The sequence below is a fragment of the Thermobia domestica genome, chromosome 4, assembly GCF_964235325.1.
Source record: "Thermobia domestica chromosome 4, izTheDome1.hap1.1, whole genome shotgun sequence".
NCBI lineage: Eukaryota > Metazoa > Arthropoda > Insecta > Zygentoma > Lepismatidae > Thermobia > Thermobia domestica.
Genome location: NC_137457.1, coordinates 132,734,593 through 132,878,771, shown reverse-complemented (window position 1 = coordinate 132,878,771; position 144,179 = coordinate 132,734,593).

The window sequence follows — 144,179 nt, the reverse complement described above, 5'->3', positions numbered from 1 at the left end:
TTTTTCTTGAATACATTTTTAAAATGCTGAAGCTTCTTGGTATGCGTTCTGCACAAAGCAAGTGTCTTGTACTTGTTCCATACTTAACACAAATTGGTAAATGTATCAAGTCTTCGTTTTGTAACAGTTTCTCCCAGAGCTGGAACTTGTGTTCTAACGTTCTTATTTACGTAACTTTTGCAGTAATTATGTTGTTTCCTTAAAGTTTCAAATTAAAATGTGACAAATATTTCGTAATATCAACTGCCATAAAAGAAACATATTGTAACCACAAAGAATCTGTCAGTAAGTTTGTGCTTTGTTCTTTGATTTGAAGAAAATTGCTAATTTCATCTCTCAACTTCCAGAAATTTTTCAGACCCGTGGAGCACAGGATACCGAGCACACATCTCTGCGATAGGGAAACCTAGAATATTTATGCAAACTCTTCCAAGAAAACAGCAAATCGTCGCTTGTTTAAGCCATATGAAGTTGATTTAATAACATTGTCTATGTAAACTAGCTTTGAACGTATCACAGATTGACCCAAAGTAGGTATACAGACCTGCATTGATCAAATATGACTTTTTAATTTATTAAGATAGTGAATTTCTATGCTTCGGTCTATTCCGAGTTTAGGCATAAGTGAAAAGGAATTAAGAGCAAATAATGAAGAAACTAAGTCAATATACTGTATGTATGGATTGCAATAAGTAATTGAAAATCCCATGAGCTGATCAGTACGGGCTTGTATACCTACATTTGGGCCACTATATATACGAATACTTCTTTGTTGTTTTCTGGAGGTGAACGGAGGGACACAAACATATGATTCAAGGGCCACATGCAACTCACAAGTTTGAAATACTTATTCTATAGTTACCGGGAAAATGGCAGGTCATTTGTATTTGAAGTTTCATTGCGTTATTTTCAAATCATAAGTGTATTCACAATTTTGACCTCCAAAGGACCAATACTTTTCAGATAACTGATGTAGATCTACCAAAATTTAGTTTTTACTAAGTAAGGAATATTTTAAGAAGATATTAGTAGAATAAATTATTAACATTCCAGTTCATTTCAAACAAAAAAGTAAAATAAATCGTCTATAAGTCAATGGACAAAAAAGAATATGACACACAACACGCAACATTACCCAACATTTCTTAAAATGGTTTAAATTTCCATTATATGGACCAAAGTTGAGGATTTTGAAGACTTTGAGGCTCAATATGAAACAATTATATACAGACTTGATGCCACATAGAAAGAACTATGTAGCGTACGTAAAATCGTAGATTACATGAGTAAATCTTAGTAATGGGCGCGAGTCAAGACAAATGTAATTTTCTCGATTCGAGTTTCGAGCCGAGTCACTGTTAGCAGGTCGAGCTTCGAGTCGAGTCGAGTTCGGTAAATAGCTCGTTCGTTCAGCTCATTTTAACTCGTTTTGGAATCATGGCCTTATTAGATTTGGAAAGGAAAGCCATGGGAAATTTAAGCAATAATGTAAAATACTTTTAGTATTTCTCACGACTTTTCTTATTAAATCCGTGTTGATAGAGAGAAATGAAGAAGGAAAACCAGGAAGAGGACGACCAATCATAGAATATCTAGATGCAGTTACGAAAATTTATCTTAGACTTGAGAAATGGTTATCCTTCATTTTTCATTATTATTTGTCCATGAAACAAACGCCAGAGATATATGCAAGCCCTCTACGCAAAATTTCCAATCGACCAGTGAAAACGTAATCTTTCTAGAGCCTGTAGTTTCCAAGATCTCATTTTCGAAAGGATTGGCCACAAGAGATAAGTCGCAAATCGACAAGTACATTTTTCAAATCGAAACGAAACAAAAACATCCGAGACTCATAGGCAATACTAGTTCACTCAAATTTTAGTCCTCAGACATTGTTTTAATATTACATGTGCCATATATAAAAACTTTAGATATAGTAATTGCACGAACACAATGTATTTTCAAATACAAGACAATACAGAAACATCCAAGATTTATGAGCAATACTAATTCACATACATCCGAGACTTATGAGCAATGCTAGTTCACCCAAGTTTTCGATGAGGAAGATGTCCACAGTAGACAAAATTTACAGAAAAGTCGGAATATTAAGGAATGATGGTGATCTGACCTAGAACAAACCTTTTCATTACAGTAAACAAAGAACAGGAATGAACATGAATTGTACCTCAAATGTTGTGTACGGATTCGGGTTCAACCCCAGTTCCAGTGAAGTGAACTTTGTGGTGTACAAACATCGTGTGTGCGTGGGTAGCATTTATGTATCTATTCCGTAGATTTGTTTCTTAACTTCTTATTCAAAAATCCACAAGATAGGTTATTTCTTATTTAAATGCTTCTTTCAACATTTCTACCTTATCTTTGTTTTCAAATCACGTTCAAATTTTATGTTTTATTTAATAAATACCGAGATATAAAAGTAGAAACAAAATGTACAAATGTAGGGGATTCAAAGATTTATTACGAAGATATAATGCTGAAACATCAAAATACTATTACTAGGGTAAACTAGTATTGCCGCCCATACAAAATCGTGTTGTTAGGTGTTAGAGACCAATGTTTGAAAAATTTATTTCTGAGAACGTTCCAGAGGCAAGTCTCATATCGATAAGTACATTTTAAAATTCGAGATGATACAAAAATATTCGAGAATCGTAAGTAACACTGGTTCACTCAAGTTAAGATCCCAAACACTTTTAATGTTTCATGAGGCATATAAAAAATTGATTTAAATTGATAAAATAGTTATACAAACACGATGCATTTTCAAATTCAAGACGATATAGTAACATCTGAGACTTATGGGCAATATTAGTTCATCAAAGTTTTAGATCTCAATCACAGTTTAATGTTACAGGAGTCAGTATAAATTGATAAAAGTAACTGTATGAACACGACGAATAACATTTGTTAAGATGCTGAAACCTTAAAATATTTTTACTAGGGTAAACTAGTATTGCCAACGAAACGAAAAACTTGTCGGTACGAAAAGAGAGACAAGTCTCGAATCGACAAGTACATTTTTAAATTCGAGAACAGCGATACATTTCATCAATTTACATGTATTTGATAAAGCATAACTTATATCAGACCACTTTTAAGATAAATGCGAAAAATTCACACACACACACACACAAACAATAATAATGTGATGCTGTATTTTTTATTTTTATGTTTGTTATTTTTCTAAAGCAATTATGTCAGGTTAGAAGAACATGTATCTTTTTTTTATCACCTGTATTGTTCTTCTACTCACAAATTCAATGGATTTCAGGATGCATGATGACTCATTGATATACCGTCTGTTCGCATTGATATTCTATCACCTATTATTTTTTCGTCATTCACTTGTCTTAAGCATGTCTCCTTTTACCGAGAAAGGGCATATTTGTGGGGCGTATCTTTATTTCTCCATGGGTCTTTACATGATGTAGAGAGGACAACTCATAGAAAATCCACATACACGGTGTTTTTCCATCACGTACACAGCGTTTGTCCGCCACGTAGTTCACTTGGTGAGAACAGGCTATTAAACTTGGGACCTTCCACGTACACGGTGTTTGTCCGCCACAAAGTTCACTTGATTGGAACAGGATTTTGAACCTCTGATCCCCCATACACCAGAGGTGAACACTACCACTGAACAATTAACGTTAAAGCCAAAAATGATTTCTATCATTAGCAATTTAAAAAGAGATTTAACAGAGGTGATACGACTTAGGCTATTCTCGGGACGATGAATTGTTTTCAAAGAAACCAGTTCTTGATCTTACTGTTTTGAGTGTTGATTCTCGAAGTATTCTCAAAAATCGTTTGTCGTCTTGTCTCGTTTTGAAAATGTAAGTACAAAATGTATGCCGTGATTTTATCTAGAAGTTATCAGCATCCTTTCGCTTTATTGGTATGACACCCGCACTAATCACTACAGCATCAAAATTTCAGTCAGTCAATTAGACGGATAGACATAGCTTTTTCATGTGGCTTCCAGCTACATTATATAGTCTGGAAGTCAATCTTCACATTGCATTGTAGTGCGAAAAAAGACAATCATACACTGCAAGATTACGAAGAGATTTGTATGTTAATTCCTTGTTTTATCACATTGCATGAAGAAAGAGAGAGTGAAAGTATATGTGTATGTGTGTATATGTGTGAATGAAGAAGGAGAAGAATGCAATGTCATAACATTTACGGATGCGTTATTTCGTTTCTGAGAAGTGTGATTATAATAATCTGCAGTCGTTCACAGAGGACGCCGATGTTACGCAGTCCAGCGGAAAAGACTAAAAGAAGTTTTTTATTACTAGTTGTAGTGCACTGTGGCAAAGTGCATGCAGTCCCTAGTTCGACATCCGAACAAGTAAGCTTATAATGATCAACATCATGTTCGAGAGTTTTCATGGTATACATGTCCTATTTTTAGTTTTACGTACCACGCTTATTCCGGTTAGGCTAAAAGAGACAATAATGATGAGAAATGAATGATATAATGAAATGAACGGGAAACGGAAGAACTCCGAGAAAATCCCACAAGCACAGTGTTTGTCCATCAGAAAGTCTACACGACTCGAGCTGTGATCGAATCAGGGACCCCAAAGTACTGGTTGTACACTCTCTACCACTGAGCCAACACACTCCTGAAACCTAAAATGTAATAGGTTTGTACATCATGTAAAGACCCCCGGAGTAATAAAGATATGTCCCACAAATATGCCCTTTCTCGGTAAAAGTAGACATGATTAAGACAAGTGAATGACGAAAAAATAATAGGTGATAGAATATCAATGTGAATAGACGTTATATCAATGAGTCATCATGCTTCTTGAAATCCATTGAATTTGTGAGTAGAAGAACAATACACGTTATAAAAAAGATACATGTGCTTCTAACCTGACATAATTACTTTATAAAAATAACAAACAAAAATAAAAAATACAGCATCACATTATTATTGTTTGTGTGTGTGTGTGTGAATTTTTCCCATTTATCTTAAAAGTGGTCTCATATAAGTTATGCTATATCAAATACACTAAATTGATAAACTGTATCGCTGTTCTCGAAATTAAAAATGTACTTGTCGATTCGAGACTTGTCTCTCATTTCGTACCGAGAAGTTTCTCGTTTCGTTGGCAATACTAGTTCACCCAAGTAATAGTATTTTGAGGATTCAACATGAAATGAAATAAAATCTTTGAGTTTTACGTCCCACGGTTATGCCGGTTTGGCTAAAGGGGACGGTGATTATGAGAAATGAATGAAATGGTGGAATGAAGAAAGTGGGAGGAAACGGGAGCACCCGAAAAAACCCACGCACACGGTGTTTGTCCACCACAAAGTTCACTTGAGGATTCAACATGAGTGAACTAGTGTTGTCTACGAGACTTATCATCTCGCAATGAAAATGTAGCTATCGATTAGATTTTGTCTCTCTTTTCGTACCAAGAATTTTCTCGATTCATTTGCAATACTAGTTTATCCTAGTAAAAATATTTTGAGGTTTCAGCACCTAAATAAATGTTATTCGTCGTGTTCATACAATTAGTTTTATTATTAATTTATACATGACTCGTGTAACATTAAACAGTGATTGAGATCTAAAACTTAGATGAACTATAATAGTATTATCCATAAGTCTCGGATGTTTCTATATCGTCTTTAATTTGAAAATGCATCGCGTTCGTACACGGCAATATGTAAAGTGATGTATCATTATTGTGTATATTAGTGTATTTAGGGTATAGATTATGGTACGAATAGGCTCGGTTAACCTGGGATCGATCCTTATTGTTTTGCCACTAGTTAAATGACATAAAAATTTCATTTCTCGTGCGAAGAACTTACACTTCCGAAAATTTATCGAAACATTTGCTTGCTTGAAAATTCCAAACGTTCTTTCTAAGTGAAACGTTCTAAGTAAATAAATTCTCTTCTTCATTTGTTGACTTGACTGAAACGTCATATAGATACAAAACAACAAAAGAACGAGTTGATTGATTGAAGATGTTAGTCATTACAAATTGAAATACAGCAGGACTGTTTTGGAGTCCCTGTGGCAAAACAGAAGGGCATTACTGTATTCCCTTATAAACAAAATTATTGCACTTATATTAGTCTTCATGTAAGCTTATACCATAATATGCACTTGATGCTTCAAAGGACGAAAACCACATTGTCTGAGATACGCGATGTAGTAGATCGTTTATTGGTTCTACCTGCACCTGTGGTGAGATAATTTTGGCGTTTGCAGCCCTCAAGTCCAAAACGCAGCGTACGCCTTCAGATGCCTTCCTTACTGCGTGGGTCGGATTTCTATAAGGAGACATATTCTCAATCGTGATCAACATGCGGAGCCATTTATTAAGTTCGGCTTCAAACTCAGGTTGCATAGCCTGAGGAACGGAATAGCACAGTTCAACAACTGGTTCTTCGTCTTTAAGTTGTATTTTATAAGAATGTGTGTTATCTCGACGTAGGTTCTCAGAGAAGAGCGATCGCTAATCGAGTAATAAGTTACGTAAACCCAGTTCAATGTGTGATGGTAAATCATCTCAGGTGGCAACGTACGCGTCTATGTCCTGTTGAGAGACATTGCATTCGACGCCCAGGATTGGATTCAGCTGATCAGCCTTATTAACTTCTCCCCTATGGAGAGGTGTCAGTGCGCAACCAGTTTGACAAGCTAATATTGAGTCAAGCATGAGTTGATTCACCATTTGCCACCCTGATTTACCGACTTCAATCTCGTCTTCAGGTATCCTTACCAGCATTATATTGTGTTGATCGGTGGAGACAGTAACTGTATCTCTTAAACTATCTTTCATCCGAATTTCCTTTCTTTCCCGGTCGATTATGCAATGGAATTTATCCAAAAACGGACAGCATAATATTAAATCCTTTCGCAGATACTTGATTTCGCAAATGACTATTTCAAAAATATGATTCTGAATATTTAAATTGTAATTTTGAACCCCATTAACTGAAAAAAACTTTCTTTCCCAGCAAAAGCACCGAGCTTGAGACCAGTGTATGGTCGTAACTTTGTAGACGGAAAGCGCTGCTTTAATTTTTTCCACAGCTCCCGGTCCATTAGGCAGAGCTTTGAGCCACTGTCTATAGTAGCGGCAAGTTAAACCCGTCTATAGTTCCCTTTAAGCTACGAGACGCAGAAAAGTAGCGCTCTTCGCCAAATGCAAGAGGCTCTTCGTCAATTAAAACTTGATTATAAATTCTAACGAGTTTGAAGAAAAAGAATCTTGTGTCAACCAAATGGACCTATTGTTGATTAAATCTTGAATTATGGATGTAATGGGGTGTATGTTTCCGCAGTTATATTCCCCCATTTCACCAGGTAACTGCGGTATTAGTTTGCCGACTTTACTAAGGTCTCGCGAATATCGATTCCTCCATTTACTAGAATTTTTTAAACATTATTTCGTATCGGCGAATTGACCGAATTTTGGGGTCTGTTTATAGCATTATTACTGATATCGCCTTGATTGTTACCGTTCTTTCTTCTGTAAGCCCTGTTAAAGTTCCTTCGGTTATTATCGTCCCTATTCGGGTTCCATTCCCCATTAGTGCGATCATAGGGACAATACCCCCGGCGATTATTGAATAAGGGCGGATTCCGGTATAGTCGCCTGCCATTATTGTTTTAATATCTGTGCTGTACCCACTAGGATACCGTGATCCAGCTTGAGTATAGCTCAGGAAATCTGATTGACAACTAGCCGTTGCTTTACCGGTTTGATAATTTTCGCTTGGCGAGCAAAATATCTCATTGGAGGGCAGCTGGCTTCCTTCCCACACAGGGGAGCTAGCCGTGAAGTAACTTCCCGGACGGTTTGGCACAGATAGGAAGCTATAGCCTGCAACTCAGCAGGTGGAAGAGCATTCACTATTATATCCAGAAGCGCAGCTTGTGATGGATTCTTGGCTATTTGGTAATACAGTTCTATGATCTTCCAGGCATAGTCCAGAAGGACCTGAGGGATTGCAAATTTCACTTTTGGAACCTTTCAATGTGCTAATTACAGTATTCCTCCTTATAGAGAAGCAGAACGTTATTAAAGTTCTGGATACGATGTTTGACTGAAGGAAACCATGCGCCAGACGCAGCAACCAGGCATTTTTCTACTATTGGTAACCGTTCAGCATCAGTCAGTCTGTACATGTCTAGATATTGCTATCGTCTTCGCAGGAAGACACGAGGCAACCCATTATTAATATTAACGTCAAAGGTTGGGAACCGTTCGATGTCTCGAAGTGATACCTTACAAGTAGACCTCACCACTTCGCCGTTGCGTTACCAAAAGGAAACAACTACTGTTCTAGAGTAGCGTTGAATATAAGATATTGGCAAAAATTTTAGCTGCTAATGAGCACTAGAAATATGGGAAAATGATATAGAAACATGAATTTGGGAAAGCCAAGTACAATATAATTTGATAGTTGAAGCACCGATATGTTTTCGAAATAGATGAAGGAACAATAGTTATGACTTCAACTATGTAAATCGAGTTAGGAAGGATGTTTTTATGGCATTCCAGATCATGACCGCCATCTTAAAATCCGCCATATTGGATCGACGCCAACATTTCAAATGGAAAGAGGGCCATGTCAGGTATCAAACAACAATTTGTTTCACCCAATCTCATACATAATTAGTTTGTCCACATCTAGAACGGTTTACAACTTACAGTAATTTGAATGTTGAAAAATTCGTTGTTTGTAGCAGGAAACAGATAACGATACTGACAATGAACATAGCTCCAGTGATAGCATTCTTACTGGACAAAATTACGGCAATGCAACAAATGCAAGACCTCAGCATTCATAAAATGGTGAAAACAGAATTTTACAGAGCACCATGAGTGCCTAATAAAAAATGAAGCATCACAAATATCACAAAAGTTAATGCCAGGAATATTAAAAGCGTACCTCTTCGGCACCTCGAACCATTCGATCGGTTCATCAATATATACTGATTTACAAAATGCTTATTGAATCATTCCTGTGATGCGAGGGGACTGAAATTGATTGTACACAAGGGAATGCAGAGTGACAATAGTATCTCTGTCATGCAGTTTTGAATGTAAATATTTGTCCTTTATTGCATAATGACCTATGGTACGCCAACGTTTTGTAATGTCGAAAAAATGCATTCAAAGGTTGAAATATGCCGGTGGTACCTTTTGGAATTTGTCGCATTTCCACTGATTTCCCAGGTGAGTTATTGTACTTCGCAACGTTTCATTATTAAATGATTCTCAGCTATCCAGTATAAGAGTAGTAGGGGTCGACGTTGGCGCGAATTGACCTTTATGACGTCATAGGTCAAAGGTCAATGACCTTGGCCCGGGGTCAATGACCTAGGGGTACCTAGGAGAACCCCCTTTAAATTTTGGCAGGGGTACCATGGCCCACCCCGTAAATTTTGGCAGGGGTACATAGGACCACCCCCCTTAAATTTTGGAAATTGTCAAATCTAAAAATTTGGTATGGTAGCCTAGGACCATAGTATGTACCTCTATTAGTGTTGGGTGTCTATGTCGTTCCCTTTCATGGGTAAAAAATTGCCAAATATTCAAATTTCGGGGTTTTTTGACCTAATTTATCCCCTTTGATGAGGTGTTATTACCTTATATAGTTATATGAGCGTATACAGGGGTCCATTACCTTTCATAACATATGTATATATTAATGCACCCCTTGAAAAATTTGGGAGGAGTACCTTGGCCCACCCCTTAAATTTTGGAAATTGACCAATTTAAACATTGGGTATTATAGTACAGGACCCTAATATGTATCATGATAAATTTGGGTGGTCCACCTCGTTTCCTTCTAGGGGTACAAAATTGCCAAAATATAAACGTAAGCAATACGTTATACCACGTGTTTGGATTTTGGTCGATTTTATCCCCTTTGATGAGGTATTATTATCCTATATAGTTATATGGTTATGTATAGGGGTTTATTCCCTATCATAAGACATAGGTACATTTGTGCACTCCTTTTAAAATTTGTGAGGGGTACCTTGGCCCACCCCTTAAATTTTAGAAATTGCTCATTTTATATATTTGGTATTATAGTACTGGACCCTAACATGTATTATAATAAATTTGGGTAGCTCACCTCGTTCCCTTGTAGGGGTAGGAAATTGCCAAATTTTAGTACAAATTTGGGTGGTACTTGTTTTGTTGCACACTTCCACTGCATGTTTAACACACTGAAATACGCTGATGAATTTGTTCCATTCCGTTTGGGTTAGATACACCATGTTGCGAGTGACATGGAATGTACTATTTTTACGTAACAGCACCATCTTCTCTTCGAGGACTGTACGCATCACCACTTCATGATTTGAGCCTAATGATTTGACTATTGTCACATTTAGCTCATCATGAAAATAATTGTTCATTTGGTCCATTCGTGAACATAATATTTGCCATTCTTCACAGGTCAGTTGTACACCAAATTGTTCTGCTTTGCCCAATCGAATCACTTGTTCAAATGTTCTAGCACTGATGCCAATCATCACATGTTTTGTTTGAAATATATTTATTGGATAATAGCTTGCGAAGATGAACTCTTTATCGTTAGAAGTACAATCTTTCCTCCTGAAAAGCACTTGCTCAAATGATTTCGTGGGATGACAGTGTATTGGTTGATTTATAGAACTACGGCTGACGTCATTGGAAAGGAATGTGCTGACGTTTGAATTCATGGTTTCATCACAGTTACTGACGTCATGCTGACCAACCAAATTCATACAACTATGTCTGACGTCAAAGGAATGTGCTGACGTTTGAATTCATGATTTCATCACAATTGCTGACGAATCTGGCTGTGTACTAAATTCAAATTGATGACTTCGACCCAAGAATCCTTTGTAACATAAAGATACAGATACAGTATTTAAGAAACGCAGCAGTTCTTCTTGTTTTGATGCTTCCATGGGAAAATATCTTGCTGGTAAAATTATATTCTTATCATTTTCAAGCTTCACTACGATTCTTAATCCAAACTTTGTAGGGATCGTTTGGCTAGCTAAGATTCTATAAGGTACATTCTGTTGTAAATCAGTAATCTTGGTAAATGATGTCATCACATCACGTGTGTTTAGAAACTGCAGACAAGTAGCCATGATGATGTTATCATGAATGATACTCGAACGATACTTATATATGATGCAAAACTGATGACGTTGCATCATGTTCTGACGTGTACTATTGCACCACAATGTTGCCAGAGGTTTTAGTTCTAAACAGTTCCGGTTCTTTACTAATGAGTGCACAAACTTTTAAAAATGTCAAACAAAAATTTGAAACAAAAAATTTTCAAACAAAAATTTTCAAACAAAAAAAATTTGAAACAAAATTTTCCAAACAAAAATGTTCAAACAAAAATTTTTAAACAGAAAAAAAATTTGGAAACGAAAAATTTCAAACGAAAATTTTAAACAAAATTTTGCAACAAAAATTTACAAACAAAAAATTTTCAAACAAAGTTTTGGAAAAAAATTTCATACAAAAATTTTTCAAACAAAAATTTCAAACAAAATTTTGAAACAAAGTTTTTAAACAAAAATTTCGAAACAAAAATTTTTAAACTAAAAATATCAAACGAAAAAATGTCAAACCAAAGTTGCAAACAAAAAAAATTCAAAAACCTTTCAAATGTTAAAACAAAACTGAATGCAGCAAAGATTTGAAACTCATCAACCAATCAGATTGCACGAAAGATAGTGATCAGCCAATCAGATTGCACGAAAGATAGTGATCAACCAATCAAATTACATCCACAATAACTTTGCCAGTGTTGTAGCATGTATTCCCTTAAGACTATGAGTCATAAGATTCAATAAGGTTAGCTATGTATCCCTGTACATTACCTCATCAAGGTCAATAACGTGGTACAACGTATTGCTTACGTTTATATTTGGCTGTAATAATCAATACCAATGACGCATTCTCAAATTATCCTACAAAGTTTAAATGTACCAATGTCCTGGACTCCTAATCCCATCATAGGTCAATAACTGTTCACGTGATCATAATGATTTACCCAATGAATGAGATACTATCCAATTTTAAGAACAATTACCAATTATTGATATGACAATAAGAAATGTACCCCTCCCAAAATTTAAGATTGGTACACAAATACACCTGTGCCTTATGAAAAAGTAATAAATCCTGTAGTTATTCAATAATAAAGTCGGTCAATAACCTTTAAATTTTGAATATTTGGCCATAAGAGGAACACCAACATCTACAATGGTTCCTAGAAAACGTTTACCAAATTATGTTATTTTATAATTCCCAAATTTAAAAGAGAACAAAAACATACAAAGGTAATAAACCATATAACGTGCTAAATACTTATCAAAGGGGTCAATAACCTCCGAAATTCGATTTTTGGTAGTTCTTTACCCATGAAAGGGAACGATGTGGACCATCCAAATTTATAGTGGTACATATTGAAGTCCTGTACTATGATACCAAATGAATATATTAAACAATTTCTAAAATTTAAGGGGTGGGCCAAGAAACCCCCTCCCAAATTTTTAAAGGGGTGCAGAAATGTACCCATGTCTTATGATAGGAAATGAACCCATATACATGACCATATAACCATATAAGGTAATAGAACCCCATCAAAGGGAAGAAATTGGGCCAAAAACCAAACGCATGGTACAACATATTGCTTATGTTTATATTTTAGTAATTTTTACCCATGAAAGGGAACAAGATGGACCACCCAAATTTATCATGATACATGTTGAGGTCATGTACTATGATACCGAATGCTTAAATTGGAAAATTTCCAAAATTTAAGGGGATATGGAATGGACCCCTATACATGATCATATAACCATATAAGGTAATAGGACCTCAACCAAGGGATAAATTGAGCCAAAACCAAACACGTGGTTGTACTAAAATTTGGCAATTTCGTACCCATCAAAGGAAACGTGGTGAACCACCCAAATTTATAGTAATATATATTAGGGTTCTATACTATAATACCAAACATGTAAAAGGGGCCATTTCCAAAATTAAAGGGTTGGGCCAAAGTACCCCTCCCGGGGTGCATCATTATACCCATGTCTTATGATAGGGAATGAAGCAATATACATGACCATATAACCATATAAGGTAATAGGACCTCATCCAAGGGGATAAATTGTGCCAAAAAACCAACCACGTGGTTGTACTAAAATTTGGCGAGTTTGTACCCCTTAAAGGGAACGAGGTGGACCACCCAAATTTATCATAATACATATTAGGGTCCTATACTATAATACCAAATGTTTAAATTGAGCAATTTCCAAAATTGAAGGGGTGGTCCAATGTACCCCTACCAAAAATTTAAAGGAGTGCACAAATGTACCTATGTCTTATGATAGGTAATGGACCCCTATACACGACCATATAACGATATAAGGTAATAGGACCTCATCCAATGGAATAAATTAGGTCAAAAACCAAACACGTGGTACAACGTATTGCTTACGTTTATATTTTTGGCAATTTTGTACCCCTAAAGGGGAACGAAATTATAGTAATATATATATTAGGGTTCTATACTATAATACCAAATGTTTAAATTGGGCAATTTCCAAGATTTAAGGGGTGGGCCAAGGTACCCCTCCCGGGGTGCACAAATGTACCTATGTCTTATGATAGGTAATAGACCCCTATACATAACCAAATAACCATATAAGGTAATAGGACCTCATCCAAGGCGATAAATTGGGTCAAAAGACCAAAAACGTGGTTGTACTAAAATTTGGCAATTTTGTACCCCTAAAAGGGAAAGAGGTGGACCACCCAAATTTATCATAATACATATTAGGGTCCTATACTATAATACCAAATGTTTAAATTGGGCAATTTCCAAAATTTAAGGGGTGGGCCAAGGTATCCCTCCCAAATTTTCAATGGGTGCATTAATATACCCATGTCTTATGAAAAGTAATGGACTCCTGTATACGCTCATATAAACATATAAGGTAATAGGGCCTCATCCAAGGGGATAAATTAGGTCGAAAACCAAACACGTGGTACAACGTATTGCTTACGTTTATATTTTTGGCAATTTGGTACCCCTAAAAGGGAATGAGGTGGACCACCCAAATTTATCATAATACATATTAGGGTCCTATACTACAATACCCAATGTTGAAATTGGGCAATTTCCAAAATTTAATGGGTTGGCCAAGGTATCCCTCCCAAATTTTTCAAGGGGTGCATTAATATACCCATGTCTTATGAAAGGTAATGAACCCCTGTATACGCCCATATAACTATATAAGGTAATAACACCTCATCCAAGGGGATAAATTAGGTCAAAAAACCCCGAAATTTGAATTTTGGCAATTTTTTACCCATAAAAGGGAACGACATAGACACCCAATACTGATAGAGGTACATACTATGGTCCTGGGCTACCATACCGAATTTTTAGATTTGGCAATTTCCAAAATTTAAGGGGGGTGGTCCTATGTGCCCCTGCCAAAATTTAGGGGGTGGGCCATGGTACCCCTGCCAAAATTTAGAGGGGGTGGTCCTAAGTACCCCTTGGTCATTGACCCCGGCCAGGACCATGGGTCCTGAGGCAGGGACCCAGGGCCATAAAGTGTCCTGAAGTGACCCCATTACTACTATAAGTAAATTCCCGCTCCCTTTATTCGGCCAATAGCAATTCACACACCATTCTCGCAATTGATGTAATCCCATTTTACCAGATGTTGATTGTGTCACATGTATATTGCAAAGTTTCTGCACTAACCTATGAAATACAGTCTGCAATATTACAGGCACTAGTCCGTTCTTTTAATGGAGAACAATGAACAGCTTACCAACTCTTCCTTTAAATTAATTAACACTTTGCGCTTTAATAACAGTGGTCGCGCGTTCTACTATTGTAGAACAGGTGTTTTATTTTTAGAACACTGAGCAATTGGCAACACACTCGACCTTAAGCGGTTATGTGCCTTTCTCCGTCAACCTTGTGTACATTCCAGTCTATTTTCACGTTTCTTCTTGTATCTGCTTCAATTTGTTACATGAATTCCATTTGTTACATTTAGTGTTCTACTATTGTAGATCGCGCAACTATTGGCGTACTAGTTATTTTCATATTTGTAATTAATTACGTTTTACATTTTCACGTTATTTTGGGGAATACCTGCTTTTATAGATTTTAAATGTGGTAGCATCACAGAGAATAGCGGCGTCTTTGGTTAGAAGAGGCAGAAACTGACTGTGAAAATGTATTTGGAATTGAAGACATGGAGACGCATGAGGAAGATTTTGTTGAAGGTACAATTGAGTGGTGTGGTACCGAAGATGTACTGCAGAATATTCCAGATGATGAAGTAAACATTCCAGTAAAACCATTGTGAAGTCATGGGTAATGCTACACCACCTCCTTTCGATACACGTGCGCTTTCTATTATAGAAAGAAAAATTAAGAAATTTCTCGCTGGTATGTAGATCCCATAAAGCAAAGAAACTCACGCTCTCCCAATTTGAATGGCAGCTTTTCGTAGACTTGTCCCACAAGGCACCATTTTTATGCCTAATTGATGGTGAACGTAGCTCGTTTTAATGTTCTTTATGTAGTTAGAGCAAATTAGGATTATGAGAATTTTAGACGCAAGAATTTCCTACATGATACAGCTTTTGAGTTGATAAAACCAGCAATCAGTCAACGTTTAGCAATGGAATTCATGTCAAAACAGCTTCGACGCAGAGGGGGACTGTGCTTGGCTTAAGAAAAAGTGTTCCATTACCAGAAGATAGTACTTCCGGGATAGAAAAATGTTTCCTCTGAGGCCGTTCTCGCAAAAAGTAGAAAGAAAAAAGATTATAGAAAATACGAGAGAGTCCCAGACTACCACAAAAGCGTGTGTGGTGATTGTTTGGAGTAGACAATCATTCAAAAAGAGTACATCAAAGCAGTCTACCTGTACTATCTACAATATAGAAAGGTTTATGGTGCTATTTTAGCACTTACATCTAAACAATTATTTGATTTTCTTTTCAACGTTGTTATATGTTAAATAAGAGATACCAAATGTTTAGTTTTGTCAGTATTCTTGTATTAATAAAAGAAAATCATTTTTAAATATTTTAAAACGGGTATAATTGTATAAGTACCATACCCGAAACCGAATATTGCTAAATATCATAACACTATAGAATAAAACTGATGTTCTACAATAGTAGAACACGCGACCACTTACGTAACGGTGGAGGGCACGACCAACGCAGTGTTAAAGGCATGATTGTGTAGAAATGTGTTATAGCATTTACACTTATTACAAGATCCTCAATTTTCCTTTTCCCTTTTTATATTCGAAGTTCACGGGCGATGCATTTCAAATTGAAAAACATTTTGGAAAGCATTTAAACTCAAAAGTAGGCAACGTCTGTTTGATGCTGTGAACGTACTCTTTAGCAGTCTGCATTAAGTGTGGCTGGTGCTCATGTTTAAGTCTTGTTGTCAAAGGTGTCACTTTCCGTACCCCGACATTATAATGTCGTTTGAAGTTCAGTAGCCAGGCCATCCTAGGCTTTATACTGTTCATACCCAATATCACGCGCAACGTGGCATGCCATTCGCTGAAGGTCACTGTCTGATACCGCTTGGAATACTACTTCACGTGCATGGATAAACTGCACGTACAATGCCTCCAGTAAAAGGGAACGCTTGACTTCGCGTGATAGTCCTTTATTCTTTTATCGTTATAAACACACGATCGTAGGTCTATTCGCTAATGCGAAATCGGTTACATAATGTCTTCTTACCGTAGTTTGGATGTTGTGTTATGTAGTTAATAATTTGTTTCGACTTCTCAAGCGTGAGTAAAGCGCCTATTTTGCGTTTCGCTGGTGATGGAAGTGATGCGTCTGACGTACTCTCTTGGACACTTGTGGGTCTGTCGGCATCTTCGGAATCTGTGTGATTACACCCTTCTGCTTCCACACTAGCTTCTTGATTGTTTAGCTCATGATGTGCCTCCTCTAGAAGATCCATAATGTATTCCATTTTGAATTCCAGTTCTTCATCTGCTAAGAATCCAATTTTGTCATCTGCGATTACACTTCCCAGTTCTGATATATTTGCTGCTTAGTGCTTGAACCATAATGTCTGCAACTGCTGCAAGAGATACATGGCAATGTTTGCCTTAGGTAACGCAATGGTTTGTCGTTTTTAGTCTATATTTGTTGCCTGGACACACTTTCTTTAACATACACACGCACGCACCTCACAGAATTACAGGCACAATGCAATAAACGAAATAACTATTTCTCAAACACTTCCATGTTCAAGGATAGAACTGATAGTGAGAAAAAATATTTCCTGCACTTGTCTCCTTACAGACTTCGTCGCTGTAGAATGGTACACGATACACGTATGCTCCTACCTTATACCGTAGCTGCTATGACCACCAATACCAAAATAAAATGAACAACAAATCGAATACCCTCACCGTATTTCCCATAATTATCCAGTATTCCTTTCTTTTACTTTTCCTTGCCTTTCTCCTTTCTTCTTCTTCTTCTCTTTTACCTTCTTTTCCTCTCACTCTTTTTTTCCTGTTTCTAACAAAACTGAAAGCAAAATGGGTTTGTGACTGGGAGGTGTCGTTACACATGCGGTCATTACAATCTATTTGATAATTATTCTCCGGAAGTCCAATATAAAGCATTTGAAAACAGAAGCTCAACTAGAAATACTAATGGAAAAGTTTAAACAAGTGATTTACTATCTATTCTATTATTACACCTCCCATTCATGATTTACCTCATCGCCCCACCATCAATTCACATTCACCTTAATATTATTATTATTATTATTATTATTATTATTATTATTATTATTATTATTTTGCTTCAGTTTCTAAGTGGCGACCGTGGTACAGGATTGGTTACCATGGAAACCATGTTTTCCATAGTATCGGGTCTGGAATTATTTGTTGAATAATACGAGTTAAGATGGAGCGCATGTTTAGATTGGTCAGGAGAATCTAAATGATGCGAGGAAGTTGTAATAAAGTAAAATGATTATAGTCGTTGGCTGTCCTGTTATCTTGCTTTTCGATATAAGAAAAGGGGGATGAACTAAATATTCAAATGCAATATATTCAAAATTAAAACACCGGATGCGGGCCACGAGGGGAGTAAAGTGAGAGTCCCTCAACTTATGATAGTAGTTGATATATATATATATATATATATATATATATATATATATATATATATATATATATATTTAAATATATATATATATATATATATATATATATATATATATTTAAATATATATATATATATATATATATATTGATCATGTTAGTTTATAAGTATTTTTATTGTTTGTGTATTTGTGTATTGATGTCTTGTTTTGCTATGGAAACCATTCCTGCACCACGGTCGTTGTCACGAAGGTGACTAGGTAGCGTGTACTCAATGTACCGTTAGCGACAAGGAGAGAAAATCTTGAATATGGCGCCGACTTGTACGTTGTGACTGTTGCGGGTCGAAGTGGATTCACTTCGCTTGTAGTGATTCAGAAGACACGATAGAAAACGAAGAAAAAATTCTGACCCGGGAAATAATAAAATATAGTGAAGAGTGTGCCGAAAAGCTTCGCCACTTCCACAGCCAAATGGACGTCTCCGTCCTGAAAGAAAATGAACGTCCCGATTCAGACAGGGAACGCGGGTTTAGTACCCTAAAAGAGCGAGTCCAGATATGTCCGGTGGACATATTTGGACATATTTGAAGATAATGAAACAAATGGGGATCGCACCGGTCATTTTCAAACTAATCCGAGTCGCGACCCGACGGAAGAGCAAAGGAAGAGTGTGTCATCTAGTAATGTCCTTTCGTTGCAAGAAATGATTCAACAAATGAGTGACAAGTTTGAGAAAAAAATTCATAAAATGAAATAGGATAATCAAGAGACTAGACGCGATATGAGTGAAGGATTTAGTAAAATGGAGCAACGGCTAGTTACCTCGAACCGAGAGACAGAAGCTCGAGGAGTTAAACCGTAAAATTGACAATATATGTTTGGATTTTGCTTCCTCAATTAATAAATTGTGGGAGCAAATGTCGACCGACTTGGACCGGGTTATGTACGAGGCCCAACAATGTGTTGACCAATTAAAAAGGGAAGCCGACGATAAATTGGTCACAGTAAATGTACAATTAAAGAAAGGAGATAGTAAACTTAAGGATGTCGGTAAAGAAATTGACTGTTAGCAGGCCAAAATTGACAAAATAAATGAAAACTGTCAAATTTGTCGATGAAAGCAGATTTGGAAGTAGTCCATCAGACCTTCAACAAGATTCAGGAGGAAATGACTAACCTACGGGACAAGGTAGAAAATCGAGTACTGAAAGATGTAAATGTGCCCTAACCTTTCCCTGTTAATGATACCCCGGATATTACATCTGAAAATAAATCAAAAATTAATCTCGAAAAGGAAAGTCGTGCGTTGTTGGGTGCACGAGATATTACTTTCTCTTATCCCCTGCACCAGTCAACCGTGAAACCGTGGTCTGGTTGTAATTCAGTGATGGAGTCAAGCGGTACGACTACGACAGTCACAAGCGTGAATGCGCCCTCATTATTTGGAAGCATCCTGACATATAGTGCGTTGCCGGGAAAAGGGAGAAGAGGCCGTAGAGAACCGCTATTCGAGGATGCAGTTCACCCGAAGATGGAACCAAACATTACTAATTCCAACTACACAGTCCCACCGATCGTACGGGACAATGCTTTGATCCCTTTGAGCTCTCTCTCTCTGCGCCGTTAAGCATGAGCTCTAACAAGTAGACCTCACCACCTCGCCGTTCATTTTATTTTTATCATCAATTATTTTTTGATGCTATTAATTGAAGATCAATTTGGAGGTGATGCGGAAAAGACACATGTCCCCTCATACAACTCTGACCTGGACCCTACAACTACACAAGTGGAATCCTACAACTACCAAGCTCAGGTGATGAGAAAGCTTAGTTGAATTTTCGATCTGTTTTTTTTAATAATGATAATTAACCGGTATTTAGTATGTGATAACCGACGTCGAAGTCGATTGCACATTTTGAACTAGCCAGGAAGAGAAAAAAGCAATAATAAGTACAAAAAAATAAATAAATATTTAGAGCAATCAAAAATTTTCCTTGTAAATGCAAATGTTCGAATTTGCGAAGATCGTTGTTCGTTCTGGCTTATCCCATCAACTTACCTGTTCTCCCAGAGTCGATTACCCATTAGCGCCGTGCGTGATCATATGATCACAGCAGTTAGTATTTATAAAAATAAGCCTTGTATAACATACTTTCAGTAGTTTCTTTACGCTTTGTGTGTTGACTACTAGGAGAAGGTTCTGTTAACGATATTCAGACAAAACAAATTCCACATTGCGGCATGAATGTAACCCAGAGGTACAGATATCCGCAATGCGCCAGAAATAAAAGAAAAATGATATCGTCCTCGCAGTAAGTATTAAGAAACAATCTTATATCTTATCCTTCCAATTTTTTTCTGCTGGATTATGTTTTAGAGATGTCAAAAGTTGTTACAGATTACATTTCACTCATCTGAAAATATTTGGGTCATGGTTATTGACGTTTTCCATCAGTGTGATCATATGAACACGCAAGGCGTTTAAGTAGCTTCTTCTCTCTTACGTACGTACGTATAGGTGTCAATACTACAGTAAAATTTTGCAGGTATATCAATTTAGAACAGTTTGTACATGCTTTGAGTTGACTTACTCTATTCTTTTCACATTATTATTATTATTATTATTATTATTATTATTATTATTATTATTATTATTATTATTATTATTATTATTATTTGAAATCACTTTTGCTACTCCTGTTACTGGTAATTGTATGGTTTTCCCTTTAGATACAGAGGTCTTTCACTTCAACAAATTCTTGATATTTTAGAATCGGATGACGTGCATGACATGAAAGACATGCTGAACCTCCGAGACATAACATCTTTCCGGATGAAGGTTCGGGAAAAGGGGATGGAAATGGACAACCTTACGGGGCGCCAACTTACCAGTGATGCTGAAGTAGTTTTTACAGATAATACTCGACTTGGTGAAGGTGATGTGACAACTCTGACGTTACAACTGCGTTACGTGTAACAGGGTTCAGCCTCTTTTTAATGTCGAGCAAAATTTCCAAAATGAAAACAGAAAGTACTCGTTCGTATGAATTCGGAGAGTATTAGCAAGCACATGAAACTTACTGATCAAATGGACCAGGATATCTCATATTATAGAATTAGAATCAAGTCCAAAAAGTGGAGGTGGGCGCCTCTCTCTTGGACGATTGATGTATCGCACGAATCGCATGGCTAATGTTGAGAAAAGCCAGAATAGGCATCTCACACTTAGAATTTGCAAGATATATTGTACAAACGTATTTGCAAAATTATAAAGCCCTTCTATTATATGCAGGGCTTCCAGCCATTTCTGAGTACAGCAGTCAACAACACCATGTAAGGGATGACGTTTGTCTTTATGGAAGAAACCACTTAGTGGTTCGGTTTAAGCATAAACGTTGTGCAAGTACACTGTGTTCAAACACAGTACCTACGAAATGTTTCAAATGTACCATGGGTTTGTGCGCCTACCAACTTTTTTTTCGATTTCCATAAAGTCCCATAAATATTGGGCTCCATAACCTGACATTTCCATAGTCCAAAAACTGTGTTTATTTTTGTCTTCTAAAATGTAACAATTTCTAAGACAATAAATGTCTCTTTTCTTTTCCATATGTGTTAATAATTTAACAGGGCATCCACTTTATCATGATATACGAAAGTACTTAAACGCCTAGCGTGTTCATATGATCACGGGGCACCCCAAAAAAACCGCTTACGTCACGAACTCAAAATTTCTCGTAAATGGTCCTTACACCTAAATAACTCAAAATTACAAATTTCACCGAAAATAAAAACAAAAAATAATTTCGGCGTTAATGGGTTAACTAGGACTTACCTTTCAGGATCTGTGTAACACATTAACCCATAGGAAATGAATTGCACATATACAATTAGTATAAATACAACAAATTAATATTGATACTACACCTTAAGAGTTACTGTCATTCTACAATCACACTCGCACTCATACTGGACAGTATATATATATATATATATATATATATATATATATATATATATATATATATTCAATTGAAGAAAACTAACTAACTAAGAAAACTAGTTTGGCATTTATTTATATTCACATAAAAAGAAAAATTATTATAAGCCATGCTTTTAATACACATGTACGTATACGTATTAATATGGTAATTCACATAAAATAATTAGTGGCGTAGTAATGACACATCTAAACATACAAAGTATCTACCTGCTGTTACAAAAGAGAAGAGAAAAAAAAAGCATATTCTAATCTTTATATTTCTTTTCATTTCAGGTTTTAACGACGTACTTATATATATATATATATATATATATATATATATATATATATATATATATATATATATATATATATATATATATATATATATATATATATAATATTCGGTACATTATACTATATGTTTTACAAAACTATAAAATTAAACTAAAAAAATCGAAGAAGAAAAAAAACTTCGTTTTCATGAGTCTTTTCTCATTTGGTAGAATTTTAGAAATTTTTAATTTTGGAAACTATTCCGAGTCCAAATCTCGCTAATTACAAAGATGAATATTAATCACTTAGTAATTATTATGGCACTTTCACAGCGTGCAAGTGAAGTATTCTAAAATATTACCATAAGCACACATATGTTAAAATTATTTGTCACACGCCACAGTTTAATCTATGGGTGCCTTCTACTAAACATCTTCACTCTCGGATAATACAATTTTACGTTACGTACAATTTTACAATTTTACGTTAGGGGCATATGGTAAAGTTTTGTCTTCCTACCCAGGAAGATTTTATACCTCTTAAGTTATTCTAAATTTTAGGTTCGATTATGGACCTAATTGAGTTGTTTCCTCACCGGATGATTAAACTTTCATCTTATTTCAGATTCAGTGAAACGAATTTATTTGTTTTAACACTACTCTGTCACGCTCCGAGATATATTTTCACATCAGTTATATATATATATATATATATATATATATATATATATATATATAAGCATATACAAAACTTTTAGGTTCCAGGTAAGAATTTGGTTATTTTGGCGTCACAAGTTCGAAAATAAATGAAACACTGGTTCAACTTGGAGATTCGTAGGTGGAGGAATGGACTTTATATGTTGGTACACAAAGGATGTTCGGATATTCGGTTTACAGTATATGACATAGGTTTGTTTGGTAATGTAGTCACAGAGTGACCTGCTTTCATGTATTAGGACATGGAGATAATAAAGTTTATTATTACATATTTCGTTTAGTGAAACTACACAGTTAAAAGAAAATCATATAATATGCGGCGGTGTTCTAGCATTCATTATATATGTCGCATGTTTCTGCTTTGGCAATCAATAAGTTTTCGGGGACTAGGTACGACGACCATATATATACATATTCGCACATTATCTCAATTCAATATTACACATTTTCTTTAATATTAAACGCATACATCGCTCATCTTTATAAATCAATACACATATTTCAATATACATATATAGATATATAGAGATATATAAGACGGAAGTAGAGACATCCTAGGAGGCTGACAACCACTTTGACTATGTTCATGAAGAATGTTTTGCATCCAGTTTGGATAAATATAAATTCTTGGAAGTCATGGCTAATACCGGTAAATTTGGGAGTGGTAGCAACATTATCTTCAGATTTTACTTTGTTGCTCAAAATCATTAAAGACCCGAGAGATATTGTTGTCAAGCTGTCCGATGTTTATTTCGGAGCAAATGTGCTATAACTAATGTTTTTAAAAAAACACTTCGTCATATTATTTAAAAATACGTTGCTATGCATGTACAACTGAAATAGTTTTCCTGGAATGACATGTTAAGAAATGTATAAAAATGTATTAAAAATAATATTAAATATAGCTTTAATAAAACAATAGATATATTCTTACATATTCAATTAACATTCACACTCTTAAATATTCATTACCCCGACTAATAATTTTTCTTTAGGTTGCAACGCTTTACATCACAAAGAAAAGAAATATAAATCCGAAATAATGCAATACTTACTAAGCACCCGCGCATAAAGACATAGTTTGATATTTATTAACTATACAAGTTAGAATAGATCATTAGTACATGAGGGAGGCACGTAAGTGTAATATCTATCTATCTCTCTCTCTCTCGCTCTCTCTCTCTCTCTCTCTCTCTCTCTATATATATATATATATATATATATATATATATATATATATATATATATATATATATAAATCCAAAATGATACACCTACTATTGGGCCCAGACTATTACCACATTAACATTTATCGAGAAAGCAGATACGGGAATAATCCATCATCTGAGATGAAATCACAAACGGCATAGGAGAAGAAAAAAGGTGGGCAAAAATTATTGGTAGAACGAACCATATGTCGCCTTTGCAGTAGGTCAGTCTGTGATGAAACCAGTCCCTTGGCAATGAACGTCAATAAATTACCACCACGAATGGTATCTTACAATATGTCAGTTGCTAGTTTTAGTTCAAAGACATATATTGAAAATTTTTGAGGTTCACACTCTGGGGTGGGAGATTAAAAATAAAAAAATCAGAGAAAGAAATAGAAGAATGGATAGGGAAGAGAAGGAAGAGAGGCGCGCCAAAGAAAAGCTAGAGCACTACAACTACAAAGGTGAGGGGTCGAGTTTTAACATACAACATTCTATAGCCAAATAATCACTCACAGGCCGACACAAGCAGTTAACAAAATACTTAGTCTGACAAATGTCCTCAAAGTAAGGAACAAATCCAGCCGCCGAGACCTTGACGATCCCAAATTATATCAAAAGGGTGGTGTAGGTGGTAATTTAGAAATTCTAGAGTAAACAAATATCCGAACCCTCACAAAACTAAGAGGTTATAAGGACAGGATGAAAACTAGAGTAAAAGCTATAAATAGAAAATCCTAACAAGGGATTTGCCAAAAATTAAAAAAAAAATATTTTGTACTCATGATTTTAGTTGCCAAACTACACCAGTCGCGTCCCAATTCGCAAGAGCGCTAAGTCTTGAGATATCGATTAATTTCCACAACTATCTAGTTTAAGGCTAATAGAATGAAGGTATGTGGAGCGGAGAGAGGGTCAACATCTGGGTACGATAAAATGAAGGTTTACAGTATTTATTTACTAAATTCCTTACCCACTTTGTCTCGGCTAGAAACAATAGTGAAATGGTTTGTCGGATGACGCGGAGAAAAAATCTACGGTTGTTGGATAATATTAAGCCAAACGCCTAGACTTCAACAGACCGTATATTCAGATGGTTATTAGAAACTCTGATTTATCATAAAACGTTTCAAATGTTCAATATATAATGCTATCCACCCTGTTATAGCACATTTTCGGTGTGCAAATAATAGTGTCCACAAGCCTCAAACTGTGAAATGCAAATGTATACTTCTATTTACACAAACATTTTCGTACATATCTTTGGTGTAAAATCCTACACTCGAAAAAAAATCATTATACACACATTTAACATTCTTTCACATCAATGGATATATCGCACATATATCTAGGGACGCTTTCTTATTCTTTTATATTTATTTGAATATAGGCATATATTTATCATTTACATATATTTATAAACATGACTTCGCAGATTCACTATTAGGTATCCTATACATAATATATCCAAGACTGTTCAAAGCAGTCATATTCATATACTTCACGCATACGCCAGTACGGCAAATACAATCGCAATATTGATTAAAACACGAAAGCTTATAGGAACCCAGATCCTTTTACTTCGTAACCATAATACATTTCACTTCACAGCCTGAAAGATCGCATATTATTTAACGAGCAAAGCAATATGATCTATGATAATTCTCACGTAAATATGATTTGCTTGCACGACAAAAATAAATGCCATTTTACAGCAACGAATTGAAAAGAGATTAATCTTGCGGTCTGAGAAAATAATTTTATATGCCTGACTACCGTTTAAGAAAATACGCGAAGTTAATTTAATTCTATATTGTAGTTATTTAGCGAGGTAGAACGTTGTAATTTTCAGAAACGTCATATCAATGATCAAAGTAACTAACTATTCTTTTTACGGGCCAGAAATAATATGTTCTTGTAGCTTATAGCAAAATAAATCTCAATTTAGAGAAACCTAAATCACTATTCGCGTAACCGGGAACTGAAAACAACGGTTGGTACAAAATTCAATCACTACGGCGCTGAGAGCATATATACTAATCCGTGCACTTTGAATTCTTGAACTAGAACGACTAAAATATTATTGAAATTTTGAAATACTTATTCTGACGGAATATAATGAAAATGAATTTGGTAATAAATGATACACTGTCCGCACATACTCACATATTCACCACATACATCTACATACTAATGTCAAACTACAGTTCACATAAATTACACTGCACATACTAGTACATATTTTCAAACACACGTTAGTTAACACTACACCCAATCTATAATTGTACACAAGCTAATCAAGTATCCAGATTTTCTTTCTTTAATTCGGCTTTGATGATCGAAAAGTGGCGGTAAACTGATTTAGGACCTAAATGGCCCTATTGCTGATTAATTCATAGCTCTGCATTTTAACTGATAGTTGTAATTGAGCTATTTATGAGGAAGAAGAACAGAGAAATGATGGATCTCACTCCTGAAGGGAAAAGAACCTTTAAGATATGACGATTTAACCAATTCTTAACGGAAGCCGGTACTCATTGCGAGAGTAAGCAGGAGCCCCTGTCTAAGTTTACTCAGACATTATTGAAACTAATCTAACTACCCAAAACACCAAAACTACCGCCATGTTACTAATGAAAGAACAATGTACACTAACTATAAGTATGTATTGAAACAAGGCTATATCCAGCTACCTTTCCCCCGTGACTCTAACACATACGACAAATTTTACAGGTAATGGGGATATCTGGGAAAACACAAATCCTCACACTGTTTTCAAAATTATAAAAATCACAAGCTTGGCCTGAATCCTGCCCATGGTTATCACTTAGCTTCAAACATGGCGTTACTTAAGTAGTTTGCTGCGTCTCTCTAATTTTCACTGTTTGCAGTATATTTTCACTTGCTATTTAGTACATTATTTGCTCCCACGGCTTCCAAACGGTTTAATTTATACATAAGCTATTTTACCTTATTGCAGCTTTCAGTTCGTAAAAACCTTAAATTCTCTGGAGCAAGAAACAATGTGTGTTCTCTCGAAGCAGTCGCGCGCGTAGTGCTGCGAAAATGTGGCATTCTCGCTAGCATCAGAAAGTAGTACCGATTTTAACAAAGACTTTTGGCGGCGAAGAATATAAAACAAATACAAAATTGGTAAAATCTGGTTACAACTGCTTTTTGGGAGGATCAGGGTATGTCGAACAAGGCGGAGGGGGTCTAAAATATTCTGTCAAATTTAGATTGGTGATTAATGCCAAGGAATTTTCACCCATTTGCGGGCCTATGTTTTCGAATAACAATAAAATAATGATTTCATATCCAATCGTTTGATATACCCTTACCTCTGACATTATCATGCTATAATGTGTAAATAAAAGTATTGCTACCCAAAGTATAATTTCTACAAACCCGTATTAAACTTATGTTAGTTTTGAGTATGACGATAAACGAATAATTATATTATATCAACCAAACATATTTTGGAAACGTTTTATAGTACAGTACCTGGAAAAAGTTAGACCCTCTCCAATAAAAAAATTTCATTATAAAAATCGTAACAGTACGTTACAAATGTTGGCCCTAAAACCGTTATCAGAGGGCCCGAAACCAGTATGTTGGTATGCTACAATAAGAAAGTATACTCTTGGACGCCTTCCGGCTTTAGAATCAAAATGAAACCTGCCTTTTTCGTCTTCTCGTCTTGTATTGGATAGTTGTTTGAACACCCCGCCCCCGTCGACATTTTGCGAAAGCTTATCATAAAATTAGGTAGCTCATGCCTTTCCCTTTTCATCTTTTTCTCTTTGTGTAATGGCTAGTTATTTGAATCTCCCTCACACCCCAGGCCTCCTCTTGCAAATCTAAGAACGGTAGCTATTTTGGACTCCACCTCAATCATCTGATATTCAGTGATCGAAGTTTCCCAATTGGTTGGTCTTCGTCATTATTATTATTATTATTATTATTATTATTATTATTATTATTATTATTATTATTATTATTATTATTATTATTATTATTTTGTTGGAGTGAAAAGTGAAGAGACAACTAACCTTGATTGTAGCTTCGTTAACTTACCATATAAAGATTCTCTATACAGAAATCCACTTTGGTTGGGGGATTGGGATTGAATTTTGTACATTACGATTTTAGAATTGAAAATGTCCTTGCATAAAAAAGAATTTCACGTGTGTAGCACTTCGCACTGATTTTCGTTTTCACGACAGAATGGATCGACTTAACTTAATCCCTTAAACTATTCAATGCTTTCTTACCGATAATCGAACCCAGACCCTAAGTATGCTTTCATTTTGAAAGCTCTCTCATCGGAATCGAACGCAAGACTCTTGGTTCTTCGTAGGTGTATGACACAAGTATAAACACTTTCGACTGACTTCCACATCAATGGAACCGAACTCCGCAGGCCTCCAGGAGGATGGGTAGCTATTTTGGACTCCACCTCAACCATCTAATATTCAGTGATCGAAGCCTACCAATTCATTGGTCTTCGTCTTCTCGTCTTCTATTGGATAACTATTTTTTATTCCCTTAGTCCTCTGACGAAGGGTGTACATATATATTGTAGGCATTGGGTCCCCAGTAGCGTAGCATATCATATTTATCGTTCGAAGCTCTTCATTTCGAAGCACTATAATGCTTTTAAGTGTTCAATGCTCTTTCTCTCTCTTTCTTTCTTGAGAATTGAACCCGGACCATCCACAGACATGTAAGTAAAGATGTGTTAAGTAGTATTCAAAGTTACTTTTGCAGATAGGCAAAGTATGAAATTACGTTAATCGAACTTAGGAAATATGTATGTATAATCGAACGCTCCGAGAGAGAAACTATGAACACGATGTTGTTTACCACAAAATTAATCCAACTTGAGGTGTGCACTCTATCACTGAGCCTCTGTGCCCGCATATAGATTAGATTTTTATTTTAAAAAAAAAGCTTCGAAATAAAAATAGTGTAATATAATACAGTATATACTCAAACAAGACAAGCATACAATGCAAGATTACGAAGGGGTTTGTATTTTAATCCTTGTTTTGTCACATTGCATGAACAAAGAGAATGTATGTATATGTGTGAAAGAAGAAGAAGGATACAATGTCATAACATTTGCGGCTGCGAACGAGTACAAGATATCTCGTTTCTGAGAAGTGTAATTATAATAATCTGTATTCGTTTGCCGAGGACGGGAATGTTACGCAGACCAGAGGGAAAGGATAAAAGAAGTTTTCTATTACTAGTTGTCGTGCACTGTGGCAGAGTGCTAGTGCATGTAGTCCCTACATCAACCTCCGAATAAGTATGCTTATAATGAACAACATCGTGTCCGTGAGTTTCATGAGATACTCACACATTCTCATTCTACTAAGTATTCAATTATTCATTTGCCTTATTCATCCGTCTCCCTTAGCATAATAGGCATAATCGTCGTACGTTAAACTGAAATATTTTCTTACTCTTTGAGCGTAAGAAACATGTGAAATTTGCATCAGTGGCAATGCGTTCAATTTTCGTTCATAGAGTCCTTGGTTTAATCTCAGCTTATGAACTTTGTGGATGTTTTAGTTGTTCCACTATTATAACGACACTGTTATTTTAAATACATACTAGAATAAAAAAATACGAAACTTATCATAAACCTAACGTAGTCTTGTGTAAACCCTTCTAAATCTAACCGTCTAGCTTCCTATTTGTAAATCAGACGACGATTTAAATCATCACCAGTAGCATCATCGGCAAGGTAAAAAATACCTCCGAAATCGATTGCTGAAGACGATGACGAAGAAGAAGTAGAAGATGAAAAGTAGTATATCCTATAAGGAAAAGGAGACATGCAGTATGGTCCGATATATCTAAAAGCTTATCATGAATTGTAAATCTTTGTGTCTTTGTTTCTTTAAGGTAAATGTTTGTCTCCCTTAGGCTCAATGCTGAAAACAACAAATTAGAATTTCAGTTCACAGGTGAAAAGCAACACACATTAAGAAATTAAAAGAATCAGTCATAACGTTAAATGTTTCCCTCTCTCCTTCGGCCTCAATTCTGAAAGCAACAAATTAGATTTTCAGTTTACAGGTAAAGAGCAACACACACACATTAAAACAAGTTACTTGTATCAACATTAATTTAAACATCCCAACAATACATCTTGCTTCTTCCAGCATACACAACTAATCATATTATAATTTAGATATACCAATTCAAAACAAGGTTCACATTTCTCATCAAAATTTCACAAAACATCAAAATTTATCTACAGGTAATAAAATTCTTTTTTTTATTTTTATTTTTAATATACGTATGTCTACAATATTCACAAATTCCTTTCATTTTTTCTTCATTTCGGTTTTTTATGGCAGTCCAAAAATCACCTCTTCCTTCGCCATTTCTTTTTCTTTTTTGTTTTTATTTTCATTTTGCTCTTTTATCATTTCACTTTTTTCGCATACACTTACCATCTAGGTCCCATTTTACCCCCAAAATCATTTTATCTACACTTTATGTTCCATTTTCCTTTTGATAAAATTCTAATAGCTTCACATTGACAATCATCGCATGTATGTCATCTTCTTTTTTATTTATTTATTGTTTGGACACTCACTAGAAATATAGTAACCTTTTTGTTTACTCTTCATCTTATTTTATCTTCACAATATTCTACACTGGTCATTGCAACACTACGCTGGGTTGGCGTAATCTTTTTTCTGGAAATAATGCAATACGAATTTTTATTATCAGAAAATATTAATTAAACTTCAAAATTACACTTATCTTATAGCAACGTACCATATGTATAAAATTATTTCTTTTCGTATTTGCAGAGAACAAGAATTAAACCCCTACATATACTAGCAATAATAGTAAACTAAATAGCTAGCTATGAAATATATAATACAATGCTTTAAACTTCAAAAGTTACAACTATCTTATGGTTATAAATTTGTTTTCCCTTACTCTTTTTTCTTAGTGTATAGCATCAACGCATATTTATGAATGCGGTTACTTACATTTTATGAAAATAATAATCATATTGATTAAATCCACTTTGTTACTTAAGAAAATAACTGATTTTGTGTTCGTTCAATCATTTTATCCTATGTATTCTTAACATTCTTTCATTTTCTGTACACTTTCTTAGTATAATAACAATCTTCATATTTTAAAGAAGATATAAAACAATACCTATTCATTAGTTTTCTTTTCTCTTAAGCAAATACCACACGATAACAGTAAATATCACAACTTCAAGGAATTTAATTATTCATTCGAAAACTTCAGTTTAGTTCTTGAAATACTACACTAATTTGTGACTGATACAGCTACAGCTTTGAACAAAACTTAAAACTAAATTTATTTAGCACGAGAAATCAAAGTTAGCATTACCTTCCTTCTTTCTTTCTTATTTTTTAAAAAAGAAATTAATACAGTTAATACTATAAACTATCATTTTTTACCAATGGTGTTCCTATACCAATATTTTTCTCTTCTTTAAAGCAAATAACCGTGCCCCTGAATATTGCAACTGTATGCATTTTACTTATACTTGTCACACCCGAGTTCAATTCCCGGTGGTAACTTATATCATTTTAATTCCTCGTTTGAATCTTGTAAATGTAGGTTTACGTGTCATACGGCCATTGTCTTATTTACGTAATGGAAATAAGTAATTATCAATATTATCATACATATTCTGAAAGACAAAAAGCAGTCATGAATCTTCTTTTATCTGAAAGAAAGATATAAAACTTACCTATTCGTAAAAGAGAGAGAGTCGTCACTGCTCTTTGATCACTGTTTCGACTTCGATCAGGTTTGAACGTAGAAAATCTTGCTTCAGGTAGTTTTCAGCCTCTCTGGAAGACGGATCCTCTTTTGAAATGTACTGTAAAGAAACAAGAATAAACTTTAATTTACGTGGAGAACATGAATTTGTTTCTTGAAAGAAAAGCAAGTAATTGTCATTGTAGTACTGACAATCTTCATATTTTTAAGAAGGTATAGAAATCCTAAAAAAAAACAATACCTATTCATTAATTTTATTTTCTCTTAAGCAAATAACATACGATACAAGTAAATATCGCAACTCCAGTAAATATGCAATTTAATTATTTATACGAAAACTCCAGTTTAGTTCTTGAAATACAACACAAATTTATGACTCATATAGCGTCGGTGCTGAACAAAACACTAAAACTATATTTACTTAGAATAGTAGAAAATGGATCGAACTGGCTTACATTAAAACATATGAGGCCAAGGGTGTATTTGTTCCATTTTATTAGCACATTTAGGGGGTGTACTCGTTCTCTTTTATGAGCACTTTTTAGGGGTGAACTCGTTCCCTTTTATGAGCAAATTTTCCAACCCGTATTTGAACATAGCAGACATTACACTGAGACTATGAAAACACAGCAGAGCAGATAATACATAAGACTCGTTCTATTTTGTGAGCACTTTTTAGGGGTGTATTCGTTCTCCTTTATGACCACTTTTTCAACCACTTATTTTACCATAGCAGAGACTACGAACACATAGCAGAGCAGAAGACTACGTAACATAGCAGGGAGGTACTCGAACACAATGAACCGTCCACCCACGGTCTTTTACGACCTCCATTTTAGGGGTGTACTCGTTCTCTTTTATGACAACTTTTTCAACCCCTATTTGAACATAGCAGATAATACGTAAGACACATTCCCTTTTATGAGCATTTTAGGGGTATATTCGTTCTCTTTTATGACCACTTTTTCCACCCCATAGCAGATAATACATACGACTAAGAAACATAGCAAGGGTGTATTCGTTCCCTTTTTCAACCACTATTTTAACTATAAACATAGCGAACAATGAATACCGATATAACATAGCAAAGGGGGTACGAACACACAACTATTTAACAAAGCAGATAATACATAAGACTACGTACTTTTTCCACCCCTTATTTTACCATAGCAGAGAATGCATGGGGACTACGAACACATAGTAGAGCAGATAATCTTTTAGGAACACTCTTTAAGGGGTTTACTCGTTCTCTTTTATGAGCTTATTTTCCAACCCCTGTTTTTACCATAGCAGATAATACATAAGTCTACGTAACATAGTAGGGGTGTACTCGTTCCAACCCCTATTTTAACATAGACAATGAGCACTTATAGCAAAGATTACTGAACCGTCCACCCACGGTCTACAGATAGTAATTTTAAGGGGTGTATTCATTCTCTTTGATGATCACTTTTTCCACCCTTAAGAAAAGACTACAAACATAGGAAATTCATTCCACCCCTAATTGAACATAGCAGAGATGTATTCGTTTAGGATGTATTCATTCTCTTTTAACCTTTTTGGATGATACTCGGCATATGGGGGTTTTCGGACATGCTGACCACGAACATCATATCTATTTTTACCTTGGCCTTATAGTTTATGTGGGATACGCCCTTTCTATGACAATTTTAACCGATTTGTATGAAACACGGCATATGGGGGTTTTCGGACATGCTGATTACGAATATCATATCTATTTTAATCTACGTCTTATAGTTTATGTGGGATACGCCCTTTCTATGACAATTTTAACCGATTTGTATGGAACACGGCATATGGGGGTTTTCGGACATGCTGATCACGAATATCATATCTATTTTTATCTAGATCTTATAGTTTATGTGGGATACGCCCTTTCTATGACAATTTTAACCAATTTGGATGATACTCGGCATATGAGGGTTTTCGAACATGCTGATCACTAATATCATATTTACTTTTACCTGGGTCATACAGTTTATGTAGGACACAGCCTTTGTATGAAACTTAAAACCCAATCACTCGTAAACGAAGCAACATATTGAGGTGGTGTTTCCACATTAAGTAATTGGTCACCAGCAACTACATGTTCCAAAAATACTGACCATCGAGGTCAAAGGTCAAAATACTTAAAACCTAATAGTTCGTAAACGGAGCTAAGTATTGAGATGCTCTTTCCACATTTGGTAAAAGGTCATCAGGTACTACATGTTCCAAAATTAGTGGCCATCGAGGTCAAACGTCAAAATACTTAAAACCTAATAACTCAAAAACGGAGCCACATTTTGAGGTGGTGTTTTCACATTTAGTAATTGATCATCAACTACAAGTTCCAAAAATAATGACCATCGAGGACAAAGGTCAAACTCGAAGACCGATCCACATATTGAGGTGGTGTTTGCACCTACGGACACCTATTTTCGCAACTCCATATGTATAAAAGAGTAGACCTATTTTTAATCACTATTGAACATAGCACAGATTACAACCTCAATTTAATACAGAAGAGAATATGAACCAATAGCAGGAGCGTACTAGGTCAAAGGTCAAAATACCTAAAACCTAATAACTCGAAAACGGAGCCACATATTCAGATGCCGTTTCCATATTTAGTAATGTCATCAACTACTACAAGTCCCAAAAGTTCTGGCCATCGAGGTCAAAACTGAAACATTTAAACGTAAATAACTTTTAAACGGATTGACGAATAAATTTGTATTACGTTTTTAGTTTTTATCAAGCATAAGAAAGTGAACAACGAATAAATTTGGGTGTCCTATTTACTTCTGTATCAAACCTTTATACCATTTTGCACTACTCGAATAAAAAAGAATAAATATGTATTAACCAAAAAACCGAAGAAGGACTACACACAGTTAGTATTTAGTGGCAAACTGCTGATTCCCAACCAATATGGAACTGGTGAAAGGTATTTTTTTTCAAATCTTACAGATTTCATTTCTTATAACAAATCCACTGCTGAATCCACTGCTGCTGTGCACCTGTTGCTCTTTTAGTTACGTAGTTTTAACCATGAATATTTAATCAATGTCCTTGAGAACTTTGGCTTTGGGACGACTTTTATTTATTCAAAGTCCTTGAGAAATTTGGTTTTGGGACCACTTTTACTTATTCAAAGTCCTTGAGATATGGGACAAAGTGGGACACTTATTTCTCTCATACGAGGAATTTATACGCATAGATTGGCAAAAAATTGAAGTGTATCTCACCACAATACCAAAATTGCGGAACAAAGTTACCTGGATGAGTCGCACTATTTCTTACAAAATCCGGACGACGTTAATTGCTTACAATGTATCTTAATCTTGTATCAACAATCTTCTGGAGCGCAGCTTAATCATAGGAAACAAATATCATGTACTCATCCAGAATAAATGTATTATATCATAAGTACTATGACACAGTTCAATGTGTCAAAATCCTTGCTATATAGTGGTTCAATAATATCAATCAAAAAGTAAAACATTCTTACAAAAAAAATCCAGAATAAATGTATTATATAATAGGTACTATGACACAGTTCAATGTGTCAAAATCCTTGGTATATAGTGGTTCAATAATATCAATCAAATAGGAAATAAAATCCGAAGTCTCCTCATCACTAATAAGCAGCGAAACATGAATCTTTTTAGTAGAAAAATGTTTCTCAAATCATACGTTTTAAGTATTTTAAGCCATATCCCACAGATTTTACCAATGCTTAGTTACCGAGTCAAACATTCTTTTAGTTATCGCACTCCAAAATTTTACGCGTGACCGACAACCAACTGTATCTGACCACACGAGAAGGTGGTACAGGCTTTTTATCTATAGGGACAAAGGCAGGTGTTCCCTTTATGCACCGAAGTTGTAAGCTTGTCTGTGAACACGGGACTTCAATTACAGCAGCCGTTATCAATGTCTGCTTCCACTGTTTAGATTTTCATGAGCCAGTACATATATTTCCTTGGTGCTACAAATATCATTTACATCATGTTACTCTTGATACGATATATACCCTGCTCGCAACAGATCCAATCGAAACTCACTCGGTCAACAACCATTACTGACGCTATCTTCAATCGTGGGTTACTAGTACACGTAATGTCTTCTTAAAGCACCACACAAAAATTGGAATGTCATATGGAAAAAAATCAACGCTTCCTTTCTCAACCTGGTATTTTATAATCAATAGCACATACGAAATATTGAGAAAATTTTGCAATATTGATATTCTTAACAGTAATATATGCACATACTGCAAGAACATCGATACTGTAGTACATAAGATTCATACATGTCTCAAAAAGCGAATCCTGTGGACATATTTTTCTATTTTAATTTAAAAGTGTCGTTTACTGTAACAGAACATATTTTGTTGCCTGATTTTAATTAGTTTCCGAGATTTAGAAATAATGTTGTTATCTGGATCACAACCCAGACAATGATGGTTCCTTTGCATAATAATTGGTCTTATACATAGAATTATACAAAGTATTCTGAAATATCGGGCGAGTTTTCTCTCTCCTGCACAAAAAATATCTTTTCGGAACTATTAAACTGTTTTAGAGAGTCTTTGTTCACGCATGTAATATAAAAAGTGACAATATTTATTATGTAATATATCTTCGTCACATCAGCTAATGATAATGTAGGTATAACTCATGCTAAATCTTATGCTAATAATATAACTTGACTGCCCCTGCATGTGCCTATATATACATGCATTGTCTTTGTTCTGTATTTGCATGTTGATTTTTTTTACATATTTCTAAATGTCTTGATTCACGGTTCATATTTCCTAATATGTTCATGTACTTTTTATTCGCTGCTTCTCAATAAACAAGATTTAAAAAAGAGTGGTCGTTTAAGCTCAATGATAAAACATGGAAGTTCAAATCGTAAGGTCGTGGATTTGACTCACATCTGGCTCAGTTATCTTTTTATATGAAATTTTATTTTCTGCAATGCATGAAAAGTTATATAAAATAATTACATTAAGAATAACAGTTATATATATATATATATATATATATATATATATATATATATATATATATATATATATATATATATGTGTGTGTGTGTGTGTGTGTGTATGTAATACAGTCATTGCAGAACAAACATAACTAATTATTATGTTTAATCTATAACAACTGAGATAGATCTTCAAATAAAGTCGGTATTATAACTGTGAATGTTAAATACAAATTACACATTCGTGTAATAGCAATAACGAAGTTATGTATTGCATTTATTAGCAGCAATTTGCCATATAAAGTTTATTTCTCAACATTCTCATTACAGTATATCATTTACGTTCCTGAAATATATTTCTAGACATAAGGACAGGATTAAAACAGGAAATATCAAAAGTTGGATTGACTTTCAGACAAACAACTCAACAGCCCCAAAACGCACACAAGGGAACCTGAGTCCCAAGTTTCACATGAAGAGCCTGGTATTGTCCTTGTGAAGGATGCCATAATTAGAGTCTTTACTTAGACTTTCAGTTATATAATCTGATATGCTTTTGTTATATGCAGGTGCTGATGCTTGGTCGTTGTCTCTTTCCCTCGCTATCTTATCTGTAATCATATATATAAAAGTATGTGTATGTATGTGCGTATTTATGTAGGTATATTTGTGTGTTTGCGTGTGGGGGGTAGGTGGGTGTCGATATATAATTCTGATATATCTATAGCAATTTTAAACATTATTTACAGTCTGGAAGAGAGTACTGCTGGATTAGCTATGGGAAGTGGAAGTTTATTACAAAGTTATCTTAGAATGAAAAAATGCTTGATAAGAGATTTTATTTTGCTCAATTTCCTCTTCCTCGCATACTTATCAAACGTGCACAATCAACCATTTAATAGCATAATAGTGTGCAGAAATATCACAATTGTTTATTATGTTCATAGGTAGGCTCTAAAGAAATAAATTCGGGATACGTTAAGATGGATCGCTTGGTATTCTCGGTGCTGTGCTAAATGCTGCTTGAATATTGCGGCATTGCCAGATAGTGTCGAGTGTTTATTGATGCCAGACAATAAATGGAGTAATCATGGAATTCTGCTTAGACATTTGCTGCAGAAATTATTTTCCGACCCTTACCGCGATTTCTCTCCTCGAACTTCAACGCTAGAACTCAAGAATTTTGTTATTGCGAATACATCAAACGTTGAAATCTGGAAACAACGCATTATGGCGTTCTGCGCAAGTTTCGTCTCAAAATTTGTTTCCTTAAACGTAAATTAATATTTAAATAAAGTATGAAATATAATATGAAAAAGGTTAAACAATATATCTAATTCTGATAAGATTGTTACTTTAAAATACTTTACGGACACAAACAAACAAACAAAAATGAATCAGTGTCTTGTGCTATAGCTGAAAAATAGTCCGATATTTATAATATGTAATATTTCATGCGTAGTAGTTAAGAGAATGAGGTAAAAAAATGTACTGACTTCCACCTTAACGAAGAAATTTGGTGTTTAACAATATAAACCTACATTTATGTCTTCAAACAAAATAAATATTTTGTTTCTTATTTGACTTGCCTCTCTTCCATTACATCAAGATATATATATATATATATATATATATATATATATATATATATATATATATATATATATATATATTGTATATCTCTCGGGTCAGTGTCTGGAGACACCAATTGCACTTTGTGGCAATGTCGCAAATGTAGAACCATACAGTAGAGATACTCATCTCTCAAGTATTTCCGTCTTTCTAAATGCCATCTAAAGTCGATATACATTGGTAATAGCATTACTTATTAGCAATCGATTTAACTCTACGATGTATTTATAGAGTGATGCTAATGGTTTCAAATTAATCTGCAACGTTGCTACATTGTGCATATTGATTCCCCATACCGCCTGAAGGAGGGCCGGGAGGGCATACCGTCGCACAACATTTTCACTTTATTTTAGCGTTTAGAATAATGCTCAGCGGTCCGTGGGTGACATTCTTAGAACACCTGATATAAAGGTGTTCTAAAATATATATGTAATAGTAAGTAGCGTATGCAGTCGAAAGATATTGGTTGAATTAAAATATTCATATTTACAGTCACAATCTACAGGATCCTCTCAATTTCACCAATACCTAACATTATAATATTCAGTCCACAGACACCACCTCGACAGATACAAACTTATATAAATAATAACATTGTGATTATAAAATGAGCATTTAAAATGATGTACTGAAACCTAATATATAAGCTTATCTAAACTTTGGGGTGCAACCACCAATATCACGAAGATTTATCATACAGAATATATACCTGACTGAATTGTTTGTTGACCAGAAGTATTATAAAAAATGGGTTATACGAAGGATTATATCTATTAACTACATACACATTTAATTAATGATTTCAAATTTCAACCTCTTACAGTATTAATTAGTTATTGAAAGAATGAAATGTATTTTAATTAAATGTAAAGAAAGAAAGGAAATGAATGCACAAGCGTAAATTATTGGCACAGAGGGCAGTGTGAAGAGTCATTCTAGGTTTTCGTTAAGAGATCTGCTAAACTTTGATATTAACTTCTGTAGTAGATATATATGATAGTGAAACTGGCAACTACGCCTATCGAAAAATGATTCACGTCCTTGTTTAATTACTTTTGGGGCTCCAAGAGAGAAGCAACTAATTCTCTCTTACTAAAATGCTCTCTCACACACTTATTAACATGAAATATTGGTTATTGCTGTTATAATCTCGTCAACTTAGTAATTTCCTAAAAGTGGATCATTTATATATGGGTTACCTAATATGTAAGATAAACATTTGACAAAGGGTATATATTAGCAAGACAAACTAGGGTACATTAGAAATCATTAGAGTTAATTCAATAGCAAGGAGCTAAAATCTACTAAATGAATATGAATGTTTGTTACTATTAGGAAAATGTTAAACCGAAAATGCCTTATGCACGCAGAATTCATTACACAGGAAATTAGTGTGGAACATCAATTTTGGATACCTGGGGTATATTTTGGATCACAGAAAAAGCCAACAAAATAATGTAGTTTTACATCCGAATACAATATAATTATATCTATATCGGCTTCATTAGCAATTAACTAATTCATTTATTATAATTAAGTAATTTATTGTGCTATAAATATCATTTCTTCGAAAAAGACCATTTGGCATTAGGATTGATTATGAAAATTATAACATCGTAGAAGATTGGCGCTACTAATCGAATCCATATGAAATTTGAACAATTGTTTTGTATTTGAAAGATTTAACAATGTGTGTGTAGGACTGTGTGATTAGTACAAAACTTTTCATAAGGCATACCATTGGAAGAATAAAATTTTACTCACAGTTACAGATTGGTATCGATAAAATGCAGTTGTAATCAGCTATATATACTGTAGGTTTAGTGAATATCAGTAAGAATATATAGTTATTTCTTAGTGGATTTGTTAACCAATTTAGCTTATAGCATTAATAATATTAATATTCGATTATATTTTACATAAATAAAAAACTTTGATATGCACATTGAGTACACGATGAAGGCTGAATTAAAATTCAATCTTATGACGTAAAAGTTATTTTCACTTTCCCGACGAGTAATAGATAAGTTGTCCTGTATGATTTTTTCTGCGGGCATAATCGATTTTCTCCATTATCTATTTATCTATCAATATATATATATATATATATATATATATATATATATATATATATATATATAGGTATCTCTATATGCGTACAACCCAAAGTGACGAAATAAGTTATATACGTAATACCATCGTAATATTGATATGATCATGTTGAGAAGTGATACTTGTTAATAGATGGTACAGCTCATATACAACAAGCACGCTAACATATTTGATTCATGAACATGCAATAAGCTTGTTTGTACAAATATTCTTGTAATTTTTATCGTTGTCAATGTGGATGTATGTATGAATAATTATACTCAGTTACAATATGTTGCCTTTTTCAGCTGTTGCATTGGGTAAGTGTATCACTCGATTGGCTTAAATCTGTGTTTTTGTTATAATGTGGTTATATTACACATATACTAACGGCACATTTAAGTCAAAATATCAAATATATTAAAATTACGAACTAGCCCAAGATATACTGACTAGCCCAGAAGTTACTACCGTGCACAGTATATGTTGAATATATTAATTTGTCTTGGAGAAAAGTGCCAATGTAATTTGGTATGGAGGAATGAGATTTTCGAAGGTGTCTGAAGGCATATTCTACGTCGTCTACTGTTGAATACAATGAGGAGGCTGATAATGAGCTCGGATCTAAGTTTTAATGATATATAATAGGTGAACAAATTAATTGAAGTCGGTTAGTTTAAGAATAATCGCTAGAACATAATTTCACAAGTACGGTAATGGAGCCGCCGCAACGTAATCTTGATATTGAGAGATAGTGGGTTGTAGTTCAGAAATGTATCAGTGCTTACCCAAAGTAAGGGCGACATGAAAGTGTACAGATGAAAGCAATTGCATGTTGGTTCCGAAGTGTTTCACAATGCCATCCACACACACACAATGCTATGCCTTGGGAAGTTTGGTGGAAATATTCTTAATCATAATGAATTCAATATTGTCTTATCTTAGTTTGCACTTCTTTTGAAATTTTTACTTAAGAGAATGATTAGTTCAGTTCCTTTTTTGATGTGACAGAGAAATTGTAAAGATTCAAGAGTCCTGCACATCCTTGTACACTTGCTCGGATTTTCAATGGCAAATGTATTATGCATGGTGGCTTGTATTTAACAGTTGATAAACTTGTAGGATGTCTCCTGCTGATACCATTTTTTTAAATTTATATGAAGTTAGGTGCATACAATATTTGTGCCTCCTCTAGACATTTGAGCTATTCCATAATCTTATGTGTGAAACTGCTTATTACCTATCATATTTATAAGCGTCCATAATCATCAATGTGGATATACGTGTGTTTTGGTGTGTGGCCGTTCAACGTCTTGTGTTTGTTAACAGTTCACCTTTTTTCCGTCTTCAGGAAATGCTAACGAGTACAATCATTAACATAAATATGATGTACTCCTTTTCTTCCAACGACTTGGCCATCACAATATGGCTCCTACCAATCTGACGGACCTCCTCATCTTACACAGAAACAATAAGCTGACTGATCAAGTAATCTTCCAGTGACAGTACGACGACCTATGTGCTCCATCCCAACTCCTTTCTTGAATAAGGATAAGAACGATCGTAATTTTGTGCTCCCACTAGTGTTCCCATAAGTACAGACGGAAGACAGGTGTTAGATCATCAAGATATTGAAAAGTAATTTTGTTCAAGTAATTGATGCAGCATATTTGATAACAGTTTCAAACAATCATATAACTAATACATTCTTTATCAATCACAGAGCTTTAGATTCTAATTTATTACTCATCACTTGGAATATACTTTTATTCCCGATGAATTGGCCCCACTACAGCTAAAAATGAACTTTAAGCGGTCGTTTTAGAGATAATACTTTATGCAGCAAGATACCCATAGTGTCCACTAATTTCCGCACATGTCCAACTCATTTGAACGCAAGCCATAATGGTGAGAGTAGTGAGAGAGTCACTTACCAGTGAATATGAAACTATGGTTTCTGCATCCTGAGATGTCCTGGGTTGATTACCTTAGGAAGTTTGGATCATAATGGTGGTGAACTACTTTACTGAAAATTTAAAAAGAGAACTTTGATGCGCCAGAATACCGAATATCGAAACTATGAATACCTGAGATTCTAGAATAGCTCACACTCAATCACAGAATAATTGACTTGAATGACCCTGGTAGGATACGGTGTAGTGATTTTGGAGATTATCGTTATTTCTGCTGTGACATTAAAATTTTCATTTTGTTATTTACTGAAGAGTTCATTGAAGCTGAAAATTATTCATTTGTAGATTGTTGTAGTAGCTCCTAAGAAGACTTAATTTTGCGAGTCTTTTCTCATTCAGAAGTTGAACTAGCAAGTGTCAATTTCACTATCTTCGAAGGCCAAGTTTGCCAATGCGTAATGTGGATGTCACTAGACTGAAGATGTTCTTATCAATAGTAACCAATTACACGTTTTAAAATGACGTTTTAAAATTTATTGTAACGTTCACCGCCAGTATTACAACAGATTCAGGTTGTTCTGGCATTCTGAGAAGATGTTCAATTACACCATTTTAAATAGACCAACAATTAAGTAAACGATCGATTACGAAGATCACAATATGTGATCCATTTTCTGTGCCTTCTTACCGTGTGTTTATTATTCCGATAATCATTTTCAAACGTATAAAAGTAACATTTTCCAATATCAATGTTACTTCTTAGTATACTCTATAATGCGTATATAATATAATAACAAATACAATAGTACCGTGTAAAAGTAATATGTTCTCCTCCGAATACTATCTGTGCCCCCGGAACATTTTTTTTCTAAAAGAAACACTGCCCATAACATGTAGATAAAGAGAGTTGTTTATTAGTTTTTGCCCGTTGTTTCTTCAAGAATGTCAAGACAATATTGTAGGGCAGCAAGTTCAAAATATTCAGAACTCTGTCCTCAGATTATTCAGCTAAAAGTAATGTTCTCCTAACATTTTATGTTCATATCGCACTCTATAAAATTTCTAGCTGTCTTTATGCGTAGTATTGCCTTCCTGTTATTAACGTTAGTATTACCATAGCTTACCACTTTGTGACTTGTGAATTTAACCCTATCAGGCATACATAAATTTCCAACTTATTCCGTACAAGGTAGGTCCTGCGGACCTTCATAAGTTAAACATTTAAGACATTCACTGTATCAATATACTTTAATACATGAAAATATTGTACATTCAAGAAAAAAAACTCGTTTGTCTTCTTTTTACTGGTGACCTACTGGACTATGGTGATCTATCGGACTTTTCTATAACATTACATGATGTAAGCTAACCTACCTAACCAGCGTTTTTTAACTCTTGTTATATCAGCTAATGTTAGGTGTGACAGGACACGCTGCCCCATCAGCATTTGTATACGTGTTGTTTTCGTAGTTTTGTGTTTCGCTCACTTCGAGCGGTGTGACTGAGCGCTCCGCTCAGTAACCTTCTGAACTCCACCAATGTTGTCTAAACTTGACTGGCAACATTGTCAACACATGATCAGGGAGCAGCAAGTTAAATCGACAGAAGAGGAGCAGGTGGCAGGCAGCTGGAGAAGAATAGAAGAGAAATGCAGCTGAAAAATCATTTTAAGTGATGTAATAGTAAAGTGAGAAGTATAAGAGGTACGATGAAGTGTAAATACGTGCTTCAACCTGCCGGTGAAGGTAAGAAAAACGAATGTGCTCGAAAAATAACAAGTAAGCCATATTCGTGAAGAAACAAGACCCTGCAAGTAAACATCGCATGTCACGTACTAATGTCAACGAAAAGAATTAAAACAAGTGATATGTGTATACGGTATACGACACATTAATGCATGCTTTGCACTCGTAACCTTATAGAATTCTTTTGATATTACCGTAATAACATATGCGCATATAAAAGGTAAATCTACAATATTGATACATTATTTATGTAAGCCGATATAATAATATTCATTTCAAATACTTCACTCATAGCCTAACTTATTTTACTGGATACTGCATATCAGTGCTACAAAAAGTAAATATAAAGTTTCTTGCGCCAGTCAATATTAGTAGAAGTTAATAATTTGTAGACACTCTAAAGGATCAGTAAATATAGAACGTCGTGCATATAATGAGCGCACAATATGAACACATTACTTTGCATTGAATTCTTTCAACCTTAAGCTCAAGTTTGAAACATATATCCACTAAAAGCGCTTGAAAGAAAATCAATCTATATTTGATATAGGCCTATATAATAGCGGAATATTACTTCAATTTATAGCTATAAAAATATCCAACAACCACAGTAGTACTATAACGTCGTTACATAACTGCATTATTTCTGGAAACTGCTAGCTAACATATTTATCTGTGAAGAATGTTTAAAGTATCAGTACTAAGTTGAATTCAATTTAAATAAAAGTTCGCCAGTCGCGACTATCAAGTGTCAGTTAGTTAGTCACTTTGCATTCAAATTAGTATTTCGCTAGTGAATCATCTGTTCGGGCAAAGACAGAATGGAAGATAGAAACAATTATATCAAGTGGCAAGTATAATATAATAGTTCAGTGCATCCGTAAAAAGGAAATAATTAAAAATAATAAATGAATAATAAATACAAATATAAATAAGATATCAAACTTCTTTCTAGACATTTGAAATAATATAATTTGCTACTGTCGTCTGGACTGTCATTTATTCTGAAAAGACTATATAGTAAAGAAATCTTATTGCATGTATTATTATTATTTTTGTTGTATATAGTATTTTGTATGTTTCCTTGTTTGATATATCTTATTTCTTTTAATTACTTGTCAATCTCAGTTTTATGTTGAACGGTATCAATAATTAAAGTGAGTGACATTATCAAATCATTATTGAAGCGACTGTTTACGTCAAAATATTGTTCATTTGTGGTTAGCATTATCTGTTGTGTATATGAATACTTTTTTGTGATAGAATGTGGTATTATAAAAACAAATATAGTAAATAAATACATGTGGTTTTTAGCAAGTTTACGCAATTGTATTCTGAAAATTCTGAGTCTAGATTGTATCATCTCTCTACGTCCACGCTACGTCTTACAACTTCGTGAATAACATCAGTGTGGAGATTTATATTGAAGGCTCGAATGGTAAGTTGTCGATTACGAACCAAGGGTGTTGTAGTATTAATATTGGTATTCTTATTTGAGTTCATTATTTCTTGATGCACTCTGTTTTCGGAGCGTGCGCTCCTGCTACCGAGATTCCGGATAACGGGAGGTTATTAAAATTTTGTTTCATATTTTAATCACTAATACCCTCCACCGTTACATAGGTTACGTTAGTTAACGTTTAACATTAAACTCAACGAAATGTAGTACTACATGAAAAAAACTAGGTGATTATGTGTACCAATTATGGAAGCATACGTACGATAGCTCACCAGTTAGAAGAGAAACAGCCCGTTATGTCACCAGTAAGAAGAATTCCCCTTTTTGTTCGGTCTCTTACAATTGTGAGTAACAATGCGTGAGAATAGCTGCAGTTATATATTTTGTTATCATGATCGCAATGTAAATGTTATAATTGTCTGTTTTGTGTGCATAGCATACGCATTCTCTTACCTGAACAAACATTACAGACATTCTCTTTACAAACATTCTGGTTACAGATTTGGCAAACTTGATTTTGCTTTCGTACCTTTTTCACATCACACAAGTAACACCTCTTTTTCCGGCGGTGGATTTCACTAAAGATGTAGATGGTAATATATCACTTCGTAGGGACTTCACATGTTGTTCAATGTTTTTCGGCAAACCATAACACAACGCGGTTAAATATGCTAAAGCTCTAAAGACTCCGCGATCTGAATTAGAAAAGCTTCTCTCCTTTACGCCCTATTCTTCAGATTTCAATCGGGATGCAGATTGAGATAAAGTACATAAGCTTCTACACAAATGACGTGTAAATAATTCATAAAAATGCCATCGGCCATGTCTTTGTCTTCCGTTTGCTCGATAATGCATGAACCATTTGGTCGAGCGAATGAACCCTCCTTTGGTTTGGTTATAGTATTGGACTCCTTATGGTTTCTTTTCAACGTTGTCCCCTGTGCCCTTGTCCTGATGCTTACTTGACACTCATAACAAACATTTGTATTTCTTAGGAAAGTGCATAATCAGTGTACATTATTTGTCAGATCCAAAATTAACCTCACACGATTTTGCAATTAGAAATTCAGTAGGAATGAACTTTTCATTCTTCCTTACTCGCACTACACATGTTATTCCATTTCATAAGAGTGTTTTTGCTAAATTTTGATCTGTTAAAGAAATGTCGAATGTTACATTTCTGTTACTTCCAAAAAAGGGCTGTGTAATTTCAGTTACTACTTTCTCAGAAATGTTGGTGGTCCCTTTAGCACTTGAATATTCTTTACCGAAGTATGGGATGGCTTTTAGAGGGTAAAAGGTTTAACTATCACACACACAGCAAATCATAAAACCATGTTTGTCTGTTTTCTATGGAATGTATTGACGAAACGGACAACCACCACGATAAGGGACTAAATGTTCATCACCTGTTATGTCCGGAAAAATAATAATTCAATAAAGAAGTACAAAACTTTTCCCAAACATTCCGAATTGCAGCTAATTTGTCATTCTGTCTAGAACGTGTAGCCTTATAATCCAAACGCATAAATTTCACGAAGCAACAAATCTAACTTGTCCCATGATTGCTCTAAGAATGGGCGGTCCATACTTTTCTCTCCACAGGGTTTGGATCAGTAAAATTTGATCGAAGATGTCCGGCTGAAAGCAGTAACCCACAAAATGATCTTATTTCAATCTCGTCACAAGAGTTCCATTTGTTTGCGATATCATTATTTTTGTAGTACCTTTCAGTTTTCAAGTTGGTATATTTTACAATATCCTAAATGACACTACTGGATAAAAATAACAAATAAGCTTCACTGAGAGTTTCAATACGAGTATTAGGTAGAAGTTGCACTTTGTGAAGTTCGGTGCGAATATTATTATGAGCAGTCATTCTTTCAGACAGTGTGTTCCGGCGGGACACACATAGTATTCCGGGGGCCACTGCTGGTACTATTTTATTTATTATTATATTATAGGCGTATGATTTGTTCTTCGTCCGGGGGCACTCTCAGAGCTCCGGAGGGTAGTGTCCACTTCCAAAAACATGTCTGGAAGGAACACGGCTTATGAAAGCTCAACTTGGTGTTGGAACCTGGTTCTGATGGCCATTTCGTCTGGTCTTTACACTTATAAATATGATACATTTTTTCTTCCGCTGTAAATTTTTTTATTCATCAATCTCGACACTATCTACAATGTCAATCTCATCCTGAACATCATCCAGGCCTTCAGACAAATTGTCTTCCTCTACAGTGCTAGGTCAATCACATACGTAATCACAATCGACATCTCCAGCTTTAATAACAGGCCATCATCTTCGTCCTCTGACAAATTTTGTTCTAAAATTCTTTTAATGTCTTCCGGAGAAAGATGTGTCATCTTCAAAGTTTCACTAAATATATATTATTATTATTATTATTATTATTATTATTATTATTATTATTATTATTATTACTATTATTATGTGTGTGTGTGAGTGTGTTTAACCACTTGAAATAGTGCGCACAAAGATATGAAATACTAAAATAGACTCTTTCCTTCAGAAAGCACATGTTTACTAGTAGAACATAGAGCGGAAAAAAATGAATCGCAAAAAGCGTCCTGTAGCAAAACCAAAGCAAAGGGAAGAGGGAATACAAACATCACTCCTGATTTTCAGTAATACTACAGAGATAGCGCCACAACGTTCCTAGGTCTTAAAAAAACATTCACAAAGAAAATTACATTTAGACTGCACAATAATATCAACTTACCAGTCCAGTTACTATTGCTGTGATTTACTTTTGTACATATCGACATTGATTTTTCCTTGTGTAATCTTCTATTGTGTGCAGTTTTATGTTGCTAGAAACCTTTCGGTAAAAGTTTTGAGGTTTTAATGTATTGTCTTGTGACAAACTATCCGCTGTTTCTATTGAATTCATGGAATTTTATATTATTATTATTATTATTATTATTATTATTATTATTATTATTATTATTATTATTATTAAACTGATTTCAATGTCGGACTAAAAATTCCTTATTTTATCAGCTTTAAAAGTTATCACTCAAAAACACTTTCTAATAATGAAATAATCCGTATATATATGAGGATCCATTGGACCCATATTGTGTGTCTACGTTACATTTTTACATTTTCAGATATTCCTCTTTATTACATCAGAATAGTTCTGGGACATTTTACGCAAAAGCACCATTTATGTTACCGAAGGAATATCTTGAAATTCATATGACTTCAACAAAAAGTAAAGAAATTACAAACCATATTACCTGATCACAATTTCGTTGGACCCACCTGGTGTAAAATAGGGTTAAAAATAACTATAATTTCCTCTTTGTCTTTTTTGTTGATATTCGAGGTGTTATAAACTTTAAACGTTTCATTTAGTTTATATTTCCTAAGTACCTGGAAGTTGCTAGAATGATACTTTTAGTAGTAATTAATAATATGCATTAACATCCCAAGATATTTAAATTCGTATTGAAAGTCTATACATTTGAATTTACAATCAATACACTGGTCAACAACACACACAAGAATTAGACTAGTATGAACGCCTAGATCTGTTTTCATACAAAGTATAGTGTTTTCAAAACTAGAAACAAATTGACGTTTTTAAAAGCACGTGGTATGCTATTGCCACATCGTGCGCTTCCCGGTGAGGCATCAGTTGGAACTGTCCTGTAAATCTTAACGAAAAGGAAAATCTCTAAATATTGGTTTCTTTGGACGGGTGAAAGGATATATTTCTTGTCCCAGCTTGTGCATTTCTGGAGGAAGGGTGTGTGTGTGTGTGTGTGTTTAACCACTTCCGCGCACAAAGATATGAAATAATAAAATAGACTCTTTCCTTCAGAAAACACGTGTTTACTAGTAGAACATTGGAATTATAACGCCTGTTACCAAGGAAATTCTCCAAGCACTGTTGCTAAAATGACGTTTATGATTCGACTCTCGCTAAGTGACCGCAATAAGTATGTGACGTAGATTCCATTCCTCAAAACAAATCTGCACGTGTTTTTGAGCTGTCAATTTCATTCTAGGTTTGAAAGCACTTTAATAAATATGGCATAAGTTTTTTTTAAATGAATGTGGTAAAATAAGCAAAAATTGAGCTCCTCAATGCAACTGAATTTTTAATGTTCATTTGAAAGGAGGAGACAAATTCTCTTTTAGTGACCGAACGGGAACCTGAACCTAAAATGGCTATATTATAATTTAAAAAATAATCACACGAGGGGGTATGCAAAAGTTCTAATTATCACCATGAAGGGAAAACCACACAATAGTCTCTCTACTTGGTCAAAGTTTGTTCTTCTTCAAGTAATCTCCCTGCAGAGTAACACTTTTTCTCAGCGTTTCCCCTTATTCCAGCCCACTTCGTAGAAGTCCTATGATTTATTGAAAAATTATTGTTTCACTTGGAAAATTACATCCTCTCTGTCATCAAATCGCCGACCGAGAAATGGTTTCTTAATCTCGGGGAAAGAGAAACAAATCGATCGGCTGTGGGCGGTCAGGCGAATAAGGTAGATGCTGAAAAAGTCATAGCCTAACCTTGAGTCGTGCTAAAGTTGTGGCGAGATTGCTTGTGAAGAAGTGTCAACAACCGATGAACTCATCATGTAGACACCTTAAACATGTGCAGTTACTCATGAATAATCCTATAGGCACTTCCGTAACTTAGTCCAGTGTCAATTCCCATGGTCCATCTTCTGTCTTGGTGGATAACTGCATCGACTTTCTTCACCATGGCAAGATCATAATTGATTGATGGTCTCCCAAATTGTGGTTCGTCTGTGAGGGACATGGAGCCACTTCGAAAGTTCTGCTTCCACCTCACAACAGTGTATGATGGGCTTTCATCCCACAGATATCTCTCATTTCGTCGTGAATTTGGCGTGTGCTTTGCCCTTCCAATGGTGTAATTTTATTACACTTCGGGCTTCATTTTTGTCCATCATGCAGGTTGATATATTCTATAGGTTGTGAAAGAAAAAATCCTTTAGACACGTATTTGATATTTGCACATGAATGCACAGAAATGACATTGATTATACACAGTTTCATGAAAATATCTGTATACTTCTTTATGGTAATTGAAACTTTTTGGCTACCAATCTTATGAGTTGTAAAGACTCATAGATTAAATCATATATAATATAGATTTTACGCTAGTTTAGCGTCCATGTAACTGCTTGCATTAGGCAATCTATATGTGTTTTATATTTAGTTAAACTTTAAATGCTTACTTGAAGTTTTACCCTGGAAACAAATAAGTTGAAAATATTACATTAAAATACATGGAGAAACTGATATTATGCAAGTTGCGACACTGTAGGCTGTTAAGCCATATTGGACCTATATTAAAGACTTAGATGCCAGGCCAGAGGTGCTGATGTTATCGGCCAGAGGTGCAAATCAAAAGAGAGAATGAAAGATCGAAAAGGTAAACTCGCGACTGCGCTTTATACAGAAATGGGCCTCGTTGTTGATCAAACAAAAGAGTGGTGGCAACAGCAATGATGATAACAGAGCGCGGAAGTTTTTCCTAAATTATTTTCTCACTTTTCAAATAATTGGAATCAATAAAAAATTAACAAAAGAATTTACAAATGTACTTTCCATTCTTGCTTCCGGCCACTATGTCATTGATGACCTATTTAAAACGTATTGTTTTGAAACAGCACAAATGGCTATTTGACTTACGGTTGGTACACAATGAATGATAGTGTTCACAAACTGTTAATACATGGGACTCATATTGTAAAATCTTTACCTTTACTGTAGGCCAACTCTTAAAAAATGTTATTGAGAAAGGCAATAAGCACTGTAAACATTTTCGACAATATCACTCCAGAAGAACCTCAAGACTTAACATGGATATGGACATCTTTAATTGGATGCTGATGTCATCGAACCCTGTTGGGACACAAACGCGAAATATACCTCATAAACGTCCAACAAAATACAATGAAGTTGCTTTGAGCATGCACCGAGTGCCTCCTTCTTGTGGTGATGAAGCTGATGATAACGATGATGATGATCATGATTATGGTGCGACGAATGATGAGGATGACTATGTCGAATTAATGCATGATTATGTAGAAGAACATTTAGATTAGATATCTATCTCACCAAGTCGAAATGAGTACCAGCAATTTAAAGTAACTCTTTTATTTTTGACTCTTATAGACGTAGTCGTCTCATGAGAATTTCTAAGCAGAATATCCAAAAAAAGATCAACTTATTTTATTTTTGTCGTCGGTCTTTTGGCAGTATGTGCGGCGAGAAGAAGGAAGACATATTAAGATGAAGAAAATGCTTCAGCGTTGAGAAAGATAATAGGGTACAAAAATAAAATAAATAAAAATAATTTTCCACTAGTAAGTGCTTTTAGCCGAAAGCTTGCTAGCACTTCTAATTGAAGCGACGTAACAACATGAGAGTTATAAATGCCTGCTAATTCAATCATTAGGAACAGAAATAATATCAAACGAAAGGGGACTGTAAGCTTACTACGAGATAAATACTAAAGAAACGAAAGTATGTAAAGTATCGATTGCCCATTAAAAACCAATAAACAAATTTAATACGATTATAAATAGAAAGGGCTCGAATGTTCATTTGAAAATAAAAATTCGAACAAGGGGAAACGAGTAAGAATTCTGGTTTCATAAGTCATCCGTCTATCATGTGTTATTAGCCTAATTATTCAATAATTAAAAAATCAACGTCTATCATTCTAGATTTATTGCATCGTCGTCAAAAGAAAGTCTGTTATATTCCTGTGCTTATAATTTAACACACCCTAAAGATGTTACTGCGTGTTCACACTCCAATACCTAACATATCCAAGACACAATAGCCACATATATTTTAAAATATGTAACTTACGCAACTTATCCGCAACCCTAATAATTCCATTTCTGAGACTAATAATTCCATTAAATGTTATAGCAATAATTCGAAGTATCAGTTTTTGATTTAGGAGTATACTCTGCTATAAACACATTTAATCAACAAGAAGGCTTCGAAATCGTAAGTTAAGATGAAAGTCGCGAGTGATTTTCGTCTAACCACTCCTCTCAAATTCATATATCCACACGCACATACACGTAAAAATAATAAAACATTTGAAAAACACTGATTAACGAAACGAAAGATTCGAAACTCCACATTCTGATCAATACCAAACAAATATTAAGATTCCAGTACATTCACAAATCAAATATTAATACGTCGTAGTCGTTAATTTTGTTGTTTTACTATTTATTTGCATATCATTGCTAAATATTAACTTAAACTTCCAATCACTAATCACGAATCAAAAATTCATACCCATAAGATATTAACAATTTTATTTGCTAGCCTGTAATACAACTACACGTTCTTCTTCACGGATTTTCGTTATAGTAATTATTAACTGTTTGGGCAAATAATGTATTATCTGTCAGGAAAGTAAATGTACACCTATTTTTCGAGTCTGGCATTCCTGCGCTCCATCCGTGGAGAGTATGAGAATTAAATCAATCAAATATTTACTGAGGGGCAAAAAGAAAAGTTTAATCTGAATAAGACATTGCAGAGGAGCACAAGCTGTGAATACGAATAGTGCATAGTGTAAATAAAGGACGACACCGAAAGAGAAAGCCAGAAACAACTGTTAAACTTAGAAAAAAGAGTAAAAATTGGCGAAGTGGGAACAAAAATCACAAATACAAAAATACGCAGACAACTACGGACATTTTTTAAAAAATTTTGTTAATAATACATACAGCTCATGAGAGATAGTAAAAGAGGTCGTATTTAGTTTTTCGTAGCAATTATTATTGGTAATGCTTAGTACTAATAATACTTTTTGTCTTTGCGTATTGCTTTCGTTCTTGTCTTCATTTCGAAAGAGAAGAATATCCGAACAAATGCCACCAAAATTCCTCTTATTTTGAATGTAAACGCTATTTGCAATTAGTGAAGAATAAAAAGTCAACGTTCCGAAGTAGATGCAAAAAGTAAAAGAAAAAAATGGAAGTCGGCCATACTCATGGTTACTAAAAATACAATTTCTACATGGCTTACACCTCCCGACCACGTTTCTACGTTAGCAAGTAAGAGGCTTGTGTTTAGGTTAGGCTGGTCAATATGTTTTGCAAAAGGGCCCGGTTTAGCTCTGACGCACCACAGGTGCGAGAAGGGAGAAAAACACTTTTTCTCTCTCCGTCTGTGTGTCTATTTATCTATCTATCTGTATATCAGTGCTTTGTTCACTATATATATATATATATATATATATATATATATATATATATATAACAGTATTTGTGAATGCCATAACCACCCTAATTTTAAGCGGATTGAGACAAAACTTGGCACAAACATTAATTGTTGAAATATCTTGATGAGTTCGTTAACCAGAATAATCAGATGAAAATGTTCAAAATGGTGGCCCTTCATACTCTTAAAAAGTTCCAAAGGAACCAAATTTCGCCCATAAATAGGTATTCAAAAAGTTTGAATAAATTTTCCTCCTTTACTGAAAAATTTGTGTGCAGGAACTTATTGAAATATTGGGCCCGATTAATCGCCTAAAGAAGGTTCACGCCCTTTCGCTACGGTCAGTTTTTTTTTTAGCAGGAGGGGGTTATTTTCGTATCGGAACAAGATGATTATTAGTGATGATATGAAATTACACATTGAAAGTGAAGTAACTTGTGTAACGTGCTATCTGAAAGAATAATATAATAAATGTGCATTCCTCTAACACAGAGAACTGAGAATCATGTATTTCGAGTTCGGGAGCCTGAATGGCGAGGAGTGTTATTTGATTTGCTTCTTAGTAACACATTGCATTGCAAATAAAGGTAGGCGACATTAGTGGTAAGTGAAACAATAATAATAATAATAATAATAATAATAATAATAATAATAATAATAATAATAATATGTATTGTTTGTGGCAAGACAATATCTTCCTCAGTTCTTCTTCAAACGTAATGATTATAACGCCATATCTCCTTTACAAACAAAATATTAGCAATTTATATCGAGAGAACGGGAAACTGTAGAGCGTTGGGACCAACGTTGGACTGTATGCACTCATAGTACTCAGATATGTAAGCGATTTCAATGCAAAATGAAAGAAGAGTCATTGTTATGGGTAGTCATGGAGCCACGGCAGAGCCCTCTTTAGGCAAAATGTCGATAGCTTATATCGAGAAAACAGAAGGTGATAGTGGGATGGGACCAATGTTGGACACCGTGGACCCATAAGGCGCATCGAAAAAATTAGGGAGGCGGGCGCCAGCCAGCCTTACTTATTTCCACATAATAATATAAAATTATATTGTCGAAATACACACACGAGTTAGCTACTAATATTTCATACTATTATTATTATTATTATTATTATTACTATTATTATTATTATTATTATTATTATCTACAGCGTCTTTTCATTGCGTGAGCATGTTTGACATGAAACCAAAGAAAAAATCCATCCTGTAGTGAAAAGAAACAATACTTTCTCTCAAATGGATAAAAAATCAAGCCGAGATTGATTCGAACTCGCATGGACGGCGCGAAAAGCCAGTGCTTTGTCCACTTTTTTAAGTGACTCACTGAACGCGTTTCTGTAACTTACTTATTGCTAATTTTACTTTCCTTACTCGTTTAACTTGCTTTTTCTAATAACTTATAACGACAGGGACACGAACACCGAAACATCGTGAACAGTTAAAAATGATAGATGTTCTCCCGCCGAGAATCGAACCCAGGACTCCATACACCCAAGGCTCACGTGCTAGCCTCTAGACCAGCGGGGATGGCAACGCTCACTCTCTGTGTCGTTAGGGATTACGACCACTGTATTGCCAGTTATCACTTCTGTGGGTTGTATACTATGATCACATGTTTCTTCTTTGCTGGAAGAGTAAAACCTACATTAAATGTAATACATGAGGTATTTAGACCTACATGCTCTTCATATAATGTAATAAAAGGGTCATGCGGTCGGATTTTAATACGGAAACTGCTTTCGGATGTTAATACATGACGTATTGCAGGATACAACATGCTTTGCATTACTTGTTTGTTTGTAGACAGCTACTAGCTTAGTGTTCTGAGAGGTTGTGTATAAACTAGGGATAGCCCGTCCCGGAATTATTAGTTTTCGGACTCCCGAAGGTAAAGCCGGACAAATTCCGGAATTCGGAAAATTCAAATTTTGTAATAATTTCGGAATTCGGAAAAATCCGGAATTTAGAAATTTCTGATTTCGTTAACATTCCGGAATTCGGAAAATCCGGATTTTTTTCGAAATTCGTAGTTTTTCTCAATTCCGGAATTTTATAAATTCTTCTGAATTCCGGAGTTTAACTGAATTCCATAATTTTGCGAAATCCTGAAAGTGGAAGTTCCGCTTCCGAAAAATGAATTTATTTTGGTTAATATGAATCCTGGCGGAAATAAGTCTTTGACCAGGTAATGGCGACTGCTTTGAAAGAAATGGGGAGTATGAGAAATCAAACTGTCATATTTGTAGTTTCGTGTTTAGAAAAAACCAACTTGTGAACCAGTAATTTAAGAAAAACTCAAGTTATTAATTTAAACTTTGCCGACTTCATAAAAGAAATACGAAAGACATTTTGAATCGAAAAATATAACATACAAGTTTGCAAGCGGAGACAACAGACTAAAGACGAATCGTTTACGCGTAGCGATCGCGGTTCAGTGGTCAAGGTGCTTGTGCGAATGCACGTTGCTTTCTTTTTAGGATTTTTGATGGCGATTGATCAGCGATAACATACGTTTTATTATATTCAGATATTTGAATACTCGGACGTTTCAATACTTGAACTATCCAATCTTCCAATCTTCAATAATAATAATAATAATAATAATAATAATAATAATAATAATAATAATAATAATAATTATTATTATTATTATTATTATTATTATTATTATTATTATTATTATTATTATCTTGTAGAAGATTAAAAGCTAGAAGCTAAATTATCGCTCAGGTCATACCATTACAAGCAGAAACGTGACATTTGGAAAGAATATTTCGGTTTGGTTTAATGTTGCTCACAAGAAGAGGAGTTTCTCATCTCGTTTCTAAAACAAATAAAATAACATGAGAATTAACATTTTACATTCGAGACGGGTCAGGGCTAAATCAAAATTTTCGTCTCTCTTTGTAGACGAGAATCGAGACGAGACGAAAAGTATCGTAAACATTACCCGTCTTGTCTCGATTCTCGAAATAGTGTATGTCCATTCTTTAAGTAACAATTGCTCTGTAGACTGAATCTCATAGGCTATTTCGTTACATTGTGTTTCAGAGCTCTTTGAATTATGTTCTGTGTATGTATTTTTGTAGCAAAGCTTTTATATGTACCTCTGCATATTCTAAAAATTAGTTTATTATATGCCTTACTGTCGCGTGATATTCAGTTATATTTATTACAGTTATTTTCCTCAAAACATACATTAGAAAACTTTCTACATGAAACTTCAATGAAACGTTCTAGTTTAAAATGTTGGTAGTTGCAGAGACGTGTCTTGAAGGTACGGAATCCTTTCCCCGAAATCTCTACTTTTAAGTAAGTTTTGTCAAATTTCAGGGCAAGTTTAAAACTTTTATTATTATTATTATTATTATTATTATTATTATTATTATTATTATTATTATTATTATTATTATTATATCAACACCATGTATAATCTTTAAAAGATATACGGTTTGTATCTGAATAGTAAAAGCTAATTGATTGTCGATCTCGGTCATTTGGAAGTCTTCAGGAGGCAAGGACATCGGTCACGTTCTGGGTTTGAGTTCCGAAGGGGCAAGTATTCGGGCTCGAGCCAAAAATTTTTAAAAGTTATAGGCTTCAGCCAAACATATCAAAACAGCTGGGACCGGGTTTGTGCTTCTCAACGGCTCGAGCGGCTCGGCTTACAGCTCATTCAATATCGAACCGAATCGAGAAGTGAGCCGAGCCAACAACTTACCCAACCGAGCCGATTTGAGCCATCGGCTTAGTTGAGCTGAGTCGAAACGTGCTGATGAACTAGTTTCAACTTAGCTGGCTCGAACCGGTTCACATGAGCCGAGTAGGTGACCCATCCCAACCGAGAAAGCTCGAGTCATCGGCTCAATTGAGCTGAGTCGACGGCTTGTTCCAACTAAGCCGGCTCGGGTCATCGGCTCATCCCAACCGAGCCGACTCGAGCTGTTCGCTCAGTTTATACGAGCCGAGCCGGTTGATATCACTTCCCGAGTTGGTCTTCTGCTTGGGCTCAAGAATTCGACCGTGCAGATCTCAGCCTTCATTTTAAGAACTACAGTATTTTAAGAACTACGGTAATTCCTAAAATTTTGATACTGTCGGCCTGAGGGACGGTATCTATATCATTAAAATCAATACTATTGTTTATGTTTAACATATGTGATTTACAAACATTTAATCTAGCCCCAGATGCTACCTCATATTCACGAACACATTCCATCATGAAAGAATAATCTAGTTTAGAAGAGACAAAAACTGTTACATCATCTGCATAACTAGCCACCTTTATAGCAGGGGTAATAATATTTAGACCAGTTAGGCGGTCATTCATAGCATATAACAGGGGAGCAAGGCTAATAGCAAAACTCAACATTGAAAGGGGATCACCTTGTCTTATTGAACGTTTGATGGGAATGTTGTTGGATAGGTGACCGTTAACATTTAACTTCGTATGAGCGTCTTTATAAAAATATTTCATCCATGTAACAAATTGTTCATTAAAACCGAATTTTCTGAAAACAGACCATAAGTACGAGTGTTCAATATTATCAAAGGCATTTTTAAAGTCTAAATTTATGAGAGCCGCTTTAAGAGCGCAATCATTACAAATAGTAATACTATCTCGAATAGTTAATAAAAGGTGATAGATGGTTTTCTGCTTAACAGCCACATATTGCAAATTTTGTAATAACTTATCCATGTAGTCCTGTAGTCTGTTTTTAATACATCTACTAAAAATTTTGATATCTGTATTAAGAAGGGATATAGGTCTATAATGGCTAACATTAGATGGTTGAACAGTTTTAGGGATAAAGACTGTGACGGCTGTATTAGGGCGCTTGATAGTCTCTGAAGCAAAGAACCATTCATTTACAATCAATGTTAGTGTATCGCCCATTATATCCCAAAATTTAACATATAAACGGCCAGAGATAGAGTCGGGGCCAGGAGATTTTCCTTTTTTTGCAGCATTTACAGCTCTTTGTACTTCATTTTTAGTAAACGGAGCACATAAAATTTGATTGTCTTCATCATTTAGCACTGCAGGCACACTGTCAAGTAATTTATTTTCGCAGCCGGTAGCAGCAGCGACCCCAAATAACTGGTAGTAATAATCATACAGGGTGTTACGAATATTGTCCTGAGTAGTTTGAATAGAGCCTTGAGCATCTGTGAGTGACGTGATAAGTTTCCTCCGTCCACGTTTGGCTTCTGTTAACACATGTGTAAGAGAGCATTGTTCTTCTTCCGGAAACCCTGGAACTTTACTACGTAACCTAATCCCTTCCATTTTCTGTTTATGGAATTGTAATAATTTGGCTTTGTATTTACGGACAGAGATAATTGCCGAGCGATTTGTCATCGCTTCAGTTTGTGCCTCTAATAGACATCTATAATAGAAATTATAAAGTTTTCGCTTATCAGCATAAATTTCAGAGGAATACCACCTACAAAAGCTTCGGATTTTGTCCTTACAGTATTGATTCCACCACTCAATATATGTTTTAAACCACTTCTTTTGTTTAAGCCAATAAGCCCACTTTTTAGAAAAGAACTGACAAAATGACTCATCATTGAGCAGACTTTCATTCATGTGATAATATCCCCGTCCCCGAGCAATCTTCTGGTCATTAATTTTAATTTCCATTATTAAACAGAGATGATCAGTGAAACACGTGGGATATCGGTATACAGAAACAACCTGTGATTTGAAGTTATTATTTACATAAATCCTATCTATCCTTGAGCTCGAACTTTTTGTAATAAATGTGTCCCCCCTAAAATCTGGGCGTTTGAAGTCCCACACATCTACCAAAGACAAATTCTTTACCAATTCATTTAAGGTAGGGCAATATTCTGACATATACTACTGCGCATGCCTCGTAGATAAATATTTCTGATGCCAATAGTTTCCGTTTTGTCCAAGGAATCTTCTTTTTCTTATTCCCAGCATGACCCTTTTATTACATTATATGAAGAGCATGTAGGTCTAAATACCTCATGTATTACATAAAATGTAGGTTTTACTCTTCCAGCAAAGTAGAAACATGTGATCATAGTATACAACCCACAGAAGTGATAACTGACAATACAGTGGTCGTAATCTCTAACGACACAGGGAGAGAACGGTGCCCTTCCCGCTGGTCTAGTCGATACTCGCGTGTTAGCTGCCCAAGAGGTAACACGTCTTTCGCTGGTCGTCCGTCCAGTGTCGTATCGTGCGAGAGGCATTGAATGCGCCCAGTGTACTTTGTGTTTGCTTGGAATTTACGCTGACTTGATTCTAATATATTTCAGTTTAGTGGTAACTAGTGAGTTTATTTAGAATTATAAAATGTCTATCAAACGTGTCAATACATTAAAATTAGGATTTCGTGCGATTCCTAACCGTCCGTCCACAATAAAAATCCATGAGTTTATTCAAAATACGTTTAAGTTAAAGGAAGAACAAATACTAAGTATTGAGTTGGATATTTATCGTAAATGTGTGTATATTAAGTTATTGTCTGACTTGTTGTGTGACAAATTGTTAAGAGATCATGGTGATAGTGTTAAATTTCAAGATGATAGTGGAACATACCCAGTAACTTTAGAATTAGCTGATCGACCTTTAACCTATGTGCGAATACATGCCATTCCGACGGAATATAGTGATAATGATGTCACGCGTGCCTTGTCTATCTATGGAGAGTGTAAAAGTATAAAAGACGAAATTTATGACGATACTCATATTTATAAAGTTAGATCTGGACGAAAGATCGTGACTATGTATTTGTTTAAACCTATACCGTCCTTCCTGTATATTCGTAACCAGAAGTTGCTAGTAACTTATTTCGGTCAGGACCGTACTTGTTATCACTGCCAATCTAGAGATCATTTACAAGATCAATGTTTTCAGCGTCAAAAACGGGCCTTTGTTTCAACAACAACCATAGAACATACTGAAAGTGATAAGGAACGCTCTCGGGGTTCGCCAACCCCAGAAATTAATGTGGTTAAACCTGCTAATTTGCCTACTTTAACGTCAGATGTTGACTTTCCAAAGTTAATGACTGAGCTTACTACCCCTGTGATAAAGGGCCGTTCTCTAAACACTACTCCGATAGTGCCAAAAGACAGTGTTCCTAGCCGACCATGTTCCGGAGAAATTAAGGAAAACGTCTCTCCCAAGGATATTAGTGATAGTCAGGACAGGACCTCATCTGCAGCCCCTCCAGCTTTACATGGTACTTCTTCACTGGCTGAGTCAGATTTTCCACGGGAACATCAAGTTGTCATTGAACAAGATACAAAGAAGCTTTTGATAGACAGTGATTCCTCCTCCACTAGCGTTGTTGATGGTGATCAGAAGCTAGAGTGCATCTATAGTGTATCGGAAGTATCCTCTCTAAGTTCCATTTTTCCAGTTCAGTCCAAGGAAAAAGATCATCCTTTCTCCCCTGTGAGTTGTCCTAGTGGGAAAAAAGGATCTGATGCCCGGAATTCCCAGGAAGCCTCCCAAGACAAGAAACGGAAGAAAGCAGGAACGGCTATAGCTCAAGTAAAGCAACCTAAGAAGACGGATCAGGGACCCTTAGAAGTATCACCTAGGATCACCAGGTCGTCTGTAGCTAAATTAGTGAGTACGGAATATCTACCTGATACCGCAGTTCCTTCTTCAGGTGAGTCACAAACAGTTTCTACTCCTACCTAAACATTCAGAAACACAGTGCTTGCAGCCAAATAGTGGTGTGGGATTATGAAGTGTGTTGCTACCATTAGACAACTTCCTATAACAATATTTATGTGTACTATCTTAAAACTAGCAACTATAAATATCAACGGAATACAATCGCCAGTCAAACTTGAAGCTCTCAATGACTTTCTACTTAAATCTGAAATAGATGTAGCTTTTCTCCAAAAAGTTGGTCCAAAGATTGTAAACGTACATCCATCATATAATGTATATAATAATTGTACATATAATAGCCTTGGTACTGCAATTTTGGTTAAAGAAGGCATCCCGCTTACAAATGTAGAATTACATCCTAATGGTCGAATTATCAAAGGTCAGGTTAATGATATAACTCTAATCAATGTTTATGCGCCCAGTGGAAGCCATAATAGAAAAGAACGAAATAATTTTTATGCAAATGAGGTAGCGCCGTTTTTAGTGGCCCAAATCATGTTATCTTTGGCGGAGATCATAATTCAAGTATAACTCACACAACAGAACCAACTAACAATTATTGCCCTACCTTAAATGAATTGGTAAAGAATTTGTCTTTGGTAGATGTGTGGGACTTCAAACGCCCAGATTTTAGGGGGGACACATTTATTACAAAAAGTTCGAGCTCAAGGATAGATAGGATTTATGTAAATAATAACTTCAAATCACAGGTTGTTTCTGTATACCGATATCCCACGTGTTTCACTGATCATCTCTGTTTAATAATGGAAATTAAAATTAATGACCAGAAGATTGCTCGGGCTATATCGGCTCGTTTCATCAATGGGGAGCTTTAGTAATTCTGAAAAATTCTCAAGGTTAAAGCTAACCCTCTCAATTGTCATTTATTGGCACGTGACTGCTTGTCGAAAGGTAGCGGAGGTTTTGAGACATGAATTCCCTTAAGATTTTCTTAAAACGTCTTTCGCTGTAAGGGAAAAACTTGTATTTTATTAATAAGATGTAGTTACTATAAAATTAGAATGTTCATAAGTGCAAAAAGAACAAAAGACGTACGTCTACAATGAAGCACAATCAATAAATTTGTTATTAATAACTGATTTGCTATTTTTACGAAAGGTATCTATAGAAGATATTTGTCACTGCCGAAAAAATCTATAAATTGCATATAAATTATTGAATTTATAATTTTGCTTTTCTTGTTTTCAATCTGAATAACTCAGTTAGCTACAATAGCAATATCAATAAACTGCGTACATATGTTTGGCTTTTATAGTTGTTTGTGTGATTGTGTTTTCCAACCGAATAATTCAGTGTACTAGACTAGTTTTCAGAAGGAAAAATGTAAATATACTAAATATACTGTAGTATTTTTTCTAGTAGTGTGTATCGTTATGATTACTTTATATACATTATTTAAAAGTAGCTGTCCTGGTATTGCTTATTAAAATTTTACAATCAAATAATACTAGAAATTCTATTCTAAAAATACACCAATAACACTTATTTTCTGTAAGTTGGCCACTTTTCAATGGAACGGACGGTGGCCAACATAGACAGGTTTCACTGTAGTCTCTTCCTTATTCGGTTGAAAAAGACCAATAAAGCTTTCTAGTTTGTCTTTTTGTTTTTTCAAGTCTAGAGGCATCGTGGAACACGTTATGTATGGTTTCACGCTCTTCTGCGTTGAGACAGAGGAGATGATGACGTCATAACTTTAAAAATATTTTGTTGTTAGGCCTGTATTTAATTTTATAATTTTTTGGCGGACTTACTTTTTCACCTAGAAGATTAAAATTTTGCACACATATTCAGTCCACCAAGGAGTATTTATCAGATTTTCTTCAGATCTCTCCGTTAACACAAGGGGTCCATAGGGACAAAAAGGTAAAAAAATATATGTTTTAACCAAAAAATCTTTTTTCCCGATTCTCACGCCCTAGATACACGATGAAGACATGTGAATGGTATTGTTAGAAAGACAGTTCTATTCTAAAGAGAATTGTGTACGACCCAGGATCCTAGGATATATAGGGATGTCTCAAGGACATTTCAACAACGCAAGAATTCTGATTTCTCTCAAAATTTCTCACTTCGGGAACTCAATAGGGAAATCTAAATGGTACACTCCGATTAAAAAAAAAACTGCGACAGCTAACGCCGTGTAGTTAGGCCATTAAATATACACCTTCTTATCCCATAATTGGACGTCCGATGAAAATTATCGAATTTGCAATCAAACCACGTGAAAACAAAGCATGTGTGTTAAACTTTTGACATTATCCTAGATGTTCCTCGGAGATCTACAGTACTACTTGAAATTGAGTATGCTATCCATTATGAAAGTAACATAATAAATGTTTAAAGCATCCTCTATATATTCGAATAGTTCTAAAAATATGTAGAAACAAATGTTATTTATATAATACTGTTGGAATTCTGAGAACGGAACTTTATAATGTTATGTTCTTTTCTTACTACGTTTGAATTCCAGTTTTATCTGTTCTCCTTTTCCTTTTTTCTTCTCTCCTCTTCTCTCTCTCTCTCTATCTCTCTCTCAGCCTCATTTCTGAATCTCTGTGTAATAGACATTCATCGGTTTATATTTTTCATTGTGGGTGTTTCAATTTCGCCCTACATCAACATATGAATCTTGATTCGTCGGCTTTGTTATTTCAATTTATCTAAACTAATACATGTGTAGTTTGAAATCAGAATTGCGATCATGTTGTTAGCTAATTTTAGTATGGGAGTCAAGGAAGGAGCAGACATAGGGGTTCTTTACCTGACACGATTATGGGATAAGAAGGTGTATATTTAGTGGCATAACTGCAGGGCGTTATGTGTTGTAAATTCTTGATGCCGAGTGTTCCATTTGAAAGGCTGCTCTATTGTGAAAAAACGAGGTATGATGCATGATCCTATGATAAAGAGGGATGATGCGGTAGCCGCTGGACTGAATGTCTATAATTAACTTTTAAACATAGTACACCCTATAAATCAGAGCACACCCTGTCTCAAACAGATAATGTGTCACAATCGAGTTCTCATTCTCATTTGTGGTAATATTCAAGTCTAAGTTAAAGTCTAAAATCATAACCTTTTACATTTAAAAAATATTGTGTGATATGCAATATGGCGGAATTCAATTGGGTTCGCAGGAGACTCCAGTCCAAATCAATGCAATAATATCAATTGCAACATTTATTTTGCCTCCGTCCACGCACGTCGTTATTATTGTTTTGTCCCAAATACCTTTGACTAACCCTGTATACAGCTCAACATGTCTTCTCACAGCAAAATTAAACTAATTTTTTCACAGAAAATTTTTCATACTATACTTTCATCCAAGCCTAGAAATGGAAATTTAGAACTAAGGGGGAAGTGAATAATAGATAAAGTTTGATTAGGCTATGTCACAAGCCTTCTTTTCCACAAACACTTCAACTTACCAAAGAGACAATATACACTTGTGCATGCCTGATTTCCACTCTTGCTTTGATCTCAGGCTTTTTAACAGAGGAACCGGGCCCTTTTGTCGCGAGGCTTTTTTCACTCGGCCCTATTTTAAGCGGGCACCTTCAATTCAAACCCTATTTTCGCGGTGCCGTTTTGACTCCGGCCATTTTGACCAGGACCCTTTTGACGCGGCCTCTTCTGTCGCCGAGTCCTTCTTACCTGGGCTCTTTTGACCCGTGGCCGTTTTGACTTGGAACTTCTTGACTCGAGCCCTCTAGTTGCCGAGACCTTTTGACACGAGCTCTTTAGACGCGGGACCGTTTTGACTAGGGCAGTTTGTCATGGGGCATTCAGGAACTTTTGACAGAGAACCGTCTTGATCCGTGCCCTTTGAGCGGGTGTTCTTTTTGACCCGGGCTTTTTTTTTTAGAAAGGACGCTTTTTCTCGGGTCCTTCAGCCGCGAAGACCTTTTGACTTGAGTAACTTTTCACAGCGGGGCTCTTTTTACTCGGACCCTTCTATGCCAGTCTCTTTTGACCGGGGTCCTTTTCACTCGGGCATTTCTGTCTCCTCCTTCTTGCCCGTGCACTTCTGACAGAACTTTATATATATATGGCTGAAATGCGAGGGGCAGGGGCCGTTTTGACTTGGACCCTTTTGACTCAAGTCCTTTGGTGGACAAACCCTTTGGACACGAGCTCTTTAGACGCGGGACAGTTTTGACTAGGGCAGTTTATCATGAGGCATTTTCGATCGCTGCCCTTTTGAATCGGGCAATTCAGTTCTCGGCCTTCTGGCCATGCACTTCAGTCATAGAATATATATTCACCAGCTGAAATGCGTTCCGCAGGGGCAGGCATGAGTAAATAGATTTCAGGGCTCACTAAAATTAGTTACGCCCTGGTCATATCTCTTTCTTTCTCCTGATTTCCACTCCTGATCTCTGGCCTTTTCGCCGTGTAATTGTATTTGCTGGGTCCTTTTGACGCGGAGTTTTTGAGTCTGTCCTTTTAGACTCGGGTCTTTTTGAGATGAGTTGATTTTAGTGTAGCGTCCCGTTTAGCAGCGAGGCTATATGAGACGTGGACCTACTGATTAACGTGGAATTCGAACCAGAAGAGTTCCCGCCGGGAACCGAACCCGGGTCTCCCACGCCAATAGCGCGTACGCTAACCGCTTAGCTACGAAGGAGCTCTCGGGTCTTTTTGTCGCGGAGCCCATTCGACTCGGCCATTTTAACGCGGGGCCGTTTTGACCCGTGACGTTTTGATCTGGAGTCCTCTTTGACCTGGGCTCTTTTCTCGCGACGACCTTTGCACCCGGGCCCTTTTCACGCGGGGCCCGTAGTTTCGACTCAGGCACTTTTGGTGCGTGGCCTTTTTTACCAGGGCTGTTTCGACTAGGGCCTTTCTACCCTCGCCCTTTTTTCGCGCTCTTCTGATTTGGAACCATATATATGTAACGCAGAACCTGAAATGTGTGGGGCAGAGGGGGGTATGAGTTAATTGATTATAAAAGGCACAGTAAAATTAATTATGTCACTGGTCATATCTCTTTTTTCTCCTGATTTCCACCCCTGATCTCAGGCTTTTTTAGCCGTAGAATTCTACTTACCGGGTGCTTTTGACGCGAGGCTCTTTTGATTCTCATCCTTTAGTTGATGGGCCCTTTCGACCGGGGCCCTTATGATTCGAGCATTTCTCTCCTCGTCCTTTTGTCCGTACCCTTCTGACATATATATATATATATATATATATATATATATATATATATATATATATATATATATGTATTCACCAGCTGAAATGTGCGGGGCAAGAGGAAGTATGAGTAAATAGATGATCAACGATCAGGGTACAATAAAATTAGTTACGCCCTGGTCATATCTCTTTCCTTCTCCTGATTTACACTCCTGATCTCAGCCTTGTTTGCCGTAGAATTGTATTTGCCGAGCCCTTTGCCGCGGGGCTCTTTTGACTTGGTTCGTTTTAACGCCGGACTTTTTGACTCGAGGCCTTTTGTCGCGGGTCCTTTTCGACTCCGGTCATTTTGTCGCGAGACCGTTTTTACCTGTGCCCTTTTGAAGCTGGGTCTTTTTTGACCCGGTTATTTTGACATTAGGCCCTTTTGACTCGGCCTCTTTACTCGCGAGGATCTTTTGACCCGTGCCCTTTTGAGGCGGGTCCTCTGTCACGTGGGATTTTTTGATATAGGTTTCTTTTGACTGAGACTCTCTCCCTATGACGATCTTTTGACGAGGGGAACATTTTGGCGCGGGGCTTTTCCGACTCGGGCACTTCTGTTGCGGGGCCACTTTTGACCTTGCTCTTCTGACGCGAGGCCTTTTCGACCGGGGCCGTTTTGACTCGGGCCTATCGATCCTCGTGTGTTTTATTTAATAATAAGGACCTTATTTACACTTATTACGGCACTTGCTTGACAACAGAGAAGCATATTCCCGTTCAGCGTATTCAGTTTCCATTTTGGAATGAGGAGAGTGAGGCGAATGAAATAATTGACGCATACATTTAGGACTTAGAAAATTGTCCTGCGGGGAGGTCGTGTTAAATTCCTGAAGAGTGAAAAGCGCTAGTAGCAGTTGTTAGAAGTTATTAACTAAATATATAAGACAATAAATTGAAAGAAGTAAGAATACAAATCTTTTCAGAGATGACAGTGCACTGATGCTTCAAATCTATGCCTTTACTCCCTATGCCTACGTTATTTCCCTAGTCAAAATAAAAACTTTTCAAAATTAATCACAATTTCTTATGCAACCATCCCTTCCTTGCAATACTGCGCGGTCACATACCTGTCACGGCAATGCAAAGGCACTCTTGGCGACCAGGATAGAATGGAGAAGTGTGATATGCGGGATGAAAGGGTAATAATGGATTGCATTAAAAAAGTGAGGATTTTGCAATATACATCTGTAGCCCCGATGAATAAGCAGACAACTCGTGAAAACAAAATGATATAAACGAGGAAACAAGCATGTGTTTCCTACTTCTGTAAACTGGTTCTCCAGGTTATCTTATTAATATTTGGAAGAGTACTTTCTTGGATTGTGTCTTTCGTGTTAAGTTATATATTCTTCTACTTCCTCTCATACATACCATATGATTATGTTTGTACACTATAATATTCCCATATTCACATTGGAATTATGACTTTTCATTACTACCTTATTTTGTTGTTAGTCGGGCCGGATACCGGTGTGGTCAAGAAGGCTAGACAACCGACACATTAGGCATCACGAGTTCGAATCCCGCCTCGGGCATGTTTTTGTTGTACTTTTCAACTTACATTTCATTGTTACCTTTTCCTTCAAAGTGATTCCAATCCCACTTTGCACTCGTATATAGCTTTGGACCTGACGCAGGACGTAAAAAATGTCGTCCTTCAATTTCATTTTTCAAATGCATCAACACCTTATGACACAGCTAACAATTTGCTATGTTATATTATCTGTGATATGCATTTGAACTAAATTCATAGCATGATACCCAGCAGTGTTGGGCAAAATCAATTGAAATCAATTGCAATTGATCAATCAATTGAAAGTAATTCCTCTGAAAATCAATTGCAATTGATTTCAATTTGTAATTAACAATTAATTTCAATTGCAATTGAATTCAATCATAAAACTTGCAATTAAATTTTCGTCAATTGTTAATTGATTGAATTGAAACCAGGGAATTGAAACTTTTAATTGTTAATTGTCAATTGCAAACGGTGCAATTGAAATATTTAATTGTTAATTGCAATTGACAATTGAAACTTGTAATTGTTAATTGCAAATGAAATCAGCAATTAAAACTGAAGAAAAGAAGATGTGTGTATATTGTCCACTTGTTACATATTTCAAATAAGGTACTTATAACAAATGCTGGATAACTACCATCTCTTCGCCCCCTGGGAAGAAAGCCGTGAAATTCAGTATTTTTTAAATATATTGCTTATGGTTCTATCCCCCTGTAAAGAACTCTATATACTCGTCATGACGCGGCATGCATACAATATGGATGGGCACAAGCGTGTTTGAGCGAGCTTTCTTTAAAACTTGACTCGACTCGAAGCAGACATGTTTGAGCTCGACTTCAGAACTCGGCTCGAAAAATTTCCCCCAACTTGAATCGAATTAGTATCGAGTTTTGAGTCGAGCCGAGCCAAAATGAACCAAGTCGAGCTAAATCCTTTGTGTAGTTCCTAGTACTACTCTCTTCAAGTATCCTACATAGACAATATAATTATCAATTATACTACTACTACTACTACTACTATAACTAATTATTATTATAACACCGTGTACCTGTATAAACATGGAATATAGGCGATTAGTATCTGAATACTAAACATTAGTTGACTGTCGATCTCGGTCGTCAAGAAATCTTTAGGAGGCAAGGACATCGGTCACGAGGTTCTAGGTTTGAGTTCAGGAGGAGCAAGTATTCGGGCTCGAGCCAAAAAATGTTAAAAGCTATAGGACTCCAGACAAACATGTTCAAAACTGCTCGACCCTGGTTTAGGGTTGTCAACGACTCACCGACTCGCTCACAGCTCATTCACTTATCGATCCGAACAGATTAGTGAGCCGAGCCAGTAGCTCACCTAACCGAACCGAACCGAACCGAGCTGATTGCTTATCCCAATTGAGCGGGTTCGAGCCAGTGGCTCGGTTGAACGGAGCTGGTTCAAACCATTGGCTCTAATCGAGCCGAGTCGATGACCTGTCTCTACCGAGCCGGCCCAAGCCATCGGCTTAATTGAACCCAGTCGATGGGCCATTGTAACGCTCCTATCCAGTCCCAACCACTACAACGCGGGAAGTACGTCGAACGATCTAGCCAACAGAAAGGGCTTTGCGCGGCAAGATACACGCTCAAGAATTACTGGTGGAATGAAAATCCAGAGGATTAGCAATATTGCAAAATACACATATAAACAGTACAAAATCAATGAAAAACACAAAAACTCAGATTTATAAGTTTATTTACAATTAATAAAAATTAAAAAATTATGTATCAAAATAATTAAACTCAATTCTTTCTTGTATGAATTCAATTAAGATTGGATACAATGCAAACAAAGGCCAATCCAGGACCTCCCCATTAAAGGTAACAAGACTCCAGATTTCTTTCACAGACGTCGGAGGCCAGTCTAGGACCTCTCCCATTAAAGGCAACAAAATTCCAGATTTCTTTCACAGTCGTCGGAGGCCAGTCTAGGAACTCTTCCATTAAAGGCAACAAAATTCCAGATTTCTTTCACAGTCGTCGGAGGCCAATCTAGGACCTCACCATCTTCAGACCAAATCTTCATCTATTAAAGCTCCAGAACTTTCAAGTCTAATTTGTTTTCTAACTTCTTAGTAAAGATTTCATTCCTATATTTCCTGCTCTCCGATAAAGTCAAGTAATTATTAAAGCGGTGAATATTCCAACTAATAAATAAATAAGAATTACAGCAAAAAAAGTTGTTTTCAATAGTTATATTACCAATATTCCGACGCCTAAGACTCGAATACATTCTGAGCAAATTATTTCCTCTCTCCTTTAATTTTTAATTAAAAAAACAATTAATTTCTCTCTTTAACTTCAAATCGTAATAATTCCAAGAAAATTAGTAAATTTAGAAATCGCAAATTCTGGCAACCAAACCTGAGAAAGACAACATTCGCATAACTGAGGTTTTGGGTCCAAACCCGCCACCTAACTTCCACTGGATTTTCAGTTGGAACAGGGCAAAATCGTAATGAATCCTTATTCCTTCGAGAATTAAACAAGTCAATTACTCTATATTTTGGAGGCAATAACACAACCAACATCAGACGTCACAAACATTGGACAAAAAACCGGAACTAACTTAGTACAAAAAATTAACACTCACCTCATTTATTCTTCAGTAATATTTTACCTCTTTGAAATAATTCCTGGCTTCAATTGGCTTTGGACTACTCCATGCAAACAAGAATAATTTTCATTTATGAGGAGGAAATAGCATAAAGATAAATCACAAGGCCCGAGGACCACCGGAGTCCAAAATCAGATCCACTTAATATCCCAAGAATGAAACGAATTAGTTCCATTACTAATTAAAAAAATGTATAATTCAACACGTCACTCTTAATAAAAGCTTAGTCAAACCACTCTTGGACAACAGCAGCTACAACTAACAAATAACGTTTTAAAGAAACACAGGAAAATTTGCTTAATTCTCACAATTCAAATATGTAATATATTAACTCGAACAACACTTCACTCCTCATAACACAAATTATTCTTAATTTGCGCTGTTCTTTCCTATTAATAATAATATTTCGTCGAAAATCCAATAATCTCTATCAATCGACAGGATTCCATTTTACTGCAACTCCATTTTGAACAGCATGGAAAGCGGGACCACATTGAAACATGCAAGCACACAAAGCGAGGTCACAAGCCACCCCAACAAGTACGAATCCGTAACAAGAACAGCAATCCTTAACAATGATCCGAGCCACAGGGCAGCTTTCTTCCAAGTTACCACACAAAGGTGGGAGCTTGGAGAAGTCAGCTGCGGTCATGCGCAAAGAACCAAAGGTCACAACTAGCAATCCTAACTCGACCGTAAGGTCGCACAGAAAAAAATTAACTCGAACGTAAGATCGCATGGGAGAAAGGAAATATTTTTACCTTCTATATTTTTTCTTTTTTTTGGTAAACCTTCGTAACGTTAATTAACAGTAGTTAATTACCTAAGTGTGTTTTTAAATACATAATACAAATGAAAATTACTTTTTTTGAAAGTGTAACGTTACGTTACAAACTCGGCGGCCAGGAAAAAGAAAAAATCTGACTCAGGAATTTTTGGTCAAATCACTCCTCCTCTGGCTAGCTACGAAACATAAAAAACATTATAATTATACATATGTACACATTGACACACATTCTAAAACATTACTCGATTAAGTTTTAGTTATACACAATTTATTATTCAATTATTTCAACAATATTAAATTCATATTAAATCTAACCTTTCACTATGAATAACTAACTATACCCAATAAATGATTAATATGAATGACTCTCACTCCATTAAATAAATAAAATTTTGATTACTATGGCCATAGTAATTAAAATAATAATTTAATCAAATATATTACAATTGACACTTATTAACAACAGAATATGACAAAATAACATTTAGCAAACATGGAAAATTCACAAAGAACATAATTATCTCATTAAGGCTATCAATTTCTATTATATTTAAAGGATAAGCAAGGAGTCAACCCAGACAATTTAATTCAAAAATATTAAGGTCTTCGAGACCTATAGATCTTAACTTCTGAAACGTGAGATCTACGGTAGGTTTCTGCTGCATCTGCTTCATCCGATAAAAAAGGGTATTGGGAGTCAAAAATCTTCTAATGATAAAGGGACCTACCCATTTTTTAACCAGAGATTTTGTAAATTTATCCTTTAGGGATCATTTCGCATGGGATTTCACCAGAACCTTGTCTCCAACATCAACAGTAGGGGATAAATGTATGTTCTGGCGCACTTTCACCCCCAACCCTCAATAACATAGCGCACCCCTGCTTCCAAATATCTTCTAATCTGCCCCCTAATAATTTTTAACACTTCCTATCCCCCAAATAACTTCTATCACATCTCAAATAACTTCTATAACATCCCAAATGAAACCAAACGAAGAAAAGAAGAGAAATGGAGGTCTTGAAGGTAAAACGTAGACAAACTTGCCAGTGTTCAGAGAATGCTATCTAGAAGGCACTGAGCAGAATGGGTTGGTGGGTCAATGGGTCAGTGTGAGCCAAAGTGATGGTTTCGCAGTGGGTCACGCCTTGTTGACCTGCGATCCACTGACCCACTCACAAATCTTGACCCATTTGACCCACCTATGAACTCAATCTCTGATTTTACATTTAGTATATCATTTAAGAGACGAAACATACATCTACAAATTTTTTTCTCGATTGCGAAGGCTAGCTTGATACATATACTAGTTGAGATGGTAATTTCTCATTAAGGTGAAAAATTGATACGATTAAAGAGCCCATCTAGAAGTGGTTACAAATTACATTACAAAGTTATTACAAACGCATTCGAGACCCCAGAAAACTATTACTTCCACAAATATTTAAGTAAGTTTTTACATTTTATTAATCATATCTCCAAGCCCCTCATCCTGTGATGATGGGGATGAATTTGGATATAACGCCATAGGTTGCATCACTACTCATCTCAACGACCCAGAAAACAATGGATAACACTCTACAATCAGTCATTTTACACTACTTTTACATATCACTCCTACCAACTTCCATCCCTTGAGGTATCTGAATTCCACAATATTTTTTTTCTTAGATTGAAAGTAATATGTCTCCCATGTTAGGTAAAAGTTGCTCCAGACATTCCGGAGTTTCGCTGGAATATACACGTATACATAAATCAAAACACTTAGAGCTGTGTGAGCAATGCTTTCGATGTTGCTCCTGTAAATTCAAAATCCAGGTAGCATAGACGCTCATACCAGAACATGACATTAAATGACATTGTGTTTGTAATAGTGTCACGATCTCAAACTATGGATCTGACACTAATCTCACTCACTTGAGACATTTTATTTTTCATCCTTTATCGCCCGCCATAATAATGGGTTTTGAATCGATTGAATTGATTTTAAGTTTAACGTCCCGTCAGCAGTGAAGCTATATGAGACGTAGACCTACTAATTAACGTAGAATCCGAACTACATGAGTTCTCGCTGGCGGCCGAATCTGGGTCTCCCACGCCGAAAGCGTGTACGCTATACGCTTAACCACAAAGGAACTTTACAATGAGAGTTAAATTTGGAGTTTAACGCTTTCTGAGTTGCAATTATAAATACCTGCAACAACGAGAACTATGGATTCGACAGTAATATCGATCGCTTTTACTTTATATATATCCCCCTGCAACTCCCAAAAGCTTACCCCGAGAGTACTTTTTTAGACTGTAAGCACTATGTGTAGGAAGTTTGTTTACATGATGGAACATACACACAATATATATATATATATATATATATATATATATATATATATATATATATATATATATATATTGTTGAGGCATGTCATTGATTTTATTTAAAAAGATATTATTTTGGTAAAGGAAAGTATATTTAATAAAATTGAATGTTAAGAAACTAAGTGTTATCACGTAACGTAAACACGTGTGTGTGTTTATGTGTTGACATCAATGTTGTGTGTATGTAATGAACGTTCTACGGCTAGACGCTTGCTCGTCGATTTGTAAGATATTGTAATTTGTATTTGTAATGTTTTGAATTGTCATCAGATTGTCACATTGTAACATTGACACACTTTGACTGTGATATAATCGTTGAGTTCGCAGAAATTTGTAAGTCTGAGAATTTGATCACGATGTAATTTGGGTGAAACCAACGTTTTACCAATAGCTGAGATATACAGAAAGTCGACGAGAATGAATTCCAAGATGTCTGGAATCTTCGTATAAAACCTTATAGTTTTTAGAGATTGGGGCAGTCTCAGGAGTCTCGAGGATCAGTCTCAGAGGTCTCGAGGAACAGTATTTGAGGATCAGTCTTCGAGCATTTGTCTCTGAGTTGAGTCTAAGAGATCAGTATACGTCGAGCAGTAACATAGTTGCTCATGTCACAGTAGTCACTTCTCTGTGATTCTACGTTCAGTATTAGATCAGGAGATCTAATAGTTCAGCAGACCATTCTAGTAAATAATGGTACACAATAGTCAACCATTCTAGACTATTGGCAGCAATATAGAGATCGTCCAGAACATCGATAGCAGTTCCAGTCATCAGCTGTATAAAGGTACGTGTATCTCAGCTATGTTTGAGTTCATCGTGGTTAATTTCCTAGCTGCTTAAAGATATGTGATCTTGCGATTATATTCAGTCGACGATCAATCACAATAGTACACAAGCTTAATGAAAATACAAAGTTTTAGTTCAAAGTTAATTAATGTGGTTTCTTTCCGTCATCCTGTACCTACTCATTCTAGATGGTGAGTAGCAGCGATCTTCGACCGTCATTTTACATTTCATCCCCATGCTATATAGGCACGACGGTGGAAGGTTGTTATGGCGGAGATGCTGGTTTTGTAGCGGTCCTAGTGTAGCTCTCACCAGTTTATGGTAAGGTTCGATTCCCGAAAAGTACTAGGAGTAACTCTCACCATTGTTATGGTAGAGACGCTGGTTTTTGTAGTAATTCCAGACCAGTTTTATGGTGGAGATATTTTGGTTCGATTCCCGAACAGTGCTAAAAGTAGGTCGCACCAAACTTATGGTGGAAATAGCGGTTCCGAAATGGAATAATTTTAGTGTTAAGAATATATGTTATTAGGTTATGGTTAAATTCGGATTAGATTTAAGTTATTTAGTATGTTAAGAGTTTGTATTATAATCGTTCACCACTCAAAGACGAGATATGGTTCGGATCTCGAATGACTAAAGGCAATTGACTCAAGTAGAATAAGTAATACGTTAACCCTCACCACCCACCCTCACTTCGTAAATTAAAGTTGAATTTAAGTATTAGATTAAATGAATGAAAGAACTGTGTTGACTAGAGCACAGAAAGCGAGTAAGGGAATAAATATTGATGTGAATTTATTTGGTGTGAGGACACCAGAAAGACAAAATACTGCTTGTAGTTACGATAAAGTCGCGAGTCCTAAAATTGTTTTGAGTAAAGAACCAGTTTTTAATTTCCCAAGTAGTCCGGTGACGAAATCTGTATCGGAAGACTTTCCTTCAATCATAAATTTAGATCCGAAATTAGTAAATAGTGAAAATAAGAATTTTACTATGGCGTCTAACATTACGTTTTACGCAGATATTAATAAATTGCCTAAATTCAATCTCAAGAACGATAATGACATCGTGTCGTTTTTCGATGAATTCGACGATGCTTGTCAAATGGCAGGCATCACCGAAAGCAAACGAAAGGAGTTACTGCCCAATATTTTCAAAGGAGTAGGGAGGCAATGGATAAAGTTGTTCCTGAAACGGAGAAACATAGCAGAAATACAGTATAAACAATTGCAGTCTGAAATAGTAGACGAGTTTACGAAATCTAATGTAACTATAGATATTGAAGATAGAATTAAGGAGCGGTTACAGCATGAAGACGAAGCTGTAATTAATTACGTTTATGACATGCTCGTTCTTTGTGAACGACTAGATTCAAAAATGAATGAGATCAAGAAGATAGGTATTATAGTTGGAGGTCTACATCCATACTATATGGAAAAGGTAGGAACGCGTGAATATTCTAGCTTAGACAAATTCGTGGAGGATTTGCAAAAGATAGAAAAGAATAAGTGTAAAATAGCAAAGCGTGTGAAAAAGGAATCCGGCAAAGTTACAATTAAAGATCTTGTAAAGAAAATTAGAGAGCAGGTAGAAGATGAGGAGAGCGGATCTGATTCAGATCATGTGGTTGTAAGAAAACATAAGGAAGAAAGTAAGATTAAACAGGAACCTCCGAGTATTACACAAATCGCGGAATTAGAAAAGAAAATAGACAAATTACAGTTAGCATTGTCGGCAAAAACACAAGATGACGAGAAACAAGAGAATAACGCGAGAAAACAAAGGAAAAATCAGTATTATAGGAATAATAAGCAGAATAGAGGTGGTTATCGAAATAATTACCGTGGAAATGGAAATAGAAATAAGAATTGGCACAGTAATAGTGATAGGAATCAAAACAACAATAGAGGTAATAACCGTTATTACAGTAAGCGTGGTAATCGAGGAAATTTTTGGAGAAACAATAGAGGACGTGGTCAGCAAGGAGACTGGCAAGGGAATTGTCAGAATTCGTGTTGTCACCAGTCTTATAATGTCGAAAATCCGAATCAGCAGAGAATTGTGCAAGTGGTACCAGCGCAAGTAAATGGTACTACTTATTATCAAACACCAGGCTCGAGTACTTTAAACGGAACACATCTGTAAATGGGAGAGGCGCATTTACAGGCAATCGAAATGTACGAATAAGAGAAATAATTGCCTCAGTTAATTTAGACAACAACATGGTGTATTTACCATTAGAAATAGATGATAGAAAGATCAAAGCGTTACTCGATAGTGGGTCGCAAATTTCAATTATAAACGAGAAATTAGTGCCACCGAGTGCAAAAATAATCCCACAACGAACTAAGATCAAAGGGATCACGCAGAACACGCTGGTAATTAACAAATTAGCCATAATTAAGTTCAAAATTTTAAATCAAACGTTTCATCAGGCTTTTAGAATAATAAAAGACTTCCCATATCAAATGTTGATTGGGAATGACTTTTTGCAAACACAAAATTGTAGAATTGATTATGGAACTAGTAAGATTATTGTTCAAAGATTTGGGAAACCAATTAAACATTGTCGAAACGATCAGGAAACGAGAACAGTTTCTGATAATGTTGCAATTAGCATTAAATCAAGTTTAAAGCCAAAATGGGTTCTTGGTCATAGGGTGAAGTTGTTACCAAGAACTAGGACAACTATCGAGGTTAACCTAGTTAATTCTTGGGAGAACAATGAATTTCTATTAGAGCCAGATAAGCTATTAGAGTTACAATATAACATATTTGTACCTAGAGTAGTGTTGTCGAATGAAAATAAGTGTTTAGAAGTTATTAATCCGTCAAATAAGACGATCATGTTGACAAAAAATTTAAAAATTGGAGATGCAGAAGCATGCATGAATGAATCGGAATTAAGGAAAGAAGGATTATCAGAGGATGAAATTGAAGAGGTGTTAGAGGCGAGAAAAAACTATGATAAATCACGGTTAAAATTTGGCAATAATACTAAACCAGAAATCAGAAAGAAATTAGAGAAATTGTGCTACGATTACGCAGATGTTTTTGCGTGGCGAGAAAACGAATTAGGAAGAGTCAAGGGAGTAGAACACAAGATAGAGTTGGAAACGGAAGTTCCGTTTCGACGTCAACAATATCCAATACCGATAGCAATGAAGGATAAGGTTAAAGAACAGATAAACATTTTACTCGAACAAAACATCATCGAGGAAAGTAATAGCTCGTATAACTCACCTATGTTGTTCGTAAAGAAGCCAAACGGATCGATTAGGGCCTGTTTGGACTGTAGAATGCTGAATCGGCATGTACGGTTCCATTCCGTGGCGTTGCCGCCTATCCATCAAATTCTTACAAGTATGGGTGGTCACAAATACTTTAGTGTGTTGGACATTAAGAGTGCCTATCATACGGTATCAATTTCTAAGGACTCTAGGAAGTATACAGCATTCAATATTCCTGGCGTAGGAGCGTATCAATACTCGAAATTGCCAATGGGTTACATTCAGTCGCCCGCTATATATACAAAAATCATGGCAATGACATTAGCTAACGTTCATCCGGAGGCGGTGTCATTTTACATGGATGATATATTTATATATTTAAATAATCAGGAGAAAATTGTATCGGTGTTACACTCAGTCTTTCAAAGGTTAAGGAAATACGGGTTAAAGTTATCAGTAGAGAAATGTCACTTCATGGAAGAGAAGGTAATGGCTTTAGGTCACATTGTGAGCGAAGCTGGTTACGAAATCAGTCCTAAAGTGATTCAAGCGATAAAAGCTTGTAAGCCACCTACAAGCGCGAAAGAGTTGAAATCATTCCTTGGTTTGACTAATTATGTGAGGAAATTTTGTAAAAATTACGCGGAAATGACATCTAACTTTCAACAATTATTAAGGAAAAATCATAAATTTGTGTGGACGGAAGAACACCAACTTAGTTTTGAAAAACTAAAAGAATCGTTGATGAGTGCACCTTTATTGGCACCTTTCCGTGAAGAGTTGGAAACTAGAGTGTATACGGATGCATCTACAAAATCAATAGGGGCTGTACTAATGCAGAAACAATTGAATGGAGAGTGGACACCTATAGCGTATTATAGTAGAGTATTGAGACCAAACGAAACACGAAGACATATAGTGGAACTAGAAATTTTGGCCGTGGTTAGTGCTTTCAAAGCATTTAACTATTATTTGTACAATAAAGAATTTGAGCTATACACTGATTGCAGGTGTATAAAATACCTTCAAACAACGCCAAAATTATCGCCGAAACTGTTACGGTATAGTCTAGAGATGGCGCAGTACCAGTACACGCCAGTACATTGTCCAGGAGAGAAAAATCCTAGCGATGTATTATCAAGAAACACGAACATCCAACCAACTGATGAAGACATCGATCTAGATGCATTACCAGTCAAGATGGAAGACCTTGAAGTCAACATCACGTTCGACGAAGATGTGAATGTGGCTGAGTTGCAACGGAAAGATCCTTTCTTTGGTTCAATAATGAAGGCTATAGAACATCCGGAAGAAGCAGATGGAAAAGCAGAAAAACAGGCGCGCTGGTATGAAATTAAGGACGGAAAACTTTTCCGAACTCAGAAAATGGCTAATGGGAAGAAATTCCTATTATGCATTCCTTTTTCTTTGAGGGAACAAGTTTTCAAAAACTTGCATTGTTCGATATACGGAGGAGGACATTATTCCTACACCAAGTGTTATAATCGAGCATTGAAATCCATATATTTCCCAAACATGAAAAGATTTTTTCAAGAGAAGGTCAGCCAGTGCATCAGTTGCCAAATCCAGAAACGTAAAGCTGGTAGGACACCACTGCATCCGCAAACATACCCGAGTTATATGCCATTCCAGCATGTAACTATGGATGAGATTGGGCCATTTAAAAGATCGAAGAATCACAGGAATAAATATGTTATTGTATTTGTTGATAGCGCTACTCGATATGTAATTGCAAGAGCAGTTCCTGCTATAACTTCTGAAATTATAGCAGAAGCAATTTTTGAAGAATTAATTACAAAACATGGGATTCCTGAAATTCTTGCGATGGACCGGCATAGCACACACCGGAGCCGAGTGATGGAAGAGATGGCTGAAAGGTTTGGTATGCGGTTAAATTTTGCCAATACAGATGCCCATTACCAGATTGGAACATCGGAGAGAGCCATCGGGTCAATTCAACAAATTATGAAGCACTATATAGACCGTGAGTTTACAAACTGGGACGAGATCTTACCTTCAATTGTGTTTACCATGAATACACAGATTCATGACGGGACAAACATTCGCCTTACTATTTGCTTACAGGGCGTGAACCCAGAACGTTCTTGGAACAGGATCTGGACATACCTTGTGAGTATGTGGAAAACGAAGAGCGGATACGAAATGTGAAGGAAGCAAGGAAGGTCGCGTACCAGAATTTGCAGAAGCGGTTCAAATCCCAAAAGAAACAAATTGAGAAGAATTTCTCTCAACCAAACTTCGACGTGGGACAAAAAGTTTGGATTCGTGAAATGCCAAGAGCAGGCATTCCAGCTTGTTTTGGAAAACGATATAACATTCGAGGAGTAATAGTGCAAAAGTTGAATAATAACTCATATAAAGTGAGATACGAGACTAAGAAAGGACAAGAGAAGACAGATTCTGTTGACATAAGACGTTTGAAACCATTTGTAAGTGCAAAGGAGGAAGATTCGGATAGACCAGAAGAAGAATCGGATTTAGACAGTGATGTCTAATGAAAAAAAAAAGAGAACAACGCGTGGGAAAAACCAAAAAGTTTTCAAAAGGACTACATCACGACGAAAAAATAATTTTTTTTTTGCAACTACGAAAACACGAATAAGTTTTAGTAAAAGTTTAATATTTTTTGTTAGGTATCTGCAAACAAGATGTTTTGTCAGTGAGACAGCGAGGTGGACCGCTGTTTATCAACAAAAGTCCGTGTACCCGAAATCAAAGTAAATGTTGATTTCCATCAAAAAATCCCTTAACTGGCAAAAGTATATTGTTTACAGAGCATAAAGTGACTAGGAAATTAGAGAATTTTTTTTAGAGAAATATCTAGGAAATATTTTTAAATTGGTAAAAATAATCCAAGGTACACATACAAAGTAAAATAAATAAATGAAAAAATAACAGGGATTGTCGTCCATTGGGTTTATCGACGTATAATTTAATTCATAATAAACAATTGTCTCAGTCTATTGATAAGTTAAGTAAGCATGAGAATGTATTAACTAATGAAATTAAAAATCTAAAAGAATCATTTAATAATGAGATAACAGTAGTCCACGGGATAGTCGTAAAAGTGCAACAGGTGTTGCAAGATTTTAAAAATAAAATTCATTAGCTATACTGTTATTTACATCAATTCCAACGCAGGATAATGGCAAACTTGTTTGTTCATCTTGTACAGGAGAGAGTAAATAAAATAGTAAATAGCATTTTAAATAATGAGTTATCATATCATATATTATCTAATGCTGACGTTAAAAAGTTAATTAATTTTCATGATGTTTTGAAAAATACTATTTATAGGTCAGACATTGGAATGTTTTACCAAATGTCTAGCGTATATCTAGTAAAATACCATTACGAAGATAATAATGTTGATTTAATAATAAAGACTCCGATAATATATGATACTAGCATTTCAATAATGTATGACGTTACATCAATGGGCTACTTAATAAATAACACAAGAATATTTTATCAATTACCAGAAGCAGTCTATTTGGCTGAAGGTAAATTTCACTCATTGGATAAAAGTAAATGCGAATTTAAAAGTTTTCTATATTTTTGCGAGAGCATAACTATGGACCATGAATCGAAATGTTTGAATAATATTATTTTAAATAAATCTCTAGGAGGATGCCAGCAAAATTCGGAAAAATTTTTGGGGAATGTGATATTCAGATATACACACGCTGGTGTGATGTATTCTTCTATTGAAGAAGCGTACATGACAAAAGTGGGTGTACATCAAGAAATTACTTCAACAAAACTTGAGCAAACCAAAGCTAAATCAAATTTCATAAACTATGATAAATTTGATAATATAATAATTGGAGAGCTGGTCATTCCATCTAAACGGATAATTCAGATTCAAAATAAACACATTAAATTGATCGGTAATTGGACTGAGAGACAAATAAATTTCACCTTGCATACGCAAGAGCTAAATAGTTTAACTGAAAAATTGTTAAAATTGAAAGTCGATACTTCGATCCCAGAACTACATTTAAAAACAGACTATATCATGTATGTAATTTTTGGAGTAATAATATCATTAATTTTGACAACAATATTGTTATTAGTACTTTATTGTAAGCTGTATAGAGCAATACGGAAGTATAAAATTCAAAATCAGGAATAATAATAATAATAATAATAATAATAATAATAATAATCATAATAATAATAATCATCAGAAAGTAATAATAAAGTAAGCGTAGTATGTAAATGAATATCGTATGTGCCTTGGGTTATGAAAAAAAAAAAGTTTTTACATTTGTAGATATGGAGAAGAATGGAGTTTATTTTGAAAAAAAAAATATATCTAAGTTGCAATAAAACCTGAAAAGGAATATCGAATTAACATTTAAAACAAGTGGTAGACATACTTACCTACAGCATGAGGTAGTTGTGAGTTGAAAAGCTTTTGGTTGTCATCCTAGATAAAACTAGGATTGGTCTAGTTGAGTCGGTGAAAACGATTAAATCGTTGAAAAAAAAAATAAATAAAATGGTTACGTAGAACTAGTACGAAAAACTCTTTGTTTTTGGTAGAAAAGAAGCAATAGAAAATAAGCATAGATAATAGATCATCATAGACAAGCATAGATAAAAGCATGTAAATAGATAATAGCTAAGTTAAATAACATCAGAATATTAGTGAAATCAGTAGCTTCAAGCTATAGAAAACAAAAGCGAAAAGAAGAAAAATAGAAAAGTTGTCGATTAGTAAAGCTAGATAAATAGACAAATCATAGATAAAGTAGATACTAGTGTTATAAACTAGTTCAAGTAAGCTTACAAATCTACAATAATAAGTCGTTAAAAGTACGGGAAAAGTACGGAAAAGTATGAAAAAGTCGTTGAAAAGAAGTAAATAGTTTCAATAGAAAAGTAGGAAAATCATAGATAAGACACGAGAAATAGTCGCAAATAGAATACAATCATAATGCATCATATCAATAATCAACGTTAAGTTGTATGAGAACACATTATTTTTATCAAAATTCATTTTCTAAATTCACGTTTTTTTTTAAAAAATTGAGAGAGGAATTATTGATTCTTTATTATAATCAAATGATCAATTGGTATATAGATTATTTGTATTATAATAAGTTATTGTATTTAGGTTATGAGTATCTTTGATATTCATGAGAGTACTGTACTCCGTTGAGTAGTTTCTGTTTACTACTTACGAGACGATTGCATCCTGGCGAGGACTCCGTGCGCTCATGCAGCAGAGAGCGGTTGCTAAGGGGCGTGGTTTACGAGAAGATGGCCGCCAGCGTAGCAACAAGTCCCACCCACGGGAGACTAGCTACTTGTATTCACAATGATTTTGATGCGTTATGAATGAATTCTAAGGACAGAGAGTGTTGGAATGTTAAAATAAGATAGATTAAACATCAATAAAGATAACTGTACCTACGAACAACGTTAAAACTAGTAATAAAGTGTATTTAAGAGCTGAAATATGCACGAAAATGTAGGATTTTCCGACTTTGAAAAAAAAAAGACAATAACAGCGTTAAACGAATGAAAATGTAACAAGGATAGCAGTTTTGTATCCGAATAGGTTACATAGTGATTAGAACACTATTCATTATTTAGAATATGCATCGATTATGCATTTTAGAGAAAATAATGAACGATTAATGAACATTAACATTAGGCCTATGCTGAAATTATGAATATATTGTTCAGAAGAGAGTCATAGACCGCGGTATAGTTATATAAGTTTTTAAGAAAATAAAAACACGATTTCACACTTAGTTATATATTTACAGGTATTATGGAAAAGAAGTTTACCGTAATGGCTATTGCTTTAACATCGTTAATAACCTTAGTACTAGCAACGTCTATAATTATCATTTATTTAATTATTAAATTATGTAGATTTAGTGGAAAGAAAAAACAGGAAGGAAGAGTAGAGAATAAAAAAGTATATGACGATATTAGTAACGTAGAAAACTGCGGATTATTTCCAATCTATGCAGAAATTAATAATAACCACACTAAAAAGCACACTATTTGCACAAAACACAAAGCAGATCACTATCTTGAGCAGAAAAAGGAACCACAAGGTAACTTAAACATTGTTGGTATGCACTGCACCAAAACCAAAGAGGGATGTAACACAAATCACGAATTATCCGGTTTTGAAGCAGAAAAAACGGATCAACATTTGGTCACAAACTTGAAACACGAAAAACTATACATACGTCCTTGCGACATTTTGGTCCTGTGAACATTTTGCCGAAATTTTCACGAACAATGCGGAGCACGTATTCAAAGTTAACTTTATACATCGAAGCAACGCGGCAAACAGGATAAGACGTGGAAGTTTGTCCAAGTTCAGTGTCAAAACGTTTGCTGAATTAACATTTTGCGGAAGGAAGTGTATCAAGAGTTGCTAACTCTATAGATAGCAAACTTACCATAAGTGAAGTGAATAATATTTTTAAATTTTGTTTTTGTGTTTCAAAATCATGCAGCGATAGGAGACGTTGTTCATTAGTGTAGTAGTGTTTTACAACAACAAATCTAGTGTATAATGAAGTGCATTATTTTTATGGAAAGCATCAGTGATATGGTCACTGGTAATAGTGGAAACTATGCAGAGTTAATAAACACTGAGTTGAACTTTGCGACTAACTTCAGTGGAAAGTTTTCAAGAACGAGAACGGAAAAGTATATATATGAGCAATTCCGAGCACAGGAAATGCAACACAACTTCAAGTAGTTATATATGTAATTCAATAGATGGCAGGAGCTCATACTCTGATGAGGACTCTTGAAAAGTATTTTTTTTAAAACGAAAACAATGATTGTAAATAAATAATGTTTTGATGATTTCTTTTGAATGTGAAAAATGAATATAAAGATATATACAGGGTGATGGTTGAATATATATGATTATTTTATGTAATATATGTAATTAGTTTTCGGTCAATTTCAAGGAAGAAATTGAGTCGAGAACGGAGTTCTCTTATTTTAAAGGAGGGGCATGTTGAGGCATGTCATTGATTTTATTTAAAAAGATATTATTTTGGTAAAGGAAAGTATATTTAATAAAATTGAATGTTAAGAAACTAAGTGTTATCACGTAACGTAAACACGTGTGTGTGTTTATGTGTTGACATCAATGTTGTGTGTATGTAATGAATGTTCTACGGCTAGACGCTTGCTCGTCGATTTGTAAGATATTGTAATTTGTATTTGTAATGTTTTGAATTGTCATCAGATTGTCACATTGTAACATTGACACACTTTGACTGTGATATAATCGTTGAGTTCGCAGAAATTTGTAAGTCTGAGAATTTGATCACGATGTAATTTGGGTGAAACCAACGTTTTACCAATAGCTGAGATATACAGAAAGTCGACGAGAATGAATTCCAAGATGTCTGGAATCTTCGTATAAAACCTTATAGTTTTTAGAGATTGGGGCAGTCTCAGGAGTCTCGAGGATCAGTCTCAGAGGTCTCGAGGAACAGTATTTGAGGATCAGTCTTCGAGCATTTGTCTCTGAGTTGAGTCTAAGAGATCAGTATACGTCGAGCAGTAACATAGTTGCTCATGTCACAGTAGTCACTTCTCTGTGATTCTACGTTCAGTATTAGATCAGGAGATCTAATAGTTCAGCAGACCATTCTAGTAAATAATGGTACACAATAGTCAACCATTCTAGACTATTGGCAGCAATATAGAGATCGTCCAGAACATCGATAGCAGTTCCAGTCATCAGCTGTATAAAGGTACGTGTATCTCAGCTATGTTTGAGTTCATCGTGGTTAATTTCCTAGCTGCTTAAAGATATGTGATCTTGCGATTATATTCAGTCGACGATCAATCACAATAGTACACAAGCTTAATGAAAATACAAAGTTTTAGTTCAAAGTTAATTAATGTGGTTTCTTTCCGTCATCCTGTACCTACTCATTCTAGATGGTGAGTAGCAGCGATCTTCGACCGTCATTTTACATTTCATCCCCATGCTATATAGGCACGACGGTGGAAGGTTGTTAATATATATATATATATATATATATATATATATATATATATATATATATATAAGAGGCGGAGAGAAAAGGACCACATCCATATACAGAAGCCTTGCAGATTGTTGAACTGAAATCCTTTGGAAAGAAATCCTATTCTGTCTTCTTTCTGAAGTATAAATAAGTATCTTAGACATGACTTCGTGTTCGTAAATTTCCAGTTTACATGGTTTTGTTGATCGGGAGTTTTGTGTCTGTATCGAAGATTTGAGTTTGTATAATAATTTCTGTTTATACCCGAATAGTCTCTTTACCTTTCAGAAAGCGTAACTTTTGATGACAAATAGCTGCAAATAAATACACAATTCATTGCGATTATATTATTTTCTTAATTTGTATTTAACATTCACATATATCATAGAATACCATCGTACTATGAACACCTGTTATATTTTAAACATAATAATCACTATGTTCTGCAATGATTATATGTTATATATATACAACTGACGTACTTTAATGTAATTATTTTATATAATTTTTCATTCATTGCATAAAAGAAAATTTCATAAAAGCATAGAATTGCATAAAGGAAAGCTTGACTCAGATGGGAATCGAACCCTCAACCTTACGATTTGAAATCCAACGGCGTACCACTGAGCTAACACAAGCGCTCTTCGGAGAATACTTCTAGCGATATATAGCTGTATTTAAGATAATAGTTACATTCATATCCATTGCAAACGCTGGTTTGGTTCTACTTTGACTTTAATTTAGTACTCAGGAGAGAATAATGTTCTATGTCTTAACTTTCACCACTCTTTTACATATGGAGTGATTCGTTTACGTATCTAAATATTCCATTAAATACGGAGAGCAAAATGACAAACAAGCATGTGCTGACATTATTACAAAGTTTCGAAATATTCTATCATTAAATATTTCAATCAATGTTGCTTTTTTATGTGTAATTCGTAACAAGTCTTATTATATTTAAAAGAAGAAAAACACATCTGCAAGATTTTTTTCCGATTGCAAAGGTTGGCTTCGAGGTTCGAACCTGGTTTACTTTTTTCCAAAGATACCCGAAGTCGGACTTGGAAAATGTTTGCCTTGAAACAGCAATAAAAAATGCGCTCAACCAAGGTGTATTATCTGTCAGGAAAGTAAACGTACACATATTTGTCGAGTCTGGCATTCCTGCGCTTCATCCGTGGAGAGTATGAGAATTAAATCAATCAAATGTTTATTGAGGGGCAAAAAGAAAAGTTTAATATGAATAAGACATTGCAGAGGGGCACAAGCTGTGAATACGAATAGTGCATAGTGTAAATAAAGAACGACACCGAAAGAGAGAGCCAGAAACAGTTGTAAAACTTAGAAAAAAAGGAAAAATTGTCGAAGTGGGAAACATAAAACACAAATACAACAAATACGCCGACAACCAAACGTTCACCATGCCATGATGTTGGTGTAGTGGTTAAGGTGCTGGCTTGCAAACGCAAAGTTCGCCAGTTGGAATCCTCGGCAAGGACATTTTTAAAAATTTTTGTTAATAATACATACAGCTCATGACAGATAGTAAAAGAGTTTTTCGTAGCAATTATTATTGGTAATATTTAGTACTAATAATACTTTTTGTCTTTACGTTTTGCTTTTATTCTTGTCTTCATTTCGAAAGAGAAGAATATCCGAACAAATGCCACCAAAATTTTTGCCTCGAAACAGCTATAAAGAATGCACTAAACCTTTTTGAGAGGAGGTGTACATTCTGGACATGTAAAACGTTTGTTCATAAAAGGTTATTAAAATATTTAATTTGCAAAAAATATCGTCCAACTGTTTCTGCCGCACCCTATATATTAAAATAAAATATGACTAAAGTAAGTAAAACATTTTTTCGGAATAGTCTCTGCAAGTAATTTGTAGAAAATTGTCAGAAATAATGAATATAAACTATTAGTTGTCAATTAAAAGGGTAGCAAGTGATAGTTCTAAACCCAAATAGAATATTCATTCTGCTTCATTTAAATAATAAACATTTTAGAAAAATAATGATCTTTTGGCTGTATCGTAAATGTTTTAGTAAATAAATAAATAAAATACATATGTATAATTTAATCATCGCAACTGGATAGCTGGTTCCGTGGTTGAAGATAATGAATATTACTACAACCTGTTACAAAAGTGGGGGCCTCAGTGGAAACCGCTGGGTGTAGCTAAGCAGCCTGAGGTGTCAGCCTGTAGTGCCGTCAACGGCTCGAGGGGCTCGGCTTACGACTCAGTCACCACCGAGCGGAACCTTGAAGTGAGGCGACCCTACACGTCAACATACCGATCCGGTTCGAGAGTCATAAAAGTAATTAGATGTTAATACAATATGAAATATATGTTTTGTAAGCTTTTCCTACAATTCTACTGCTTGGGGCTGAAATCAGTCAAGACCGAGGAAGTTAATTATTCGTCCCTGACTGAAAACTGTGCCGCGAACATATCTTTAAACAAATCCCATTTTTATGGAACATAGTGAAATTGATCAAAGACAAGCGCTACAATTCGACTCAACTGACATTTCTGTGTATGTGCGGCCGTTTGCCTGTTCCACAACAATTTTTTATAGTTTTGGTTTCATTTTAATGAAAATTGGCTTATGGTTTCAACTAATAATCCTATTGTTTGGGATTTAACTCTATCAAGAATAAGGGGTGAAAGCTAAAACACTCACTTTTTGCACATACACATATAAAACAATTTAGTGTTATAGGCAAAAGAACTTGGAGATCATTTGATTAAACAAAATATAGCCTATTTTTACTTTAAGCCATCCGCATCATTCGAGTTGGTTGCGGGTGAAATTGGCAATGGATAAGCGTGTAAAAGGGACCAAGTTCCTCTGTACTTCGAAACTGGGTTATTTAAATGTTATAATAAAATATTTTTAGAAATAACTTCCACCATATTGAGTCAATTTGATTCAATATGGCGTATATTTTCTTTGGGGCTTCTCGATCATCCCTATTAAACGAAGTCAATTGGGGTCAAGAGAATAATGAAATTAACTTCTTCAATTTTACGTCCAAAGATTATGCGCTGTAGGCTAAAGGGGACGATGATTGAGGGATGTGAATTATGATAGTAGACTTGGTGGAATGATAATGTGGGAGGAGACGGAAGTACGCCGGCTATCAAGAATTAGATGTTGAATTACTTTACCCTGCCGTTTTAAAATGATCCAGTATAACTTATGTAAAAAGTATTTAATTTTTAAAGAATATGATGCGAATGTAATTTGGAGTTTATGAACAAGCCACACTTTTAGGGGTGAAATCAGTCAAGAATGACCAATCGCCTTCTCCCAATCATGTTACTTTACAAAACTCCAAACATTATTTTGCAGCTTCCCAATTATCTCCGCTGTTTGGAATTATAATTGGTCAATAATAAAGGAGTAAATTTCATTCCTCTTGTCATGTAACAAGATATATTTCGTGCAAATTATAGTTTTGTGAAATAGAGTGTGTTTTGTTTGAAATTACAGGCATAAAGTTATTGTTTGGAGTTGAAGTTGGAGAAATAAAAGGTATATTAATTTCTTTTCGTGAAACTGTTAACAACATGTTTTCTCCAAAGTTTGATGAAATAGTAGGTATGTTTTCTTTCAGGCTGTAGTTATGTCTATTGTTTATGCTCTTACGCATGAGAGTTGGGGGAAATTAAGCCAATTTCAAGATTACATTTTACGATAACTTCTGCGCTTTTGTTAAACCTGATTTCATGAAGCAGCTTTTATTTTTGAAAGTGTAAGAACTACTATTGTTGGTATTGACTGAAACTGATGAAGAGAAAGATAATGTAAATGTAAAAGTTGAAAAGAAATCCGCTCGCTTCTTTAACACACAGCAGAAGTAGTGTTGATAAAACGTTATTTTCTAAAGAAGAAATAAAATATATAATTCTAGCCCCAAATGTCCTTTGGGCATTAGTTAGGAAAAAAATAAAAATAAAATTATTTTTTCTAAAAACGAAATAGAATATTTAACTTCAGCTCCAGAGGTCTCTTGTAACATCATTTGGGATGAAAATAAAATCAAAGTTGAATTTGATGAAGAAAACGTAAGACATTTAATCCAGCTTCAAATGTCTTTTAGGTTAATTGAGAACAAAAATGAAATGTATAAGTTCTTTACCATTGAACAAAAGAAGAAAAGATCAATAAAAGGCAAATATTTGGAAATGAAAGAATTCTAGTATTTTGTCTAGTCACCTTCTGCTTGTTGTTGGAAATTATTCCAGAGTTCTATTACATGTGCCTCAAGAATTCCTTTGTTACGGTCTTGTCGACGTTCTTTTCATTCTTGAACCATTAACGCCCGAAGGTGGTCTATGGGGCTATGGGTCTGGCGATCAAGGAGGCCATTCTATACATATTAGCTCTGGATGATCTTCCAACCATACTTGAGTTTGCCTTGAGGTATGAACACCACTGTTGTCTTGCATAAACACGAATTACTCTTGTTCTGGAAATTTTAGTGTAGAGACGGAAGCAGTGTATCCTCCAGTACTTGGATATAAGCCGCACTAGTCATTCGTCCAGGAAAAGCAATGATTTCGCCCGGATCTTCAGCTGTCATATAGCTCCAAAAATGAGCTGCAATTCGTCTTGAATGTTCGGTGCGAATGACATGTTGTGGAAGACATGTGTCCCGCGTGGCCTGTATAATATCATTCTCCCTTGCAGATCAGAGAGGAACACCTTCTTATCAGACCAGGTGACGAGATCCCAATAGGCTTGTGGAAGACTCACGTTCTTCTTAGCCCATTCTGAACGTCTTTACTTGTGGTAATCTGTCAAAATAGTTCTCATAGCTGGTTGTGCGTGATGGAGTCCAGCCGCAGTAAACCGTTGCCTTCCTGTCTTGTACATTTCTGTGAACATCATAGTTCAACAGCTTTGTCTCTCAACACAGACCGATGACGCAAAAGATGGTTCCGTACTTTTTCAACGAGCGCTTCATCTTGGGTCTTTGATGTTGCCTGCTGTCTTCCACTTCTAGGTCTTGACTTAGTCCATTCTCTGTTTCCCTGCTCCCTATGACGATCCAGCCACTTTCTCAAGGTTCTAGGATCACACCCAAAATATTTAGCAATGAGAGCCAATTTCTTGCCATTAGAAGCACGGCCAATAATCTCGCCTTTTTGAGCGGCAGTTAACTCCCAAGCGCCTTTAGTTCTAGGCATTTTTGCTGACACTAGAATCACAAACGAAATACTCCACAGAATGTATGAATGTGAAGGCGTGTGTTAAGGATCAAAGTAATATTATGTGTTGATTTATTTATTGATGCATGTTCTCCGTGGGTATTACTAATTTTATTTTTGTAAAGAAGCAAGTTACTACCCGTAAATATAAATATAATTCTAGTTATACTTCTTTTCTATTTTTGACAAAATAATATGGCGAGTGTGAATCTATTTATTTCTTTTTGGGTGTGAGACTGTTGACCACGGTGAAAAAATCATGATTTAAAAAAAAATGTTGATCGATTTTTTATTTAAATCAAAACTTTCTTCTCGTATAATAAATTCGCGAACTGCAGAAAAGACATTAGGAATTAGTATTAAATGTTAATTATGTCATTTAGGCGGAAGTATTGGGATTTAATTTTGAATTAATCCCCAGTCGTTTACCTATTTCAGTCCCAAACAATGTGTCTCAATAATTAAGGAAAAAACTTACATCAACGTTTATCAATATGACACTTTTCTTTTCGCGAAAGTTACTGATGTTTGGCAGGGGCATATTTTTTTAATCGAAACTAGCTAGTCGCACGAAATACATATAAAGTCAAAAAATTTCGCCTAAAATTAACTAACTCTATGGCGTATGGAAACCGGAGGATCAATTCCATGTTCACAAAAGCATTCTCTGACTTCTATCCTTAGCCAACTGGATCCAGTTTCTACTTTGTATTCCTATATCTCCGAAATCCATCTAAAAGTTGTCCTCCCATCTGCGCCTAGGTCTTCCTAATGGTCGTTTTCCGATTGGTCTTCCAGTTAAGACTGAAAGCTTTTCTACTTTTTTCCATCCTGGCTACATGACCTGCCCACCTGAGTCTCCTACACTTGATGACCCTAACAATGTTTAGTAAACTGTATAAATTATGTAGTTCCTCGTTATGAAGTTTCCGCCATTCCCCATTCCCGTTCCTTTTGGGTCCGAATATTCGTCTTATTATCTTGTTCTAAAATACTTTCAGTCTATGCTCTTCCCTCATACCAAGCGACCATGTTTCGCAACCATACAGAACAACAGGCATGATTATCGTTTTCTATTTTTTAAGCTTCAAATTTCTCGACAGAATTTGCGACGACTAGAGATTTTGAACTAAATAATAACGTGAATTCCCTGCTTGTAGTCGACGTTTAATTTCTACGTGAATATCGTTTTCGTCTGTTAATATTGATCTTAGATATTTGAAAGTATTCACTTTATCAAAAGTATTATTCGATATTTTAACTCATCCAAAATTTGCCGTATTACGTTCCCAAATAACTTCTATGTATTTAGTACATAAATTTCGCCTAAAGTTTTAAAATCTATCATTTTTTTTCGCAGAGGGGATCGAGCTTTTCTAAATACGACCCCATTACCTGAAAACAAACAAATAGTCGTGGACACAAAACAACTTTCGTCTTAAATTTTCATGATGATTTCTCCGTTGGAATAGTTTAAACGATTTAAAAACCCTCTGTTACAAAGAGAAGAAAGCAGGATTCACCCGTTACCCGTTAAAAACGGGGTTTTCTCTAATCATTCTCTGCATGATACTCGTTTTCATATTGTGCTTACATAATTTGAGTCTCATTGTATTTTATTATTATATTCCATAATCGAAATAACAGAACAGAAACGAGATTTTACTTATTTTCATTTCAAATTAATTTATTTCGGATTTTGATTTAAACCAACGACTTTTATTCAAAACATCAAGTGATTTAAATCTTGATTAAAAACGTGATTTAAATCAGACTGATTTAAATCAACCCACCATGCTGTTGACCCAATGAAATTTTCCTCAGTAGTAAGCAACTACTTATTGAATGAGTCATCACTAAACGCTATAGGCAAAGAAAGGCAAAGCAATATCGCCTGAAGGTCGTTTGAAATGTGTGTCTTGTCTTTGGTTTACCTGTGAAGTGAGGGCACTTTGTTTCTTCTACTAAGTTCTGACACATTTTGTGAATGAAATATTGGTCTGTCGGACAAAACAGAGAGAGGAAAGAAAAAAATATGAGCTATCCGCGTCAGTCTATTAGATCTTTAAGCATGTTGGAAAAATAAACCATATCCAGTATTTAACCAAAATATGGTTAATAAACTAGCATCATTATCATTAAAGGCCGTATGTGTCCTGGAACCTTGTATTATACCTGAAAAAGTTAGTGTCAGATCCAGAGGAAATGTAACATTTTATGATTATGCAACGATAAATAAAAAAATGGAAATACACTCTGTCTTAGTGTTCGGTGCGGAAGACCTGGGTTCGATTTCCAGTGTGAGTTTATCTGGTTTGGTACAACACGTTAGGATGTAGGCCCATGTCTCATATAGCCTCGGTGCTGCAAATTAAGTTAAACTTCTAACCATCCAATCCATCAGTCTTAGAGCTCATAGGATTATGAGAAAGTGGTTGGTGTGATCCGTGATGCGTTGCAATTAAATAAGACACAATGAGAATCACAATGCTGGATATAAAAGTTGATCTCTCGCTGAAGCATCTTGACTTATAATTAAATTTCAGATTTTTATCTTCTAAAAATTGGGCCTATGGGTTCCTAATATAAGCTCGGCAAAGTAGTTAAATATATTCTAAAACTCATGAAATAGAATCAACAATTAATTTAAAATTATTGACTAAGTATAGCTGTAAACCCTGGGTTTAAAAAGAAATATGTAAAAATAATTAGACACATAGGTGCATTCGTCTGGATTTTCAAAGCACGTTTTCACTGTTCACATCAGTTTGAAAATTATCAACAAACTAATTACAGTTTTCATTCTCCACACGAGAAGAATAAGTATACGAAAATGTTATTTGGGAAGTATTTAAGCCCCTTTCCTCCCTCCAGAAAAACAGCGAATGATAAAAGCTATCCCAGTCAATCCACGTATTAACTACGTATGTTCAAAACTCATTGTAAACAGTTAAATTACTTCCTTGCTTTGACCATTTAATTAGGATCGTGTAGCAATTACCCCCGTTCCCCAACCCCGTACATTCTACATGACAAATTTTACTGGCTCGCTTGATTGAATTTTGACAATCCCTTAAAATCAAATAACTTATCTTTTCTGTTATTCTCAAGCGCTTGTACTCTTACAGAACTTGCAGTTATCTTTCAGTGCAATGTTTTGACACACCCAGACGCATACATCAAACAAGAAAGGCAAATATAAATTTAGTGAGAAGAGAAAGCAAAATCGTTTTGTTATAATTCCACTTTAAAATTAAATGATTATTAATGAAAAATTAGTTTCATGTTCCACGATAAAGTCCTTTAGGCTAAAGGAGACGGATCATCAACGAAAATAAATGCTAGTTTAGTAAAGTTTTAATGATATACTAACGAAAGTCGAATCCAAGGCTACACGAACCACAGGCTCACACGCTACCCACTAGATCAACCGGAACGATTAGGGCTCCTTTAACTGTGTCGTAGACATTTTCATTTCCATCGTCTTCAGGTTTATTCGGTCATACCGGATCCAGGCAATGAAATTCTTATCTACTTTCATTACTGTTTCCCAATAACAAATTAATTTCATTTTTCTCTTGAACCAATTGATTTCGTTTAATAGGAGTGATCGAGAAGCCCCAAAAAATATACGCCATATTGAATCAAATTGACTCAATATGGTTTAAAACTATCACTTGCTGCATTTTTGATTCACAACTAATAATTTATGTTCATTATTTCTGACAATTTTCTACAAATTACTTGCAGAGACTATTCGGAGTAAATGTTTTACTTAGTTTAGTCATATTTTGTTTTAATATATTTTAAATATATTTTATTTTATTATTTTTGTTTAATAAATATAATTATATTTTCTTTCTTTTTCTATGGAAATTATCATTTCTTATATTTTTTTATTATGAGAATAAGGAAAAATATTCTGGACAATTTAAAAGCACTCAACACCAAGGATTAGATAAATATGCTATTTTATTTTGTTATCTAAGTGATATATGGTATATATTTTTTCTTATATACAAGAATTAACGTTTCCCTTTTGTCTCCTAAGAAAATTAGAAAAATGGATATTCATAACAGCCATGGTTTCAAACACTTAATGACAAGGAGCAGATAGACTATTTTATTTTGTTCTCCCCATGAAATAAGCATACTTTTTCTTTCTTTCTTTCTTTCTTCATGGTGGCCCTTAATACTTACATAGTCGATAGCATAACGTTGCGTAGGAAACAACTAGGCACGTGCTAATATACCTACCATCTGCATAGAGTAAGAAGTCATTTTTTATTTACATGATTTCATGGAAAGTTATATATATATCTTCGCTTCTGTACTACTTCTTCCACTACTACTTATCTTCCCAAAAGTAAGCAAATCGCCTTCTTGTGCACTTTTTTAATTACGTTTTTTTTAAAAAAAAGTGTTATGAACGATTTAAAAAAATAGAAAAATTTCCTTCGGCCGGGTTTGAACTCACGCCAAAAGCAATTCTTGTTACCAGCCTACGACGCAGGCGCGCACGACCACGGGGACCGATAGCAAGAAGCGTATGATTTCTGATATATACATAGGTATAGCCTACGTAGCAAGATACAGATAACGCCAACCAGAATCGTGTATTTAGTTACTACTTCCGGGAGTACTCTCCCGAGCTAGATCTCAACAACCTAGTCCAAGCTAGAGGTTAACAATGTCAATAAAATTCATTTCAAACGGTTCAGCCATTTGTCGTTATGATAGACAACGCATTTTCATTTATATACTATTTAGATATACGTTAATAGCATTGTTATTGTCTTTTTTATTTAAGTTATTTATTGATATAAAAACGATGTATTAACTTTAATATTTAACAGTATTATACAAATTCATCGTGCGTATGACTACGTGTCGTCGTCTCCAGATCTGTTCCGGTCATGCCGGGACACGAGTGTGATTGCTTCCAGGTCACCAAATTCGTAACCAATTATCACTGCTTCAAAATACCAGTATAATAATAGGGTATGTTCTAACCCCAACGGGTAGGAACTGATTGTGGCTAGATTTCTTTCCTAAAAACGGAGCTCGATTCTCAGTAGAAGCCTATGGTTTCGGATCCCACGTTAAACAGCAAGTCCATGTCTCATATAGCCTCGCTGCTGAATGGGACGCTAAAGTAAAAGCAACTACTACAACTAATAACAGACATTCTACAAATATCTCAGCAGACCATTTTCTTCATTATAAATATTTTTTATATCAAACAGAGCAAACATAAATGTATAGTTACAAGCATTCTATTAAAATCTTCCGAAGTATTCAGAAACCTAAGAAAACAAAAAACAAAAAAAAAAACAAGAAACAAACAAAATAACGATTTGATGTATTGACTTCTACCAAACATAAGTTCTAGCAAGCGAAGTAGGCTATTTTTAGCATTATTCAATTTGATCAGTTGCTACATTTGCTAATCAAAATTTGGCGTTAAATGTTCTCCCTGAAATATACGCAAAGGAGAAAATACTTTTTGATCAAAGATCCAGCTTTAGATTGGTTGATTTATATAAAAAGAGTGAGTTTGTAACGACAATATTACAACCATGTGATTCAAACGTATGTTGCGTTATTCAAGGTTTAAAGTTCTTAACATATTTCAGATTCTATCGAGAATCAAATTCAAGGTGTATATTTCAAGGTGAAGTGTCCATATCTGTTCAAGAACCTTGTATTTCAGAATCTACTGGCAATATTATCGCTAACTTCAAATACCCTGCATTTCATTCAGTTTCATTCACTGCATTTCATATATATAGTTTCATTTTATTATATAATGAAAAGTAATCCCATAGTGACAGTTTGAACAATAATCTCTGTTTTGTTAAGGACTAAAAGATGATAATTTTATATAAAAAGGAAAAAAAAAACTAAATTAGTGATATTTAGTTCCAGAAATAGGGATGATGGAAGTCAATGTGCTGATCACACACAAAACAGCTGAAATCCATTTCCTTGACCATATTCAATTTATTTTGAGCTGTAATCTTATTCATAGTTTTTATTAACAGTCAAATCTAGAAGTTTTACCCTGGTAAAGTTCTACTTCATTTTTTCGCTTGACAAGAAAAAAATAAATAAATACTTGCAGAATATCGAATGACACCTTGAACTGTAACCATACTGTTTCTTTCTACTGGAGTCCTACCTGATCAATAATAAATAAAAAATAAAAAATAGCGATTCGAAGATTCGAACACGGGTCGCGGAAATGGTAATTCTACACGGATCCAGTGAGCTACGGAATAAGGTATACGAAATATATGGCAATATATGGTATATGATATAAATATTGGCAATAATCGTAAGCTTCACGCTGTGAAAGAACTTTTTTCCTTTTATTAAGTTTTACGATATTTCTATAGTGTCGTGTGTGAACTGCAAAGGGATAGATCATGTAGTTATTGATTTGGTTAGGGATTGAGCTTTAAAAACTTTTAAAACATTTAATTAAATCGTGATGTGATAGCAAGGACTGTGTAACGATTTCATTCTAATAGTAATAGGAAAAAGATAGTATCCCACGGAAAACATGCATTTTCTTATGTGACAGAGAATACATCACTTGGTAGCAGGAGCGTAGCCAGGATTTGATTTCAGGAGGATCGCTAGCTAAATGTTCATTTGGGATATGTCCGGGGGTTCACCCCGGGAAAAAGTTTAAATAAAACAGCAATCTTAGCCCTTATATTCACAACTTCTACAAATGTCGGGCGTTCCAAACCTCCTGGCTACGCCACTCCTTGATAGCATCCATTGTTCCTGATCATAATCAGTCTGTTCACTTCCACTTTCAGCCATAATTTTATTCTTCCAAGCCAAGAAGAATGCCTTCGTTCTACGCATTGGCGCTGTTAAGAGTAAAATTATGGTATAATTAAACGTGTGATTTTGCCATTTGAATGTAAATTTATGTCCCTTACTAACCAAAACAGATCTTATGGGCGCAATCTGCTTCCTAAACGCCGCGTGTGTGCTTCACCCTGTTCCCAGTAGAAAATTTAGTTTAGTTATTTTCTGCAAAACTATTGGCGAGATATAGAATTTCATACTCAGTACTTCTGTTTACTTGGTACGGGAGTTCATAGCATTGGAAATAATTCGTTTGTATAATTATAATTATGCAGAACGAGGCCCGGGTTCGATTCCCAGTGGGAGCTCATGAGGTTCGGATTCCACGTTAATCAGTAGGTCCACATCTCACATAGCCTCTCTGCTGACAGGGACGTTAAACTCAAAATCAACTTAACTCAATTATGCAGAACATCGACGAATAAATATTTTGTGTTGCTAAAAGTATATGCAAATTTTTAGGAAATTTTCTAGAGGTGGAAAATATTCTTCTCAGGCTGGGACAACAGTAATTAAGTTACTGCCAAGGAAAGAAAAACTAGAGACGGGGAACATACAAATAAATCCCTAATCACTCGTAACGAACGCTTTTTCCTGACGTATGACTGTCTGACATCCTGTGTGTCTCCGTGGACGAGTGAGCTAAGGCGTGAATTGGTAGTCATGGGGTTTAGGGATCGAGCCCGGTCGGGGGAACTTGGTATTTTTTCCCATTATTCGTTCCCCATATCTTAAGAAGTTTCTCTCCCTCCCTAATCATCTGATGCTCTCAACTGAGTTATCCACTTGAATTCAGCAATTGTTAATGGGATGCTCTCAGGTTCGGATGAGATTTACATGCCTACTTACAAAATCACAATTTGCGACAAAATATGGATGCTATCCGATCATTTTGTCTCCAAATCTGAATTTACACATGTGAGTGTTTTTCTCCTTCATCATATTTGCATCTTCCGTTCTCCTATGTTGTGAGTTATGACAAACGATGACTTGGGAGCAAGATTTCAAATCATAAAAGCCCTATTCCAATGGGCTCACTCCCGCTAAGCATTTGGTTAAAAGTATATGTTTTCTTACTGTAGGAGGGGAGCTTTCGCTCTTCCTACACCCTCCTGAAGTGAGAGAGTATTTATTCAGGTTCTGCAAACTCATTTCAGATCAAACGACTTAAAGAGAGTTCATTCCAACAGCAACAGGATTGGACTTTCATTTTTTGTTTCAATTTGTCGTCTCAAATAGGACAAATATCAAGTAATATGTTTGCCTTAAGAACTACACGTATAAGATTTATTTCAATTTGGAGAATTGATACTGTAGACAGTAGTGGGAATTTCACCCAAGTGTACGGGAATTAACAGCTCCTGGCGATTATGCCACCCGCCTTCCTTTACAGCTAATTTGGTTGCATACTCCCCGGCAAATGCTTCGGACTCAGTTGCTGAAGCACCTTAGCCGTAAATCTCCATATGGCTGTACCATGCAGAAGTGTTCCCCGCTGTACATATTGTTATCCTGAGAAAAGGCTCAATAGGCAGAGCCACCAATTACTGATCATTTGGTTACTGCAGAGCCATCTTTTTAAAAAGAGAAGAATGTAACGGTATTCTAGATTTCGGTAAAAATGAATGAAATAGTGATATGTGGTAAATGTTGTTAATCTCAGAATAATTCTCAATTTGGACAACCATCCATCACTGACTGTTTGGCCACTGTAGAGCCGCTTCTCAAAAAAGAACGGAAGTTATCGGTATTCTAGATTTTGGTGGAATAGCTTGAAACTGTGATATATTGTAGATATTGTGATGCTGAGAAAACGTCTTAATGGGTAAAACAACCAATCGCTGACCGTTTGGCCACTACGAAGCCATATTTTTGAAAGCAGCTTAGCCGAAGATAGCGATATGCTAGATTTCGGTCAAAATGACAGAAACCGCGATAAGTTGTATATATTGTCATCTTGAGAAAAGCCTCAATGGACACAACCAGAAGTGACTAATCGTTTGGTCACCATAGTTACTTACATGAAAACAGCCAAGTATAATGATGTTCTGGATTTCTGTAAGAATGAGTAAATTTGTGATATGTTTTAGATCTTTTCGTCGTAATATAGAGTGCTAATGGACACAATCATCAATTGTTCTCCGTATGGCCACGTCAGGTTCAGATTTTTGAAAACAGCCGTATGTAACGATATTTTCGATTACGCTGTAAATTAATGAAACTGTGATACGTTCTATATTGTTAACGATGATATGTAAGGTCCCGGAAGTCCGTCGTTCGATTCTTTTGGATTTCACTTACAAAATGTAATATTTTTAAAACACAAGGACTTATATATTTTACATTCAGTTTATATGTGGATATGATATATGTGTTAACAACCACAGCGTTCTATTTGGCTTTTTGCCATGTTGGAGATGAACTCTACTACTTGGATAATGATATTATACTGGACATAGTGTTTGGACTACTTTGGTATGTTTTCTTCAATTGGATGCACATTACACCACCGTCTGTCAACAATGATATTATGGACGCAGAATTTGAATTTGTTGCCAGGGTGTTGTAGAAAGATTGTATTTTCTTATCTTACGTTTATATTTCCTGGACTACTGTTTATGAACTACAGTTATCATATTATATTGCTACGATTCTTCGAATTAATCCCTGTCTAGTTTGATATATCAGTCATGATTGCCTTTCGTTTCTCTCTCTCCACCCTTACAAGCGAGCCCAGGTCGTTATGAATCTGTATTCATAGGTCACTTGGGATTTAAAACACCTCAAGTTTTTCTTTTCCGAAGATTGAGATATTAAACCTTTCACAGTTGTTTTAATTCCCCACCGATCTTCTATTTTCTTTTTAGCTACATAGCCCGCATACGAAATTAGAGTGATTTTCTTCACTTAAAGCTTTTTAAATGTGTTTTGCTTATGTTTTTTTCTCTTGCATTCTCCTTGCACTATTTTGGACCTTTTCATAATACAATATCACTACCTCCAATATTTAGTGCTAGGACCATTTGCAAGTGCGGGATTTACCTCCCCCGTGTGTGTACAGTTTACCTTACTAGTTTAAGAAAAAAAATTAACATTTTTTTTTATTTTATTCATTTTACATATACGATTATTATTGGAATTATTAGTATTTAAGTTATAACTTTAAAGTATTTTTCTTACCATTATTTTTTTCTTTTTTCTTCCTTCCCTGCCCGTTGATTTCAAGACTACTCTCGCAGGGGGTCGTGAATCATAATGCTTGATTCTGCGAGTCTACGATTCCGTTCTGATTCAAACTAAGCAATTCCTTTGGAGTCGGAAGACTACATTCATGAGCGACCGATTCTTTTTACAAGATTCCATCGTCACTGTTTCTGCGGTAGTCCACGTATTGTGATTATGCCATCTAGAGGTCAATTTTGGTATTACGTAAAAATTTTCTATCCTCATTTTGTGTTTATTTTGGATATCGGTTATTTAAAAATTCGTTTATTTTTTTTCAGATCTCATGTTTTTCTTTTAGACTCAGCATTTTTCTTGATTCATGAACTAAAATCATAATTTTCGTGGCGGCCATGTTATATGATGGGAGATATGGTCCCGGAAGTCCGTCGTTCGATTCTTGTGGATGGCAGTTACAAAATTTTATTTTCTTTCCAAGAACGATTGAACTCATGTAGAATCAAGCTTCTTTGAAGCATTTGGTAAAAATTATTTGGTTCATTAACCTATATGCAATGACAGAAGTTCTTTACCCTGCACATGTTTAAATCTTATTCCTTGTCCTGCCTTTTTTCCTTTACTTGCTACTTTTACACAATACTCATCTTGTCATATATCAGCTACACTTTGTATTGTTACTTTGTTGAGTCAATATTTTGATATTGAATAACATGCCCGAAAATGCTCTTTCTACAGAGCAAAGTGATTTATATCCTCAAACTTAAATAATATTTTATTGTGGAAATCTTTATTTTCTACTTTATCAGCTATATTGTTAAGTTCACGTTGGACGATTTCACCTCCTCTGAGGTCGAGTGAGGGTAATGCTTGGGTACTGAACTTTGGAAGGGGGTTCCTAACATTTGAAGTTTGCTACCTTTTATGGAAAAGAGAATACAGTGGAGGCTGGGTTTTGTAAAACCAGTCTTAGAACAGAACCACGAACACCGAGTGTGTCGGGTAAGTGTAAATTAGATTTTGACGGAGAAACTTTGTTGGAAACAGGCCATGGAGCTACCTCAATACTTGAAGGTATTGTAATTAGCTGACATATTAAAGGGATTTTACATTACAAACCATTACATTTTACAGACCTAAGATTCCATTTTACCTACCCAAATTCTGCTCCATCTTTCAAAATATTATTTTATGTACTTCATTTATAATTACAATACTAGCTCCGTTAAAGCTACACCCCGAATTTTGTATTCTTGCATTTTCATGAAAGAATAATACAATTTGTTATTCATGTCTCCAGCTTTTCATAAAGCTGCTGGTGGAGACAACATCCAAAATTTGTTGGGCAACGATTTTCTTATATTTTCTAGGTTTGGTTCAGTCCTATGCCGATACTATTTTCGGTAATGCAACAATATTTCATGATCTTGAGAAAAATTGTCTAGGTCTTTCTAGGGTTTTCCTTTCTCCCTCAAGATGAACGTTGGAAAGTTGGCTATGCTAAAATAATGTTAGCCTCTACTATACCCATCCCGTTTCCGGATCGTGGAATAAGGCTTTTCATGGCTTCATATAATTCTACCAAAAGTCTAGAATATCCTTACCTTCCGGTGTTTTAAGAAATGTAGTCCCGTAGTTGCGAAATAGTCAGTGATTGATTTTTGTGTGCATTGAGACTTTGTCACAGGATGTACAATATCTACAATATACCACAGTCTCAAACACCGAAATCCAGAACACCTACTTTCTGCTGTTGTCGAAAACACGTGTTAATTAAGTGTTCAAATGGTCAGTGATGGGTGGCTGTGCCCATTGAGACTTTTTCCAATAATAACAATATATTATGGTTTGAAGCAATTCCACCGAAATTCAGGATACCGTTCCTTATCTTTTAAACAGGACAAACGTCTCGTCATTCGAAACAGCAGTTTAAATCTCCATCACTTCACTCCTAATTTACCTAAAGAGACAATTTAGCTATCTATCTATTTAAGTAGCATCAAACTTGCTAACCATGTGCATTTTGTCCACATCAAAGGTCCAACACCGCTGGATGTTTTAGTCCACCATCCCACTCACCATTTGGGTTTGAGAGGCACCCTATCAAAAGGAGCTACAAGCATAAAAAGTGGTATCAATAAAGATAAATAAACATCCTAACTAATGATACCCCGTGTATAGCCATTCTTGCGCACGACAAATAACAGCGCCAACTTCCAGAAAATATATTTGGATTTCATTATTTTTGAATTTCTTCTTCTTCTTCTTTTACGGGTTCGGCACGAGGAACACAAAAGTAATCTCGCTGGTATCTGTACCATAAGCTTTCTAACCAGGTACAGTTTATATCTCTGTGACGATTGGGCGTCAGAGTAGACCAAAATATTTCGAAAAATATGTACAGGGTGATTCTCGTAGGAAACACGTTTGGGATTCTTTTCTCTCTGGTATTTAACGTTCACCCCCTTTTTGTTTACATGATTGTACCCAACGTCTGGCGTACACGTGGAAATATAAAATGCATACAAATGGCAGTGTTTCTAGCTTCTGAAAAAATTCCAAAGACAAAAATCTCATTTTTTCAAAAAAATCCTTTGGTCATCTTCCTTTTCTACGGGTTTAGCACGGTCACAAAAGTTAAGTCGTTGAAATCTGCGTTCAATAACCTATAAACGAGGTATAGTTTATGTCCCTTTGACAATTAGGAGGGGTACTAGGACCGGCAACGATTTTCTTCAAATCCACGATTTTCTTCAAGTCCCCAACCGTCCTGTAAAAAAGTGTTTCTATAGTGGCCAAACGGCCAGTGATTAATGGTTGCACAAATTGAGACTTTTCTCAGAATCACAATACCTACAACAGATAAGGTTTTATTCATTACTAACGAATTTCAAAATACCGTTACCTTCTGCTGCTTTTAAAAGTGTGGCCCTGTAGAGGCTAAACCGGTTTCAGTCATTTTCATCGAAATCCAGAATATTACTATGTTTAGCTGGTTTAAAAGAGTGGCGCTGTAGTACCCCATCCGTCAGTGATTGGTGGTTATGTCCGTTAAGACTATTTCTACAACATATCACGATTTTAAGCAATTCCACCGAAATCTAATTTACGTAAAGATTGTGCTTGGTCTTTTCTCATTTCGAAGGGAGCCGCTGCCCTCTGATACACTTTTCTCGCAAAAACGACAAAACCCGTATTTCCTACATCGAAATCATCTTTGCATCGACGGTTTCGTGTCTTTAGTAAAAGAGACCCTTTTTTGGAAAAGGGGCCCCTTTGCCCCTTTAACCTATTTTCAGAAAGAAATAAAAATACGTCTCGATTTATTTTCGGTATATTATATCTGCCAAGTTTGAAGAAAATCGGATGAGGAGAAATCCTTGTGAAGCTATCCCCTTTACAGTTTCACTTTTTGACCTTAACAGGTTTTTGCCCCAAAGACTTCAATTTTTGTGTGGTTAGATGTACTTCCGGTTTGGTAGGGAGTTTCCGCTCTAATATACAATCAACATTCTGAAATTGAATTGCGATTTGCATTGTTTAATGTGACAATAAGAAAAGGCACTTTATACAGATACATTCTTCGGAGCATAAAAACCAGTTGGAGTGGCGTCACTCGTATTTCATGTTCTTGTGGAATGATTGTTTTTAGCTCTTATAAGCAAAAAATATAATTTTTTCCAGACCCATCTGGCTAGTAAAATGCAAAAGGGGCGTGTAACTTTGGGTGCATATATCAATTTTATTTTTCGTTTCCATTTTTTCTTTTTGTAATTGTCCATACAAGCGTAATTAGGTAGATACTGAGTGAATTGGTACAAAAGGGATCTGATACACTGGGGATCGGCTGAAAATAGTTTAAGCACTTTCCGATTGCAAAAGAAAGCAATTAGGATAATTTTTGGGTTACCCACAAAATCGTCATGTAAAAAGGTTTTCAGAGAAGCAAAAATTTTAACACTCCCCAGCTTATACATCTATAAATCTATTCTTTTTACTGTGAAAAACAAGCATCTTTTTATCTTTAATAAAAATGTTCATAGCCATAATACAAGACAAGGTAGTGACATATTTGTGATGCATCAAAAATATGCTAATATAAGCAAAACCGTGTACATGAATTGTGTCAGATTGTATAATAAACTTCCTCTGTACTTGAAAAATATGACCAATGTTTCCATTCTTGGTAAGACTTTATATAATCTACTCACTGAAAAGTGCTATTACACAATTAAAGAATATTTAAATGACTCATTAACTGAAGAGTTTGAAACAGATACTTACCCGTGAGTACATGCCTGGTGTGGTACAAACAGTTACCTAATTATGTGGTTTTGTATTTTTAGAAAGATTGCATGATGTATACTTCTGGTACTTGACAATATTGTATGTTTTTTTTCTTTTCTTTTTGACAACTGTAATGCTTACATGAGAATTTCTCATGTTTTGTAAGCTAATGAAACAGGCTAATAAATGAATGAATGAATGAATGATACATGTATAACAAACTAAGATTGTTCCTACTGAAAATTGCTTTTATATTTCTAGCCAAATGTTAAAGGAATAGACAAGTCGCATATTACGTAAAATATTCTAACATATTTTTTAATGAAAATAATAAATCGGAACGAAGTCACTATGACTTATTTAATTAGGTATCACTGTTAAGTTCCTCTCCTGTATGCAACACACTGAGACACTTGGTGATGCACAATATTCACACGTTGATTATTCACTTAGATATGCACTGATACATGAAGATTTGCACTGGGAAACACTAGCACACTTGCACTGATTTTCAGTTTGGTTGCCATATAACATTGGTGAGCTTCTTCTCATGAAGGGCCTATACTTTCAGGGACCATTCTATGTTGTTCTTATGAGGTTATTCCTTCCAATGGATCCGTTACTAATTTCTAGAGGTTTGGGTTACTTGCTCTTGAGATGTAGGATTTTGTGCGTATTTCTTCACAACCAGGGGTATGTTGCTCCGTTAAGTGTCTGACCGGATTCCTTCCTGGCTTTCCTTCTTCCAGATTCCTCTTTTGAAAAATAATCATGATAATCGCTTGGAAAGCAAATCTACAAGTAGAGATTGAATTCTTGTCCTTCCAGTTCCTTGGCCTCTAAATAGGATATGAAGGGGTTATTCTTACAGGTGTGACCTTTTCATTAGGTACAAGAAGTTTTGGCTGATAGTGGATTTGTAGATGAGATACTTGACTGGGAACTAGGACTTTATGAAGTCTAGGGATTATAATACTGCGTACAGTTGACGTGATTGTTTCTAAAAATTTAGGATTTGGGCATGATACTGGTGGTCGTCATTTCAGTGGGGAAGAGAAGGGTGTATATTATTTGATGGTGTCATATATGCGATTGCGTTCCTCCCTTAAATAGCGGCATTGGTTTGTTTTGATTAGCAGGATATTTTTCAACACTTCTTCCATTCGTCTGCTGACGGCGGTATACCGTTTCTGTTCGAAGAACTTCGGGGTTGAGATGGCTTACCTGTAAGCTTTGGGCAGAGGTTTGTTTGATGGAAACACTGAAGGTTATAAAATGTAGAGAACATATATAATTAATGTGCAAAATATTGCTGTGCAAAATAGTGCAAAAATTTACATGTGCTGAACTCAGGTTGATTAGAACGCTATTGACGATTAATAAAATGGATTTCATTAGTTTAACAAATAGAATTCTGCCTATACTGATCCAGTCTTGGTCCAAGGTTAAGAGTGTGATGTCTACACATCCGGAAATGTTTGTAAACCAGAAGATATAAGATTATATAGAAGAGAGGTCCCTATATTACCTCACTCGACAATTAAGGCTTAACACAATAAAAACTTATGGGACTCATAGTTGTCGAACGTTTGAAAATCAAAATATGAGAGGAGACCTAAGAATTGTTGTATAAATTGCTTATATTTATCCGCTTCTAGTTTTCCTAAATTCTTATAGGAAGATCCATTTTCTGGATGTTACTTCGTAATGTAGGGAGGCAAAATAGGGTGAGTTTTCTTACACACTAGCTTCTTACAGTGGTTAAATAATTTAGTTTTAATTTACTTAATTGTTTGGTATTTTTTTCCCAAACAGAGAGTTAGCAGAGGAGTTCATTGTAAGTAATGTTGGGTCATGTCATACCAGTACAGGAGTAGGATTGGCAATTTTCAAACTAAAGCAAACATAATACAAATCTTTTACATTAACAATATTTTTCTATTTTCATTTTTCTAAGTCTCTACCAATTACTCTGTGATCTATAATCTTTTGTATCAAATAGCTTTTATTTATCATTAAGCAATTTATTTATTGTAGCTAGTGATAATTTATCTTTTTATTAGATAATCTCACACTTTTAATTAGAGCATTATGTTTTATAAGAGAACATCTATGTTTGTATTCAATTCATTTTCTTTATGAATATACTGAATCAGGTGTAATTCACTGCTAGAGCCAATTTGTTTAACGTTTGTAATTGATACCAATTTTTTCTTCTTCTTTTTCTTTGACATTCGATATTTTCATTTTTAATTTGCGCTCCGTCATTATATGTGCTTGATAACAACTAATTATATTTCTACATTTCTGTAATTCATGCCTAAGTAGAAGAAATTACGTATTAAGGTATATCATTTTGTAAATATGAGAAAATTTAAACATAGGAATTAATCAAAATGGTTTATACTCTACGGCTTCCATCCAAAATGGTTTATACTATATGCCTTCCCGATCCATAAATTTTACTATTCTTGGATGGCGTGTTTCGTCTTTAAACTTTATATATCTGTATCTTATAACTTAGTTCTTACATTACACAAGTAACTGAGATCATTTGTATGGGGTTAGAATGTTTAATTATCTCTCAACACAATGGCAATAACGTGGAATTATTATAAATCCTGCTTTGGCAGAGTGCCCACCAGAACCTCTCGGAAAATAAAAAATTGAAGAGAAATAAGTAAATGTAATTGACCAAATTGCACGCTAAATGTACAGAAAGCTAAAAGTAGTAAGGAAAGGGGATATGATTTTCTAATAATCCAACAAAAATTGGCAAGAAGGTAAAGCATATGTTAAACCAATGTGTAAATTGTGCAAATAAGCAAATATAGGGGTGGTTAAAAAATTCATTCATGGGAATAACATTTCTGAATATTGAGTGAAATGCTGTAATCGGAGATATCCTTATAGACTCCAATGATCGGGTGTTCAAGTAAGTAACTAGAAAGCTACGTCTGATGAGATCATAGAACAAATGTAAGAAACGTTACCAATATAGTGGTGCGCCTATCAAGATACAGGAAATTATCCAAAATATAGAATCATGGTGTCCTAAAGACTTGGGCAAAAGATTCATAGTCCTATTTCCTTTGGTTATACGCTGCAGGTGTTCAGAGGTCACTAGGATGACGATTGTGAGAATGCATTGAGATCATGAAAGGATGGATAATTAGAGGACTATTGGCAACCCTGTCAGTATGTGCCATTATTATTGATAACAGTGTGGTGCACAATGTTACTGGCGAGGGTGACGAACCCTGATAATCAAAATCAGGAGTACAAGACACATGAATACTAGAAAAAAGTACTTTGCTTAAGATATAACGCGTAGATATGATTGAGATTCTCGTGATGATAAATGGTGGAGTTGGTAACATTGACGTTTTCGTCTTATGTCAATGCCTAATTGTGGCTGGGCATACCGATCGCACCAGTTGGGCTCTGGTTTCTTTTTTTAAAGTCAAAGTCAATAAAGTCAACTTCATCGTCCAAACCTCTCATAAAAGCGTCGCGGAAGATCAACCAGAGGTACGAATAGAAGCGCTATATGGAATGAGACCTGTAAGTTTGTTCAGGATTGTTGGTGCCCGGTCTCATAAAGAATGCGTGCAAAAGAGTCATAATGAGCAATACGAACATAATTACAGAGTGAAAGTTCGTCCATCTATTAGAGTAATTTTTTACGTGAAGGTCGCTTGTGAACTATTTACTCACTGTTCAACATTTGGAATTGAGGGGTCCAGTATGATGCCGGAGACTGGCCTAAGGTAAGTGAGAATAAAACCTGTGCTAAAAACTATGTCCATCAAATGTATCTATTATGAGTGCCATAACCTTTCTTTATGAACTTCCCATAGTTATGATTACATAAGACTGCCTGATTCGAATCCCTATGTTAACGTTGCAGTAGATTTATCAAATTTGTTTAACTATGTAAGGAAATAAGTACCTCAAATATATTTGTGAGGGGTAACTCTGGTTCATAGAGCGGACGTTGGATTTCTGTCCCTTTTACAAGCCGCACTAGTATACTTATGAGTTAATTATGCATATGGTGAACTAATGAGCATATTAGTACTAATGAGTTACGCACTTCGTCATACATTTTTCGGAATGTGCAATAACGTAAGAGGAATTGTATTATGGCGGGAGCCTACCATTTATTTACTATGGTGCAATAAATATTAATTGATTATAAAAGTTTGGAAACACACAATTCCTTCGTTCAAACTGTTAAAACATTTTGTAGAGTGGCGGGAAGAGAAACTTTAATAGAAATACATTCATGGCTGGCCACAATCACTAAATAGAATCCCTATACTCTACAAAAGTTCAACATTATAACCGATATAGTCTTTTGTCACCTTTAAATGAATGAACCTATCTACTTGGTTCAATCCCTAGCAGGTTCGCCACTCTGCAGGAATTATATGACTAAAAGGGGAGTTCTTGACATTCAATATGTAGGGATAACAATGTTTAGAGTAAAAGTATAATAGAGAACTGGACCTCATCCCTTTCGTATGTACCCAACTACACATAGCTCATCATACTGGATTTATGTGGCAAGCATTCTGTTATTTATTTATTTATTTAGTTATTTATATTTTAAAACTTTCCCGTCAGGTCAGACTTCCATAAATATTGTAGGTGGTATATTCTCAAATATATGCAAGCGTCCGGTAGCGGAAACAGAATGGTGTTCATTTTTTTACTGGGCTGTGCAATACTACAAAGAATTGAGAAATACAAAGAATTTGGCATAGTAAAATTTCATGGTTACAGTAAACATTAAATTGGTTACATCGAAAAAGTATATTGATTTTGTACAGTAGGCAGTTTAAGTCACTGTGACGTTTTTGCGCGATTTATATCCTACAGTATGCGGTAGACAATAAACAATCCGATAAACAATGATTTAAGGCTTCAGGCAGTAGTCCCGCTGGCACTCTGCTTAATAACTCGCTATCCTTTATTCTTCCTCTGGGTAGTTTCAAATCTCGCTGAAGGTGTATACGTACGCTACACTGTGCGTGCTAATTAAAATTCAAATCGAGCTCGGAACTCAATCGAAATAAGCTCTTTTCGGAAGTCAGCAACTAATTCCTAGTAACCAAAGCGACCTATCTATGACTCTTTGAGCTGATAAAATAATCTCTCACCGGACCTGTTAAACAGATAGCTAAATAACACACCTTTCCGAAAATCTGTCTAGACATAAATACGTCCAACCGTATCAAACTCTTCTAAAAACGTTCAATCACTAATCCTTATTACCTCTAAACGTAGGTATTCTAACGTTCAGATACAGTCGGAATGATGCAGGTACAATTTTACTTCCGGATAGGTTTATCTCGTACAAGCAGGTGGAAAAACTTGGTAGTCCTGGGTTTGAGAAGTTTGCTGGTTTCGTCAATTAGAGATTGAATGGTGAGTGAACGTGGACCTTCATTTCTATTCTCTTTCTTATTTTTTCCCAGTGCTTGTTCCTTTCTAATCGCTATCAGATTGCTTTCTCTTCAGTTTCTGTGTGAAGTTGTTTTGTTGGGGGGTGTCTTTTTAAAACTAGAGGGTTCTGTGCAGTTCCCTCGGGAAGAGGTAAGTTCATTCTTTACTTCATTCTTAATTGCAACTAAGTCCTTCCTGTCTAAGTTCTTATCTCGATCTTTGATTTTTCTTCTTTCAAGGGACGGTCCGATCCTCGGAATGGCCTTCGTCAAAAGCCAAACGTGCTTGACTTCCTTGGCTTACCGCTACACTCGTCTTCACTCTCGTCATTGTCTTTTCAATTTGAAGTTTCACAACGATTTAAAGGCTGAATCGATATATCACGGAAGTTTTCTCAGAAACACCTTCTCCTCACAAGATGGTAGCAGAGGGTGAAATAGAAATTACTCCTGACGCCACTGGTTCTGTAAACCGTATGTACTTTGCATCTGTGTGGCTGGAGTTTCCGACCTACTTCCTTCTCCGCTGCCTTCTTCCGCCGATGATGGCTATTCTCATCCTCGCTGAATGTTTTTCTTAGACTCCGGGGTTCGATCCTGGGTGTGAGAAGGAAATGATTCCTGTTGTCTCACAACTTCTTGAAGATATTTCACTGATCCTCCATAATCGGCGTGTTCGAAAATGTGCTCAATATTTCGATTTGTTGCTTCTTCTGTTCAAATATGGTCTGTAATTCTGTCTGTTCTTCCTTTCCTTTCTCCTCTTATTATCTCATTGTTTCTTTCCCTCTATTTTTGTTCGTATTCTCCTTCATCTGTGTCTTCTTCTTCTTCTTCCTCATGGATGCTAGGTAACGTCGGTGAATTGGAAGAATTGGAAGGGAATCATCTGTTCGTTACTGAGTGGTCCTTCCTTCGAGCGTCCGTGCGGTCGAAAGGACAGCAGTTTTCCATTCTGCCAGACTGACTATTTTACCCAATTACATGCAAAACGGTTGTCTGTATTCCTTAAATTTAGGGTTATTAAATGTTGAGTATCCATATAAGTCGTCAGAAAGTAAGCCACCATCGGATAACAAGCGTAGTTCATAATCGGACGCTTCCCTACTCATAGTTTGCTTTACGCATATCTTTCGTATCTTCATTATTTCCCGAATCTAACTAAGATAACAGTTCTAGTATACTAAATATATTATCTATCCATTCAAGCTATACAATTTTATCTTCTAGCGGACGTTAAGGAATAAACACGTTTTGTGTTATCGGTGATATTAACACTTTCAAATCAGAATCTGTCTGAATTCGGATAATTTTTGGGAAAGTATATTTGTCTGAATTCTAATATTTTCATTATTGGTAATGGGTCTGTTGGAATTCCGACATCAAATTTCTCTAAGACGACCGATTGTAATATAACATCGGGGAGGTTCATATTGTCGGCCTCAAAATTAATGGTAAGCTTTTCAAGACCATATTCACTTCCCCTAATCACAGTAGTTTGGAACTTTTTATTCGCCATACTCCGCATTAAAGGTTTCAAAGGCTTAAGCAATAAAGGATAGAATTCCGTCCGCATAGATTCCTATAATGATGCCATTTTGTATTCATCTACTCTTATCTCTGACAATGGGGTTCCATTTTCTTTTGATTTACTTGGTAATTCTCGTTCGAACGACTGACGTTCCATCTTCGACTGCTCTACAGTGGGCTGAGTAACTACTTCAGATACTTCCCGCTTTACGGGAAGCTAAATTACGATTGAGCTAATAGGCCTAGTTGATATGTCATGTTCCCTTGGAAGTTGGGTTGAAGAATATTTAATACCTGATTCTGGCGTGAACCCCGTTTCCAACGCTACTGAACTCTTCATGAATTCGTTATAGGTGTGAGATTCCAATTCCATGGTGGTGGTAAGGGCTAAGTCCAATTCCACTGTCTTCTGTCTTAGGACCTTTTCTAATTCTTCTTGTAAATTTAGGGAATTTCGATATGATGTCATACTTTTGCGAAGAGCAGTTTCATCTAGTTCCTCAATGATGAACATCGTTCTAGGTAAGGGACTTCGTTTCTCAAGTAGATTGCCTACGTCCAGTTCTGTTTTCGATTATGTGTAAAGGAGGCTAGATCCGCCAACGGGATAGCCTCTCAACCTGTCCTAGAGGTTTCCGGCAGTGCGGAACTAGGGATCGAAATCGGCGTAGGTGGATATATGAACTGTGTTTGGTTCCAGGTATCAGATACTTCTCTTGATTCAGTCCCTACCGAGCGACCAAATTCTGGTCGTCGTGTTCCTAACTCCTTCCTCTTATTACAATGAATACAGTATACATTTCCAAAGGTCTTATATAATTCAATACTTTTTATCGGTAAAGGATGAGTATCGGCATTGACGAAACTCCAAATCTCTGAAAGCATGTTTGAGCTTTCTAGCAAAATTCAATATGTATTGCTCGTATGCTGCGTGGGTGTAGTTTTTTTGTTCATGACATTGTTACGGATACAATTTGTTTTCACAACCTGATACAGTTGCCTACTAGGAAAAAGGACTGCTATTATCTTTTACCATTTCCTTAATTTGTATATTTATTATATAAATCTATTTTCTTTAGCAAAAATTGTCGTTAAGAAACATTAGCCTTTGTTGAAAAGGTTTAGGAACTTTTATCAAAATCAAATATCGTATCTTCTTCGCCAACGGGTTTTGTTGAGCTTTAGTGCTGTATAGTCTGGTATTCCAAAGAAACAATGGATGGATTGGACAGAGCAGAGCAGAAACCAATGTTTTGTTTTTATAAAACTAGTGTTAAACTTCCTGTAACGTCATGAGCAAAACGTCTTCCCGGGCAAGAGAGAAAATTAGCTATGCCACTGCATAATCATAATAATATCAAAGAGCACTCTAGAAGAACATAAGGAAAATATTGTAGTGAAAAACAAAACATTAACATTGGAAACCATATAAATGAAATATAATTGCTCAACCAAAAATTGGTTGGCAAAGAAATATGCAGCGTATGAGCGGAGTTTGCAGAAAAAGGTTTCAATACAGAGAAAACTCTACCTGCCGCTTAAACCAAAGTTATTACCGAATAATTGTATGAGCGTGTGTACAACCTACAGTACCAAATAAAATAGATCATCGTGAGGAGCACAGCGGAGCAGCTATTTCTAAATTGAATCTCAAATTTAAATAGCTTAGTCGAACTTAAAAAATTAATGAATCTTTTAATTTTTGCTTCATATTTTCTTTACTTCTGTTTTAGGATTACCTGATCCATATCGGACTTCCGAAGAGAAACACCAACGCGATTTGATGACTGTAGCGACACACTCTACCTAGCCTCGCCATCCGAATTCAAACCGAGAGTTTTTCTCTAAAATTAAAAACAAAAAAGTTTCAAAACTGTCAATCTGAAACCACCGATCAAATCCTGGTAGATGGGTCTTAATTGATGGAAGTTCCAACTTCCCCACGTTTCTTTGAATATTCTTACAAAAAGTACGATCCAATATACCTTATCAAGCAAAAACACAAACATATACAAACCAAACACGGAAACTCAATATGTAAATAACCAATCTTTATTCAGACGAAAAGTTGGCAGTGCACATACGCAATTTCGTAAGAATAACGTGTATCCACAATTACAACAAAATAAAGTAAAAGTAATAGAAAAATATATAAATATATGAATATATTAATACGTCGAACGAATGTAATAATTAAATACATCAAATGAAATATTATATGTAAAGCAATTTTCGGTAGTATTCAATTCACTATCTTATTCTAAAATGAAATTCAATTAAGAAAATTGGTAATATTCACTGAATATTTCAGTAACAGAATTTCTCCAGAACTCTAATAATTAAATCTGAAATTACTTTATGTAAAATAGCATGAACTTTTAATCATTCTGTATATCGAAGAAATTTAACAACCGTCACAATCAAGTATCTGTCCGGACTATAAATTTCTTCTCTGAAATTCATGAATATCCTATATACAAAATATAATCTTCCTTTCAGATTTAATCATATCTGATATTGATATTTTAAAATACATGCAACATGAAAAATTTTCTCTTTTAATTCGTCTAAACTTCTCTTCTTTCAGTTTCTCAAATTTACACTTAGCAAGTTTATCATTAACCTAGATTTGATCTAGTAATTGGTTTAGCATCTGGAGAGCAAAAAAGTATTTGTCTGTAAACTCAAAATTCACGTGATTACATAAATTTCAATCCAAATAAAAATTAACTTAATCTTTAAGGAAATAGGGAAGAAATAATGATTCGACAGATATTTTCCTCAGTTATTTTTTTTTTTTGCATAGCGTTTGACTTCAGCAATCAAATCTGAGAGGGCAAAATCAACGGAAAAAAAAAGGAAGCATTAAATTCGAACCGTAGTATCCTACTTCGAAAGAAATTGTTCGACAAAAGCACAATCCACTGAACATAATGGTAACGAGACACATCTACTGTATTTTATTAGTTAAAAATTAACACTCATCTCTTTTGTAGACCTTAATGTTACCTCAAATTTAGTTGATCAAATAGCTCTCTTGGTCGTGTTTATCTAACTTCTCTCATTCACTCAAAATTATAACAATTTAACTGTGTGGTGCCAGATAACCACAAATAATAATCCAACGAATAATATGAAATTTATAACCGAAGGTATTCCAAAATATATGGAAAGTACTGACTAATCCCGCAATCAAAATGAAATCATTGAAAATTCACTCATATGCGGTACAATTACGCTCCTCTTATTTGTCCACCACAATTCACTAGTCGCCAAAATTCCTCTTTTAAATAAACTGCAACGTGAAGACTCAAAAATCATTGACTATTACGTATTCACTGATAACTTCCACAGAAAACATAAAAATCCACTTCACTCTTCCTTCCAAGTGGACCCAAAGAAAAAACCATCGTTACCGGCCCCGATCTCGATATTTGAGAAATGACTTATTATGTGTTTCTTTTTCTGATGATATTTGACTAGTAACATTTTATAATGAAGAATTTCTTTACCACCGTGAAGTTAGAGACCAAAAGTTTAATAAATCGATATTTTCTTAGAGTTCTGAGTAGCACTCAAAGAGTTCTAGAGTTCTTGCTAGGTTAGACCAATAGTTCTGGGTAAATAACGATTTTATAGCGATTTTAAAGTTTCGCTGCTAACTTCACGCAACACCAAAAATCTTTAAATCTCTATATTGTTTAGAGTTCTGAGTAGCACTCAAAGAGTTCTAGAGTTCTTGGTAAGTTAGACCAATAGTTCTGGGTAAATAAAGATTTTATAGCTATGTTAAATTGTCGCTGCTAACCTAATTCAAAACCGAAAATCTTAAAATGTCTTTATGTATTTAGAATTGTCAGTAGCACTTAAAGGGTTCTAAAGTTTCTCATGAAAATTTAGAACAATTCTCGGAAAATAAGGGAATAAATGGGAAATAAATGTTTCGTCATAATCTACCTACCACACATGCAATCGGTACAAATCATTAACAAGTATATAAGACGTGCGTAATAAAATTCAAACAATGTTACCCAAAACATAAAAATCGACAAGTGCTACTCAAGACTCTCATCAGAACTCTATTTCATTACGAAACAAAAGAGTTCTATAGAGTTCTATCACTTTGTTCAGAGTCTGTTCGCGAATATAAAACCAGAAGGTACCATATCCATAATTTCTAAAATTTTAAACATTTTATTAAAAATTACTAATTACATGTATTCACTAAATTATGTATCATAAAAATAAATTGTAAAATATTCTACCTACATGAAACTGTATCACCATTCTACACCAAAATTTAATGATCATATTTGTTTTTTCTATTTCCTTTAAAAATTCCTAACTGTGATAAAGTACATTTTGGAAACAAGCTCCTCAGCGGTTGATTTAAGTAGCTATAAAATAAAAAGTTAACCATTCTCGGATAGGAGACAGCATAACCTTCAAGTATTGACTAATGGGCATTATCGTATATTTTGTGACCTGTCTATAATTTAAAAAAAAAGTAGTTTGTCGCCCGACTTTTTGTTAACAATGTCAACAACAATCCTTGTGTTTAACAATGTCAACAAGGACTCTGCAGCAAATACCATAAAAATACTATATATTTTGTTTCCGTTTATTGTTTATTCCTTGAACATAGAAAAAAATGAAATTTATATTGACAATATAATAAAAGGAATTGTTTTCAGCGGAAATTGTATACGTAGCGGAAGTAGTAGCTTAAGGTGACAATCGAGTAGTCCACATAGTTCCGCCTTAGAAATTATCTCAGTCTAATAAAAGGTACAATTATTATTTTTATACAAAATTATCGCATATTAAATGCAAGTTGTGTTATCTAAAAAAATAATATTTATACATACTACATTGAAGAATGGTTCAATTAAACCGAATGAAAATTTAATTATTTTTTATTCTAACAAAATGAAATAAGTCCGTTAACTTATTAAACTCTCTTATATAGACATTTTAAGATTTTTGGTTTTGCTTGAAGTTAGCACCGAAACTTTAAAATCACTATAAAATGTTTATTCACCCAGAACTATTGGTCTAACCTAGCAAGAACTCTAGAACGCTTTAGTGCTACTCAGAACTCTAAACAATATAGAGATTTAAAGATTTTTGGTGCTGCGTAAAGTTAGCAGCGAAACTTTAAAATCGCTATAAAATCTTTATTTACCCAGAACTATTGGTCTAACCTAGCAAGAATTCTAGAACTCTTTGAGCGCTACTCAGAACTAAAAAATATAGAGATTTAAAGATTTTTGGTGTTGCGTGAAGTTAGCAGCGAAACTTTAAAATCGCTATAAAATCTTTATTTACCCAGAACAATTGGTCTAAACTAGCAAGAACTCTAGAACTCTTTGAGTGCTACTCAGAACTTTTAAAAATATAGAGATTAAAAGATTTTTGGTGTTGCGTGAAGTTATCAGCGAAACTTTAAAATCAATATAAAATTTTTATTTGCCCAGAACTATTGGTCTAATCTAGCAAGAACTCTAGAACTCTTTAAGTGCTACTCAAAACTAAAAAAAAATATAGAGATTTAAATATTTTTGGTGTTGCGTGAAGTTAGCAGCGAAACTTTAAAATCGCTATAAAATCTTTATTTACCCAGAACTATTGGTCTAACCTAGCAAGAACTCAAGAACTCTTTGAGTGCTACTCAGAACTCTAAAAAAATATAGACTTAAAGATTTTTGGTGTTGCGTGAAATTAGCAGCGAAACTTTTAAATCGCTATAAAATCTTTATTTACCCAGAACTATCAGTCTAATCAACCAAGAACTCTTGAACTCTTTGAGTGCTACTCAGAACTCTAAAAAAATATAGAAATTTAAAGATTTTTGGTGTTGCGTCAAGTTAGCACCGAAACTTTTAAATCGCTATAAAATCTTTATTTACCCAGAATTATTGGTCTAACCTAGCAAGAACTCTAGAACTCTTTGAATGCTACTCAGAACTCTTTAAAAATATCGATTTTTTAAACTTTTAGTCGCTAACTTCACGGGGGTAATTTCTTCCAATGGTATAATTTACTAGCAGAAAATTACTGAATTCTTTGCACTTTCATAAACTGGCAAATTGCCCCATATTTTCCTGTTTAACATACAGCACTACACAAACTCCTACTCAACATGAAGCGAAAGAAGAAAGCAGAATCTCTACACCAGCCCAAGGAGTCCAGGGAACAAGTCAGTAGTACAACGTTTCACGCTGGCACTTAAAAAAGCTGGGAGCTGACCACGCCCCTTCTCACGTGACTCTACTTTTCTTTTCTCCAGTTGCTAACGCAAATATTGTGAACGCACAAAATACAATATGTCTTTCTTTCTCCTACAAGTCTTCAATCATAACAATATGTAACAATAAATACTGATTAAATACTAATAGTTATTTTGATAACAGTTAAATAATTAACAATTACAATATATGAATATTTCTTAATTTTGTTTTTTTTATTTTTTTTACTTTTCTTTTCTATCTTTCCTTGTGACGAAACCATATTCAGGAATCTAGAAATCTTGAAGGATTGGGTGGTTACAACCAGCGCTCCTCAAAGAAAAAGTTCTAAAACCTAGATTTTTTGATAGCAGTCCAAAACCTGAAAATTCTAAAACAAAATATAACAATAAGGAAGATTAATACCAACCAAATAACAAATATATTCAAATATGTTTAAACAAACAATATATATTATGATATTAATAATAACTATCGTTTTAATATTTAAAATTATATGAACTTTTACGGAATTTATGGCCATAATTTCCTACGAAATATAATATACAAATAGATAGCTATATACTAAAATTCTATCATAATTTCACATGCATTCTTAGCAGCAAAACTTCTCAAAACTATTTCATTCCTCTTCCAGAATAACTTCATTCCTCAAATCATTCAATTTCTGGATTTGCGATAAACTTTAATTTCTGACACATGACTCCGTCTATAAGAATTCAAGTCACCATTCTCATCAGATAATAAAGCTGTGTTTGGTGTAAGAAATTTTCTCACTATGAATAGTCCAAGCCATTAATCTCTCAGAGACTTAGTTATCTTGTCTTCAATCGAAGATTTTACATGAGTTCGTATCAACACTTTATCACCAATACTGAACGTAATATCCCTTCTTCTTTGTAAGATGAGCTTCTTCCTTCTATTCCATTACTTTTCAATCTTTTTCATCGCTTCTAACCATAAATCATAAGCTGTTTTCCTGCTAAATCCGAGTCGGTGATGCGCCAATGAATTTCCAAAGGGGTGAAGGTAGGACGTCCATAAAAGATTTCAAATGGACACATCTTCAGAACGGCATTCTCACTTACATTTAAAATGTATTGTAATTATGGAATAAGAGTAGCCCAGAGGTGTTCTCTATGAGAAAAATAAGCTCGAATTGAGAATTTTAAAGCTTTTATGAAACGCTCAGCTACTTTTCCCGCTGGGTGATATAGGCTTAATCTAATGTGTTTGATGTCCAATCCAAACAAAAATTTCTTGAAATAATCAGATATGAATACAGAAGTATTGTTGGTTGGAATTTCTTCAGGATATACCAATTTGCTAAAAATTTCAGATAATTTATCCGCCATTGCTCCTTATGTTAAAGACCATAATTTCTTAAGTACAACACAGCGTATGGCATTATCAACTGCAATGATTATATACTTATAAACTTTAGAAGTTTGGAGAACATCAATTATATCTATCATCCAGTCGGATGCGACTCTTTTCTTGAGTTATCTGAAATCAAGTAACTCATTTTCTTCTGATTCTCTTCCTTTGATGATTAACAATGATGGAAACATCTGACAAATTCTGAAAAATTTTGCTTCACTGTTCTCATGTAAATCTTTTTATTAGTTTACGAAGAGTTCTAAATGTCCCAGAGTGCCCATCAATTAGCTTATTTTGATGGTAATATTCTATCAGAACACCAGTCAATGCTTTAGGAATCACTATTTTATCAGGATTGTCAACAAAATTCGTCTTTTTTTATCAGAAAGTTATTATTCATAAGAAAATTAGGATTGAATGTCCTCTCAACATTAAAAATAAATATCTTCAACTCAGGGTTTTCCTTTTGTACCCTATTATTGGGTTTCTTGATCAAAGGTAACCGCCACATATGGGCAAGTCTTATGTTATTATTGAGAGCAGCTAATCCAATTGATCCGTCCATTATATTAAACTCAAATGGATCATAGAACCGTGTCAATACATCTGCAACCAAGTTATCACTAGATCGTACACGCCTGATTTTAAATGAAAATTGACACAAGGTCTCGATCAAATGACCATATTACAATAAAACGTTTTAAATTGCTTAAAATCCTGTCAGTGCTTTATTATCTGTAAGGACATCGAATTCTTTCATAAATAGTGACGGAATCTGGCAATAGTCTTTACACAACTTATAAATTCGATCTCGTAGATGCTTCGATGTTTGTCTGCCTCAGACATTTTTTATTAAATAAACCTACAGGTTGGACTTCTTCACTGCTATTTATCTGAGAAAGACATCCGGCTACTCTCTTCCCGGGCCCGTCAACATTAAAAATAAAACGCTTATTAAGATCTGGAGTCTCTATAACAATGTTCTCCACCTAGATCTCTTGTAATTTGTCTACAATTTTCTCGCGTTCCGACATCCAGGCAGTTTTTTTATTAACATATTTCAATTCGCTTAGTGATCCCATTATTTCTTATAATTCGGAGGGGAATATCGCGTAATAGCTAAACAGTCCCAAAATCTTCATTAAGTCTCTGCGATTTCTCGGTGGAGGAACATTATTAATCGCGAAAACACGAGTTGGATCAATTTCAATTAGATCACCTGATACAATTTACCCTAAATATTGTATTTTAGCTTAAAAGAACATACATTTATCAGGCGATACAGTAACATTATATTCTCTAAATATATCTATTACTTTGCGTGTAGTAGCCTTGTGTTCTTCTATCGAATTGGAAGAAATTAAAACGTCATCAAAGTATGATTTGACACTTCCTGTTTTTATTCCAACCGGAATCCTAATATATTGATATAAACCTCTTGGGGTGACGATCGTCGTTATATCTCTTGAGTTAGCATAAAGAACGATCTCGTTGTACGCACGGCGTAAATCGATTTTCGTATACAGTTTCTTCCCAGATAATCCATTCAGACAAACTTCTATATTGGGAGAAGAATACGAGTTCATTTCCCTTAACATAATTTCCTACTAGTCTACAAGTGTTATATTTATTTTTCACAAGAAAACAACTGCTAGCATAGTTGAAATGGTCAACTTCTTTAAGAGTTCCCTGAATTATTATTTCCTGTATTTGTTCCTCAAAAATCTTTTCCTTGTTTTTCGGTATAGAGAAGGGATTTTGTTTAAACGAATTATTTTCAGTTAAATATATATTTTACCAACACATCCCTTTACACATCCTACTCTGTCTGTGAAAAGCTCTGAATATTCTTTTCTAATCGAATGCACCAGGATTCATTATGTTTCGGTTTTTCGACCTGTATGCTCGGTGATTATTCACTTGTATTGGTCGATCCACAAAGGTTACTCTCCGTGGAGTAGTATCTATTATGTACTTCTTATTACGATACAACAGAGCATGCAAATTTTCTTCCTGCTCAATCTCTCCATGTGAATCTTCTGAAGAACTGTTATATTAATCCATCTCAGTTCCTTTTGATGTCGGATGACGAAGAGTGGAACTATTTTCTTCAATTGGATTCAAAATAACACACACCTTTTGGTTCTCATCAAAGTTTTTCTGCTTGTCCTTCTTTCTCTTCCTTTTGTTCTTATTCTTCTAAGTAATTTTGTTTTTCAATTCATTTTGTGAAGCTGAAATTCCTTTTCATTCCTTACCACAGAAGTTCCACTTAAGTGATCATCTTACAAGGCTGTTTGAAAAAATGGTAGCTCATTATCATCTACTTGATTCCCATCTGTAGATACCACTACCATGTCGACACATGTTCTTTGGTCTGGATGTTCTTCAAACTTTGACATCACATTCTTTCTACTTTCGAAGTCTTCTTTATATTCAGGATCTCTTCTCTGATCAGCATTTATCTTATTATAGTTCTTTGATAAATCAGATTCAATCATATTTCTCAAAGCTATGAGTTGCGAAGAACTCGGAGCATCTAGAGTTAGGATTTGAGATGCCAGTTGTTGAAGGTCAAGTTTGCAGTGGATTCCTTTTTCACAACAAACAAAGGAAATCTGCTCTGATGAATATGAAAGTTAACCCTGATTACCTTTAGTTGATTTATTCTTCTTAAGACTTTTCTTTCCAAAACTTCGGCTGGCCAAATGAATTGTTAGATCTGAATTAACTATTAAATCGACCTAAATATCTTCTATAGTTCAGCTTTATTCTTTTCCTGCCATCTTGCAAAACCAAAACACTGTTTTCATAATCTATAATTGTCTATGCTACTCGAAGAAAACGCATTCCAATCAAATACTCAAACGGAAGCTTATCTAAAACTCGGAAATTTATATTTTAGAAAAAGTCCGACAAATTTACAGTTAGAGTAATTTCCTCAGTCTTAACAAAATTCAAGCCAGATGGAGCAGTCACGACCCGTTCATCAACCATATTTAAGAGCTGACCACACCACATTGCAGCACTAAGTTCCAAGTTACCGAATTGATACTCAATCCTTCGTCGACACATATAGAAGTTAAAATCTTGGTAATTTTCCTAACGCGAATGTAGCATCTAAACCACTCATTTCCGATGGGATTCGAATTTGAGTTCTTTTAACTATAGTATTCCATCGATCCATTATACTTTTATTATAACAATTTGATATATTCGAAATCCGAGAAAATTTCTTCACCGGTCGCTTTTACATTTTGAATTGAGTAACTATTCTGATCTATAAATATGGTATCAGATAAATTCGACACACTGTTCGACAGTACCAGTCGGTTTTTACCCTTATTTATACCCATTATTTATTATATTTCATTTGTTCGCGAAACTTCTGAACAAATTGTTCTGAAATATCCCATAACTCTAGTCTAGTACTAGGGATATAATATCCAAGCATGCGGTAACGTTGATTAGTATTAATGCCGTTTATTACTAAGTTTACTAATTCTTCTTCTTCTAAATTTAAATTAAGAATTTTTATCGAAACTTATATAGGCTTTACATATTCATTCTTCATTTCTGAAAGTTTTTGCTTCCTATATATTCTTCATCTAATCAATGAATGAATTACAGTAGGACTCACAAATCTACTTAGCATATTATTCCTACAAATTATCCAACTAAGATGGTCATTCATTGCTGAAGTTACAAATTTTAAAATAATACCTTCACATTTAGGAATTAGAAGGGATAAAATCATAACCAATGAATAACTACTAACCATGAAGATTTCTTCGATTTTGACTAACATATCAAAGTCTGGCTACTATCATTCCCACTCACATTCTTTATTCTCATTAATTTGTTTTCTAAATACGATAATGATCTCATGTGAGTATTTAAGCATCAGCTTATGTTAAACTCATGTCATTATCATCAGATTCTAAACGAGGATTTAAGTTCTGGAAACTATCAGGAGCTCTAAACTCAGGATTCCTAAGCCGTTACTGGTAGTTGGAATTGTTACCTAAAAATATTACTTCCTACTTTAGATGCCGAACTAAGGATGTTGGATACCCTTCTATAATAGTTTCCCAATTCTAAATATTTATTATGAGCGTTATTTCACATCAAGGGTTGACATTCGGAGGCGAATCTACAGCTCTATTCGGCATAGGCGGTTCAGAAAATGTGACTCTCTGTTAATTTCTAGAATTATCAACAGTTGGAGGATTAGCCAAAAGACTAAATCTATCAGTATCAAGAGAATTCGGGATGGATTGACTAGATACATTTCCTAAGGGTGATAGAATACATCTTACAGTGGAACTGTTTATATTCACTGTACCATAACTAGAATTCCAATCTAAACTCGGATGCCCAGTTGCATCAATAGTCAGGAATTCTGATTCACGCATATCTATGCTTACGTAGTCTCGACTATTAGCCATTTCACAATAAATATATATACAATAAACAAACGCAAATAACACAAGTTGAGAAATCTAAATTTACACACAAACATTAATAATTTACCAATTATACCACTACTCAAATTGAAAGTGAGATAATCTTATCTAAACTGGAAGAGAATTGGAAACAATATCGTAACAAACCGGTAAAATTTTTTAACAAGTTAGGAATAAACATAATATAAGGAGTGGTGTTTATTTTTTATTAATTTAAAAAAAATCAATTAATTCTAATTTCAAAGCATATAATGGTTGGCAAAACACAATTATCTAAACACAATACCCTGATGTAATGTTTTAAACTTTTAAAATTTAGTGTAATGCAAATATAGGAGAAACTTTTTGCAAATCAATATACAAGCTAGACTACTAAATAAAGCCAGTAGAGGCAAAAACTTAAAGGAAGGACTAAAAACAATTTTTAAACGGAATTGTACTTTGGTCACGTATGCTAGGTTCCCTGAATTGTCCCTGCCACCTATCCTCCCCAACCGAATTCAAACCGAAAGTTTTTCTCGAAAATTAAAAACAAAAAAAGTTTCAAAACTATCAATCTGAAACCGCAGAACAAAGCGTGGTGGATGGGTCTTAATTGATGGAAGCTCCTACTTCCCCACGTAGTTCCGAATAGAGTTACAAAAAGTACGATCCAATACTCCTTATCAAGGATAATCAAAAACATACGAAACAAACCAAACATAGAAATTTAATATGTAAATAACAAATCTTCATTCAGACAAAAAGTTGGCAGTGCATATACGCAATTTCGTAAGAATAACGTATATCCACAATTACAACAAAATGAAGTAAAAGTAATAGAAAAATATATAAATATATGAATACGTCGAATGAATGTAATAATTAAATATATCAAATGAAGTATTATATGTAAATCAATTTTCGGTAGTCTCCAATTCACTAATTGGTCGAAACTATCTTCTTGTCAAATGAAATTCTATTGACAAAATTGTTAATATTCACTGAATATTTCTCACAGAATTTCTCAAGAATTCTAATAGTTAAATCTAAAAAATCTGAAATTACTTTATGCGAAAATAGCATTATTTTTTTCTCATTCTGTGTATAAAAAAATAACAACTGTCACAATCATGTATCTGTCCGGGCTATAAATATCTGCTCTGAAATTCATGAATGTCCTATATACAAAATTTAATCATTCTTTTCACATTTAATCCAATCTCATATTGATATTTTAAAATATGCAACATGAAAAAATATGTTTTAATTCATCTAAACTTGTCTTATTTCAGTTCCTTAAATTTACACTTAGCAAGTTTATCATTAATCTAGCATTTGATCTAGCAATTGGTTTAGCATCTGTAAAACGGTCGATATTATTCCAGAAAAAAATGAAAAGCAATTATTGAGAAATAAAAACTACAATTTTACGCATTTTGCATCTACTGATTTTTATTATAAAAATTACTGAAAGTTGTGTTTATATATGGAGTGTTCACAGCATAAGGGTATCATGTCATAAAGGTGTGAGCAAAATGGTCATAAAATATGTACTTTAAGTTTAATTACATGGGAATTTTAATTTTGTACGGGATGTTTAACTTTTTGCTCTTCGCGCGAAATTTAGCAACATAACTACTCGCGCGATTGCTTTTTTCCAACATTGACATTTTGAGACACAAACAATATATTTAGTAACATTTATTTGAAGTAATGTATGCGATTGTTGAGTAAATTACTTAGGACATTTGAAATTGCTGCTATAGTGCAATCAAAATGTCTTGATTCGTGGCAAAAATGCGAACTAAAGCTCAAGCCATCGATACACCCACGCATTGAGCCAATAAGGGTTCAGCTGTTGGTAAACGAGAGAGACTTAGCGAAAGGGAGTGGATTCCTTCAGCCGATAGCAGCGCTTGGAACAGAAGACTAAGTGTCAAGTCAATGTGGTATATTTATAGCTTGTCAATATCTCTTCTCTGAGATCGGCTTTAGAAATAATCGAATCTAATGCCCTGAGTAGCAGTAAAAAGCTCATGTAACTCATTGCTGCTCTTACGATTGAATTTCTATTCCGTCACATGCCCACAGTTATCTTACATCCTCATGTGCTCCGTTCTTTGTGGCAATCAAATAAAGACGTCAAAATGAAGCCATTAATTCTCCTCTTGAAGTTGCTGTACAGTTGCAGTGCGTTGTTCGTCGAAACTTTTTCGTAGTTTGTCCAAATACTTGTTAGTACATCTTACAATTTCATCAATCACGACTATATATGAAAAAATATCAAAATAATCATCAATTTACTCAGTGATACCGTTAGCAGTAAATTTCAGTCCTAGCACCTTTTTCGCAATGTTTTTACACTTTGTCTTTGCCGATGCTGCCAGTTACTTCTTCCATTTTGCTTTTCTGTCTTTCCCAATGAAACAATCTTTAGTATTTTCACTGTAACTGTAACTCACATTCATATCGTTTGCATCTAAGTCTGCATCTACACAAAGATGCAAGAGCTCGAAAAAAAAACGGCTTTTTTGGGGAAAAAACTCGGTTTTTTCTGCTTCGCTTTTTTGAAAATTCTGCTTTAAATTGATAAACCAGATTTTGTTTCGCTCCTTTATAACAAAAAAGGCATTTAATTAGTGGTTGATGCCGATAATAATAATAAAAAAAACTCGAAAATAAACCATGGCTTTCGAAAAGATATTTCAAACAGTTTCATTTCTCAACATATTTACATTATGAATTCCAAAGGATTAACCAATGTATATAATAAGATTTTTTAACCTCCTACATACAAAAGTACTGTAGGGAGCTAGCTTGTTTACCAGCGGGGGCTGAGGTAAAGGGGGAAAAATTCCGACATGCTTTCTGCCTGACTCTTGCGACACTCCCTTACCCTCCTTCTATATGTCAGCGTTGCCAGGGGTAGAAAATTGTCAGTGAATGTCATTCTGAAGAGTTCGTGTGATTTGGTTATTTATTGAGTGCTGTTGTGGTTGCGGTTTTATTGCTTAATAGTCATTTGACAATGGCTTCACAGCGTAAGAGAGGGCAAACTATACACAGCGAAGCTAGGGAAGTAATAAGGAAGGTCATAGTGTAGTGCGACGAAGAAGCGAGGGAGAAAAAACTGAAGCATTTATTATCAAATCCTAACTATTCACAAATTTATTATCAAATCCTATTCTCTGAACATTACCTATGACTTAAATTTATTTTTTAATTGTATTGAGTATGTATCTTCATTATTTTGAGTTACATTTTAGTGCCTATTTTATAAATTTTAAGTGCCTATTTGCCTATCTATTTTCCAGGCTTTTAATGCCTAAGCATCTGGTCTCTAGTGATAATGATTAATTGAACGTAAACATAAAACATACCGGTATATTCTTCATTGCACTTGTAAACTGTTACGTGTTAATAGGAATTTATATAATTTATTTATTTCAAGTGTTATATATAAGCTATGTGATTAGGTTGTGAATAGATATATTATACAAAGACAATGCTATTTTTAGAGCCAACAAAATATCTTCGAAAGAACGAAATATTCTTAGATATAATTATTAGTAATAAGAATTAAAATTAAAATTATTATTAATAATAATTATTATTATTATTATTATTATTAATTATTTGTAAGAATTAACGCTCTAAATGAGCTTAGTAGCTTCTAAATGTAGAACCTACACTTTTTCTTGCATAAAATGGAATTTGAACCATTCCATTCAGCTGTCCCCAGCAGAATTGACCCCTTTATGTTGGAATCGGAGACTAAAATGCTAGACCACTCCGCCACGCGTGTGGCTATAAAATATAGAAGTGAATAATATGCAAAATGTACCCAAATACGGTAGCTGCTTATGAAAATTTGTAAATGACGAGTTAAAAAATATTTCGATAGCGATTGCATGATTTGCATAAACTCTTTGAATTAAGTGAGTATTAGGTGATTTTTTTACAACGAACTGGCAACCCTGCCTAGAACAGTCGAGTGACCGTTTCGTGGTGATGTGGGTGGGGTACCTGTCAATCACCTCTGAATTCCTCAGCCTCGCATTAAAGCTAGCTCCCTATATTAAGCAGGGTTGTTAAGAACGATGGTTGTGTTTGAAAATGCCAAAAAAACAGTTTTTTTGGGGGGGTTGAACTAGGATTTTTTGGTTTAAACCAGGTTTTGTATGTTTAGATATTTTGCTTTATGTATTTATATTACATATTGACAGAAATAAGTTTGTTTCGCCTTGGTGTTATAATGCAACAACGGGGTTATACTGGAAGAGGTCACATAAGCTTAAAGAAGTGCGGTCAGTAAATTTCTCAAATTGAGAAACTCCCGCCCTAGCCATCGGGAAAATCCCGTCATTACTCTAAATGTAAAGCAATAACGGAAACATCCTGTTATAGCTTTGCATGTAATTGAAAGGTCAACGTATCATAATCAGTACGCTAAAACTGAGGTATTAAATTACAAATTTAGTACGTACATATCATTGTAAGACCAATCCAAGCTAATGTTGGAAGCTACGTAGGCAATCGATAAATTATGCCAATTTCTATCAATATATTTAAGCAACCTTGGCTTCTTTATAAAACAACAGGCATGCAGGCATGCGGAAATATACAATTTAGTTTCGTTTTGTATGTTCATATTTAACATCCTTACGTAATACCGAGGTTATCAAGGAGAATACTTTCGCTTAAAGTTACATAAGAACCGCTGCTTTGTTTACGGATGAAAGAAGGGTTGTGGTTCGACCGAGAATTGAACATGGGACACCTTGATTAAAAGGTGAAAAGGAAATAAAACTAATGCAGATGGTTTGATGTAGGAAACGTCACCATGAAGTTCACACGATTCGAATTTATCGTTCTTTTTATTTATTATTTTTTTGTTTAAACCAGTTGTTTATTTAAAAAAGAAAGAAAACAGCTGGTGTAAACCAGCCAACCCTAAAAGTAAATACTTTAAAAAAATACTCAAATAAGTAGCAAAATTCTATGTAGTATTTTTACTTCAAAATATTCCATACCCTCTTTTTGGAACAAAATAAAATCAAAATAAAACATAAGAAAAATACTCAGATTTATACAATGCACTTAAAGGCTGCACATCTAGAGTTTTTAGTTTTGTATAGTCTTGAAATTCTACAGTTTTATATAAGTACCATCACGGTTTACTCAGTTCTCAAGTTTTCTGTATTTTTAACAAGAGGGATTCAACATATGAAGGGTGTGAGGTAAGAACATGGTAACCCACAATTTTACTATTTTAAGAAATTTGAAATGTTCTGCTGCACAATCCATTTTGAAAGTCGGAAAGCTGATTTTTCACATAAGACTATACATGAAGGATTAGACGAAGCGGTATGCGTTGCTGTCTATCTGGTGCTGCATAACACAGTAATTGAAAATTTGTTAGTTACCATGTTCTTGGCGAAAACCTTCATATCTTTATGGAACTCTCCCCAACCTCACCACCAACAAAAAAAAAGGACTAAGGAATATATTTAAGTTAAATACAACTGCACAACAAACATGACTGAGTGGAGCTTTTGCGCTTCTATCGGGAAGTCCGGGATTCGACTCAGCACTCGACCATTCTGACAAAACCTTTCTTCATTCCATCTATGAAGTAGAAATAGTACGTGTACTGTGAGTTGGCCGACTCCATTTCTTATTGTTTTTAAATTGTTATTATTACTAATTACCACCAGTGACGGGTTTTGCGAAGGGTAGGGGGACGGTCTTTCGGACTGAAGCCTGTTCAACAAAATTACGGAATGTCTAAAACAAACGAAATATCTATTAGTTATGCCTTTACTCATAAACTTTAAGCTCCCGTCAAATAAAAAATAACGAATGTTTAGAAAAACTAAACATTAGTAAGAGAAAAAAAACCTCCCAAAATACTTTTCTAAATCCGTCACTGATTCTCAGTATAAAATGATCCTCAAGGTTGTATCCGTAAGATTATCACTAAATATATAAACGAAACGAATTGTTAGTTATGCCGGTACTCATAAACTTCAAGCTCCTCCCAAATAAAATTAGGACATTTTAGAAAACGAAACAATCAGAGAAACCCGTCCCAAAGTACGTTTCTAAATCCGCTACTGATTTCGTATAAATTAGTATTCAAGGTTGTATCCGGAAAATTATTGCTAAATCATTGCACAGCTACAGTATAACAGAAATGTGGAAGTACGGTTAGACGGATATATTGAAAAACGTACGCTTTGACGGATGTATAGAAAAACGAAAGTTTAACTTTTGCGCTAGAAGCTAGAGTACTAAGCTCTTAGAAATGAAACACAGATAACAAACTGAAATGATCCCGAGAAGAAAAAATGTCGATTACTGAAAAGTTAAAATAAAGTTATATAGCCTCTAAAATTGGCCTCAAACACTACATTCTTCATGTTAGCTTTAATTCGTAAAACATGTGCTCCATCAATCTTGATGGTGAATTTTAGAGCGATATATGACATTTAGGTCATGACATTCTTATCTAACTATAGAATATAGTATAAGAAAGCTACTTAGATAGAAAAATCATGAAAATGAAAAAAGCCAAAATTTCCAAAATTCTCGTTTTTTCCCAAGAAAGCCGGCTTTTTATGTGGAAAAAACCATCGATTCAAAAAATCCGGCTTTTTTGCATCTCTAATCTACACTGTTCTTATGTGCTACACTATCGTGATCAATATCATCTTCATTCATTTTTTCATTACTTATACAGTGAGAGTGACTCCGCTATTGCGACCGTTCGTAAAAATTATTAATTTTTATTCATCTGTTTGCTTTTTTCCAACAGCGCGAATGGCAAAAGGTTTATTATATGGCCAATTTTAGACTTCTCTTTACTTTGGTCAACTTTACCTTAATTTGAGACTTTGAAATTTCATCCTATTTTCCACTGAAAATGTCTGCAAGTAAACAAGGAAATAATAATATGTGATAAATAAAAATTAAATTCATTTCAATTTGGTACATGACAAACACTTTACCGTTGCATATCGTAAATATCAGATCCAACGGTTTTGTAACAGAGTGGTGCCTGACCGTTGAACCGTAGAAATTTAAACTCCGATTAGTAATAATTTCACAGCCTTGTTTTATTACAATTGTAAACTTTACTTAGTTTAGAAGATAGCGTGAATAATGGGTCAGAGTTGATCACGATGGGTTTGGTGGCTCGAGGTTGGTCACAATGGTTCAGGGTGGGTCATGATGGGTGGAGGGTAGCAGTGTGTCACATGCTTTTGACCCGCGACCCATTCGAGAAAACTAGACCCACTTGGCCCACTGAGCCACTACAACTCTGATTAACGCTTCGACATCTGGAGTAAATAAATTCTGGCAGGGGACATTTTTCTTTCAAAATATATTTTATATGCTCATATTTATTATTTTTAATTACTTTCTTGCATTTTTCTACATTATCTTAGATTTGTGACCGTGGTATAGGATATTAAGTGAAATACGATTATGTACGTTCACTTTCGTTTCATTTTTTTTAAAAATATACTACTATCTGTTCACGTAGTCCAAAAGTAGGTAAACACCTCCGCATTGAATAACTATAACATTCTACTTTATGAGTTTATTTGCTTCGGCTCTTCCGAGCTTAAGATCTAAGTAAAAACATACTAAGAGTAAACAAGAAAGAAACTATGTCTACCTAATGGATAAATATAAAAAATATATATAAAATGCAATGAGCTGATCAGTACGGTATTGTATATTTATTTTTGGGCCACTCTGTATATTACTAATAATTTATTTCTTGCATTTATTAATAACTAGCTGAAATACCCACTTTTCGCATGGGGAAGATAAAATATGTATGTAAACAAACTGAACAACGAAACGAAAGTTCATTTTCTACTACTTATACATATCCCGGTAAACGCCCCCTGAGAACCCCTGGTTCGAAATTACAAAGAACGCCTCTCGCCCCCAGGCGATTGTGCTGTATTTGGAATTCAACGTCTCTGGAAGAATCACCATTCATTTGAGCGACGGTGAAAAGTAAGGATTTGACACTAATATAGGTCATTTTGGAATATTTTTATATATTTCGGTACCCCACCACCCGGGTGACACCGACCCGCATACAAAGTAGCGGATTTTGAAAGTCATCGCTAATGGAAGTTTTACGATTGATCTTAGCGACCGCGATAACTATGAATTCAACACAAATATCGGTCATTTTCTAATATTTTTACATGTCCCAGTAAACGCCCCCTTCCCCCGAGACCCCTGGTTCAAACTTAAAAAAAAGCTTCGTCGTTGTGTGGAGCCTGGATAAAGGTATCCGTGACCAAAATTTAGTAACTTTCGGTCAACGCGCCTGATTCCCAGGCCACACACATACAGACACACAAAAAAACTCGTATTTCATACAGACAACAGATAGAACAACCCAAAGCATTTTTACATAGCGCAGCGTTCATGGGCATAGAACGTTGCTATGTTGCTTCCACCCAGTTAAGCATTCTAATAAGTGTCTGAGGCATTAGTCTTTTATACGTAAACACGTCTGTTGAATGTGCCTCTACTGTCGAAGTAATGGGTCGTGTGTACCCCTAGTATTAGCTATTTAGATTACGTATTGACCTTGAACAACCAACAAAAGGATTTTCATTGAGTCACGAGTCGTTTTTGTCCGTGAAGTTAATATACAGTGGAAATGGCCTATTCATTACGAGTATTAATTTGTAAAACAGAAAAATTATATTGGTTTTACCTAAAATCCCATAAATTTGATATAGCAAGAGCCCTTCCTACAACTGCTTCCAATCCAGCATAAATTTCACGGCAAACTTTTAAAATTATACACAAGAGTATCGTTGATATATTAGTGTTAATAATATTTATGGAACTAGACAAGCTTTAAACTTCCAAACCATGCTGTGCATAAAAGTCGAAAGCCTTATAGAGTTGTTTCATCAGTTTGTGTGTGACAGACCAGACTAAAGAAAGTATGTGATATCGAGAAGTGATTTTCTGCAATTGATTCTGCATTCAAAGAATAGGTTCCATCTCATACGTTAACTCCATATTCAAGCTGGAATTGATTCAAATTAGTTATTTCTTGTGTTGCACGAGGCGATACAGAACCCTTTGGGACGAGACTCGAGACGAGACAGACTACGTTTCTAGTATCGTTTTCGAGACGAGACGAGCCATCTCTTGAAATGCCTCTACTCGTGTCGTGTCTTGAAATTGCAAACACAGTTTTTGAATTTAAAACACACACACATGAAACCTAACATTTCGGATGTTACTTGGATGACACATTAAGATGTTAGGACATTGAAACCGTTACGTTTGCTCTGCGTTTTTCCCTTTTTTTAAAAAAAATAAAGTTGTGTGATGGCCTCTTTAGCTTGTTGTAATTAGATTATTTCTTCATGTTTAATTTTTTCGGTACATATCTACATACCTACAGTAATTGAGTCCGGCATATATAATTAAAATTTAACATTTGGTTCCATTGCATTTTATTGTCAATAGTAAACGTGCCTAACAACACATTTCATTTTGACTGAGGAAATGAAATTTCTTCGCGTATTTGTGAATACGAACCCCAGCCCAGGATGACTTTTTTATGCGTCCTTAACCTTACATTTTACAACGCATGTCCTGGATAGTAGATTATAGCTGTGTTGATTCAACATCATGGGCGGAGCTATGGGGGCATGGAGTGCATTGCCCCCAACTTTTTGACAAAAATGAGTTAATCATATTAATTCACCACTCGTATAGGAAGTATTCCAGAGGTCGGAGTCCGTCCAAAAGGACTGCCCCCAGCAGAGAATTTCTCTCTCCGCCCATGTTCAACACAATGCGGTGATCCAGCGTGACTACCACTTTTTGTTAAAATAACACAACACACGTTGTTGATTTCGGTAGTGGGAGAAAAAGTTAGCTGCAGGGAGATTTGAACATTAGCGTGGGCCGAAAACAACTTTTATTTTTTTCTTAAGTCGCAATAGAGCGGAAAATTTCTCTATGGTACTGATAAAATAAATTAAGAAAAAAATAAAAAAGGTTAACATCTTCCCTTCGCGCATCGCAGTTAAAGTTTACCAAAAATAAAGAAAATCTTGTGATTTTTAATTTATTTTGTCTTATAAATAAATAATAGTTAATGATTCCATGATTTATTTTGTGCAATATAAATTATATTAAACTGTAAAAAATAGTTATTTAATTTTTTAAATTCACAACATAACTGAACATTATTTTCCAAAAAAATTACATTTTTCATTAGTATAACATAGCTGCGATTATTTCAGTTAAATGGCTGGTTTAAAAGCAAAATGAACATTGTAAAACCGTTCATGCAACTTTTTTATATTTTTAAAATTGTACTTAAAATTTTAAATAATTTCCTCTGCAGCTCTTCGCCCATTTGCAAACAGGAATTACCCAGAACTCACCACGAGGAGGTGGCTGGAGTTCGAGCTCCAGCCCCATCATTCCCAACCAACCATCCAGTGCAGGTGTGTTATAGATATTTTTAGTTAATCCTTAATTTTTGTGGATTTTTCACTTGTTTTAGCAATGAGGATACACTTTGAAATGAGATTTTTGGCTGAAGTGTGGTATAATAGCTCGGGATTGCAGAGTTGCCCTGATATATCCATCTCTTGATTGAGCACCACATACTTAGCCAGCTGCTCCTGTTACCAGTTTTACATGTCTCTCGACAGCTTGTGTGTGGCAAGGGAATCCTCTTACAACTTCCCAATCGGGTACCATGCCACTCTGTATAAGGAGTCTTATTTCATCATCATTGATTCGACGCAACAGTGGAAGGGAAGATACTTTGCAGGTCGACCAGTTAATCATTTCAGTTTAATCTTTAGACGGAAAATTGAGTTTGAGTGGTGAAGTTCCTAATTGACTCTCCTTTAGTTTTTGCCCGTCTTTCCTTTATTATTCGTCTAAGAGCAAGCTCTCTAATATATTTCCTTCTGTCCTTATCATAGCGAAGAGCAAGTTTTCTGGATAGGCAAAAATGCATTTCTCTCAATTACAGGCTCTACCATTTGCCGAAGAGTCTCAGGGAGGTATCTTGTTGTAGCAATTGGTTCAAAAAGATGTTTCGAACCATCAGAAAAAGAATGGCTTGTTTTGATTTTAATCCACAAAGACACGTATGAGTGCAATATAAAAAAGTACCTTCTGAGCGCTTTTTAGTACTGATGTAAAACCTAAGATTTCTGTTTGTGGTTGTCAGCCATCTTGAGTGCGACATAGGGCCAGGGTCTCGATAGGACAAATCTTTTCGACATTTCCCTTTATTGACTGATCTTGAAATATCCAAAAACTACTGCCGGTCTTTGCTAAGAACTTGAAAGTCTACTTCAGGGATTATTCAGTCTTTCAAATTCAACTACAGCTAATCTTCCAGAGCGATTAAGCACTTGACCGATCGGCCCACTAAAGGTTTTAGGACCCGTTCTTTCCCCATCAAGGTATTGAAATAAGTGCCGGAGAGGCAACTCATTAAAATTGAGAAGACATACAGCCCACTGCAACGGTCTACCTATATGAAGTTGAATTTTCCGAATTACGCCATTCCTCCATACTGTATTGGTAACAGTACCATCACAGCCAATAACATCTAATTCGTCCAAACAAATGTCAACCTCAGTCAAGGAGGAAAGTATGCTGGAAGCGACATCAGTAGAGGTTCCCGATGATGGAGAAAAGTGGCCAATAAATGTCGACCCTGTCTCTTGAATGATAGTGCAGTAATCCTGTTTCTGAAGACTACGAAATAACTTAGAATCACGTTCTACAAGTACCAAGGTATCATCTTTCCGCCCATCAATGTATAGACCACGAAGGAAAGTATCAGGTTTACACTGCAAAGAACTGCTCGTATGACTTTTCTCTCTCCGTATTTTATTTTTATCGACCACGTAAGAATAGTCCGAATCTGTCACCATTCCAATATCTTGTAGGACGCTGGAAGCATTTGCAGCAGTAGCACGGTCAGATACACCAAACCTATCACTATTTAGTACCGTGTTCTTCAGTTTTATTCTCATTTGCCATTCTGACGGAGTTTTGGTCGGGATATCTGTGACGAACTCATCATTTTCTCTTTCACAGACTTTGGAGGAGCCCGAACCGTTTTGTTGAAGTCTTGACCTTAAAAAATCTGCAGGGTATTTTCAAAAATGGTTGATGAACTCGAAGGCGTATCATTAAAAATACGTTTATGTTTGTAGTTCCTTCTTCTCAGTCTTGAAGTTAGCCTTTTCGTTTCTTGAAGATCTATTGATCCAATTTTCACCAAGACACACTTCCTTTGACAATAGATGAATTGTAACTCAAGGATAAATATCATCTTAGACTTTTCACACTTGCACTTGATAGAAATTAAATATTCATTCTGTTTTATCACACATACAGTTGAAAATGATAGGACATTTACATGCTGCCACATCGAATAACGACAATGATCTTTGCTTGAAGTCTGCAATCTTCTTTACAAATGTTGGCTTGTTCAAATCACGACCGTACGACTTTCTCAGTTTTTTGAATTGAATTGAAAAATGCTTTATTCAAGTGGGCGAGGTTCAGCATATTACTGCTCTAACACCTAACCCTTGTCAAAGAAGTACATTGAGTTATACAAAAAACATAAAATCAATTGAGTCGAAAGATACGGTTATATACAACAAAAATACAGGTATACATTAAGATGATAAAAAAAAGAAAAGACAAAAAGTGGTACTTTTAACAAAACACACTCACACGCACAAGTACTACAAGTGAAGAAAGAAAGAAAAGGCATACAAATACAAACATGAAAACAAACACATACCGATCAATGACATAGAGACAAAATGTTATGCTTGTGATTCACAATATAGGAGGAGGGTGATGAGATATTTTTACAATGAATGATTATTTAATACAGAAGATGTAACAATTCAAGTCTGATTTCATTTACGTGGTTCAAGTGATAGAGTACAAGTCATGGGTACCTGAACTTAAATTTTGTTGGCTGAATAAATACATTTTTAACATTTTCTTAAAAGAATTAAATGTTTTAGCTTCTTTTACCATATTTGGTAGAGCATTCCATGACCTTGATGCTAATACTGAAAATGCCGCAGTGGTTTGCTTGAGTCTATGGTGCGGAATATCAAACGTATTTCTTTTGCGTGTTAAGTGAGTGTGAATATTTGACCTAGCAGTGAGTTTTTTGTATAAATACGCGGGACATGTTGTTTTAAGTATTTTATAAATGAGTGAGCAATAATGTAAATGTCGTCTTCTGGACATTGTCAGCATGCTATTGCAAAATAGGCAAAATATGATCAAATATTCGTATGTTGTAACAGAAGCGGGTGCATGAATTTTGTACCTTTTGGATCAGGATGGCATTGTTTTTGTTAGAAGCGGGTCATACACAACATCACAATAATCGAACAAAGACAGTATCAGTGATTGTGTCAGGAGTAGCTTGGTATGTTTGGACAGATAGTCTCGTATTTTGTACAAGTTTCTTAGTATTCCTAGAGCTTTTGAACACTGAGTAGAGACGTGATTATTCATAGAAAGTTTATCTCAATTTGTACTCCAAGACTTCTAAGACAAGGTGAATAGCTAATGTTTGAGTCCATTATTTGTAATTCTATTTTGTCAGAAGCAATTTTATTAAGTTGATTAGCTGAACCTAGAACAGTATAAGTACATTTTAAGGGATTAATAATAAGACCGTTATCAATACACTAGTTACTGATGGCCTTAAGATCTTGGTTAAGGAGTCGAACAACTTGTGGCAAGTCCTCAGGCAAGGCTTTTATAAACAATTGAGTTTCGTCTCTGTAACAGTACATCGTAACAGTACGGATCTGCAGTGTATAAGGTGAACAAAACTGGCCCTAAAATTCAGCCTTGTGGAACACCTCTATCAAGTACAGCAGCTTCAGAAGTTTTATAATGAGAGGAACTACGTAAAGTAACTTGCTTTTTTCTCTTATGTAGATAGGATTCGAACTATTTTATGGTATTCACTGATAAGTTATAGTATTTCATTTTTGCTAAGAGAACACCATGCTGTACAAGATCAAATGCCTTTGAGAGGTCTAATAAGACTAGTATGACTACATATTTTTCATTTAGTACATGAAGCACATTGTCTTTAATACCTAACAAAACAGTAGAAGTGCTGTGAAATTTACGAAACCCAGATTGTTCGCATGGAAGTATGTGAGAGCTATCAATACATGAAATCATTTGCTGAAGCCTAACTTTTCAATTACCTTTGAAAGAACTGGCAATATAATTATTGGCTGAAGGCCACTAGTTGATTTAATACAAGGCTTCTTTGGTAATGGCAGAATTTTATCTAGTTTCCAGGGATCAGGAAATTTACCATTCAATAAAGGGTAGTACACAATATTAGTTAAGGGAGATGTGATAACAGGTAAAGCTTTTTTAAGCATATGTGGCGTTATTTCATCCCACTGCATTGGATTTAACGTTAACAATCGCTCTTCTAACTTCATGTTCATGAACAGGTCTTAACGTGAAAGGTGTTCCTGAAGCAGTGTGTTTCAGTAAACTGTACCGATTTATTTGTTTATCAAATGTATCGTCACTTGTTACTGAGATTTCGGATACTTTAGCAAAATGACGATTTATGACATCAGGGGACAATTTAGTTCTTCAGGGCTGTTCAACGATGAACTTTTCCCACCTATTCCAAAATTATGTAACGTCCGCCAAGTGTCTTTATTGTTTTCAGCGTTATTTATACGAAAGGAAAAATACGCAATCTTTTCTTGTCGAATAACTGCCGTAGTATAATTACGAAGCTCTTTGTACTCATCCCAGTGTTGCTGCAACTTAGTGAGTTTGAACCTGCGGAGCGCACGATCGCGTATTTTCATTAGCAGCTTCGTATTACTAGACACATAAGGCAATTTGTTATTCGAAACTTTAGCTGTTTTTATTGGCGCGTGCTGATCAAACAGATGTTTTAAAGAAGTCTGAAGAAAATTAACTTTAGCATTTATAGATTCCTGAGATTCAATTTGTTTCCAGTTCAAGGCTTCAGCAGTTTGTAGAAAAGCGTCGTGATTAAATATATTAAAGTTGCGATAACGAATAATATCAAATGATTTTTTGGCGGTTTTTTAATGTTTAAGATAGCATGTGTCACCCAGTGATCGGATGATCCAATGGGTGGACTAACGCCCCTTGATGCTATCATGTCAATTTTATCGGTAATAATGAGATCGAGTAATGATTCACCGAACTCTGTTATTCTGGTTGGTTCTTTAATGAGTTGGACAAAACCAAACATATCCAGGATACGGTTCAAATATTTTGTTTCGGCTTTGTCAAGACAGAGCTGATCACAATTAAGGTCACCTAGTATATAAAGACAATCAACTTGTGGATATACATGTGTGATCAAATCCTCAAGAATAGACAATTTGGTGTAGGGGATATTTGGTGGTCTATACATTGATACGATACCTATGTGTAGCGAATTTATTTTCACCATTACCATAAGGCATTCTACTTGATCTGTGTTTGGTATTTCTAACAGTTTTACATCCAAATTTTCAACATAATACATTAAAATTCCTCCAGCATGATGTTCTCTGTCTTGCCGAAGAACGGAGTAGCCAGGTATATTAATGAGCCTTTTATCAGTTGAATTGTCAAGCCACGTTTCACTAACAATAAAAATAGCACACTGTTATTCTAACATTAGTAAACGTATTTAATCTATTTTAGGTCAAATGGAACGTACATTAGCATGCATAATTAAAAATTGAGACTGTTGTCCTGCCGTAAACTCAAACCTTTCCTGAAAAGTTTTGTTGATACTATTATTTCAATGTTTCCTTGTACCATGCCAGTGATCATGAATGCTCCCTTGTAGTATGTCTACGTTACTCATAACTATTGTTAAACAATTTTCTTACAATATAACTACAATATAGCGATAATGTACCAACTAGTAACCCCTTTAAAGCTAGAGTGGTACCCACCTTTGTCTCAGGCTTTGAAAAACAGTAATATAAATCTGATCCATCATCTCCATAGAAAATAAGTAACCTACGTTTTGCAAGAACAGAAATTTCTCTACAAGTACACCACTAAATATTAACATATACAAAAACACAATGGACACTAACAAAAATATCGTAAGACTGTATTGTACAAAGCATAATGAAGCAGTCACTAGGAGAAGTGTTCAGTAGACTGTTACGATACTATACGTCGGATGTCCCTGGTTCGATTCTATCGACGGACTTTTGGATATACAATATCTACTTCGCTGGATTATTTTTATTTTTTTTCTTTCCCCGGAAAGTTTAATTATGTAATCTCAAGCTTCCCAGAAGCATTTTTGTATACCTTTGTGCTTTATTAAAAGATAAGTGCAATAGCAGATTCCTTTAACCTCATATTAAGTCACTACCCTTGTTTGTTTCCTACCTTTGTGCAACTTATCAACTTTCTACTTGTGTCTGGCTACGTTTCCATTTCTTGGCAGTGTCACTAGTCTGCGTTTGAGGACATTGCTCACATTCAACTTATTTGTAAATATTTCGAGCGCTCAGTTAGCTCTTCTCTAGCTGATTCAATGGATTGCCTCAACTAAAAGTTATTGTCTGGTAACCACGTCAACGATTATTAAGTGTGTATTTGTATTTTCTACTTTTCGCTGAGGTTTAGTTTTGCACTTGAAATTCCTCAGAAAATACAATTCAGGATTGGAGGTGAATTCCCCAGAGTGTGAGGTCTTCGACTCTCAAACGTTTTGACTCATGTGACGTCACGAACGCGGTGTCAGGAGGAGGTGAGTTATGGAGTGACCATATTTGGTATTGAGGAAATCAGGAGGTGTGGTTTGAGACCTCAGTCCGGAAAACAAAACTGGGTGGTGAGTGTTTCTCGTGGGACTTGGTTTGGAATTGCAAGAACAGCAACGAGCCAGCGAGAGGGAGAGGAGAAGAATGGAGTTACTATCTTTGAAGAAGGTACTGTATATTTCGTCGAAACAATAAGTGACTACGCCAGACTAATTATTCTTATACTTAATTTTCCTTACCTTATCTGCTGCACTTTTAAAAGCAAATTTGAGTATGAGTTATGATTTCTAAATACCATGAGCTACATTTCCCACATGCTTTAGTTGTCGAATTATCTTTCAGATGAGATTTATTTTTATATTCCAGCGTAAATTGCTGGTGGTGGAGAAGATACCCGAAGATCTAGTCATCTATCGGTCTCATAGTGACCAAAGGGATAGATGAAATGAAGCTAAACATAACTGTTATTAAGTCATGTTTCATGATTGAGATGCTTTAGGTTTGATCTCTGTAGTACCTGTGCAGCTGGGTTAAAAAAAAGAAAAAAAAGAAAAATTGGCGTTTTCACTTTTTTGTTCTGACTACATTTATTTGGAGATTATTTTTATATGTTGCATTACTTTGCAGAGGATAATGTGTTTTTATCTGATTTTTGTGATGATTTAGATGCTACTGAATTTTTTGAGCCGATTATTACATCATCTCCCGGTCGCATACATTTTACGCGACAATGTTTTGATAAGATTAAATAGCAATTACAGTTTACGTATTCGCTTTCAAGTATTGACACTGTATCTTCATTAGATTCTGACAGGTTTGAGTTTACTGTAGACATGGCTGTTGGGGGAAATCAGAATAATATTGGCATTTTGAGTCATATCCTTCGGCCAGAACTATTTTTTGGACGTATGGGCGATGAAATTGTTCGCTATATCGATCAATTTGAAGTATTGGCTCAGGTAAATAATTGGACAGACGTAAAGAGAAAATGGATTCTGGGTTCGCTTTTAAAGGGGTCAGCAGCCTATTGGTTTGACACTACGTCAAAACAAGCAGATTTTCCGGAATTGTCATACGAGCAGTTTAAACCAGTGTTGCCACATTTGGTACAATTGTACCAGATTCAGCCCTTTTTGTCATTCATCGGCCCGTTGGTACCACGCTGGCATTTTCAGCCCCTTTTGTGAAAAAGTTGGTACAATTCTATCCAATTCAGCACCATTTAACAAATATTGTCACATTTTCAAAAGTTCACGTTACTCATACTGTGTTGGACTCTTAAAAAATGCCGGTGAACATTCATTCTGTGACACTGCACCGCATAACGGTACAAACTTCGTGTGGAAAATTCGTAATTCAAACTATACCAGGCAACAAATGAAGCTAGATGGATGTATCCGCGCCACGAAGGAAGGAGACGAGAAAGAAGCAGTATGGTGGAAATTTTAGCTTGAATTTTTTTTTAAGTACAGACACGTTCAATTAAGTGTTGCATATTCTGAAGAAGACCAGTGGGTGCTGAAGTAAGTCTATAATTTATGTGTCGTTGAAAAGATTCTACATCAAAACAATAATAGCACCACTGCCGTACCGCGGAAAATCAGCGCCTGGCCGAGAATATACGACGGCACCCTCGTACATATGACTGAGGTCGATAGACTATGGTTTGCGCGAAGCGTAATAACATTTTTAAAAATAAACCCTGGTTTTCCTTGATTTTGAGCACTTTTCTTACGTTTTTCTTCAATTTTATATACAGGGTTTGTCCGGAAAGTAATAGGACTGAGTCGATTTAAAAAAAAATATTGAGCCAATCGTTATAATTCTTTAAAAACTTTCAAAATAGGCTCCTTCTGCGTCGATGCAGCGCTGCCAGCGCGATTTTCAAGCATTGAAGGCATCACGGAAGTCATTCTCCGGAATAGCCTTGAGAGCCGCGGTGCAAGCTGCTTGGATCCCCTCTGTCGTCTCAAAATGCTTGCCTTTCATCGGGCGTTTCAGACGAGGAAACAAAAAGAAGTCGGGGGGCACATCTGGGCT